General features: G+C 41.1%; 8 protein-coding genes and 3 long non-coding RNA genes across 29 annotated transcripts in view; 3 read left to right on the top strand and 8 right to left on the bottom strand.

Annotated features, from left to right (window-relative positions):
* june (JunE proto-oncogene, AP-1 transcription factor subunit) overlaps positions 1-1,599 on the top strand; it is a 13,948-nt gene extending 12,349 nt beyond the window's left edge. For all 3 annotated transcript variants that reach the window (XM_005470530.4, XM_005470531.4, XM_025909365.1), the window contains exon 2: positions 1-1,599. This exon is cut by the window's left edge and continues 3,985 nt beyond it. The gene's annotated coding sequence lies outside the window, so the exon portion shown is untranslated.
* A 23,990-nt stretch (positions 1,600-25,589) lies between these two features.
* LOC109202852 (uncharacterized) lies at positions 25,590-27,728 on the bottom strand. Its single transcript, XR_002062815.2, has 2 exons — positions 27,685-27,728; positions 25,590-26,248 (listed from the first exon to the last, which is right to left on the bottom strand). It is a non-coding gene; the product is annotated as an uncharacterized LOC109202852 (long non-coding RNA).
* Positions 27,729-50,391: 22,663 nt separating this feature from the next.
* Positions 50,392-53,297, bottom strand: thap1 (THAP domain containing, apoptosis associated protein 1). Of its 4 annotated transcripts, none has more exons than XM_019361348.2 (4): positions 52,983-53,297; positions 52,032-52,238; positions 51,426-51,844; positions 50,392-51,337 (listed from the first exon to the last, which is right to left on the bottom strand). In XM_019361348.2, the coding sequence occupies exons 2-4, from the start codon at positions 52,203-52,205 to the stop codon at positions 51,316-51,318; spliced, it is 615 nt and encodes a 204-aa protein (XP_019216893.1). In that variant the 5' UTR covers positions 52,206-52,238; positions 52,983-53,297; the 3' UTR covers positions 50,392-51,315. The 4 variants fall into 4 exon arrangements, with proteins under 4 accessions (XP_019216893.1, XP_025764721.1, XP_005470585.1 ...); XM_025908936.1 differs by having other exon boundaries at positions 51,426-51,841; XM_005470528.4 differs by having other exon boundaries at positions 52,046-52,238; positions 52,983-53,227.
* A 364-nt stretch (positions 53,298-53,661) lies between these two features.
* On the bottom strand, positions 53,662-60,171 carry LOC102080580 (ribonuclease E). 3 transcript variants are annotated; one of them, XR_269377.4, is made up of 3 exons: positions 59,264-60,171; positions 57,462-57,788; positions 53,662-57,359 (listed from the first exon to the last, which is right to left on the bottom strand). XR_269377.4 is itself a non-coding variant. In XM_005470529.4 (2 exons), exons 1-2 carry the CDS (start codon positions 59,828-59,830, stop codon positions 57,618-57,620), a joined length of 738 nt encoding a protein of 245 aa, XP_005470586.1. In that variant the 5' UTR covers positions 59,831-60,171; the 3' UTR covers positions 53,662-57,617. The 3 variants fall into 3 exon arrangements, 1 of the variants encoding a protein (XP_005470586.1); XR_269376.4 differs by having other exon boundaries at positions 57,467-57,788; XM_005470529.4 differs by having other exon boundaries at positions 53,662-57,788.
* Positions 60,172-61,100: 929 nt separating this feature from the next.
* On the bottom strand, positions 61,101-78,068 carry wdr91 (WD repeat domain 91). Of its 3 annotated transcripts, none has more exons than XM_025908760.1 (18): positions 77,933-78,068; positions 71,790-71,926; positions 71,391-71,570; positions 71,104-71,311; positions 70,905-70,987; positions 69,525-69,634; positions 66,505-66,676; positions 65,370-65,561; positions 65,004-65,176; positions 64,843-64,897; positions 64,644-64,739; positions 64,217-64,311; positions 63,694-63,847; positions 62,889-62,997; positions 62,653-62,765; positions 62,418-62,525; positions 62,124-62,213; positions 61,101-62,004 (listed from the first exon to the last, which is right to left on the bottom strand). In XM_025908760.1, exons 2-18 carry the CDS (start codon positions 71,910-71,912, stop codon positions 61,840-61,842), a joined length of 2,226 nt encoding a protein of 741 aa, XP_025764545.1. In that variant the 5' UTR covers positions 71,913-71,926; positions 77,933-78,068; the 3' UTR covers positions 61,101-61,839. The 3 variants fall into 3 exon arrangements, with proteins under 3 accessions (XP_025764545.1, XP_025764544.1, XP_003440273.1); XM_025908759.1 differs by lacking the exon at positions 77,933-78,068 and adding an exon at positions 75,944-76,178; XM_003440225.5 differs by lacking the exon at positions 77,933-78,068 and adding an exon at positions 73,773-74,083.
* LOC112847327 (uncharacterized) lies at positions 66,798-68,569 on the bottom strand. The gene is made up of 2 exons (XR_003220820.1): positions 68,521-68,569; positions 66,798-68,302 (listed from the first exon to the last, which is right to left on the bottom strand). It is a non-coding gene; the product is annotated as an uncharacterized LOC112847327 (long non-coding RNA).
* Positions 76,713-87,095, bottom strand: lg7h18orf54 (linkage group 7 C18orf54 homolog). 8 transcript variants are annotated; one of them, XM_005470526.4, is made up of 16 exons: positions 86,938-87,081; positions 86,387-86,449; positions 85,062-85,197; positions 84,218-84,377; positions 83,927-84,094; positions 83,408-83,507; positions 83,267-83,327; positions 83,015-83,192; positions 82,590-82,681; positions 82,237-82,345; positions 81,122-81,214; positions 80,841-80,895; positions 80,699-80,750; positions 79,737-79,898; positions 79,536-79,609; positions 76,713-78,614 (listed from the first exon to the last, which is right to left on the bottom strand). In XM_005470526.4, the coding sequence occupies exons 3-16, from the start codon at positions 85,194-85,196 to the stop codon at positions 78,458-78,460; spliced, it is 1,596 nt and encodes a 531-aa protein (XP_005470583.1). In that variant the 5' UTR covers position 85,197; positions 86,387-86,449; positions 86,938-87,081; the 3' UTR covers positions 76,713-78,457. The 8 variants fall into 8 exon arrangements, with proteins under 8 accessions (XP_005470583.1, XP_005470580.1, XP_005470581.1 ...); XM_005470523.4 differs by lacking the exons at positions 86,387-86,449; positions 86,938-87,081 and adding exons at positions 85,709-85,760; positions 85,846-86,341; XM_005470524.4 differs by lacking the exon at positions 86,387-86,449 and having other exon boundaries at positions 86,938-87,095.
* A 1,025-nt stretch (positions 87,096-88,120) lies between these two features.
* On the top strand, positions 88,121-119,694 carry mbd2 (methyl-CpG binding domain protein 2). 3 transcript variants are annotated; one of them, XM_013268546.3, is made up of 7 exons: positions 88,123-88,638; positions 96,003-96,162; positions 98,937-99,077; positions 101,723-101,813; positions 101,906-102,083; positions 112,471-112,599; positions 112,936-114,141. In XM_013268546.3, the coding sequence occupies exons 1-6, from the start codon at positions 88,526-88,528 to the stop codon at positions 112,586-112,588; spliced, it is 801 nt and encodes a 266-aa protein (XP_013124000.1). In that variant the 5' UTR covers positions 88,123-88,525; the 3' UTR covers positions 112,589-112,599; positions 112,936-114,141. The 3 variants fall into 3 exon arrangements, with proteins under 3 accessions (XP_013124001.1, XP_013124000.1, XP_003440292.2); XM_003440244.4 differs by lacking the exon at positions 112,936-114,141 and adding an exon at positions 118,988-119,694 and having other exon boundaries at positions 88,125-88,638; XM_013268547.3 differs by lacking the exons at positions 112,471-112,599; positions 112,936-114,141 and adding an exon at positions 118,988-119,694 and having other exon boundaries at positions 88,121-88,638.
* Positions 119,695-126,376: 6,682 nt separating this feature from the next.
* Positions 126,377-129,056, bottom strand: LOC100710648 (lysozyme C). The gene is made up of 4 exons (XM_019361341.1): positions 128,783-129,056; positions 127,125-127,283; positions 126,686-126,764; positions 126,377-126,589 (listed from the first exon to the last, which is right to left on the bottom strand). The coding sequence occupies exons 1-4, from the start codon at positions 129,039-129,041 to the stop codon at positions 126,523-126,525; spliced, it is 564 nt and encodes a 187-aa protein (XP_019216886.1). The 5' UTR covers positions 129,042-129,056; the 3' UTR covers positions 126,377-126,522.
* Positions 127,310-128,776, bottom strand: LOC112847527 (uncharacterized). Its single transcript, XR_003221103.1, has 2 exons — positions 127,634-128,776; positions 127,310-127,547 (listed from the first exon to the last, which is right to left on the bottom strand). It is a non-coding gene; the product is annotated as an uncharacterized LOC112847527 (long non-coding RNA).
* Positions 129,057-130,801: 1,745 nt separating the features above from the next.
* Positions 130,802-134,264, top strand: LOC109202850 (uncharacterized). Its single transcript, XM_025909272.1, has 3 exons — positions 130,802-130,817; positions 130,928-131,049; positions 131,425-134,264. The coding sequence occupies exon 3, from the start codon at positions 131,749-131,751 to the stop codon at positions 134,188-134,190; it is 2,442 nt and encodes an 813-aa protein (XP_025765057.1). The 5' UTR covers positions 130,802-130,817; positions 130,928-131,049; positions 131,425-131,748; the 3' UTR covers positions 134,191-134,264.
* Positions 134,265-142,149: the final 7,885 nt, after the last annotated feature.

The following is a 142,149-nucleotide window of genomic DNA, read 5'->3' as shown; positions in this document are numbered from 1 at the left end:
TCTAAATGTAATTAAAACATATAGGGAGGAAAATTCACTCAGATATATTCAGGTATGAAAAATAATGCTCTTCATATGTATATTTATCTAAAGATAAAGGTTTCTGCAGTGAGGTCTTTAAGGAGAGATAAGAAAACCTCACTGCAGATTGTGCAGATCCCGAGGTCCATATTGGTCTCCCTTTTGGACTTCCAGGGATATTTGGGTGAGCTTAGCTTTACCTAGAAATCCTACAAACACTGGTACTTGGAAAGTTTACAGATGTCCTTGAGGACCTTGTAGGTTTCTTAAGTACACTGTAAAAGTCTGTAGTGGCAGAAGTCTGAGGATAATAGTTGTCCTGCAGAGGTCCCTAGGTCAGACAGCTCTGAGGTCCTGAAGTCAGTATCATTGACTGGATTTCTGAGGGCCTTGACAAAACTGATAATGCCTTTGGGAGAACTCTGAGGTGCTGCAGGGGTGAGATCATTGAAAGGGTTGTACAGGTACTAGAATGAATTCTGATGGACTTAGATATAGGTTGTAGTTCCCCAAGGTATTTGCCTCTACCAGGGCCTTCATAAGTTCCTAGAACAGGTATCCTGAGACCCCTAATGGGATTTTGCAAGGTACTAGACTGTATTCTGGTAGACTTTGAGGGGTAGGTCCTTAGTGACAGGCAGATTTCCTTAAAAATGTTTTAGACATTCTTGAGAATATTGCACAGGTACGTGAGAATCACTGATGATTTTGCCAAGTTTCCCTGAGTATATATTCTGGTCTCTGATGGGGTCCGTGAGGTCCATAAAGAGGTTAATTCAGTCCTTGTGAAACTTCCTGAGGTCTTTAATAGCTTTCCAGAGGACACTAGGGGGTTTGGGGGGGTCTTGAGGATAATTAGTGGGTCCAAAGGCACAAACTTTGTCTGACTTAGCAATTTGTAGGATTTTAAAAGCTGGTTTATGACAGACATTTAAAAGATCACAACCCTTTTCAAGATACAAAGAATACAGCCCACAGTTTGTGTTACATGTCAGAGTACATTGTTGATTGATAACTGTATACTTTGTTGTGGATTTTCTAAGTTTTGGGTGTGGGTGCACCTCAGATTGATATTGTGAAAAGTTAACAGACTGGGCTTTTAATCTAGTCGTACAGTTGTTTACTCACCTAACAATCCTGTTGTTGTTTATGCAGTGTGCTGGTTGATATTTTCTCACATTTCCAGCCATGAGGCTAATTAACCCTTTCTATTTCAGAGTCTGTTTTGCACTGGCTTTACTGTCCAATCAGCATCTGTATCATGTTTGTGGATTGCAGCTGTCAGACAGAAAAACATGTAACTGCAAAGACAGTCAGGAATATTTACTGCTCACAGATGTTTCTTTTAGAGTTCGTGTTTTGTGTTTGACAAATCAGAGACTCTCAAATATACTGTTGGCGAGTGTCAAGCAGATATTTATTTTTTTGAACTTGAGAGAGGCTTTTGGTGTCTCTAATGATTCTATTTTTGTACAAATGTATAAAAGTTGTTGTTATTAATATACTGAAATGTGTGTATGTACAATCTGATTTGTTCAACCTCTTTGTGTCTATTTATTATAAATTGGTTTGTGTTAATTACGCTTCACTTTGTTCTGCTGTGTTCAGATGTTTGTGTCAATATACCAGTGATGAAACATTCAACCGCTGCTGCTTTTCTCTCTCTCTCTCTCTCTCTCTCTCTTTTTTTTATACACTTGCAGCTGGGATTTTGGAGATTGCCTTATGACAGTGATAAAGCACATCACACTCATTTTACAATAGTGTGCTTGGGTGTTCTATTCACATAACGAAAGTACAAAATCCATTGAAATGTAAAGGGAGTGTTTTCTCTGTTATGGCCTTTAGGGACATTTTTTCAGTTTCATGTTGAGAAATTTGGGGAAATTTGCACATCAGATGGTTCCCTATTACATTTCCCAGTTTTGATTTACTGTATATTGAGATATTCAAGAGAAACAGAAGAACGAAACATAGAATAGAATAGCCTTTATTGTCATTGTACAGGGTACAACGAAATTGGAGTGCCACTCCCTTGGTGCAAAATGCAATAATAAATATAAATGTAAAATAAAAAAGTACAATAAAACAATCGTAAGTACTCAAACAATAGTAAGTACGATATATACAGGATAGCAGCATTAATAAATGATAGTATGAATAGCAGCATAATATAGTGACAGTGACAATATGGTATAGTTAAGCAGGTTCAATTGTTTTTGTGCTTATTTACTACGGTGATAGCTCTGGGAAAGAAGCTATGTGGGGACTCAGAACACATCCTTGTGGAGACCCGGTGCTGAGTGTGATGGTGCTGGACAGGTGGGGGCCGAGTCTAACAGACTGTGGTCTATTTGTCAGGAAGTCCTTGATCCAGAGGCAGATGGGGGTGGAGAGTCCCAGGTGAGACAGTTTCTGGACCAGGATCTCCGGGATGATGTGACTGAATGCTGAGCTGAAGTCCAGGAAGAGCATTCTCACATAGCTTCCTCAGTGCTCCAGATGACTCAGCGCAGTGTGGAGCGCTATTGTGATAGCGTCCTCGGTGGATCGATTTGTCCTGTAGGCAAATTGGTGGGGGCCCAGAGTGGGAGGCAGACCGGCCCTGATGTGCTGACAGACCAGTCTCTCAAAGCACTTCATCACTACAGGCGTAAGTGCAACAGGCCTGTAGTCATTTGGGCTGACCACAGCTGTCTTCTTGGCGATGAGGATGATGGTGGAGGTTTTGAGGCAGGGTGGAACGGTGTTTAATGACAAGGAAAGGTTGAAGATTTTAGTGAAGACTCCGGTCAGTTCGTCAGCACATGCTCTGAGAACCTTTCCATGTATTCCAACATGGTGAAATCCTCAAACCTGCAGAACTCTTGCAACAAGCAAAAATGTTATAAAGGAAAGTGTGACAAGATTACATTTTATATAAATGCAATCAGGCAAATGTGTTGAGTTGACCAGATGCAACATCTGTGAATCTTTCATAAACATTTTTGCAGTCCAAAATCTACTTTGAGTGGCTCCATTATAACTCATATAATCTATGGTTGCTTTTAGGAACTCACAGGACTCAGTTTAGAAAAAATGTTTTGTGGTCTCAGCAAACAGGAAAAGTCCACAGTCACCAAAATCCACCCTTAGGACCCCTACAGCACTGTTAAGGATCTAAGAAGAGATTCTTGTCAAAGAGCAGCCAATCTGTTAGAGGTTGTGAACAAGGATGTCCATATACTTCTGAGCATACAGTGTATCCATCTATTTATCTTCAGAGGGTTTTTTGCCTGTTGAACTCATCAGTGAGTCATCAGGATGAAGTGATTTCTCTCCCCGTGAATCAGAGCAGCAGGACTGAAGCGGCTCTTTTAGACTTCGCACCGTTTGTTCATCCCCATCATCACCGTTATCATTTTCTTCTCGTCTTGCAACCAATAACAGCACTTAAGATTTATATCTCGACTTTTTCCTCATAATGCTTCAAATGTTATCTGGAGTCAGCATGCTGCTCTAAACAGGATGATTAGCTATGAGTTGTAACCGTGGGGGTGAAACAGCTCGGTCAGACACTGACACACTCTTGATGCTCTTGTGTGTCAGTTTTAGTCGAGAATGAACTGGCACTCATCTTTATACAAATGTTGATTCATAAATGCAGTTTTCATAATAAATTATTCAGATAACATATTAGTGAACAAAGATGGCACTCCTTAGGAATAAAGGTAGCGTTTACAGTTTGACCAAACAGGTGAAAGAAAGGCTGGAGTCTGTTTTTTGACAGAGCCAAACTGAGTCAGTCGTGTTAATGACAGTGTTTATGGAAATCCTTTAATAATACAGTCACACTGTTATTAGTAAAACACACAGGCCGGTCAGAAAAACTGGCTGCTTTCAGTCGACTCTCAAATGGAGCCTCAAATCCCAACAATAACACCTTCAATAAGAACACACAGAGCTCCACAGAGGCTGCACAGCTGAGTGTTTTTCTCTACCAGTTATTCATACAGCTGCAAATCAAAGGTTGTCACCAATTTTGATATAAAGACCAAAAAAAACGATGTAACAGACGCCCTTACAGCCTTAAACCTGCATTATTTTTTAATGCCCAGCGTGGGATAACTCCTCTGGTGTAAAAAGAAGTCTTTGGTTAAAAACTGCAAATTTCCCACTTGATTTATGATCTTAGTAAACATTTTCCTGATGGGGTCATGGTCTCAATGAATAGTTTCAAGTTCATAGCATGTTAATTTCGTAATTTATGCTCCCATCTAGAGCAAAGCAGACAATAAAGCGGGGCATGTCTGAGGGTGAGCAATTCATTTTCCCTGGCACTGTTGTGGAGGGAAAAGCTCATAAAGCGAGAAAATTATTATTGATTAGAACTGAACTGGCTTTCCACATGTGATTTTAAAAAGTCTTCACAACAGGACTTCACAAACCAGTGGGTGATATGGCTTAGGTTTTGTAGACATGTGACCCCCTAGTGGACAAGTTTATATTATTTTGGATGTGTCCCAATCCTGGTGACAAAATAAGATGAATAAATAAGGCCCCAGTCACACATGACTAAACACCTGTTTATCTGGTCGCTAAAAACGCTCTTCGATCAGTTGGAAGAAAAACCTACTTGTGATTGCTTTGGTTGATTTGTCTACAAACTCGCCAGCGACTCTCAAAGTGGCAGTAAAACCATTAAAAGTGCTTAGAAGTTTGCATTGCACTACTGCTACCCGTTGGTGGCTGGCCTGTGTTTGCAGACATCTTTGCGTATCTTCTACGCAAACTACAGGCAACCACAGCAATCATGAGGTTTTTGGTGAAACATGCTCTTTGCAGCCAATTTCACCCAGCAACAGCCAGCAACCTACAGGAGCCACTCACCAAACTGATGGTTGTGTCTTGTTCTATATTACTGACAACAGTCGAGTAATGTGCAGATGACATCACGTGAGAAACCTCAATATATGAGAAAAGAAATCCTCTACAGATAACCGCTTGGTGGCAATGCCCTCAGAAAGTAAAACACCTTATTGGAAATTTAGAGGTACAACAGCTTGTCTAAGGTAGTGCAGACATCCTCATTTGTTTCCGAAATTTCAATCAAATAAAAAAAAATTGAGTCATTTCTAAAGCTTTGGGACTCTAGAGAATCACAGCGAAAGCCATTATCCACAAATGCAGAAAAACTGGAACAGTGATGTACCTTCCCAGGAGTGGTAGGAATACCAAAATTACTTCAGCAGTGCATTAATGACTCATCCAGGAGATCACAAAAGAACCCACAACACCATCTAAAGAACTGCAGGCCTATTCTCCTCAGTTAAGGTCAGCATCAAAGTCCAGACTTAAATCCAATTGAGATGCTTTGGCATGACCTGAAACAGGCCGTTCATGCTTGAAACCCCTCAGTGTGGCTGAATTAAAACAATTCTGCAAAGAACAGCGTGCCAAAATTCTTCCACAGCGGTGAGAAAGACTCATTGCCAGTTATCACAAATGCCTGATTGCAGTTCATGCTGCCAAGGGTGGCACAACCAGTTATTAGGTTTTGCGGGCAACAGGGCCAGGTAGGTCTGGATAACTTTTTTTCTCTTAATAAATTTAAAAACTGCATTTTGCATTTACTCAGGTTATATTTGTCTAATATTAACATTTGTTTGATGATCTGAAGCATTTAAGTGACACAAATATGCAAAAAAAAAATAAGAAATCTAGAGGGAGGCAAATACTTTTCCACAGCTCTGTAAAAGTTAGTCCACAGTTTGTCAGAAGGAACTCTTTTAACTAGGTTCAGGTACTGATAAAAAAAAATGCATGTAATACATGATAAAGTTAACTAACACGTAGTTAGTTTGAATTTTAGAGATCTAAAGAATAAACTCTTGAACTCCTTTAGAGCTAATCCAGTATCTAAATGAGTGATATCTGACCCAAGCAGCCGACTGGCTAACGCTTCAGTGTTTGTACTTTGACTTCAGACAGACTGAAACAAGTGTTTTTTCTTCTACGTGTGTGTGTGTGTGTGTGTGTGTGTGTGTGTGTGTGTGTGTGTGTTAAGCTGTTTGGTAGAAAATGTTGTGTTGCTGTTTTTCCATATTCTGCTCCAGATGGAGTGACCCACTTACTGGGAGAGAGGGAGAGAGAGAGAGCGGCTCTGTGCCATTTCTGGTGACTAATACCCCCTCCACCCACACCTCGACACACACACACACACACACACACACACACACACACACACACACACACACACAGAGCTGTATCGGCGTGTTCGCAGTCATGTTGTTTCTCTGTATTTCTGCTCTCTGATGGTTCTGTTTGTTAAAAATAAAGACGTTTGTGATTAAACGAGTGTTGACAGTGAACGTCAGCACCTATTATTGTAGTTTTACATGTTTTCTGCCTCACAAGCCCTCGGCCCAGCACTCTCTGCTGCTTCACGCCGCCTTTCTTTAAACATGAGAACCAAGAAAAGAAAGAGAATGCTCCCAGTCTGAGAAAAAAGAAATGCTTCACTGTATTTATTAAAGGGCAAAAAGACAGCAATAAGCCATCATCAGTGTAGTTTAAGACAAGCAACAATCATAATATAGAGCAGCCAGGTGAGATTCCAGTACCAGTCAGAAAGCAGAGATCTAATTACATAATGATCTGCAGAAAAAACCACCCCAAAGGCCAACAGTTATAATCATAAAATACATTTATTTAAAGATATAGCATCAACACAGTACTATTAAAACCACTAGTTAGTGTTTTGGAAGGCTATAAGTTATTCTGTAAGTTAAAGATGAGATCCAAACCAAAGGCACTTTTTTAGATGAACTTCTCAAACAGAGTAAAGAGAATTTTTAAGTTGATTTGTGGTCTTTTGATCAGGATTCTTACATTAATCACATTTTCCACTCCACGCGCTGGTTCTTCGTCCTCCTGTGTTAATTACACAGAGAGGAAATCAAGGTGTTATTTTCATTTCACCTTAATTTGGACTGTACAGAAACTGTTCAAACTCAAACTGGAAACTGTTCAAGGAGGCTGAGTATTTGAAGTCACAGGCTCAATTCTGGAAAGACCTGCTGGAGGAAACCAGACGAGGCCATTTCTTTTTCTCATACTTTGATCTGCTGTTTCTTATGTGTTTGTAAAGCACTTTACAACCTATTATTATTATTTGCAAGATAAATGACTGATCAAACAGAGCTATAGGCAGACTAATATAAACACATTAGCACAGGGAAAGTGTAGGATGAGGGTTAGAGTGTTCTCAATAAAAGTTCATGTTAAGGGAGACAGACACCAGACAGAAGACTAAGATGAGGTTAATCATTATTATGTACCTGCATGGCTTGGATTAGTCGAAATGAAGAAGTCTTGATCCTAATAATGCCCACAACAAAATGTTATTGGACATTATTGGTCTTCAAACACTGATCTTAATGACGTTCTGCACATGAATAGTGGTGATAAAAAGCCAGAGAGAGCGAGAAAGATGACTGAACAGTTTTGGGTGACTACATTTTAGAAAACAAGATCTTCACACTTCCAGAGGAAACACAGTCATCATATACACCTTTACTAAACAGGCAGATATGGACGCTAAACACATATCTGCATAAATATTCATAGTTTTAATACCCGAAGCTTTCTTTGTCTGTATGGAATTTGACAAAGAATAATAACAAGCATAGAAAAAATGTATAGGAACAAGTTATCGACCCGCCACGGTCACAGAATGCAATCATAATATCCTGTGCAAAGGATAACTTGTACAGATGACAAATGTGGTATACATACATAATACCATGGCACCTTTGGTCTAGTCATGAGAACAAAATATCAACAAAACAGAGGTCAAAATCCAACATACCCACAACTTACAATAATGCGGCCGTTTAAATACAGCTGACTGTATAACACTGAAACCTTTTCCTTTATATTCATTTTTTAAGTATTTTACAGCAATCGGATTCACACAGTACCACTATAAGAAGGAGAGAAATTTTGGTATTTCTGTGTAGGCTTAAATTTTCCAACCCAGTTTACGGCAAAATGTGTAATAGACATGCTGGTTCACTGTGTCTGTTTCCCACTAGGCCTTTCCAAAACTTGAAATGTACACACATGAAGAAGTTGCAGCTTCAGAGAAGGAGGTTGGGGTGGCTAGATGGAACCACAAAACCATGATAATAAAACCTTTTAACCAGGTTTTATTATCATGAAAATAAAAATAAAAGCCAATTTTAATCCAAATATTTGCACAAAAATAGCAGATACAGACAGTGACAGATACACTTCCTGTCGCCGATGGGAGGAAGACATTACAGTGGAGGCATTGCTGCTACAAGACGATACTATTAAAAGAATTATTAAAGCCTCAAACAGCCGACTGAGGTTTTGTCTTTCAGGGGTATTTCTTTTCCAGTGATTTATAATATTTTTAAAGTCAGGAATCAGGGTTGTGTTCAGATGAAGATGAAGAGATAGGATATGTAAATCTGATTCATTTCAGCATCATGCTCTGACCGCTGGATCGGTTGGAAGCCCTGCCCCCTCCCATCTGCAGGAAAGTCAGCATCCATCCACTCAGGCGTCTCCTTTAATTCAATCTTTCTGCCTCGTTAACTATTTATGAGACTCACCTGAGGCGTTGCTGGGCCCCGCCCATTGTTAGTGTCACGTTGAGGTGACAGCAGCTTTCATGTGAGGGCATCTTAGGAGCGAGAAACGATACAACATGGTGGATGTCAGTGAGGATCTGATGGAGAGAGGAGATCCGAGTCTGCTTCATCTCCTCCGTCAAAACTGATCACCAGTGTCATCACCTGAGCCCACCGCAGGGATGAAGAACATCCATCCTCATCATGACGTCTTCATCAGAAAGTGCAGTGATAAAATGAACACGTCTGTGACACCAGTTCTAACACCCACAGACAAGATATGTAGGTTTACTTACCCACAGACACCAGTGTTACCCAGACCTTTTATGAAATAATAAAACATCCACTACAGAAAAGTTAGGTTAGTCTTCAGAAGGATGCTTTGGAAGTTTTCTAACCGAATGATTTAACCTGGAAGTATCTGTGTGGCTTCCCTAAGAGCTGTTTGATTTCTCCAGATACTAAGGAAAGGTGCACCAATGCTTCCTTTATTGCCTCCTTTAACAGATGATACGGGGAAACATTATAAGCTCATTCCTGCTCATTGTGAAGTCCTTTCCTTGCTTCACAGGTTCAGAAAAGTTCTCTATAAATAAAGTTAATGACATGTTTTCATGACATGTCCTCATTTAGGTGGTTTCCGTATTTCCAACTTTTTAGGATTGTCATTAATTAATTCAGAGATGCTGAAAGCTTCAATAAAGGAAGACTTAAAGTGCATACAAGTGAGAGACAATGTTATTCTTTCACGAGTGGAATTGGTGGGCTTAAGTCCAACTTGATAATTAAGTGGTATTTTTCATTGGGTTGTCTATATTTATACAGTATGCATAAGACAATAATATTCAAACTTAAGGATCTAAGATGACCCCAGCTTCGTCCCACAGTCCAAACATATGAACGTTAGGTTGTGGCTGTAAGTGTGACTATGACAGCTCAGATAGGCTCCAGTCTTGGGTAAGTACAAGAAAATGTCACGAGCTGTCATCCTGTCATATACATACCAGACCAGTTGTGGTATACATATTAAACATAGCCACAACTAATAATGAGACCAGTGCATGTACAAGTAATCTTTGATGGGTGTCTCCTTTTATTTATCCTCCTTTTATTTCTGCATGTAGAGTGACACTGGGTGTGTTTAACCTAATCCCCCAACGAATATGGCAAACTTTTAAGGATCACATGCTTGAAACCTTCGGTTTTAATATGCTGGGTACTTGTTATTCTCCATGTGATTATAAGTTTCAACCATTAAAATGTCATGGAATATTCTGAAATATATATATATATATATATATATGTACACACTTGGATGGAATAAAGTAGTGAGTTAGAGTTGTTGTTTGACGTGCTGGACATCCTAACCATTTTCCTCTCCTCTGAAGTTGATGGTTTGGGTCCTCCATGCCAAAGTAGTGGCACATCTGAACTTGTACTTACGTACAGTTCTTGGATTCTGTAGTTATTTGTAAATAGTTCCAAGAGACCTTCTCAGCTTGTGTAAATCTACAATTCTCCTCCTTAGATCTTCACTGAGTTCTTTGAACTTTCCCATTGTTCTGAGTATTGGTCAATCCAATGGGCGCTGTCAAACAAATCCTTCTTATGCAGGCCAAGAGAAACTACCAGCTGTAGGCAATCATGATTGCGAACAAGAAGTTCACAGACCTTTGCCTTGCTAAGTTTAAAGACAATGGAGAATCTTCAGCACCACTTGTATATTTGAGAACATATGTGTACTTTTCATCCTGTGTGGATTAGAAAAACCTAAACTCAAACTTGTGCACCCAGTTTTTGTTTTGTAAAGTGAGAGTAAAGATGTATGTTGTATAGTCATTCCACCCTGGAAGAAGAGCAGACCCACAAAATCATTAAAAGCCAGAAAACACCCTGACATTCATGCCCAAGATAAGTGTTTGTAAACTTCTGACCGCAGCTGTATGTTCAGCTTCTCTATGTGAGTCCACAGCTGGGCAGTTGTGCAGATAAAAACCATCTGATTGGTTTGTTCCTCCTCTCTCTCTCCCTGTTGCTCTTTCCCTTCACTTTCTGTTGATGTTGTTGGCTGACTTAAAGGGTTACTGCCTGTTACATAACCACACACACACACACACACACACACACACACACACACACACAGTGAAGTTTTCAGCTGTTTCTTTGTTTGGTGTTTGGGTTTGATGTTGCTATGGTGACACTGACTGGAAACAAAAACACGGGCAGAAAATTAAAGGCAAAGCATGACAGGAGACGGTGAAACACATCTGTAAACATTCATAAACAGGACTTTCTTTCTTCACACAATGAATGTTTATGTTCCCGTGACTGATGCATGCTGGGAAAGCATTTCTCTTTTTTAGTACAGGTAATAATGAGTACACGGAAATCGTCATTCAACAAAATGAATGAATTATTGAAATGAATATTAAGCAGATGATTGGATGATTTTGTGAGTGAAAACAAACTGCTGGTGGCTGCTGCAGCTTATGTGTTATGTAACCCATGTTTGTTTGTTTGTTTGTTTACTGAAGAAAAGAACAATGTTTCTCCTTTGAAAGCAAACAGCAGATCTGACGTGTGAAAACCAGCAAAGATCTGAAAGAATCATTTGTAGAAGCAGCGTTATCCTGAACCTGATGGAGAGATGAAGGAGGGATGATGGAGGTGTGCAGGGATGGATGGAAGAAAGTATTATTGGCTCTGTAGTTGCTTGAGGGTGACTCAGATGCTCCGCCCACAGACACGCTGAGTCACCACGAACCGCCAAGTACTCCGTGAGTCTGTGTGTGTGAATGTACCTGATTTAAATGTCAGTAAAGTGAGAAGCTGACTCTTTCTCACTGTTTTTTCCTCCTCCTTCTTTTTCTTCTTCTGATTGGTAGATGTGACTCTGAGTGGAACACACACTTTAATGTTCTCAAACATAACGAGCAGCAAACTCGCTTACCTCCATGCTGGAGTGATGGTTTCCAGTATCTTTTAAGGCTGAGTTTCCACATATCCTGCTGGTTATTTGCTTTAAATCATTTGGATAAAGACATATTTACTGTTCTGTCTTGGTTCTAGCAGCAGGAAATTTGTGCTGAAATCTTAGACCAATTGATCAGTTTGTTGATAGTAAAGAAAATTAATCAGTGGCAAGCATAATTAGCATCTGATTTACCTGGCATTCTGGAGCAGGGCAACAAGTAAAAACATCCATCCAGAGTGACCTGAAGAATGAAGTGAAGTGAAGGATTAACCACATGAAGAACAAGCACTGTATCTTACCCTGGGAATGCACTGCATGAATCTCTTTGGTTTTCATCTTTAAATCACAACAGAAGCAGAACTGAAGCATCTAACCTGTGCACAGTCTTTTATTTTGAAAATTACCAGACTCTTTGCCATTCCTGTGTTTGACTTCTTGCTGTTCCATCAAAAGTAGATCCAGGTGCTGTGAGCGGAATCGATATGTACTTACTTTGTTGCACTGTTCTGAGCAATGCAACATATCTATTTAGGCATCATGTGCTTAAGTAGTGCATGAATTTGAGCACTGTTGCCAACATGAGTCTCACTAACAGTGCTACAGGTACTGCACTTCCATGTAGAAAACTGTGCCTAACAGATACTATGTAATTACTAGGTGCTTCATATATATATTTATTTTATAATTAGAATAGAATAGAATAGAATAGAATTCAACTTTATTGTCATTGCACATGCACAGGTACAGGGCAACGAAATGCAGTTTGCATCCATCCAGAAGTGCTTTAGCCATGATATAGATATATTACAATATATATTAGCAATAATATAGATATGTAAGTATATTACAGAAATGGGTCTATTATGGTATGTTATAATGTACACGGTATGAAGTATGTTATGAATATTCTATAACTATAAGTATGTACAGGCTGTAGTGAGTACAAGCTATGTACAGGCTATGAACAGGATATAAATATGGAAAACTATACAGAATATGAAATAAAAAACTATACAGCAATATGGGATATACAGTTATACAGAAATGTGAACTATGCAAGTTATGAACAGTTGTAGTATTAAAAATTATTGTATGTACAGAATGATTATTTACACAGAATTATACAGTAGTGCAGTTAAGATAAGTGAGATATGTGGATAATTTCTACAGAGGCTATATAAAGTGCTAGTGGTTGTGAGTGGTGGTTCAGTCCATGTTATTATTGTGTGTTTGAGGGTACAGTTGTCCATTGTGTGTGTGTGTGTGTGTGTGTGTGTGTGTGTGTAGGTGGTTGTGGGTGTGTGTATGTTCAGTCCATGAGTTTAACGTGGGTCAGATGTCAGGAGGCAGATTACCAGGTATTTACATTATACTTAATAGGTAGTACGTACTTACATAGTGTCAGAATTTCTTTGTGCATTATGTACATATTTGTCATGGTCTTTCTAAGTAATACTATTTATTCATCATTATTATCATTATTATTAATATTATTATTACTGTCTTTCTGACAAATAAATATAAATATAACCCTTTAAAATGTTTCAATAAAAAAGAGAATGTAGCTTGACAGTTCTGAGTGGCAGATACAACATTGTAAATAAAAGAGGTCCAAGAATAGATCCCTGTGGAGCACCACTGGTATTTGAAAGTGGACTTGAACTGAAACATATCTGTATTTGTACATTTACATCGTACATATGTTTAATTTGTGATTGCTAGGTAATTACTATGTACTTAGTAGGTGCTTCTCTAAGCTTTTAATATGACAGAACAGTAGAAACTGGGCAGAAAAGCTGAGAGAAAGAGACAACACTGAATGGCCTGAGGCAGATTTGAACCTGGGTCTCTGCAATAGCCTTATAGTACATGGATCCCCTGCTTAACTCAGCAAGCTATACTGGCGCCCCAAAGCATCAGTCTCATCTAACACCTAATGAATGAAAAACAATACAACACAAGTAAATCCAAACCATCGGTGAATCATTTTTAAACTCTCTTCCATCCGACCCTGTCACCTTATTACGACTCCTCTTGGTCGTAATATGCAGTCTGATATTTGAATCTCACGTGTTTCTTTTTGTTTGTTTATTTGTTTCAACTGAATTCAAAAGTTGCCACATATTGCTCTTGCTGTGTACTGCCCAAACATTTGGACAAATATTTGTCCTGCAACAGATGTTATTGCTCACAGAGCTCTGATCTTAGGTCTGTTTGGGATAACAAAAAGCTGGAAAAGATCTAAGATAATTTTATTGGACATATACTGCAAAAACATTAAGAAAACTTTCATTCTCTTGTCCATACTTTTACCCGCATGACTCTATGTTCCCATCCAGTCTTTATTTAGTAGTCATTTGCTTCTCTTTGTGACTAATGAGCTCAGACTGAGGTTACATAAAGCTTCTGTTTCAGCGAGGCTGTAGCAGAAGGGTCCGGACAGGTATGCTCCTCGCCTGTCACAGCTCGTCAGATGGAGCCATAGCGAGATGCCATTACTCGTTTGGCATGCTGCAAAAAAGTAAAGGGGCACACAAGGAAGTTTCTTAAAAATACTGAGAGAAAAAAAATATATAAACCTTACATGTTTAAAAATAAAAAGTACCTGCAATAAAAAAATGACCTTAGAACATGTGTTTTTTGATTAGTAATTGTAATAACAGTGTTAAGCTTTGTAAAAGTACAAAGATTCATTTTTGAAATTTCTTCTCTAACTTCAAACATTCTACCTGCAATGCACCAGTCAGAGCTCTGGACATAAACCTGCTCTCTGCTATAAAAAAAAAAAAAAAAAGACTGTTGACCAGTATTAGATCTTGAAACCTCAAACTGTTGTTAAATTCAAGCATACCAACAACGTGGTTACAATAGTAATCATGGATTTGACTGGGAGTTGAAAGTGTCCTATCTTAAACTCCAGTGTTTTATGGATCTTCATCAACCCTGAGGTACTAATAGCTCTGAATCTGTGGCCTTAAACAGCTCTGTATATCACTCGAGTTCCTCCTCTGCTCCTTATAATTATTATGACTGCTAGTGATTTCTAGCACAAGTTCACAAGTAAAGATAACTATATCACAGTAATGTATTCATATAGTTAGCAGTGCAGTTAAATCAACACCAAAGCTTATGTATGTGTATCAGACAGCTCCTTCAAAAAATTATCAGCTACTGATCACATCATGCTTGAAATCAATTCAACAAAATGTATTTATATATCACAAAATCACAACAACAGTCACATTGTGGTGGACCACTAGAGGGCTCCACTCACACCCAGTGTTGCGGAAGTGTGTTCCTCTGTTTTGTGGCGCGATATGAGCAGTTGATGTGAGAGACTAATAAAGAAAGAGTGAGAACTGAGAGCTCTTTGTCGTTGATGCTTACCTCCACATTGGTGACCCCTGACTCGAGCATGCAACGGGCCGCAGATAACGCAGACTCTGCTATGGATGCATCAGCGGCCGCCGGTCCTCCGCCTCCTGTTGCAGCTACGTTCGCTGTGGCGCTGAAACTGCCGGACTTTTGGCTCCATGACCCCCCGTCATGGTTCGTACACGTGGAGGCTCAGTTCGCCCTTCGCGGCATCTCGGCTGACGACACGAAGTATCACCATGTGGTGGCCTCGCTCGACCCGCTGGCCACCCGTCACGCGATGACGCTCCTCCGGGACCCACCCGCCCAAGGGAAATACGCCGCCCTTAAAGAGCTGCTTCTTCGGCGCTATGCCCTCTCCGACGCTGAACGAGCCAAAAAGCTCCTCAACCTGTCAGGCTTGGGTGGCGGTACCGCGCTCGAGCTCATGGAGAACATGCTATCGTTGCTCGGGCCGGATGATGGGGGATTCCTCTTCGCCCACCTCTTCCTCCGCCAGCTACCGGCCGCCGTGAGAGCTGTCCTCGCAAACTACGGACTCGCCGGCGGCGCCTTCCACGCCTCCACCTGCCTCCCCCGGAGCATCCGCCCCCTTGCTGACGGCAGGGATTGCTACACGCCGGCACCGCGGAAAGAACATCTGTTTCTACCATCAGCGTTTTGGTGACAGAGCGCGCCGCTGCCTGCCGCCTTGCGCTTTCACGGCCCAGGGAAACGGACCCGCCAGCGCGCCGTAGCAGCCGCGACCGCTGGTGATACAGAAAGGCTGCTCTTCATAGAGGACTCGCGCTCCGGAAGACGTTTTCTCGTGGACTCCGGCTCCCAGAAGAGCCTCCTTCCCCCTACTGCTGCCGACGGACTAGCAGCGAACTGTGGGCCGCAGCTCCTAGCAGCTAATGGCTCTCCCATCAAAACGTTTGGGGAAAGGTTGGTGACTGTTTGTTTTCATGGCCGGGATTTCCAGTGGAACTTTGTTGTTGCCACTAGCTCTGTACCTATTTTAGGTGCTGATTTTCTGTGCGCTCATTGACTGCTTGTCGATGTTGCTAACAGATGTTTAATTGATGCTCTCTCGTTTTCTTCGCTACCCTGTTTTCCTCGGGCCGCCGAACCCCTGATTCGGGCTAATGTAGTGACCTCCGGGGATGCTTTTCAGTGTTTGCTTTCGGAGTTTCCATCGCTGTCTGTCCCTGATTTCTCTGGCACGGTAACGAAGCATGGGGTTGAGCATTATATTCCCACGGTCGGGCCCCCGGTGTTCGCGCCGCCTCAACCCCGCGAAACTGTCCGTCGCTCGGGAAGAGTTTGCAGCCATGGAGCGCCTTGGCATTGTACAGCGTTCGAACAGTGCATGGGCCTCTTCGCTTCACATGGTGCCCAAATCGGACGGTCGGTGGCGGCCATGCGGAGATTTCCGCCGTTTAAATAATGCCACGGAGAATGACCGTTACCCCATCCCCCACATTCAGGATTTTTCTGCCAATCTCGCCGGAACGTAGATTTTTTCTAAAATTGACTTGGTGCGGGGGTATCACCAAGTTCCCGTGCACGCCGAAGACGTTCCTAAGACCGCTGTCATTACCCCCTTCGGCTTGTTCGAGTTTTTGCGCATGCCGTTTGGCCTGAAAGGTGCCGCCCAGACCTTTCAGCGGCTGATGGACTCAGTTTTGCGTGGGCTGCCGTTCGTTTTTGTTTATCTGGACGATATATTGGTGGCCAGCTGCTCAGCGAGCCAGCACGAGTCCCATCTGCGCCAGGTTTTCCAGCGTTTGGCAGCGCACGGCCTGATCATCAACCCTTCCAAGTGCCAGTTTGGTTTGCCTGTTCTGGATTTCCTCGGGCACCGCATTTCCGCTGAAGGTGTGGTTCCGTTGCCCGACAGAGTCCAGGCCGTTTCAGCTTTTCCGCGCCCCACGTCGGTCAAAGCGTTGCAGGAGTTCTTGGGGATGATAAATTTTTACAACCGCTTTCTCCCCAGAGCTGCCCACCTGCTACAGCCACTCTATGCTGCCTTAAAAGGTAAAACAGCCAAAGATCCGGTTGACTGGCTGCCGGAGCGCGTCCATGCGTTTTCCGCAGCCAAGTCTGCGCTGGCTGACGCCGCCCTGCTGGCACACCCGCTTCCGTCGGCGGAGATCGCGTTGACCACCGACGCGTCCGACGTGGCAGTGGGTGGGGTGTTGGAACAGCGGGTTTCAGGTCTCTGGCAACCGCTCGCCTTTTTCAATCGTACGCTCCGGGATGCCGAACGCAAGTACAGTGTTTTTGACAGGGAGTTGCTGGCCCTGCACCTCGCGACACGACATTTTCGTTTTTTCCTCGAGGGTCGCAACTTTACTGCATACGTTGACCACAAACCTTTGACGTTTGCGATGTCCAAGGTCTCTGACCCATGGAGCGCACGCCAGCAGCGCCAGTTGGCAGCCATTTCAGAGTTTACCACAGACATTCAGCACGTGGCTGGTAAGTCCAATCACGTCGCTGACTGTCTGTCACGTGTGTTGGTTTCTCCAGTGTATGTCAGCATCGACTACGCTGCCATGGCCGCCGAGCAACGTGCTGACCCGGACATCCTGGCCCTTCAGTCAACGAAAACAGGCCTCGTGCTGGAGGACACCCCGGTGTGGGACGGCGGTCCGCACCTTCTTTGCGACGTTTCCACCGGCCGCCCCCGCCCGGTGGTTCCCCTTTCGTGGCGTCGTCGTGTTTTTGACTCGGTGCATGCCCTCTCTCATCCTGGCGTCCGGGCCTCGGTCAAGCTGGTCAGCGCCAGGTTCGTTTGGCCGGGCCTTCGCAAGACGGTGAAAGAATGGGCGGCGGTTTGTATCCCATGCCAACGCTCGAAAATCCACCGGCACACGCAGGCACCCCTCGAACCTTTCCGTATCCCCGGTAGGCGTTTCGATCACGTTCATGTGGACCTGGTTGGTCCCTTGCAGCAGTCATAGGGTTTCCCGCACCTTTTGACTGTGGTGGACCGCACGACCAGGTAGCCGGAGGCGGTACCCCTGGCGTCCACGACAGCGGCGACGGTGGCCAGAGCATTTTTGTCGACGTGGGTTTCACGTTTCGGTCCCCCTGCTGACATTACCTCGGACAGGGGCCCCCAGTTTGTTTCTGAGCTTTGGTCTGCCATGGCTGACGGCATGGGGGTCAAGGTCCACCACACCACAGCATACCACCCGCAAGCTAATGGGATGTGCGAACGGTTTCACCGGTCTCTTAAGGCTGCGCTCCGGGCTTCCTTAACAGGTGGCGACTGGGTCGACCGTCTTCCGTGGGTTTTGCTGGGATTGCGTAGCGCGGTTAAAGAAGACCTCGGGGTTTCCCTGGCTGAACTGGTCCTCGGCCAGCTCCTCCGGGTCCCCGGGGAATTCTTGCCTGAGAGCCCTCCCCCATGTTTTGATACCTCTTTGTTGCCTTTTCGCCCCCCACGAGACTCATTTCCTGTTCCTGGTCCTGTGCACCACTGCCTGCCTGACACTTTTGTTCCGAGTTCGTTGGACTCTGCTCGTTTCGTTTTCGTCAGGCACGATGCCCATAGGACTCCGCTGCGTCCCCCATATGACGGGCCATACAGGGTTCTTAAACCAGGCAACAAACATTTCATTTTGGACTTTGGCGGTCGGCAGGAGGTTGTCTCTGTTGACAGACTTAAGCCTGCACATGTTCTGCATGAGGATCAGGTGGCCCCGGCCCAGGCCCCTCGCCCCGGCCGCCCACCTGCCACCGGGCTGATGGATTCTGTTTTTTCCCCCAGGAGCGACCCACAATCTACGGAGTCCGAGTCGTCTGCAGCTTTTTCTGACCGCCAGTGCCAGCCTCGCTTCCGGGCTGGGTTGCCCTCTGTCAGTTCCCCACCCCCCCGGTTCAGCCGTTCCGGACGTTTGCTTAAGCCCCGGGTCCTGGACTAGTTCTGCTGGGTGTTCGGGGGGGGCATGTGTGGTGGACCACTAGAGGGCTCCACTCACACCCAGTGTTGAGGAAGTGTGTTCCTCTGTTTTGTGGCGCGATATGAGCAGTTGATGTGAGAGACTAATAAAGAAGGAGTGAGAACTGAGAGCTCTTTGTCGTTGATGCTTACCTCCACAACATCAAGCCGGTCTATATTTTAAGGTAAAGACCCTACAGTAACAGAGACAAGATCCCAACAATCAGATGATCCCCGTGAGCAACCCAGAGTCGAAACAGTGGATTCGCTACACCTGTTAGTGGTACTGAGATGTTGCAAATACTTACAGAAAAGTAATCTTTTTCACAAATATGTAAAGATCTAAAAATCTACATATGTAGTCATATAGTGACTGCCAGTTTGTTAAGACAGCTAATTTACCAAATCATCCCCAGGAGTTTGGATAAGTTAGCCAACCTCAACTACTCATGATGTGATTTTTCGCGGTGAGAGTCAACAGGCATGCTAATTTAAGCTAAGGTTGGCCAGAGAAAAAGAAAGCTCAAACTGATTTGATCTCAAAACTCTCTGTGAATTAAATGGTATTCATTTAGATAAAACTGAATTTCTTCTAACTAATCTTAGCTTACTTTCTTTCACTAACAGACTAATCTTGGTTATTGGTATTAAAATTCTACATGAAACCAATTTAGTGACAGCTTTTATCTCTATGTGGAGTTGAGTCTGAGTTGAGTTGGGATACGATTGTTTAATGCAGGGGTGGGCAACTCCAGGCCTCGAGTGCCGGTGTCCTGCAGGTTTTAGATATCACCCTGGGTCAACACACCTGAATAAAATGATTAGTTCATTACCAGGCCTCTGGAAAACTTCAACACATGTTGAGGAGGTCATTTAGTAATTTGAATCAGCTGTGTTGAATCAAGAACACATCTAAAACCCGTAGGACACCGGCACTCGAGGCCTGGAGTTGCCTACCCCTGGTTTAATGATTAATAGCCTCTATTTTTAAGTAAATCATTGGCTAGCATAGCACATGGTTGACCCTGGAAGTAGATAAATGGCACTGTGGCACTTAGCAGGAAGTATAAGCATAGCATGGTTTTGCTATTCATGGAAACTTTCATCCTTCATGTGCAAATCAATACACAAAGGAAGGTATAATTTTTTAAATTTGCATCAGTCCATTCCGACATTGACAATAAAAACCTTCTACTGCTTCCGCTGACTTATTTTTTATAGTGTGGTGTTGAGAGCATTTCTTCCACTGAAGAAGAACATCTGACTTGGAGTGTCCCGGCCTCATACTGAGACACCAGGTCAGAAGGTCACCAGAGACTCCTCTTTCTCCTCCTCGCCATTACTCCGTCCAAACGCATCAGCTCCTGCAGGCGCTCCATCTATTTTACTCTCTAAATAACAACAGCAGCTCATTTCTCAGTTCCGAGCAGCCGATTCGGCTGCTGGAACGTCAGTCCGGATTAAACCATGCTGAGGTCTGATCTCATTTTAGCTCTGACCTCCAGGCTCCAGCTCACATCAGATAGTCTGCTTCAGAAAAGCCAGGCGTCCACATTGGAGAAAGAGCCCCTGAGGGTGCTGTGAAAATATTAATGAGACAAACTGACTTCTTATTTAAAGCCGCGACCTAAAGTGGACTCACCTGCAGTCCTGAGCTGGTGTGATTAACTCAACTGACAGGAAGTCTTTCTGCGAGCTGAAGTAAAAATGTAGAGCAGTAGTTTTAATATCTTGTTCCTACCTGTTCTAAATCTTTTGAGTAAAACTGCTGAAAGTATAATATTACATTTACATTTGATATTTTATTTTTCAAAGGATTTTAACTCTTAAATATGAAGAAGCTTTTTCTCATTATATATTTATTTCTGAAACACTTAAACTGAGACACTTTCTCACTGGACAACATGGATACTGAGGCCTTTGTTCGCAGCACAACAACAAGTGCAAAGCAGTCATTCTTGGCCGCGTGGACTGTGTGTGGGCGTCTCCAAGCTCACCTGCTATTTCAGTTCATGTTGATGCAAAAACAGGAAAAAAATCTGAATATAGAGTGGAACATAAATGGGAGGGTGTGGTGTGGATCGATATAGTTTACTCTCAGACGGTCACATCGCTCTTTAGCAGCTGAGTCAAATAGAGTGATAAAATGCAGCAAAGCAAATGAGGAAACAGCTCCTTGGGGGAAAATTTATTGGTGGCTGATGGTGCAGAATAGCAGGGTGTAAGCACAAATCTACAAGGGACCATTAGGGACACATAAAACTCAGGCTTGTCTAGATTAGTGTTTTAAATTTAAGAGAAAAATCACAAAACATCGACAACAAAATCCCAAATCAGTGATCGTGATCATACAACCGTAGACTGCAAAATAATGACACGGTCACCAGAACATTAACCATCAGTTTTGGAATCAACGTTAATGTTTTGGCCAAAGTTAGACATCGTGTGACAATGAGTTTGCAAAGGAAGACACATTTCCCTGAAATAACCCAATACAGTTTTTACCCTAATTTGCCTGCCAGAAATATTAGATGGATATATCCATGATAATATCACTCTTTCATTCTGGACTCCACATTTTAAAGTTTTAATGTTAGCATTTTGGCTAACTGAGCATATTTTGACCCGAAATCTCAATAATATGAGATTTTAATCACTTTTGTGTGGACTTTTCTAGTCCATATTTGAAGAATTGCAGGCATATAGATGGCTGGATAGACGGATGGATTTAGATGAAAAATAAAACTAAAGTGAAGCCATGGAAACAGATGAGAAAATGGCGAAAGCAGCTGAACCAGTCAAAAATATTCTGTTCATTAACCCTCATTAAACCACTAAGAAGATTTAATATGCTCTGTGTGTGTGTGTGTGTGTGTGTGTGTGTGTGTGTGTGTGTGTGTGTGTGTGTGTGTGTGTGTGTGTGTGTGTGTGTGTGTGTGTGTGTGTGTGTGTGTGTGTGTATTCTTCACAGCAGTGTGTGTCGATGCATTTAGACAGCTGCCTTTTCCTCGCGGCTACACTGCTTGAAGCTTACAGAAACACACACACACATTCATATGGATGCTGTTTGTGGGCTGGCAGTGTGTTGCTGGTTAATCACACGCTCACGCTCAGTTCTGCACTGTGAAACACACCGATAGATCAGTTCTGCTTAAAAAATATATATATATTTGTGAGTTTATGTGTGAACATTTTGGGTTTTGTTGGAGGTCAATGTGATGAAGAAAGATGGCTTGAAGTCTTGTCTTTCCTTTTACTGTGGGGAATAGGCAGCACCAGTCCACTGCAAGAAATGAGGAAGCTAAAGTAGGATGGTGGAAAGAGGACTGTCCCCTCCTCAGTGCAGTGCAGAGTTATTCGGTCTCAAACCTGTCCAGTTTTTTGTTTTTTAAATAATGCCAATGTCGAAATGCCTCAAAACTGTTTCACATGGCCAGCAAAGACTTTAAAAAAAGAGTCAGATTCTATTGAAGTCTATGGGTAAATGAAAGTACTTTTCTCATGATTTATAACATCAGTAAACATTCCCTGGTGAGTTTATGGTCTCTGTCACTAGTTTCAAGTCTTCTTTAACAAAACCTGGTGTTCATTTTGTAAGCTTTCGTCTTTTTATTATTTTTCTCATTGTTTTTTGTTTTCGTTTGCAGGTACTTTCTCATTATTGTATTCAATTTCAATTCAGTTCAGTTTTATTTAAATAGTGCAAGAGCGCAACAACAGTTGCCTCCAGGCGCTTTATCTTGTAAAGATCCTACGATCATGCAACATTAATTTATTAATTGTAATTATTTAAAAATGATCATTTATTAATTTATTTCAGGTCATTCTTTGTAACATGAGCTACAGATCTGAAGAACTACTACTTGGACTCCACTTGGATAGCTTTGCATGATTCCCAGCTCAAAATTATCCTTCTTTTTCTTATCCTGGGCCGAGGTGTGACCCCTCAGTTCATTCTCTACCTGAAACAAACAGTTGTAGTTCCTCCCCCTTTAAGGCAATTTTGTTGTGATTGGCTGCTTGCCTTAACAAAAGTAAAAGACGAGATTGTGGGTGGGGCTTGAGGTGTGCCTGAGATGTATATCTTGTCTTTGAGAGAGCTCGTACAGAGCCAAGAATTGAAGAGACTGCCTGAAGCCTGAGCTTTGGGCTCACAGGGATTACTTGCTCTTACTTTGACCTCATTATTTAAAACTGTGGACATGTCTTAGATGAACATCCACCACTGGAACAGGAGTTAGATGAAGAAAAGCTCCACTTTAAAATACTTTAAAGCACTTTTTCTTTAAGCCTCATTCCTTTACTATAAGTTTTATATTGTTCCATGACATTTTAAATGTAGATACCTATAAACAGGGTTCTTTTTATATCAAATCATAAGACACTCGAGATACTATGAAGGGTTTCAAGCTGAAGGATGAGAATCATCCCTTAAAGTTTTGCCATATTTAACAGGACATTTTGGGGGCTCAGTGTCGCTCCACATGAGGACATAAAGTGGACTAATGCTGATAATGCGTTTGGTGATGGATAAGGTGAAGGTCAGTGTGAGAGTCACTGATTCTGCAGAGGAACACGAGCAGATCCTCTTCCCTCTGTGGGGAGATGTGAGGTTTGTCTCTGTCATTAGCATTAGTGTCGGTCTGAACGCGGCACATTAGCTACAGGTTTTACTGCGCTATAATTAATCCTCTTCACGCTCATCTATAATTCATGGAGGTGGGTTTTTTTTTTTTTTTTTGGTTTTTTTTTACCCCCTTTCTTGGATTTGGAACAGAGAGAGAGGCTTATTTAAATTTTAAACAGTTTGAGGAAAATAAGGTGGTGGTGCTGCTGGTGGTGTGTATGTGTGTGTGGGGGGAGGACTGTAATTAAACATGCTTTTAATGTTTAATTTTGTTTTTTAATCTTAAAGTTTTCCCCCGCTGCATGTCTCTGGCCTGTGGGGGGAGACTCGAGTTAACCTTTAATCCTCCAGAGCACAATAAACATGTGAAAAGCAACCCAGAATAACCCAAAGAACAAGAGTGAGATTCAAAATGTGATTAAAGATGCAGAAAGACTAAAATCCTCAGTGTTCAATCCTTTTAAATTTGTCCTCATAAATATTTAACATCATAAAGCCTTTTCAAATTAAAACAAGCCTTCGTTTCACATCAATCTGATGCCTGGAAAATGAAGTTAGCGCCACAATTACTGAGAATTGGATGATTTATCCTCCAAACATGTGGACCAGATGATTATACGCATGAAAACAAACATTATGGAGTTTCTCTCTGCTTGTAGTCCTGGACAAAGTTTATATCCACTGCTTGCGTCATCATTAATGGTTACATGCAAAAATACGTTTGTGTAGAGCCTGTCAAAAACTGAGTCCATCTGATCATTCAGCAGTTTGTAGACTTTTCTGTATGACTGCATCAGTCTCTCACATGACTGTGAAGGAATTTTGGCCGGCTCTTTCTACGGGAAACCATTCCAAACAAACGTGTCATGCACTGTCATGAACTTCACCTTTTAACATACTAACTGAGGCCTGTAGAGTTTGAGTCATATTTTGGGGCGAATTTGCTGGGACGAGATTGGCAGCTTGCTTTGATGCTGTCCACTTGTGAATCTTTCTAACTGTAGACTGCAGATTATTTGGAGATGGCCTTTATAAACCTTCCCAGAGTTATTGCTTCATTAAGATCATTGCTGCTGATGATTTTACCTTCTGTTGACAGACAGCTGAGATTTCTAGACCTGCAAAATCCCAAAATGTCTGCTTTTAAATAGAGGTGCTCACACCTGCTGGCAATCCTTTAATCAAATGAATTGATTATCAGCACCTGCTTATTCTCTTAATTTCTATGGAAGCAATGAGTTTCCACAGGACTGTAAGTAAAAAGAAACCAGAACTCAGTTTGGTTTAAAAGCCAAAGAAAAAAAAAAGGAGAAGTTGATCATAAACCAGCAGAGATGCATTTGTAATCAGGGAGTCTATGAATGCAAGTTTTTATGTCCATTTTAAACAATGTTACTTTATTAACGCTTCAAATGAACACCCCAAATAACTGGCCAAAGGCATTTCAAGATTGGCGAGCCTTGCAGCTAGCATGTTGTACAGTTTTTGAGATGGAGTGCCTCCTGGATTCAGTATGTTCTTGTCTGAAGTTCTCTTTGGAACAGGTGCAAATAATCTAAACTATCAAAGAAGTCCAAGACGTTCTCTTTTTAAATTTGATTTAAAATGCCTTTTCTTCTCACGGCATGATCACACGTAACCTAAAAAGCAGTTTGTTTCGGCCTTCATCAGGGAGTTAAACCGATTTCATGGAAACAACAGCTCCTTTCTCATGGTGTTCCCCCAGTGGCAAGCCTCCAAGGAAAAAATGATCAAAATATGAGGAAATTATTTAAAAAAAGAATACTGACAAGGATCCATGTACACAAAATTCAACCGAGTGATAGTTTACGATGTAAAGGTGTGTTTCCACACATTTTGTGCTGCTGTGGGATGAGTTTGGCAGTCTTCTTGTAGATCTGAATGTGCTACTTTGCTTGGTATAAAGTTCTAAAGTCTAAAAGCTTTTTTTGAACAGTTGTTAAGTCAGTGGACAAACTTACTTAATTTCTTCAAAGCTTTGGCACTGCTGTGAACAACTAATTAGAAAACATAAGAAGAACTTTAATCAAATGCGTTCTGTGCACAATAGCAATTCATCTTACATGCACAAAAATATAAAACCTCTTCTTGAACATTTAAAAACAGGAGGCTTCCACCCAGGGATGCATTCAGTACCAAAGATCAAGCTAATAATAGTTTTTGCTCAATAATTGTTTTACAAATCAAACCCTCGTGCTTTTTTTTCTTCTTCTCAAAACCCCCAGGAGCAGATCAGAGTCTAATCAACATGGATGTTTAAAAGAATCACTCTCAGAAACGCTCCAACATCCTCCTGCTCGGCGTTACAGAGCCGTGAGTCACTGCACTAAGGAACCCAGCGAGGGATGAAAGCGGTATTAGTGCCGGTTAATTCGTCCTGACAGTTGGAAATGTTAAATCCTGCAGGGGGCTCAGCTTAGCGCGCTCGCTCTCTGCCTAAGTAGGTTAAATACAAACCAGTGTGATCAATCTGCAGACACCAAATAAATCCTCGCAGTTGAGCCAAGCACCGGCTGGAGACTCCTGTGAGGAGTAAAACAGGAGTCGAACCGGAGCGTCCCGGAGCAAGGCAGCGAACCACCAGAGGCCGCTCAGAGGCGACCGGCAGAGGCAGGGGTGTATTAGGAACCAGGAGGACGGGGCGAGGACCGCAGGGCCTCCTACCAGCAGGAAACAAGGCGAGGGAGGATCAGAGGGAGGTTACACACACTTTCTACAAGCTTCATTATTCCTCAAGTGAACATTTCTGCATTTAATCAGGCATAAGAGGTCACATTCAAAAAATAAAACTATTAATGTGCTCCTCATTCATGAGTCAGTGCACTCTCAGAGAAACAGCTGCAGTGAAAGTCCTTTTCAGTCCCTACAGGTGTACTCTCTCTGCCAGCAGGCTATCAGGAGAACCTTAAAGCAGCCTATTAAACTGAAATAATCTGAACAACATTACTGATAGATGTGCATAATAAACCTTTTAGCACATGTGAGTACTCTGCTGTGGGCCACTTATGATCAGCTAGTGCTTTAAACTTTGCATTTTCATTAAAATAAGAGCATGTTTTTTTGTGTTTATGAAATTATAGAGCCAAATCCAAATGCAGATATATTTAATAACAAAAGATCAGCCATGATGTGGAGAAAGCATGCATAGTCCACTCTGAGCCCAACCTGTGTTTGTGCAAATAACCCTGGTTATGATATTTATCTACATTCTGTCAAAACCACACAGAACAGCTGGAGACCACAGGTTAATCACACCTGGATTAGGTCTAACTATGTGTGTCTTTTTTAAGAGCCAAAAAAAAAAAAATCTGCATTTACATTTTTTTTCTTCTAGATTTTGGAAAATATTATTATCATATTATATAATATAATATGATAATATTATTATCATAAGATTATATAATATCATTTTAATCTTAGATATTTAGGTTTCAGTCCCATTATCACAGGTGTACAACATCAAGGACCGAGCCATGTAGCTGCTCTCTGATGGCACAAAAACTGTAGCGCTCCAAACATCAGTACAGGATCGTCACAGCATCGAGCTCCAGCAGGTCTAAGAACTTTTGTCCACAAACTGTATACAGAAGATGGACATAGCCACGATAGTATCACAGACTGATTCCTGACTTCCAATTTTTGGTCATGTGCCGTAGGGTTTTTATGAAGCCAGAAGTGAATGTATTTGAATGACAGTGTGGAGTTAAGCTTGGTTGGAAAGGTACTGTCACAGACTGTAACGATGAAGATAGCAGCTGATCAGGGTTCAGTAACAAGCGCAGATAGGTAAAATCCTAAAATTTAACTCATTGAAACTGCAGCCCTGACTTTTTGGATGGTCTGTCAGTACAATTGACTGCAGTTGATTGCATTAGAAATGCTCTTAGAGGCTCCAGCACCACAAACACAGTCCTGTGATTGGTGAAGCCTAGCAGACAGCTAGCAGCTACTGCTGCTACCCACTGGCTCACCAGGCAGGTGAGTCATACACAAAAAAGTTCACCCACTGCACAGTCATGGAGGGAAGCTAGTTTTTCAAGGACACATCTAAAGGTTTTAGATGTGTCCTTGATTCAGATTTAAATTGCTAAATTACCTCCTCAGCATGTCTTGAAGTTCTCCAGAGGCCTGGTAATGAACTAATCATTTGATTCAGGTGTGCTGACCCAGGGTGACATCTAAAACCTGCAGGACATCGGTCCTTGAGGCCTGGAGTTTGACACCCCTGCGCTAGAGGAACTGCAGGTTTTGGTGTTTCCATGTTGGCTTTCTGTTTAATCCGCAAATGCTGATGTTTGATTTTCATGCATAGTTTAACTTTCAGAATAAAGTAGCCTCAGTGAGTGCAGGCTTAATCGCTTTGGTCTTCTAAATGATCAAATCTGATGTTTCCTGCCGATAAAGTAATAATGATTAGACCAAAATACCCAACGTGTAAGTGTTGCCTTTGAACCCTCTTTGCAGGAGTGATTCACTCAGTCTCTCCTCATTTCTGTGGACTCAGACTCAGAAGAAGTACTTTTTGTCTGGAACACTCTCATCACGGTGGAATTTATCTTGCAATGACACCTCTTCATCGTCATTCATCTTGCAACCTGCTCAGCTGCGACCGGAGGCGTGGTTGGTCGGTCAGGCGGAGGGAGGGAGGGACGGATGTTGTGGGAGAAAGGGCCTGCAGCTGCTCTGCTGCATGAAATTACAGAGAAAAACACGGCGAGGGAAATTTATGCTGCCGCTGCCTCTTTGTGCTCACGCTGTGGGAGAGCAAGCTGAGCGGAAACTGATCAGATCTGATCAGAGCCACGTTCAGGACGAGGCCAGTGGTGCGGGGCTGACTCTTTGTGCGAGCAGCGGTGGTGGGGGGGCCATGCACATTCACAGAGCCATGAACTAATTTCATCCAGAGTCGTTGTCGCAGCTCGTCTAAAAATAATAATGCCTCGTGTTTGATCTTCAAACTGGAAGTCAGCGTCACCCTACATTCAGACTTACAGTTTAAAAAAAAATATTTCATCCCACCTTCTCACAATCAGCTGATTTTTATATACAATGCAAAATCTTACCTTCATATTTAGAAAATTTTCAGTTTCAGGCCCTTGAAGCCCAAATTTGGTGCTTTTCTTCATGTTTCCAGCATTTTTGAGTGCTTTCATGTTAAGCACGATATTAAGAAGAGTTTAAAGGCTGGACATCAAAGGTCATCACACAGCTGTTTGGCCCACTGAGCTGTCTCAAGTCAGTCAAGGTTGAAAATGATATTTAAAGAAAAAGCCTGAAAACAGCCAGCAGCTCATCTTCACCACAGACACACCAAACAGGGTAAATAAATGAACAACTGGTTCACTTATGTCCTCTGAACAGGTCTGAGATCAAAACTCAGCATCAACTATAGACTGTATTTGAAAGATGGGAACGGCCACTGAAGAAATGCCTTTGGCGCCTTGAGATGAATGTTGTCCATTTTAAAATCACGCATGACAAACCAGTAGTGGATGTATCTGAGAAACCAAGGGACACCCATATGGGTTATTTTTTCTGTTTAAAATTTCAGGAATTTTGCTTTTATTTTTTTTAGTAGACTGAATTTTGTACTATTATTGAGTGTGCTGGCCAATAACAAGATAGCTAGTAGTGCAGTGGGCAAGCCTGAAGCATTGCCCACTGCAGGCCATTAGAAATACTGCAGGTCCAAGGCCCTGCCCCTGTGGATTTCAAAAACCTTTCCATAGACAGTACAAAACATGGATGTAGATGAAAAAAAAAAATAAAAGTAATATGGGGTGGAGGTTAAACCTGTATTATATGAGAAGGTCACCAGATGGCGATAGCTATTGCAGCAGGTAAACAGCTTTCTGCCTGTTTCTGTTTATGGCCTCAGTCACTGAAGTTATTTCAGCATGATTTACAGACCTTCTCATCACCCACCTCTCTGCAGCTCCCCTGGAGTGACGCTGAGGTGTTCCTAAACCTGAAGAGAGATATGATCTCTCCGGTGTACTCTGGATCTAACCTGAGATCTCCTCCTGGTAGGAGATGCCTGAAACACCTCATCCAGAAGGAGGCACTCTGGTCAGATGCCCAAATCACCTCAGCTGGCTTGTAGGAGCAAAGGAGCACCCTTCCATGAATCATCACCTCATGGACCCTCATGGAGGGTTTTGTATTTCCCCTGGGAGCAGTTGAGCAGTTGGGTAAAGTGTGAAGGGATCCAGCACGATGAGGACCAGCCAGTGGTCAGAGGCAGAGGGCTTGGTGGTCTGATGCCTAGTTCCTGAAACTGGTTCTTGGGACAGGAAATATCACTAGAATAATAATAAAGCAAAAACAGGAATGAAACACTCAATAATAGTAAAAAAAAATAAATTAAAAAAATCAGTCTACTAAAAGAAGAAAGAAAAAGCAGTCGAAACAGAAAAACTTAAATGGCCTGTATTTGTATAGCGCTTTATTTAGTTCCTATGGAGCCCAAAGCGCTTTACACTACATTCAGTCATCCACACACAGGTGATGGCAAGCTACATTGTAACCACAGCTGCCCTGGGGCGCACTGACAGAGGCGAGGCTGCCGAACACTGGCGCCACTGGGCCCTCTGACCACCACCAGGCAACGGCTGAAGTGTCTTGCCCAAGAACACAATGACCGAGACTGTCGGAGCCGGGGCTCGAACCGGCAACCTTCCAATTACAAGATGAACTGCCAACTCTTGAGCCACGATCGCCCCTTAACATAGAAAGAAAGAAAGAAAGAAAGAAAGAAAGAAAGAAAGAAAGAAACTAAAGACTTAAAAGCATTTCCCCAAAACTCAACATCACCATGGAAACATGGACCAAAACTTAAAATCAGAGTCAGAAACGCAATCAAACATGACACGAAGAAGTACATTTTTACAGTACACAAAGGAAGAAACGTCTTCACATCATATTGCAGTTGTCTGGTCTGCACGAAAACCAGCACCAGGGAACTTTTCTTCTTCACTCGGCTGCTTTAGCTTTTCTTCGATCGTTGTGCAGCTGGCGTTCGAGGAGCTGCGGCTGAACTGTTTACTGTTCTGACAGCAGTCTGCAGGTGGAGATTAGAAAGCTGCAACTCACTCCATGCAGCCTTAATATGTTCAGATTAATGTTCCTGAATTAAAGCTGACAAATCCCAAACAAATGACTGACTGACACGTGTGCGTGTGCGTGTGTGTTGATTTTTCTGTACCTTCAGATTACCATTAACCAGGCTTAGTGTGACACATTAATGAGTCATTATTTGTATCCACATGGATTTACATCCATGCTTCGCACACAAGCAAACTGCAGGCCGAGTCAGATTCCCATTCTCCTCTCAGCGTGATCGGGATCTTCTGCCACAATAACGCACGACCAAACATGACAACTATGTAATTTTGGTCCATGTGTCATCTATTTGTTCTATTATTCCTTCAGTATAAAAGAAAATGACAACAAAAACAAATAAAAGTCTTTCTTTTTTTCATGTTTTCATCTGCAGAGCTTGTGGTTGTGTTTAAATCTCCATCATTTAGTTTTGAAATTCATGAGAGTGGCTTTGTATGATTTACAGTTCAAAATAATCCTTCTTAATGCAACAACTCAGTTCATCCTGAAACAAAGTGGTCAAGCTCCTCCCCCAATTTTCTTCTAACTGGCTTCCTCTTTTAAACAGAAGTAGGTGGGGCTTCTGAGATGACCATTTTAGGGGCATCCTCTCTTTATGACATCATACAGAGCCAAGAGTGGGGAAAAAACTGCGATAAACTGAGCCTTTAGAGCATCCTGAGCTTTTAGCTCACAGATGGCCTGTTCATGCACTGACCTCATTATTTAAAACTGTGCTGTCCTCCAGCACCAGGACAGGAGACCTATGATCAGGGGGTTAAAGAGGAATTAAACAGTCCAGAATGGAGTTGCAGAACCTTCAGTTAATTTTAATAATATCAGTCTCATCGCCCTGCATTACAGCTGATACAACTGATACTGGCTCTGAAAACAGAAACTAACCCTCCCTCTGACTCTGTTTAATATTCCTCTATGATGTTTGCTGTTGAAGACAAACTGAGCACTTGGAAACAATTAATTTGGCCATTTAGAGCAGAAATGAAGACATTTTGAGAACACAAATTCATTTAAACTGCAGCATGCTTTCATTCTTTAAATTAAGCACTTATGGAGTCAGTTTCATGCATGACATAGGCGAGTTTAGAGTACCCCCAAATTTCATCGAAGCACTCTTAAAAATACAATTACTACTATATTAATGGTAGTAATGACAGTGTATCTTAGTATTACTATCTGGTATTGTCAAGTATTATATTTTCCTAACTTGTTTATTGATGACAGTAAAGAAAACAGGATTTATGTCCAGTGTTGTTGACATCATGATGTTACAGTCTCTCACACAGAGGTGTTGCCGCTTCAGACTTTTGTTTCTGTGGCAGAAAGAAAATAAAAGAGGTAATTTAACGCCATATCAGTGATGCAGATTTAACTTGAACTGAAATACAGAAAAGTTGAAACTGTTCTGATAATGCAGGGACGTTACTGAGATTTTAAAGTGTCTGCTTATTTTTATTTGTTTTCTAAATAGCGTAAAAAAAACATTACCTCAGAGGTTCCCAAAGTGTGGGGCCCGCCCCCTAGGGGGGGCGCAGAGCCATTGCAGGGGGGGCGCGGTATGAAAAGAAAACACTGTGGACAAGTTTTTGACAGGGCTCCCACACAAACACAAAGCAAACACAAAGCAGGAGATGAAGCATCGCGAAATATGTTTCCAAACCAACTTCCTTCCAAGCCAAAGACAGGAAAATATGGTGAAGCATATCTTCCCTTTGGCTTCACCTGCACAAGTGCCAAGGTAGGTCTCCCCTGCAAAATTAGTTTCCCTGCTGGGCTCTCCAAATCACGGACAAACAGTATCCCACATTCTTGATTTTTAGTTCACAAACACTTCTTGTAATAACTAACTACTCCTGACATTTTGGACATGTTAGCTCTTTATGCAGTAAAGTTACAGCGGGATACAAATAATATCAGGCTGATCCTGCCGTAATTTGTTCCCCTGGTTCAAATCACGGACAAACAGTATCCCACAGCTGTTTATGTGTTTAAACCCATTTTGCACAGACAGACATTTTTTGAAAAATGTATTGACAGCAATGTTGAAAATTATTACACAGGAAAAAAAACAACTACACGTAAAATAATTACATCGTGACGCCTCTGCCTTTCTAAATGCAGGGACAGTAACTGCATGTGTATATGTAAGCGTGTAAAACCTGAAGATAGTCAGATTAACAGTAACAGTATTTTGTCTCTATCTGCCATTCTGCAATCCATCTCATGTAAACAATAACGTGGCGCACAGCGTGACGTGAAAAGAGGCACATACCTTTGACGTTGCGTGACAAACTCTGTAATCCTCGTCCACACGTAAACGCAAAAAAGGAGTTTTAAAAAATCTCCGTTTTCGGTGAATCGCAACGCCGTTTACGTGTTGACAAAAAGCCCAAATGCATAGAAACAGCTGCGTTTTCAAAAATATCCGTGTAGGTGTGGACGTAGCGTAAAAGAGTTAGTAGTATATTTTATTACTATCTATAATTTATTGCCGTTTACTTGTATTTGCTTAATTGTTTACTAAATGTTTGAGGTGTGAAATAAACCGCAATGGAGTTTGTAAACAAAATATGGGTGTGTGTGTTTGGAGGATGTGTTTGTGCCGGGGGTTAGGTGGTGGGGGGCGCGAACATTTTTCAAGTAAAAAAGGGGGGCCTGGCAAAAAAAAGTTTGGGAACCACTGCATTACCTAATGTGACTTAAATTACTAGAGATTATTAGCTAATTTTAACCTTCTGATATGCTTTATTATTTTAAATGGTTAAAATATTTTCTAAACCATTCAAAAAGTAGTTTTTCATGTATTTCATGGAGGGTTTGTGTTCTTTCACCACACTTTAAAAGTGAGTGAACATCGTAAACAGAGCATATTTCCATGAATGATATCATTTTACAGGATTCCCTCGAAACATGGCTGACCAGGATGGCTGCCACTACATCAATGTGACGAACTACAAATCTGTTCTGCGGTACATGATGCTCTGTGCTGAGTCTGCAGAATACAGGGAGGGTTTGTATGAATTCAGAAACCTTAATATAAAACAACTCTATTAGCATTTTGCTTCATGTACTTTGGAGTGGCACAGTGATTTTCTGGTGTCTGTACTGAATAATGTTCCTTTAAGTGCTGAGTGATTGGGTGGACTGCATCTATGTGATTATGAGAGTGAAATAATGTTGGGCTTATTTCACATCTGCTTTGGCACAAGTGGTTTTTAACTTCTTTAATGACTGAGCCTTTGCCTCGGGTTTGATAACTAAAGGCTCCGCCCTAAAACGTGTATATTACTGAAATCTCTGATTATTTGCTCGGAATTATTCTGAGACACTATATTAGGTCATCCAGTTGTGTTTATCCAACTGAACTGAGGTTTGCAAATGTGAAAAGGGTTGATGACATTTGCAAACAGAATATTGCATTAATATTAATTACAAGCCACTGTATGCATGACATTATGATTGGGAGCGGAGCCTTCCTAAAAGTTTGAACGTAGAATCACCCCTGGTTTGCGAATCAGGTCCTGTTAGGCTTTAGGCACTTTACATTAAAAAGGTTCAAGTGAAAATTAGGAAACTATGAAGTACAAATTAAATTTTAGCGGATCCTGCAGCAGTAACTTTTGTTTGTTGTCTGAATTAAATGTTTCAAGGCTAATTCTAGATTTACATTTTAATGCTTTAATGTAAACCTCACCACGCTACACAGCATTTACAGTTGAATTTGGTTTGCAATGCACATCCCATGTTGGGCTTTTACAAATTGACAAAATCTTCAAGTATTCAGTGATTTTAGAGCTTGACTTCACTTAAAAAAATATTTAATTATGTTTTCAGCATTGAAACCTTTTACTGTTAGAACATGACTTAAGAAATTGTAGAGCAGAAAATATTTAAGATTACAGTGTTAATTTTTTTCAGGTGTAGAATGTGTGAATGCAGCTGTAATGTGGGTGTATTTAAAAAGGAAAACACTAAGTGACGGGCGCTGAAGCGGTGAATATTTGAGTGCAAAAGTCAGACGTTACAAACTCTCTCATGACATCAGGCAGGAATTAAACTGTCAGACGTGACTCAAGCTGAAAACACACCTCTGCTGTGTTAAACCGAACCACACACACACACACACACACACACACACACACACACACAAACAGGAGGTGAAACCACGTCGTTATGGTTACTGTTTTGTCAGAGTGACGCCCTTTAACCCCACAGGAGTGATGTCACATGGTCTCCACCCTGCTGTGCGTCAGAGTGACGCCGACAGACACAAAGTCAGACACACACGCACACACACACATACACACACACACATGGGCTTCTGTTTGTGGAGCTGATAAATAAACTTTAACACCCACTGGAGAGCATCATTCATCTGCTACAGCAGAACACAGTGTGGTGTCCAGCCAGGATTGACGGATCTGTGAGCACAGGTTCAGGAGTGAGCAGGGGAAAAGTTTTACGCTCCAAGTCCTGCGGAGAATTCTCCAGGAAGAGTAGCAGAGGGGGTTGGAATTCCAGTTTAGATTCTTCCTGTTGCAGAGTTCCAAGGTGGCAGCATCTGATTGGTCCAAAATTCAATGTGCAGCAAAATAATGAGCCCAAACCATCGACTGTATGTAAGATTCCAGCCACACTAGTCTCTGAACCAGTTAGCGACCCTCTGGCAACATTCAGCTGCTAAGGAAAAATGTATATTTCCCAACTGATTGCCAAGTGCTTGCTGGCAGTCTCTATAAAGTAGGTCACAAACAGGGTGCTGGACAACAAACCTCCCCGCGATTGCTTTGGTCACTGATAGCCACTGGGGTTTGCACATTTGAAACATGTTGGTTGCACTTTAAAACATGACTTTTACTTTGAAAGTGAAGATTTCCAGCTTCCGGTTTGTGTTACAATGTCAGTACAGTTGTAGTTGTTAAGTGCTGGTCAGTGTCTTCCATGCAATCTACTGGTGACCACAGCAATCTGCTAGTGACCAAAGCAACTGCAAGGAGGCTTTTTTTGCAGCACTGTGCAATCAATTTCACACAGCCAGCAACCACTCACCATTCCACCAAGGAATACACGTTTTTCCTAAGTAACTGTAACCTGTTCAGCTCCGTTTTCACTATTTTCTGTTTTCGCTTTGGTTTACACACTAAAAACTACTTCATTAGGCTCAGGAGTTCATTGGTGTTTGGGTTAAAACACACCTCTCTGCATCAGTAACCCTCTCCATTTAAAAATGAAACCGTGAGAATGACTTCGTAATGTTGTAACCGGGTAAAAGTCACCAGGTAAAACCAACAAAATGGCATCAATTAACTCTCCAGGAATGAGAACAGGCTGAACAGGCAGCTAGCATCTGCCAATCAGAGCACACACAACTTTACTGTAATCAATTTAAGCCTTAATAAAAATCAAAAGCTGTATAAAAATCAACCACCTGTCCAGCTGACATGAGAGATTAAATTAGCTATAGAGACTGAAGCTGCTTTCTGTACCAGGATGTAAACACGTTTATTTTTGTGTGAAGCTAGACATGTTAACATGGGACAACCTCCTGCTAAATGTTAGCAAGACCAAGGAGGTTATTGTCAACTTCCAGAGAGGCCACATCTGTCACCCCCCATTGAACATCGACGGCGCTGCGGTGGAGAGGGTGAGCAGCACCAAGTTCCTGGGGGTGCACATCAGTGAGGACCTCTCCTGGACCACCAACACAGCATCACTGGCCAAGAAAGCACAACAGCGCCTTTACTTCCTGCGCAAACTCAAGCGGGCAAGTGCTCCACCACCCATCCTGACCACATTCTACAGAGGAACTATTGAAAGCATCCTCTCCAGCTGCATCACTGTGTGGGGCGGTAGCTGCACTGACTATAACAGGAAAGCTCTACAACGCATTGTGAGAACAGCTGAGAGGATAGTTGGTGTACCACTCCCCTCCCTGCAAGACATCTACACCACCCGCCTTACCCGCAAAGCCATCACAATTGTCAACGATGCAACCCACCCCCCGCACTGTCTGTTCAGCCTCCTGCCCTCCGGAAAAAGATACAGAAGTCTCCGCTCCCGCACTACCAGGCTCACCAACAGAACTATAGGAAGACAGACTGGACTCTACCCCCCCCCCCCCACACACACACACACACACACACACACACTCCACAACAAGGAAACACTCTCTACATTCCTGACTGGAAACAACTACCTCTGCATTACAATTGCACACACCTGCTGCTATATATTTTTAGTATTTTTTTAGCACTATTTATATTATTTATATTACTATTACTGCTGCTACAGTCTTATGCTGCATTAAAACAAAAACACTTACCAACCACAACCTGGGACTACCTCAAGTAGACTAGTATACTACTTTCCAGGGCACACTGTGGAATACTTTATTATATGTTAGGTCCTGTCGTGTTATATCCTGTATGTTACCTAAATGTTGTGCATCTGCACTTTATTGTTGTCTATGTCTATGCATGGGACAGTGTGAAACGTAATTTCAATTCCTTTGTATGGCAAGTACATCTGAAGAAATTGACAAATAAAACTGACTTTGACTTTGACTTTGGGAGTCTATGGGGAATGACTCACTTTTGGTGGGTGCCTCTAGTGGACATTATAAGAACTGCAGGTTTCTTTGTAATACAGTATGCCAACCTCAACGGTCACCACTAGGCCCAAACTTTGAGCCAGAAACAGATAAATCAAATACCTCATAGGAAAGCTATGCTATTGGTCCTCAACCAGTTATGATGTCACGAGAAACAAGAAGAGTCATTGGTCAAATATCAAGAAATAAGAATGTAAATAAAGAATGTCCTCTTAATCAGTGAGTATGAGATCAGGGCTGTCTCATGTTTGTCAGAGCCACCGAGAATCAAAAACTCACTGCTGACTCGTCCAAAAAGTCCGGCCATCACAGGTCTGAGGAGGCGTCTGGGTGCACTACAAACACTTAGCTGTTCTGCCTGAGTATGCTTGCATAAGTGTCGCAGACATTAATAAATATCTTTAAAGAGCTTTACTCCGAGATTTAGACCTTAAAGTTCAGCAACATAAAAATAAACATCCCCAAGTCTTGAGGTGAAGGTGCTTCCATCATGTCTGCAGCTGAGAGTCTGTAACAGCCTCCCTGATGATGTGTTAAACACCTTTCTGGTCAGCTCTCAGCAGGTTGAATCATTTTGAACCTCAGATGACCTTTTCAGAGTTTAAATTAAATATTTCCATCCGCTGAAACGCAAACAGCTGCAACAGGTCACACTTTCATCATCCTCCTCCTCCTTTTTGCTCCCTTCACTCCTCTCCATCTCACAGCTTCTCCTCTCTGAGTCATTTTTGTTCGCTGCCTTCAGATCCATTAGCACAAAACTATTTATTTGCACATATTAATTCATGCAGTAAAGTTACTTTAGTGCACGCATTAATGCTCACAACATGTTACTGCAAATTAGCAAGATTATACCCACAAATGAGCAAAACTACAACAATCTATAAAAAAACATTAACAATAAAAAGTATGAATCTTATTATTATTATTATTATTATTATTATTACTATCAACAGTTCATTATTTTTTATTTTTTCATTAACTCACAGACTAATACTAGTGCACAAATGCTGACGTTTCATATTCCCATGAAATTGTGGTTTCAAAATGAAATATTACCTGTTGTGAAACAATTCAAGACTACAGATTTGTTCATTAAAGTTCATTAAAGTAAACAGAGCAGATGTTCAATACTTCAAGAGTACAAGTAAGCAGTCCTAGAATATAAAGCATGAATGAAGTAATTCTGCAGCATTAACTACCCCATGAGTAAAGCCATTCTAGTAAACACATGATATATTCTAGAGTAAAAAATAAATAACTTCCAGGGCATTCGTTTAGACATTTTAAACTATTTATGTGGAAAATCAATTCTGTCAATTTAGAGTAGTAAGTAATTATAGAGCATGAATTATTTTGAATATATGAACTTCAATCTAAAACATGGATTAAACAGTCAAAGCACAGCTTAAAGTAACTGTAGATCTGTGTTAATGCTTCTACAGCAAAGATTTCCATCCATCTGGGTTCGGATCTCAGGGGTAGCAGTCTAAGCAGAGAAGCCCAGACCTCCCTCACCCGGGCCACCTCTTCCCGCTCATCCAGGGGAACACCGAGTTGTTTCCAAACCAGTCGAGAGACGTCTGGCACTACAGATCAAGCTTTTGCTGCAGTTGTAAGTGACCTGAATGGCCTGTAAAAATGGATCACAGATCATATACTATCAAATCAACCTCCACAGGATACCCTGAGGGATGCAGTCGAATGCCTTCCACAAAACACATGCAGACTGGTTGGGCAGAGGCACACCTAATATCCTTGAGATGATAAAGAGCTGGTCCACTGTACCAAAGCCAGAACAAAAACTGCATCGTTCTTCCTGGATCCGAGATTCAAGTAACTCTCCCCTCCAGTACCCTGGATAGAACTTTCCCAGGGAAGCTGAGGATTAAATAATTATAAAACATGAATTCTAGAGTGTTTTAGCTAACTGACAATACCTTCAAGATAGATTCAGTTATTACAGAGCACAAATCCTAGAGCCTAAATCAAATATTAAGTCAACAACAAATCAATGCTTAATGCAACATTAAAGAGATTGAAGAACTTAAATCAAATATGGATAAAGCAACTGGGCTGCAGTGAAATTTCAGGATGGCTCATCAATCACTAAAATACATCTAGAGTATGAAGCATTCTACACAAATTTAATATTTTAAAATATACAATTTTAAATTTGCTCTAGAAGCGTTAGCACAGGCGCTACAATAACTTGAGGCTGAATTGAACATAGTTAATTTATTTGAAATAATTCAGGCTCTAAAATTATTTGGGGCATAATTACTGAATTTCATTTTGTGCCTTCCTTTATCTGTGCTGTGAGTCTGATGGTTCCTGCTGTAAAGCTGAGTGCTCACTCTACATCATGAATACATTTATCTCTTTATATGGTTGTTGGTTAGGCCCTCAAAGCAGTCCCAGTTTCTCACGTGGTCCCTTAGGAAAATTAATTTCCCACCCCTGATCAAGATGACTAGCTTAATGACATTCAAGTGTGAGAAATCTTCCATCTCTACCCCAGAAAACTCAGTTTGTACACTGCAACTCCTTTATTCATGTTATAAAACAGCTTCCGTTCCTGGGATTCATCCTCCAGTAGTGTTTATTTTTCCATTTCTATAGTTATTTAAAGCCTAGAGAGCACATAAAGTAATGCTTAAATGCTCTAAGATTTTTTATTTTATTTTTTAAAGGCATTTCTTTATGCTGCATTGTTTATGCAGCGCAAGTTTAGCATTTAAGAGCATGTACTCTGGAGCCTGATTAACATTTATCTGGAACACAAGTTAATCATTTATAAAGAACTAATTAAGTAATTTGGAGCATAAATTAAGGACTTCTGTAGCATGACTTGTCTAATTGTAGTCTGTGAATTGATTACCTTTGGCTTCGTTTTAAAAGTAACTCACTGTGTATCTGCTTTTGTGCCTTATTAGAGTTATTTTTCGGTCTCCTCAGCAGCCTCTCGGTTCAGCCTCTCCCTCCTCTGATCTCTTTCTTCTCCTCTCACAGTTAAAGCCCTCTCTCCCCTCGTCTTCCTCCCCCGCTCTGCTTCTTCCCCTCAGGCGTCTCTTCAGAGTTTTTGAGGAAAGCGCAGATTATTGGCAGTGAGATCATACCGCGGTACAGATCGAATGCATGCTGCCGGGCAGATTTTAAAATGATGACAGTGTTTTATATTTATATACATCATTATCGTGGTGCAGCACCGTCCCGCTAACCTCCATTTACTCCAAGCGTTTGGCTCGCTGCTGCAGGCTGAATTCACTGAGTCCAGACTGAAGAGAATGAAAAGTGAAGCCGGGGAGTTTGTATCTGGGTCAGAGGATGAACATATTCATCAGCAGCACATTCACATGAGAGGAGACTGAACAGAAGAAAACCAGCCGATAGAAGAAGAAGACATGACGTGCACATGCTGCTCATCTTTCACCTTAGGAGCCCCACTTTCCCCTTAAATGTAGCCCCGAAAGTGCCCTCGTGCTCACGAGAATAATGCACTGTACTATAGTTCATATTATTAATTTAGTGGAAAGTGTTTTTGTGTTTCTGCCTCCGGCTTTCAGTGCCATGAGCAGAGCATGCTGGGAGCAGCAGGTCATCCAGGTGTTATCTAATGAGAGCGGTCAGGCTGCAGCCCGAGGAGCGTTACTGTTCAGACAGGGCGACCTTGATGCTACGCCTGGGGGCGGAGCTTCTGACCAAACACGTCCACCTGGATCAGATTCACCCCTGCAGAGGGTTGTTCACCTGGGGAGGGTCGAGGTCGTGAGGAGAAACTGATACCAGAGCAAAACTAAACTGTTAGCGTTTCCTGAGGCCTGATGGAGGAGTTTCACTGTCAGAGGAGCACCTCCGTGCAACAGAATACCATATCAGCCCTTAAATGCCACTTTTCTACTGATAAGCTGCCGGTGCGCTGTAAGTTCTGTCTCGGTAGCTTTTGAAAACCAGTGGAGAAGAAGTTGGGATAATTTCAGTGCCTGAAATGTCATGGCAGATAGCTTCTGTGGTCTGCATCAGCCAATTATTGGCTGGGGGGCTGGCCACAGCTTGAAAATTCAACCACTAACGTTCTACCCACTCCAAAATCCAAAATTGTTTTTCAATTATGAGTGAAAATTGTCGGAGTGATGAAGGGTTTGAATCCCACTGGAAGCTTTTTGTGTGTGTGTGTGTGTGTGTGTGTGTGTGTGTGTGTGTGTGTGTGTGTGTGGAAAAAAGTAAATATAATCTTTCTTATGTCATATAATATAATAATATCCAGTGAAAGCTCGTGTGCTAATATAAGTGCCAAACAGCAGTTTTAAGTTTTGGAAAGGAGATTCACATCCATTTGCCTCAGTGGTTTGATCCACTGCTTGCCATTCCCTAACTCAGGGGTCAAACTCATGTTATGTCAGTGGTCACACTGAGTCCAATTTAAGGTACAACAGAATCAGATCAGAATCAGAATCAGAGAGATTTTATTTACCCCCAAGGGGCAAACAGGATGGGGCAAACAGGATGGTAACCAGCTGTAAAATCAATAATCCTGCCAGACTTCAGATTCATTTCAGAAACTATCCCAACTATTTACTAAACTATAAACTATCCACTGCTGTGCTGCCATCTTCACACAGAGACAGATTTCTTTACAGTTTTCACACTTTGCAAAGCCAAACAGTGAGCCATGCCCTGACTCTATTACTCTGCAATCTTAAAACAAAGGATGTGTGAGACATTTGATCTTTACTTCTGCATCTTTATGGAGGCAGGAGGTCTGCTTCCATGAGGCAGGAGGTCTGCCTCCATAAAATTTTTACAAGTAAAATTGCTTTGGTGTTTATTTATGATAGAATATGTGATTTCTCAAGGCTTCTGTAACCCTATAGAGAAAAAAATCCTCGAAGCACCCGTGTTGCTTTGCATGCCTCTTGTAGTGAAATCCTGGACACATCACATCATCATCACCCCTTTAGGCCTCGCTGCAATCATAAAGAATATAAACACATGACATCAACCAGCAGCCTCACATAGGACACCGAGTTGCTCAGACCACGGACATGCAGCTCTGTACCACCACCTGCTGGACAAAAGTATCACTGCGGCCAACGTGAAAAAGGTTTTGTTACTTTAATTTGTGTAATAATAATAATAATATTACCTAGCTTATACTTCATTATACTCCTCCTCACATTAGCTGTAATTGAGTTGTGGCGGTGGGTTAAACTGCCTGCAATTTTAGCAAATTGGAAAAGTCTCATATAAGAAAACAATTTAGAGGAAAAATGGCACAGCAAGAAGGTCCTAAGTTCAATTCCACCATCTCCCCTTGTTTGTGTGGGGTCTCTCCGGGTACTCTGGCTCCCTCCCAGAGTCCAAAGACATGCGGTTAGTGGAGTTAGTCCCCAAAAGTTGATTCTGTTAATCTGGATGTAGCGTTTTCAGTGGGAGACACGTTTTGTCACTGATCCAAGTGACTTCTTCAGTCTCAGCTGACTGCAGGTTTCCCCAATCTTATAAACAGTACATTTGCATAATGACTGAAACCAGCCACTGAGGGAACAATGGGCTGTGAGGTCAGTTCCTTGATCAAAAATATGCAAATTCTCATGACCATTGATCAACAACCACTGATCAAAGACCACTGATCAATGGCCATGAGTACCATTCACAGAGAGTTGGAGAATGGCTGCAATCACAGCATTGTAAGATGGCGAAAGATGTACCCTTAGGCCCCCTCCTCGATTCAGAGATGGTCTTTCCCTTGTCCAGGATGTGTACATCTTCATCACTGAAAGAGTGTCCACTGGCCTGTAGGTATAAATAGACTGTGGAGACCTGACCTGACAATGTGGCTCTTCTGTGTTGTGCCATCCGCTTCGCCAGAGGTTGTTTGGTTTCCCCGATCTATAAATCCTGGCAATCCTCCTGGCACTTAACAGCGTACACTATGTTACTCTGTTTGTGTCGGGGGACCCAATCCTTGGGGTGGACCAGTTTTTGGCGCAGCATGTTTTGGGGTTTAAAAGCTACAGAGACGCGTGTTTAGAAAAAATGCGGCTCCATTGTTCCGATATTCCTGACACATACGGGATCACTACAGGTTTTTGCTTAGGCAGCGGTTTTCCTTCTCTCCTGGATCAGCTGGAGCTTTCTTTAGGTGCCTTCCCAGGCAGCTGGTTATCCCAGCTGACAAATGTCCAACTGGGATAACCACATTTACTCAGGGCCTTCTTGATGTGATGTTCTTCTGCTTCCCTGGCCGCTGTCTCTCTGTCTGTGGGGATGGTGTTCACTCTGTGTTGTGGCGTCCTGATGACACCCAGTTTATGCTCCAGTGGATGATGAGAGTCAAACCTTAAATACTGGTCCGTATGCGTAGGTTTACCTTACACATCAGCTTTTAGATGTCCCCCATTACTGATGGAAATCTCACAGTCTAAGAAGGCTAACCTGCCACTGTTCATATCCTCCCTGGTGACTTGATGTGTCGGTCCACCGAGTTAATGTGATCCGTGAATTGTGGTACGTCCTGAGATTTGATTTTCACCCAGGTATCATCCACATACCTGAACCAATGGCTTGGTGGTGTTCTCTGGTAGGATAGCAAAGCCCTCTTTTCCACTTCTTCCAAGAAGAAGTACAAGTTGGCCACGATGGGTGAAACTGGGGAGCCCATGGCACACCCATGTTTCTGCCTGTAGTACTGACCCTTGTATGTGAAATAGGTGGAATTAAGACACAGTTCCAAAAGCAAACATCATCCTGTAATCTCTTACGAACTACCTCCAACGCTTCCGTGACTGGGATGCAAGTGATGAGAGATGTAACACCGTATGAGACCATTGTTTCATCTGCCTCCATAATGACATCTCTCACATTCTCAACACAATTCAAGGTGTTCTGGATGTGGTGTGCAGAGCTGCCTACCAACAGGTTGAGGATGGAAGCCAGAAACTTAGAGATGTTATAGGTGACTGAGTTGATCATACAGACAATCGGTCTTAAAGGTAGAGTTAGATTAGCTGTTGATTCAAAATTGACCATAGGTGTGAGTCCAAGTGGGTTTTTTTGTCTCTATGTGAGAATGGATGTAGGTGACTGTTGTTGTGATTTGACACGACATAAATAAAACTGGAGTCAAGTGAATATGGAAGATATATTTGAAAAAAGCATAGATCTCTGATGGTGGGAAATGCTCAATAAATCATTAACATCTGTTTTCTAACGTGTGAGACGAGTACATGGGTAAATACACTCAACGTGGGCATGAATGTCGTTGTTTTTTGGGGCTTTCTAAAAATTTTATTTATCATTTCTATTCATGGAAACAATAAATACAAGATAATTGGGGTAAAGGCAGGGGAGAGGATTAAACACACAAACAAACAACAACAAAAACAAAAATAACAAAAGCATTGTGATTGTGAAGTATCAGTGCATGATTGAGGATTTGTGTGTTTGTGTGCACCAAAATAAAGATGTACCCAGTAATAGCAATACAGTCAATGATAATAATAATCATCATCATCATTATTCCAGCAGTGTCAGCATTAAAGAGACAGAGATTAATAACAGATATGATTCAATGCAGAGAGGTCTATTAACACATAGTGAGTGAGAAAGGTGACTGAAGAAGAGATACTCAATGCATCATGGGAATCAGGGAGTTTTTAGGACATGCTGATAATAATGATCTACAGTAGTCCAGCCTAGAAGTAATAAATGTATGAACTAGTTTTTCAGTATCACTCTCAAACAAGATATTTCTAATTTTAGAGATATTGTGCAAATGGAAGAAAACAGTCCTACATATTTGTTTAATATGTGCATTGAAAACATATAGTAGTCAAAAAGGATCAGGATATGTTTTTAAATAAAATAAACAAACAGTCACATCAGATGGAAAAAAAAATAAACAAATAAATAAATAAATAAAATACATAAATAAAGCATAGATCAGTTAGGAGTGGAGAAGCAGTGGAGAAAAAAACAAGTATTTAGATAATATGTGTTTTTATCTTGTGTTTTTCTTAATATAGGACACAATAAAAGTTGAATGTTGTACTGGTACTGACCAGTGATTTTTAGGAATTTAAAACTCAGCAGTCTTGAAAGTTTAGTCATAATAATTTTATGCTAATTATTTAATTAATTGTAACAAAAAAAGTTACCTTTATTTTATTTTATTTTTTGCTTGAATGCATCATCACTCAAATTACAGAAAAAGTTTTAGTTTAAAGTTAATATAATTTTGAGTATGAATATAAATCTCTGGGGTCACGAACCTGGAAAGTTACACTTTAAAAAAATGTGTAGCATCTCTCCAAAAGTTGATTCTCTTCATCTGGATGTAGCGTTTTCAGTGGGAGAAACATTTCGTCACTGATCCAAGTGACTTCTTCAGTCTCAGCTGACTGCAGGTTTCCCCAATCTTATAAACAGCACATTTGGATGAGTGACGAAACGTTTCTCCCACTGAAAACGTTACGTCCAGATGAAGAGAATCAACTTTTGGAGAGATGTTACACATTTTTTTTAAAGTTACACTTTTAAAAATTGTGTAACATCTCTTTCCACAAACAATAGCTCAAATATTCAGAAAGAATAATTGAGTTTACAAGTTTAGGTTAGGGCCTGAGCTCCAAACGTGCTACTCCGCTTCTTATTATTCAGGAAAGTGAATGTCCTTTTTGTGGGTATTAACATGCTCAAAAACTTGTGAAATTTTGCACACATGTTAGGTCTGGTGAAAATCTATGTATTTTATTGGTGTCAAACATGGGTGGAGCAAAATGGCTGACTAGTGCCCCCTATAAACTTAAAACAATTGAGCCCCCTTGCTGGTTTTCACATACATGATGAACTTTGGCACATATGTGTAACATGCCAAGACAGACAAAAAGAGACCACTGGCTCCACGTCTCAAACCCAACAGGAAGTCCGCCATTTTAAATTAAAGATAAAGATACTCCTCGTAAGGGTTTTGATGGATTGTCTTCATATTTGGTCAGTCTAACCTACAGACCTGGGACATATTAAATTGCAGAGCTTTTGAGTTTTCATCAAAGGGTGCGTCTGTGGCACCACAGGAAATTTTTATTGTTTGCCATGAAATTTCATTTACTTTCATTCACATATACATTCTGTAATCTGGACCAAACTTCTCAGATGTGATAACGCTCTGCCTCTGAATACATTTCAATTGTAATATTTTAAAATAGTGACTGCACCACCTAGTGGGAACAGATGAAATGTCATGTTTTAACCTTTGGGCTTCACTTTGGGCTACAGTTTCAAGGCGGTTGTCAACCTCAAATTTGTCCAGGACAGCCTTAAGGAGTTGATCTTTGGGTGCTTTGAAAACTGTCAGTGTTTGAGAAATGTCTGGTTTTATTTTTTTACAGGGATTTCATCAGAGCAACATGATCTTTAGTGAGTGTGATCTTAAGCCTTTGGTGATGTTAAATTGTGAAGCTTTTGAGTTTATGTGAAAGGGTGTGGTCATGGCAAAACGCCAACTTTCGAATATTCACCACTGGTTAATTCGAATTTTTTTCTGTTTCCTGTCTTGTTTCCTGTCTTGTATTTAAGCTATTTTTTTTACAATGTTTTACTATGACCCTGATGAAGGCCACAAGCCGAAACGCGTTGGTCAATTATTAAAGCTGTTCTTCGTTTCTCAAGTGTTGCTGGAGTTCCTGCTTTTTTGAATATTCACCACAAGACAGGATATTGTGTATTTCAGTTCTACATTGTCAAGTCCAAGACATCTACATGCCACCTAGTGGACACAGAAAGTAGACAGTAGGTTATAATCATCATCCAATCTAGATGAAATTTTAATTGGTGGTTCCAATTTAATGAAGTTTTTTAATTGGTGATTCCACTTTATTGAAGTTTTTTAAATCATTACCGATGTATGCTGCATGATCATTCCACCCTGAAAAATGAACAATTTAAAGATATCATTAAAAGTCAAAAAGTTACCATGATATTCACACCCTTGATATGTGTGTGTGAGCTTCCAGCTACAAGTGTACACATTTGCAGATCTGATTCACTGGAGAAAACTTCAAAATTACACTCTTTGCTAAACTTTGATGGTTCATATCTCAGTGTGGAACAGGTGACTGCTCAAAACAAATTTGAGCATATGAAAAGTTTCCTTTTTACCCACATTTGGATACCAGGCTGATCCATTCTGGGTCAAAATCGCTTTCTAATGATTACAGTTTTTCTGAATTGCTAAAACACTGAATCCCATTGTAAAAACTAAACTGTCAACTATGAAAACTCTTTCATCAAACCAATCCCACAGTTGCCAAAATCTTAAACACTATTCATCTGGTTAGGACACCATTTGAAAATCTGAATCTCCCATTTACCAAAACCCTAAACACATTCTCAAACACAAAACACATTTAGCAGTGTGGTGCACTTGCACCCAGAATGGTGCACACAGGCTACAGAAGTTAAACACAACTAACACACTGTTTTCATCATTTACACACTACCACTCAAAATTGAAAACACATGTTGCAACCTGTTCTTCTGCTTTTTGCGAGATTGAATACAGCTTCATCCACGGAGATGTATTCATGAGGCCTAACCATTGAGTCAAGCTCAAAGATTCTCTGTACACAACAAACTAATTTTAGTTCTGTAAATGAAATAGAATGATGTATACATGTGCTATGTATACAAGAATACTTATAACTAAATTGTATATTGTTTAGAATTGAAAGACGGCCACATGACGGTGGAAGAGCACGCATGTGCTCACAACACCAGGAGACACTTATTGTGGATATGGTCCGTCAGAATAATGCAATTCGACTGCATGAAAGTCAGCAGTGGATTATAGAAGACAACATACATTTTCAATGTAGCAAAAAGGAGAAGAAAAGGTCACAATGTCATAGGTCAACGTGCCATTATTGAACTGCCTGGCCAGCATGGTGGAAATGTAACTGTGCTGCCATCAGCAGCTATGGGGTTCTCCACAGTCATGTTACTGTTGGGCCGTACAAGAACGAACTTCTAGTAACATTCCTGGATGGTCTACGGGATGCTTTGCTTGATTAGAGAGATCGCGAGCAGGCAGAGCATCCCATATCATTTGGGCCAATGTGAGCTTTCACCGAGGTCCAAGAATACGCAATTGGTTTCACAATGAGCAGCATTTTATCAGTGTGTTTCTTCCACCATACTCTCCCTTTTTGAACTCTATTAAGGAGTTTTCTCAGCATGGAGATGTAAATTATACGACTTACACACAGGAAAATCTACTTCAAGCATTGAATGGAGCTTGTGGTGAGATAGGACTGGAATCAGGGCTGAATTCAGCATGCTAAAGGATTCTTTCCTCGTTGCCTTGCAAGGGAGACCATGGCATGTGATGTGGATGAAGTCCTGTGGCCTGACCCAGCACAAAGGCGGGATGCTGAGGTGGAATAAATTATCTGAATATGCTGTAAAAATATGTAATTTTTTAATGTATATATATCTTTTTTACTGCAGCTCTTTTTTTTTTGTTAAAATGTGAGTACAAGAATAAATGAATGAATAGATAAATATTATTTTCCAGCTATCTCACAGTGTTTTCTATTTATTTTTGTAGTGTTGTTGCTAAGTTGTGTTTGCACATTGGATGGTTTTGTGTGGCTTTTGACAGTAGTGCTTGATTTTGAGTAAAGTTCAAATAGTTTTGGGTCAAATGTTTGGTTTTGCAAGACAAGTCGAAGGTTTTGTGTGTGTAGCTTGAATTTTGGAGTTTGTGTTTAGTGTTTTGAGACAAAGAGGTGAGATTTTAGGAAATGTGTTTTAGCAATTCAGAAAAACTGTAAAAAGGATGCTTGCATTTGTTTGTGTTTTGTAGTTTAGTTTTAGTTTTGTGAATTTTACTGGATAGCTCTGATGAGGACTCAGAAATGCTGGAAAAATAATCAGTGCAAAATTTTAGCCCCAACCTACGGACTGGAAATATTCATAGTATGAAGGTAGAGTTTACATTACTTCATTATATATACTAAAGATATTATGCACACAAACACAAAGTCATGAGATTGTGAGCTCAGTTATTGGAAGCCCTGATGGATACTTTATGGAAGCATCACACAGCATCGTTTCAGTGACACACACACACACACACACACACACAAGATAAGATAAAAATAACTGAAAGGATAAGCAAAGAAAAAAGGATGAGTAAAAGGTTTTGTGGGATGCTTTATTTAAATATCTGAGCACTCTGGATGCAGCTGAGTGTAAATGAGAACAGTTTTTTGCTTCTGTGTGTGAATTCTGAGCTTTCTCTGTTGCGTGCTTGCTCTTCTGTTTGTGGAGAAGTTTTTGCTGTTGATTGGCAGAATCAGAGTTTTGTTTTTCTTCTTTCTGTTGGTTTTGGCTTTCTAGCAGGTTTCTCTGTTTGATTTTTTGTACCGCGTGACATTTAAACGGCTGTTAGGGCAATCCTGCTGTCTGCTGGGCTGACCCGCCGAACGAAGCAGGGGCAGGGGAGAAAAAAAAACTATCCCACAGTAACAATGTAAAGATAGTTTTCCATGTTGGAAAACAAAAGTAGGATTTTCAAACATCAGGAACACCACCTTCTGGGTTTGGATCTTGTAGTCTTCCATCATGGGAATGACTGCAAACATCTACAAAGGTGGAAAATCCCTCCACACCAAACATGAACAGAGTCCCTGGATCTAGGAGAATTGGATCTGCTTCATTTTCTGATATTTTCATGGGAACATGAAGACAATGTCTGCTGGTTTTTCTTTTATTCACTTTAATTTCATTTGTGATGACACAACAGCCGCTTTTCATTTCCAAGTTTGGCTGAGCTTCACTTCCGCTAATTTCATGCAAAACCAGTCACATGACCTCCTCAGTGAAGGAAGCACAAAGAGCCAAAGAAGCTGCTCGTATGGCTTCAGTTTATTGCAAATCAACAGTAACAAGCAGTGTTTTTGCATCTCAAGAAAACACTGAAAAATGTAAAGCTTTTGCAGCAAATGTACTTTAATCAGCCTTTAAGTAAAAAACAAAACTCTGAAAACAAAACAGAGAAGCTTAAGTGAGTTCATTTCATACTGTCAAATTTTATTTCCATATTAAACAGCAGACTGTTTAATGGGGATCTATCCTGCACATTTCCAGCATCGTGTTTTTAATTCATAAACTCTCAGAGCAGCTTTGCATGAGTCACAGTTCAAAATAATCTCTCTTTTTTTGATACCGGGTTTTCAGTTCATCCTGTCTGAAACGAGGCGTTTTAGCCTCTCTGAGTTTGAGCAGTCTTTCTTTCTGATTAGCTGGGTATTGGCTTCTGTGCCCAACATGACCATAGCAGGATATCATCTATGACACCATACAAATCAAAGAGTAGAAAAAAAGTGTTTATTTTCCTGATGAATTTGTCAATTTTTTCTCATAAATTTACCATTTCTTACTCTTATAAATTTGTTATTTCTTCTCAGGTTTACCAGCTTTTTTTCTCTTTAATTTGCAAAACTCAAAGCCTAAAGGCTCAGATCGATTCTTCTAACGATCTACCTCAGATGCCTCCGAACATCATGGTTCATAACGGCCTCGGCTCTCACCTTTGAGCTTCGACACCGTGGGCTCTTCAGATGAAAACTGCTCAGTTGTGGCTGCAGACCCAGCTCTCCTCACTGGGATGATCCTCCTAGAGAAATTCAGCTCAGTGTAAAACAGAAGCTGTTGTTTGCTCCGGCAGGGCACAACGAAATCAGTCAAGAAAATCCAGAGATGACGATCACACCTCAGCTTATGTGGTAACACCTCGTATATGTGACAGAACATAAAAAGCAGGAAGAACAGTTCTCTTTAAAGGAATAGTTCAACAGTTTTCTTTTTTTATTTTTTTGGGAGAGGGGGCATAACTGTGCTTTGTTTTCCTCACAGTGACAAGAACCATCAGTCTGTGTGCGTCAAGTATGAAGAGCTGTTGGCTCTTGAAACCAAACCGAAAGCTTTAAGAAGTCATTTAAGTGCAGCCCGAGCTCTAGAAAACAAAACGAAAAATAGAAAGATATGTGAATATTTGCGTCCTTCAGCTCAGCAGCAGATGAAACTTCTCCACTCCGCCTCACTCGATGCCTTTCAAACTGTGGTAGATGTGTTTCGGCAAAATCACGTATCCCTCACTGAAGCCCGGCTCCGGCGCCGACTGACGGGGCATCCTGGGTGATGCCTCCCGGGCGGCCTTCAGCCTCTTGAGCTGCCTCTCCTGCCGCCGACACTTCTGCTGCGTCGTCTTCAGCTTCTTCCTCAGATGTTCCACCTGCTCCTCCAGCAGCTCAATGCGCCTCTTCTGCTGCGCAGAGTCCTCTACCGTGTAGTTGTGGTCGCAGGAGACCGCCGTCGTCGTTGTGGTCGTTGTCATCGTGTCGCTGCAGGTGTCGAGCGGGTTACTCTCAGGCTCCTCCTCCTCCGCTGGTTCAGAGGTCAGAGGCAGAGAAAGCGGGAAGAGGTTCTCAGAGGGGAAGGGATCCTCCAGGGACTCTGACTGCTAGAGAGAAAAACACGAGTTAACTAGTCGCTAACTGACTGAAGCTGAAGTTAACCTGATCTACTTATCTAGCTTAGTTAACCTATCTGCTTAATTTGAGCTGTCTCTCAGATCTGTGCTCTTATTTTGAAATAAAGAAAACGTGACTGGAAACTCTTGGGAGACTCCTGGAAAAAAAAAGCCCTGCCTTAGTCAGGTCACCTTGATGCTGAGGTTGAAGGTGAACAGCGACGGCACAGCGCTCTCCTTCAGCACACGGTTGTTGCACTCCCTCTTGAAGGAGTCTTCGGTGAAGTGCTGGGAGCAGATGTTGCTGTACTTTGTTGGCTTGAAGTTGTTTCTCCTCATCGCAGCCACCCATTTACAGCAGATATCTGGACGCGCCAGAGGAAACCTGGTAAACAAGTGATAATAATACACAGAAGTAAATGTCATAACGGTTCTGTATGATTTGGGAATTATTTTCTGTTATCAGTTTTAATGTAATTAATTAGTTTAAGTTGCTTATGAAGTAAACTTTATGTCTTTGGTAAAAAATAAAACTAAAACAAACAAAACAAAAAAACCTGGAGCGTTAACCCTTTGTGTTACTTGTTTTGAGACTAAAGTTGGGGACTAAAGAAATGCGCATCAACTCCCGCCAGTAAGCATAAACACATTAATCCAAACTCCAGTTAAATTTGGAGGAATTTACTGTCCCCTTATTTACGGAAAGGCAAACATATTTAAGAATGTAACTCCAAGACTTTATAAGTAAATGTGTTCCGTGCTGATAGATTCGGCTTGTTAAAAAGCGAAACAGCTGTAAAGTTTTAGTAATATCTAAATTTGTGTGCCTCGGTATAGCCACTATAGAGAAACTTGTGACTTTAGACTTGATCAAAACATTTGATTTAATCAAATAAAAATAGCATCTGTTTACTTTTATGTAGCCGGATTTTAGCAGTGAAACCTGGAAACACGTAAAATGTCCCGTGTCCTACTCCACATGTTTCGTACTGTTGAGGAAGAGCAGTTAATCTTTAATGAGGCAGATTAGTGAACGCAGGCTGGTGGACGTTGCTCAACCACCATGTCAGGACTGCTAATGCTACCCAGCTCGCTGACACACACACAGACACACTGGCACTTAACTTACTTGTGGAATGAAATGTCTTTGTCTTTGTGGTAGCGGTTCTTACAGCCGTACGCTGAGCACGTCTGAACCATGGCTGAATATCCGGACAACACTCACTCACAGCCGGACCAGAACTCCACGAAGCTCCGCTTGTGCTTCTTGTCACCCTCCACACAAGCTTCACTGCCACTAACAATGATGGCGGCGAAGAATTAGTCACCTGACCGGCATCCCCGCCTCTAATTGGTGGAGCTTTCTGTCGTTACTTTCTTGTAATATCTCAGGAAGTCCAGTCTGTTATTTTTTTTTTTACGAGCCTTAATTTAAATACCAAATGTAAAATTTCAATCAAATCAAGTCTATTTTATTTAACTAACACATTTTGAAATAAAAGCTGACACAAAGTGCTAATCTCAATTATTTTCTGTTGAGTATAGAGTAAATGTGAAGGACTATAAAACATTAGAAAAGCACAATTTAAATACATTTTACCAAATTAAATATCAATTTTGTATTATAATTTTTCATTATTATTTTAACTGCTGTAACAAAAGAATTTCACAAATACAGGATAATGCATTTGTCCTCTTTCATTTATTATTCCAGAAATTACCATAAGACGTAATGTTTTATTTCATAGCTCAGCCCTGTAGATTCATGCATAATGTGTTAGATAAATAAAGACTTTCAACACATAATCTCTTAGTCAAAAAAGAAGAAACTTTATTATTAAAACAGGTGTTTTCAACACCGTGGGTTGGTCTAAAGAGCTTTATACAGCAACAAAAGACCAGGAATACACAGAAAACAGGTAAATACACAGCACTGATAAGTACCTATAATGTGTGTGTATTATCACTACACTGTATATCATACTGTGTCCTTATCTTGAAAGAAAAAAAGAGTCACAAGGCTCTCAAACAGTCTGTGGGTTCAACTTTAGCAGCTGGAAACTCAACTTAAAAACATTCAGAGTTTCTCACCAACTTTGACAGAGGCTGCTGAGGTTCAGAAACATGATGTGTTTTTTCCTATTATTACGACTGCACGTGAATGCACCTTTACAAACAGGAGAAGCGAGGATTTAAGAAGAAGGATGGAAAGAGAAATTTCTCATCATTTGTCCATTTTTGTTTTAGCACATGCCTGTGGCCTATTAGAAGACTTTACAAAGGAAGAAATAAATAGAAAAATACAAAATAGTTTTGGGATAATTCACCCACATTTCTATGTACAGGAAACCCCCACCAAAAAAAAGGAACCAGGTGGGATCATTTGATTTTTGCAAACAAAATTTACTGATGGAGAAATGTCCACAATCTCAGATCAAACATGGGCAAAAATCACACAAATTTTACTTTATTTTACACAGTTAGACTCTTATTTTGATAGTTCTGTCCATACTTCCTGTCAGTTGTATGAAATTCACTGCCACAGTCATCACGTTTCTTTAAACAATGCACAATCATATCAACAGGTCACCGGAGTGATCCAGTAGCTGTTGGATGACGGGTTAAAATCCTGGACAAGGACCATGTGCTATCTGTCAAAAAGCCCAAACAAGCCTTCTTTAAACAAGGAAACTAAAAATTAAAGGTCACGACTTTTCAACTGTCAGCTCTAAGAGAAATTGTAAGAAAAGAAAGGGGAAAAAAGTATTTTACACAACTTTTTTAATGCACCCCTACCATCATAAGGTGACGCCAAAAGCCTGTTTGATGACTATGACTAAGCACATTTTACTAATTACTTAGTGTTGAATTGTATGGCAAAAAGCTACCATAAAGTTGAGTGTAGCAGTCTTAAAATAGTAAATAAACACCAACAAGTGACCACCGCGAGGTACGGGCAACATGTCATCACAACCAGTCTTGGTCATTTGTTTGGTTTTAAACAGCTGCCACTGAATATCGCATAATACTTCTGATTTAAATGCAGTAAGTTCTGCCAAACTGATAATTGGCAGTTTTGCACACAAACATGATGATAAGCCCAATTGATTTCTGCATCAGAGGATGTATGTGAGATTTATCAAAGAATTCCAGATGTACCAGAAAGTAGCATAAGAACAACCTCATTGACTTCTTAAACCACAATGAGCTCATATATTTGGGCCTTTTAAACACTGGTAATCTAACAAAAACAGAGTGCCAACTTAAACATTCATGATGACACACCAAGTGATGACCCCTGGTAACTCCAGGAAGCCAGTGCTTAAATACCAAAACTGCAGTTCCTCTAATGTCCACTTGAGGATCCAAAAGCAAGTCAGTCTCCCCCAGACTCTCATGTTAAATGTCCAATTTTACAGCAGAAATAAACATGTTTTGCAGCCTGATACAAGAAAACCGTTTCACTCTGTCAAGTTTTTTCAACCTTCATAACAACTGCGCAACCATCACCTTGGCTAATTGGAGCTTTTTTAATGCAGACTTGAGTGGTTAAAAAAAGGGCAACGGGGACTTCTTTAGGTTTCTTTAGACTTTTCATTTTTCATCCAGGAGGCTTTTCCAGTTCAAATTATGAGAAATGGCGTGTGTCATTACCGTCACTGAGGCCAAAAGGTGGCACCTGTCTAAGACAAGTACTGTCAACTACTTTATTTTTAAGCACTCAAGACTACCATGACCTGCACAACTGATACAGGCATTTTTAATGCAGTTACTGACAAATAATTTGGTTTTCTCTGTGATTTATTATGGACAACCACTATACTGCAAGTGTACCAGGAAGTAAGTATAAGGATAGCAACAACGTATTATTATGTCAGCAAAGTGAACTTGCAGGAAAATCTTTCGAAAATCTTGTGTCATTCAACATTCAAAGGTATTTAGCTGACGGTGTAATAACAGAAACATAGAGACGGCTGGAGAGAACAGACGGACAAAACTATCAAAATATGTAAATATTTTTTCAAAAATAAAGCAACAGATTAAAAAGCTGCTGTACAAGAAAAAAAAAATCAATCGGTCTGCGAGGCCTTCACACTTAGAAAAGATCGTCAAACAATGAAACTCAACCTCAGCAAAAAAGAGTGAAAGAAAAAGAAGGAAAGTGCAACAGAAAGTCAGAGTGCTGTCGGTTACTGAATGTCTCTAAATACTCCAATACCCAGAATCCTCCGGGGTCGTGAAATCAGAGTTTTTAGCATATTCACAACACTGCCATCAAGAATTCACTAAAGACTCACAGCAGTGTCTTCTGGGAGATGCAGTCGGCTTCTGAAAGATCACACGCAGTCAGAATGCAACGATTACACTCAGTGATGTGATGTGGAAGCCCCGCCCACTAAGCGGCTCTTCCCTTTTGCAGGAAGGAAAGCAGCTTCTGTGCTCCACATCCAGGAAAGCTTTCGCTCTGGTTTTAGCTTCACCAGCTGATCTGCTGCCACAAATTTCATCAAGCTGAACTCAAGAACTGCTTACTGGCTTTTTGTTGGACTTGCAGGCAGAGCTGTGACTAAAACAACAGGAAATGAGCACATTTTTGTATTTTTTAAGGCTAAAGTAGCAAAACATCTGCCGGTTCAAATATGCAAAATATAACCCAGATGTGTGGCCCACATCTGCCTGTGACTCAGTGGCTGCCCAGGTCCACCATACATGTGCCAGCTGCCAGCTGTGTTGATGACCTCTGGGCCATATGTGGTGATTGCCAAATGCCAGAACTGAGCAACCAGAGGGCCAAACGTGGGCCAGAAAAAAGCTGATTTTTTTTTAGTTAAGAGAGAAAAAAAAAAAAAAAAAAAAAAAATCACATCTTATAAGAAAGCTAATTTCATGCGAGCAAAGTTAATATTGAATATGTACGTTGTTTTTTTTGTTGTTTTTTTTAAATCACGCGTTGCACACACCTCACAGCCAGCTGCATGTAGTGGCCTGTGTTTTACTGCAGGACTCGTTCTAATGAAAATAAGCTCATAATTTGTTATCTGATTGAAAATAAGTGCTGTTTTCTAAAAACACGTATTATGTGTTAATGATGTTTTTATTGTAAATTTGTCATATTTTTTCATGAAGTTCAAAATTTACAACTTTAAGTTTAAAACTTTTTTTTCCTGAATTTTACATCACACAACTAGGGCCTTTCATTTTTTTTCTTTCAATGGCCCGAATACAAACAAAATAAACTTTTCCACAGACAATTCAACACTTGCTCCTTTCACTGGTGGGCTGTGAGTTTCAGATGGACAGCTGCAGGAAGGCTGTGGCTACCACTCCCAGACAAAACCTGTTAGTGTTACAACAACGAACCAAAAAAAGCTAATAAATTATAATAAAGATGTTGCTCTGATCGTAAGTCACTCTGATAGTGCAGGCCACCTGGTTGAATCCATCTTAACCATTATATGGTTTTGCTTGTGATGTCATACAGGGCAGCAGTGCTTGGAGCCTCCAGCTGTTGGCGGATTAACATTGAAACATCTGCAGCATGTAAATAAAACTGAGCGCTCAGCAGATCAGCAAATGTTTATATTTTCAATCTGAAGCAAAAAAGTACCTCACATTGGGGTCAGAGACGCTGTCCACCTCCTCTTTTCTTCTTTTTGTTGCTTGTTACAAGTGTTCGTTGTCACAGCAACAACACATATAACCATTAGTCCTGTACAGATAAACAGCTGTACGTCATTTTGAAATGCGATTATGTCTCTCAGGCTTACTTCTCCTCCTCCTTCTTCTCTTCTTCCTCCTCCTTCTCTTTTCCTCCTTTGTCTCCCTCTGCTGCTTCTTTCTTTCTGTCCTCTTCTTCTTCACCTCCTCCATCTCCATCTTCATCACCATCTGCCTCATCCTCTGCTTTTTTAGACTGTTCCTTGTCTCCTGTGCCCTTAAACAATTTAAATAAAACCCATTTTACTCGTCACACAGAGGTATAAAGCTTTATTGGGTTATGAAGTGCAATATATTCTTATAAACTTGGAAATCTATTGGAAATGAGCCAATACATTAGTATAAATTAGTGTTCCTTGCAAACTTCTCAGTTTTCTTTTCGGTAAATTTGCACATTTGCACACTTTTTGTTGTTTGCATTTTTTTCTCAACTTTTATTTATTCCAAGGTTATTATAAATTTGCTAATTTTCTCCTGGAACTTTGACCCTATTTTTCTCATAAATCTGTTTGTTTTCTCTTTTAAATTTACCTTTTTTGCCTCCAAAAAAGTGAATTTTTTTCATTAAACTTGTTAACAAGTTTTTGTTAATGTAAATACATTTAATTGTTTTACAAATTTTGTAATTTCTTTCTTATAAATTGGCCTTTTTTGCTTTTTATTCTAAAAACTAAAAAAAAAAAAAATCGATAATGAACATTTATTTAAATATTTTTTTCAAACACATTTGGAAATGAAACACATTCGCAGTCTTTTTCTTGTACATTTTTTACATTTGACATAAGTGATTTTTTTCTCTTAAACTTGCCAGTCCTTTAATTTAAATACATTTTCTAGCTTTTTTTATGAACCAAGGGTTTTTTTTCCTCATAAATCTACCTTTTGTTGTGTTGTAAATTTGCACATTTTAAAAAATATTTTCTCTCTCTTTTTTTGGCAAATGTTTGTAGTTTACTGTAAATTTGCCAGGTTTAGCTAACTGTTATTCCCTCTTGCAGATTAACGTGTAGATTTGTCCTGTGCAAGTTTTGAAAGCACATTTTCTTTGATGTGAATACATTTGTGCCAAAAAATGATCGTCTGCAAAAAAATTTATTTTTTCCGGTATTTGCCAAAAAAGTGATTGCTCGTATAAATAACTAACAACATTCCTGTACCAAGGTAGAAGCTGCAATCAGTTTCTGGCAGTGACTTTTATATATTCTTTATTTATCCAGTTAAAAAAAAAATCTCGTTGACATTAAAAATGTCTTTTGTAAGAGTAATCTGGCCAACTGGACAGCAGATATTGCAACAAATATAAGAATAGATCTGTAAACATATTTTAAGTGGACAAAAAGGACCGGATTGGTTATAATGTAAATACAATAATACAGTGTTATAAAGATACTTAAAAAATATGTAATTTTTAAATTTTATATATAAGCCCTTTGTAAACCCTGTTCACCGAAGTCTATTTACCAACATACGTAAAGATATTACACATAAAAAACACACGGAAACATTGGAAATTAGTTTTTGGCAGGCGATCACTTTTTGGCACAACACCGCTCTTACATGAATCCTTTGAGCATTGTCTCATATACCCGCGCTTTTACCCACAGGTGAAGCCCTGTTTGTTTTTTGCTCGTCTTTCAGTGTTTCTGCAGCGCCACCTGCGCTCCTGTGTGTGACGCAGACGCTCAGGTGTACCTGCTTCACGCGCCTCCCCCTCCGGCTCGGGATGCGGGCCTTCATCCTCCGGGAAAGCGCCAGCAGCTTGTTGTGTCTCTGCCTCCTCTTCGCCTTCTCCGCGTCTTCTCTCCGCTTCTCCTCCGCGCGGTCCGAGTCCGACTCGTCCTGCCGCTGCAGCCGGCTCCTCTTCCTCGGCTGGACCATCCTCTTCGTGTGACTTCTGTCGTCATCCTCCTCATCGTCGTCGTCATCGTCGTCCTCTTCATCCTCGTCTTCGTCTCCGCGGCTGGACGACGAAGAGCTGTCGTCGCCTCCCAGGAAGGAGCGCTTCCTGCGGGTGACAGAGCGGCTGTCATCGCTGGAGGTCCCCCCGGACTCGCTCCGGTCCCGGTCCTCCTGCTCGCTGTCGTCCTCCGGAGAGCTCTGGAAGTCAGACTGTGATCCGGAGGAGGAGGACGACGAGAAGGACCCTTCGTCACTGTCGTCCAGGATGGAGGCGGGCAGACCGATCTGCCGCTTCTTCGATGCGGCTACTTTGGTTTTCCGCATGGACGCGAACATTTTCCGCTTGTACAAACTCTCCATGTCTGCACGCGGTACCGGACAGCAGTGACATGAAATGGAATAGCGACAGCAGAACCGGGCTCGGTGCACGCAGGCTAACGGCGCAGCTAGCCTCGCATTAACGACATGCTATTTATTCGCTGAAACACGCAACATGGCGCCTAAATTCACCTTCGTGCGGAATTATTTTGGAGTCTTTTCACATAAACGGACCGTTTGCAAACGTTACACCGAGAAAATCCGCGCGGAAAAGGTCGCATTTAAAGGATTTTCAGCTCCTGAAAATGCCTGTGTGTTATTGTTGTGGCTTCAGCTTCTTCTTCTCTAAAAATAACTACAGCACACATGCGTACACAGCGCCCCCTACGGCGAAGAGCAGGCGCTACACCTGCAAACTGAGCAGAAATGATCCTAGCACTCACTTTCCACTAAACAAAAACAAAAACGAGTCTGGGGAAAGGAAAATATATACTAACAGAAATAATAATATGAACCTATGAAAATAAATAAAATCTAAATCTACAGGAAGTGAGCGTCGCTAACATCGATGTTAATTTTATTTATAGGTGTGGTCAGGTGTTTACATACACTCATCACGTTAGTTGTAACCCACCTTCTAGTCTAAAGCACATTTTACCAAATATTAGTGGGGGTATATGCAAATGTTTACTTTTGACCCTGTTGGGATCAGAGAAAATCCAAAATAAGTTCAAATGTGTGCACCCAGTTCTTGTTTTTTAAAGTCCATCCATTCATCCATTCGCTTCCGCTTATCCTTTTCAGGGTCGCGGGGGGCGCTGGAGCCTATCCCAGCTGTCTTAGGGTGAGAGGCGGGGTACATCCTGGACAGGTCGCCAGTCTGTCGCAGGGCTAACACATAGACAGAGACAACCAATCGCACTCACATTCACTCCCCCATTCACACCTATGGGTTTTTTAAAGTCATAAAAGATATATGTTGTATAATCATTCCACCCTGGAAAAAGAATTAATTAAAAGCCCCAAATTATCATGACATTCATTCCCATGATGACTGTGTGGAAACCTATGACCACAACTGTAAATGTCACATTTCATTACATCTAAACTGAATAAGAGATTAGGCTTCAGTCATATAGGTCACATTTGTAAACACAAACATGTGGAGGCCTGGGAGCGTTTCGGATGTCACTGTGAGTCATTCAGACACCACCTTTTTAAAGTGGCGTTTTTGGTACATGTACCTACTTCACGTCTTTCCCCTCATTATAAAATAAGACTGGAACTTAAAAAAAGCCCAAAACAAACAAAATAAAAGAGCTAAAGTGAAAATTTACTGATTGGAAACAAAAAGAAAAGAAAAATACAAAACTGTTATGACTCTGTTATTTACACTACACATCTGTAAGAATGAAATCAAACATAATACAGGATAAAACTTATAAACAAATTCAGTGTACAGTTTCTCTTGTGATAGGTCTTTTTCTTTTACTTCATTACCTTTTTTATTTTATTCTATTATTATTTTATTTATTTGGTTTAGGTTAAGGGAATAAAAACCCAGAGTGGTCCTCCAAATATTTACTTGTAACATTTCGGCTCGTATAAGAAAAACTTGGAAGTTTCTTATTCCGATCAATCCAAGTGGAGTCTCTCACTCATCCAGATCATGGCAGTCTAAAGGTCTTGAGATGAAAGCAACTGGACTTCTTGTTTAGGTTCTTGAAGACATTTTAGAAAGGTGTTTTCAATTCTCCTTGAAACAACTTCAAGTATCTGAAAGAGGTCGAAGTGCTGTTGACTCAAACACTTCAAATGCTGCTGAGTGTCTGTGAGACTGCTGAGGAGTTTTTCTTCTCCCCAAAGGCCTGAAAACACCAACAAACACAGCTTTAACAAAAGAAACGAGCTCTACGGTGGAACCTTCAGTGAGAATTTAATCCTAATTTGATTTAAAAACAGGTTTGTTTGTATCATGAAACATGAGTCTTCCTTTCATCTCTGAAACTGCACAGACACACAAGATCAGAGGACCTCCATTAGGTCCCCAGTCAGGACTTCTGTGCTAGAAGCGTGCTCAGTTTGATTTTCCCGTCCATGGAGGCTGTCAGGCAGGTGCCGCAGTCCACTGCTGAGCACCAGTCGACGGTCACCACCGGTGCTTTATGCCCCCCCAGCGACAGCACCCTCTCCAGAGCTGACTCCCCACTGGCCAGCTGGAAGAGAGGGGACCAGGTAATTAACACATTTAAAAAATACAAAACACATTTAAAGCATTAAAGAATGCTTATAGATAGATGGATAGATGGATAGAAAAACATGAAGGTGTACTCACTCTGTATATGAGTCCACCGGAGCTAGAACAGGTCAGGACGTGTTGACCTTCAGAGTCAAACGTGAAGAGTCGACCTCGAGGGACTTGAACCTGAACAAGAATTATATCACCAAGTTAGAAAAAAGCACCCCAAATTGTTCACTTTGGTGATTTTACTTCTTTGAACTACTTTTAAAAAAAAAAAATTATGAACCGAGTTTAATTTACTTTGTAGAATTCAATGTTTTCTACTCAGCTTTGGTCATGAAATCAAATGAAGTGCTGTGTTGAAAATTAACCAGCAGGTCTGCTTACTTGTTTGTAGCCGCTGTACCCTGACAGGACGAAGGGCCCGGTGGCGTCCTGAGGTAAAATCTGCTCCGACTGCTTAACCCCACAGCGATGGATGTTCCACTGGATAAACTGCATACACGCACACACACGCACACACACGCCCACAAACACACACACACACACACATATTTTCTTGACTTTCCTGAGTAATATGAGGAGAAAAGACTGAGCTACACTAGTTCTGGCTTTCACGCACCTTGCCATCTTCTCCGATGCTGAAGACGGTATTTTCATCATAGCTGAACTCCACACTGTAAACTTCCCCGTCATGAGCTCTCCAGCTCATCGCGCTCTCATACCGCTGCATATCTACAGAAGACAGAGGACAGAAATGTCTTTAACTTACTTGGGTTTTGGTAAGTGACAGCAAAGAAGCCACAGATTAATCCTCTTTGAAAATAATCTTTGGATGAATCGAGTATGAACGCAGACCAAACAGTCTGATGACTCCGTCAGCGGCTCCAGTCACCAGCAGGTTTCCGTTGTGATTGAAGGCTGTGCAGTTTATGGCTACTGGTTCTGGCTCCAAAGAGAACTGGAGCTGAGAGACAGAAAGTCAGAAATCTGATTATGCTACAGGCAGGAAATAAAAAGAGCAGTTTAACTAGTTTAACTGAAACTGTCAGGCAACTGAATTGGAGCTCATAGTCAGGCACATAACGGAGGAAATGTTGAGTTAGTACCCAAACCTTTCTTGGAAACAGGTTTCAGGTTTGTTAGAGCAGTCAGGTAGCCTGTTTAAAATGTGCAAACACAGTTTAAGCAGCACCTCTAGGGCTGAAGTGCCAAAAACTGCAGTTCTTCTCATGTCCACTGGAGGCTCACTCTAGCAGTGAATCAGTCCCATAGACTCATTCGTGGTAAAACGTCCAGCTTTACAGGAGAAATAAATACATTTGCAGCCTGCTAAAAAGCAGTTTTGCCCTCTGAAGGTCGTAACGCTACTGTTTATGAATGTGTTTATACATTAACCATTTTGACCCCCATTGCAGCTTAAAATTAAGGGTGTGGCCACTTTGATTGACACGTGGTTGCCCTCTGAGCTGCTAGCTCCCTGAGGCTTCATGTTAGCTACCTGAACTGGACGCCTGGACTCAGTCTGTGCAGGTGGAACTTTAATTGCTCCAGTTTTCTGCTACAGCTGGGGTTTTAAATACACATCCTTTAAACCCAGTGGTTTCTGTTCCTGGTCTTGGACTGATGTGTAGACATATTAGCTAAATGATCAGTTAACCACCTGCTGTTTGACAGTCTTGGTGTCCCATAGCAGCAGCTGACCAGACACCGTTATGGGAAGTCGAGGAGCAGACTCGCCACTTCCAGATCGACTGTGAGCTGCAGCTGAACAGACGAACGATGAACCGCTGGGGCTGCAGGCTAAAGACAAGATACTGAAAGGCAGAAAAACACATTCTCATATGGAGATGACCTCGACTGTTGAAGACACAGTAAATCTAGTTTATGGACGTAGTTCCATTCAATTTGGTCAAATTATAATACAATAGAATAAAGAGCACCATCACTATCGGATGGGTTGACATTAATTTTGGCACATAACAACATTACTGATACTGAAACATAACCACGTTTGGATCTGATTTTCAGTTTAACGCTCCATAAAAACTTCTGAGTTCCTGAGCTGCAGCTTTTAGACACTTTTTTGTCTCAGTAAGGAGGCACTTTCATGCAATACAAAGCCAACGAAGAGGCAGACATTGGTCCTAATTATGTTAGTGAGGAGCTCCAGGATGCAGGTTTACCGTGGATGAGCCTCGTCGATGTTCATCTCATAGAGATTCTTCTTGGCTTCCGTATCGTACAACCGTACTGTGCCAACGCCGCTGCCTAATAACAACTGATAACACACACACAAACACATGCAAACACACATTTTATTGTTGGACAGATGTGTTTGGTGTATCAACTAGGTCACAAGCAACCTTGGGGTTTAGGCTTAGGGTTGGGTTTTTGTTTTAACCATGTGCTAAATAGGCAAATATCAAGGAACTAAGAGATTTTACCTTTCAAATTAAGTCTTGTAAATTAATTTTGGCAGTGCAATTGTTCTGTACACATTGCATTAGAGACAACTGTCTGAAAACTAGTAACGAAATCCTAACCCTAGCCTTAGGTGGATCATTGGTGTATATTTATAAAATCAATGTATCTGAAAGTAAACACTGTTACCAGTCGGTCTGGTTTGGTGGCCCACTCCAGAGACATTAGAGGAGATTTGGACATGATGGTGGCTTTGGTCTGCATGATGGGGTTGAACGACCACACCTGACGGAGTAGGAGGGGCAGAGGAGGAAGTCTTTCATGAGTTTTCCTGTCAGTATATGCCATTAGAATACCGTAGCTTGAAGACTATGAAATGCAGGTTTACCTTGATGACTCCGTCAACATCCAAGCTAGCAACGCGGCGACCAGAACAGTCAACCCTTGAAAACAAGCGAAGGGCAACAGAAAGAAAAAAAAAGACTGATTAGGGCTGAGTTTTGTTTTTATGCTTAAAGTGGGTGAATTGTGACAGTGTTACAGACAGACCTGCAGTGCATGATGGACGAGTGGTGTTCTCCGTACTCCTCCTGGCTGAGTTTAATGAAGGGAGGTTCTTCTTGGCCTGCACCGCAGCTTCTGCTGTTTGAGGAATCGGTAGGTTCACTTGAAGACTCCGTGGGAGGCTCCACCTCCCCCAGCTCCCCTTTCTTCTCTGGTGTCTGAAGATAACACATGAAAGGGCTCACCAGAACAAAAAATTCTTGTCTTCTGGCATAAACTACAGAGAATACTAATTCAAAGTGCAGATTGAACACTCGCAAAACTGTTTGAACATAGCTGACCTTTACCTCCACAGGTAAGGTAAGACTAAGGGCATCGGATTTGTTGCATATCTAAAGGATGCAACTATACCTGTGGTGGTGGTTTGGAGAAAAGCTCCTTCCTCTCCTTCTCATGATCTTGGATTCTTTTGTGTCTCGAATTCTGGTTCCCCGACTGGTTTGTAGACAGCTGGGACTGGGAGCTCACTGGTTCACTGGTTGATGACTGGGTAGATGCTGGCTTCACCTCCTTAACTTGGCCTGCTTCTTTAGATTTCACAGGCTAAAAAAGATGGAAATGATTACAACCATAAATGTAGAAAACTGGAACACCAGTGCAGCTTGCTATTACTCTCTGAGGGAATGATTTTCAAACTTTGTGGTAGAAAATAATAAAAATATCAAATTCATTAACCAATATTTATTATACTAATGGACGCTCCCAATGAACCCAATCAAGCCTTGATCCTGAATCAGTACGAAGTTTAGTGTGCTGCAGAGTCCTTAACAGACATCTCTTATTGGACAGGTTGGTTACCGCCCATTGTACATCATGAATCTTTGCCATTTCCTACCCATTTTCTACCACTAATCTGGGTCCAGATCACATTGGTAGTATAAGCAAAGATGCCTAGGCCTCCCTTACTCCTGACTTCAGCTCTTTTGTATCTTCCCAAGCCAATTAAAAGACTTGACTTCTCTGGTGTGTCCTGGATCTGCATTGGGAGTCTCCTTCTGGTTGCACATACCTGACACACCTCACATAAGAGTTGTCCAGATCTCCCCGACTAAGTTCCAACAGGAACAAGTCTGACTTATTACTGACAATACAAACCAAGCTCTTACAACAGTTGTACAGTTGCCAAATAGCCCATAACAACAACCAGATACCACATACATTTGACTATGTAGACTGCTAGGGCAACATTAGAAACTAGCATCAAAGTCCAACTACTTGGAGACATTTCTTTATTAAGGTTTGTTAGTCTTTATCATCTTCCTGATGAGATGGTAACTCAGAAGAAGGTACACTGTCCCAAGTGCCAAATTTCTAAAGTGAAGGGTTTTTCAATTTCCATATACAATCATCAGCTTTTGAACATAAGATGACCTGTCTCTGACTCACTAGTTGCAAAAAACCCCCAATTTTTTCAAATAAACAACCATCCAGTCTGTGAGTCAAGGTCTTATTTAAATCTGTGAATTTGGCAATTTCTTGCGCTCACCTGATTACTTGGTGGGTCCTTCCTGCCCATTGCTGCCTGGCTTGGTGAGGACCCAGAGATGGCTTGCAGTGGTTTCCCTGGAGTACGTCTGCCTTGTGGTAGGAATGTAGAGAAGAAGTTTCTGGTAGGGGTGGTGGCAGTACTGACAGCTCGCTGGCTCGTCACTAAGTCCCTACAAAGAGAGAAAAAAGCAAGGAAGTTTTAAAACAGCATACTACACACTGAATCCAAGGAAAGAGACCACAGCTATCAGCAAATGCCACTGCCATGAAAGGGTATGAGTTTTGTGACAATTTTTAGATAGTTAGACAAAGTGAGCACAATAAACACCAGAACCCAAGATATCATACTGGCTATGCCCACTTGTCTTCATCACATAATTGCCATCTCTTCCTTTGTAAGCATATGATGAACATGCATCTGGCATTTATCCTTTTGTGCTCCTCACTTGTCCAGTTGGGCGAACATTCGTTGGTGGACAGGTGTCCACATGTGTAAACTGACTGGTCTACAGCTATACACATCCATTTGCAACAAGTATAAGCTGTACTATGTGTGTTCTGACACTTTCTGACAAAAAGTAGCATCAAGGTCTTCAATGATTTGTAGCTCTTTGCCAGCAAGCCTTTCGACCCCATGAGCATCAATAGTTCTTGGGGTTTCAATGACCGTGCTGCTGGTTCGCCGGTTGCTGTTCATTGGACTTATAGAGCAGTTCTCATTATGAAGCAACAACCCTGTTTGCACAATATCAAAACCAAGGTGTGACAGGCCATTTCTGTCCAGTCTTGCGATGACCTTCCAACAGAGACCTCCATAAATGGACCAATCACTTTCAAAGATACTTAGGTCATTAAAACTTGTATATTTTCAGTAAGTGAAAAATAAGGTTGTTAGACTTTTGACTGCCTGAAAAACTTCTTTTTTTTTTACCCTGACTACTATGCTTACCAGTTGGTTTTTCAATTTTGAAGATTTTTTTCTAATTCTCTTGATAGCCGTGCTTGAGATTTTACTGTATTGAGACACAAATCCCCTTTGGGGTTGTTTCAGCAAGGGAATCCAACATAAAACTCTGCCAAATTAAAGATGCAGAGCTGTGGTGACCTCTTGTGACAAGGGCATAGACAAAAGTAGCTTTTTTGGGGGAGGGGGGGTTGGCCCAAAAACTTATGTGCAGTCTGAGATCCTCAGGCAAAGATGTGTTGTTTCTTCCTGTGAATAGGTGGGAGAAATAGTCTTAGTTACCAGGACTCCCTTGCTTCCTGGTAGAGATCTTCCAGGAAGCAAGGGACAATGCTTCTCAGTTACTCAGAATCAAGTGGGGTATCATGGCTTTGTTATCAGTGATCTCTGGTCAAGATCTTTTTGGGTCTACTGTGTTTTTAGTTACTCCACAAAAGTAGGAAATCAAGTCAGTGCTCCCTGGTAAAAGTCTTCGCAAATCCACTTCAGAACCAAGGGGATTTTGCTTCACTGGTTAGCACTGCTGCCTCACAGCAAGAACGCCCTGGGTTCAAATCCACCATCTGGGTGCAGCCTTTCTGTGCGGAGTTTATATGTTCTTCCAGTATCTGTATGGGTTTTCTCCAGGTATTCTGGCTTCCTCCTGGAGTCCAAAAACATGGATGGAATTAGGTTAATTGGTAATGCGAAAACCTTAGGTATGAATGTGAGTATGAATTGTTGTCCGTCTCCCTGTGTTGGTCCTGGGACAGTCTGGCTGCCTTTCCAGAGTTAACCCCACCTCTCGTCCTATGGCAGCTGGGACAGGCTTTAGCACAGCCACGACCCTGAACTGGATAAGGGGAAGAAAATTAATGCATCCAAGGGCTACTTGCTAGAGGTCTTCTTCAGTCCACTTCAGAACCAAATGGGTCACCATGTGTTTGTTGTCAAGACCATTTTTGTGTATAATACTTAGGTGGGTGTGGTTTATCACCATCAGTATGCATTGAATTATTCATTTGAAGAGAAAATAGTGAATGTGTAATTGACAAGTCTAACAACACTTACTGCAAAAGTTAGGTTGCCTTATCATCAGCCATCATCATCCAACTAACCCCTTAGCATCCATTTAAAAAAAAAAAAAAAAAAAAAGTGTGTTGGGTTTGGGTTTTTTCTGGGTCCATTTCAGATCGGGTCCCACATCCATTAAAGCCCCTTAACGATCCAGATGAGGAGCTTTAACTAACTTCTTAAAACATACTTCTGTCAATCACACTGTACTCTTCATGTTTTTATATTGTTTAGAGTATTTTAAAGTTTATTGGGGAACTGTATTTGCTGGCCCGGTCTATCGCCTTCTGTCAGCGTGTAAAAATATGTAAAGTGGAAGTTTAACAAAAAAAAAAAAATGGCTCAATGGAACAATTCATCAGGTGAATTGTTTATTGTGAAACATCAACCGCATTACAGCACACAGTTTAAATACTGCAACAGCATAAATATTTTGGCAATTTTGGCAACAATACGTTAGCTAAAATATGGTTTTAAATAGTTTTTTTTATATGAATAAATACAAAATAACTCAGTTTTGTTTGATTTAAAGTGCCTGAATATGAAGATATGAGGTTACGTCATTTATTAAATAAATACTGTTACAAAAAGTGCAACAACCTTAGCTCTCATTTAGGCCTGAACCATGCTAACATCAGTCCATGTTCGTTCTGTGCTTTGTGTTAAAATGTAACTTAAAAAAACAAAATAAAAACAAACAAAACCACAAAGCTGCAATGGATAAAAATCTTGATTAATATTTTAAGGTTTAAGATGGCTGCCATCTGCAACTCACAGCACAAAACACATTAAGAGTTTTGAGGTGATAAATACAAGCACAATACGCCAGTTTTTCCATAAAAATACTTTGTAATTTTTAAAGCATGGCATTGATTTTAGCAATGACCTGACTATTGATGGTTAAAAACATCATGATGTTGGCAGTGTTTAAAAATGGACAGAATGGCAGCCATCTTTGCTGTGGTTAGTCATCAGTAAAGACAGTGATGTTAGTCTCTCACAGCTCAGTGTCTCCCAGTCGGTCCATGTTCTGGACGTATGTCGGCAGCTTGTGGTGGATCATCTCATCTCTGTCCCTCTGATCCCGGCTCTCCGTCTGCAGGGCGAACAGCTGGCGAAGATACAGCAGACTGGTCAGACGTAACGTCTACCCTGACTACAGCTCAGCATGGAACACATCACATTTTAAAACTTTATTTCATGAAAAAACTTTTACACTTAGTCTATGTTTTTAAGTACTACTGTCCAACTTTTTGTTAGTTCAAAAATGGAATAAACCAATCACATGGCAGCGACTCAGTGCAATTAAGCATGTAGACATGGTCAAAACGACCGGCAGAAGTTCAAACAAAGCATCAGAATCAGGAACAAATGGGATTTAACTGACTCTGAATGTGGCGTGGTTGGTGGGCATGGTTTATCTACTGCGATTTTCCCACACAACCTCTATCTCTAGGGTTTACAGAGAATGGGATGAAGAGTAGAAAATATCCTGCGAGTGGCAGTTTTCTCAATGAAAATGTCTTGTTGAGGTCAGTGCCTCAGCTACTTGTACTGGGCTACAGCTGCAAAACACTGCACTGGGTTTTGCTCCTGTCAGCTAAGAAAAGGAAACCGAGGCTGTAATTCACACAGGCTCACCAAAACTACACAACAGAAGATTTGAAAAATGTCATCTGGTCTGATGAGTCTCGATTTCAGCTGAGATATTTGGACGGCAGCATCAGACTTTGGCGTGAACAACATGAAAGCATGGATCCATCTTGTCTTGGTTCAAGCTCATGCTAGGTGGTGAAATGGTGTGGGGGATATTTTCTAGGCACACTTTTGGCCCTTTAGTACCAACTAAATGCTAAAGCCTACCTGAGCATTGCTGTCAACCATTTCCGCAACCACAATGTAACATTTTACAATGGATGTTTCTGGGACAATTTGATATGTTCCAAAGTTCAAATCATCTCAAACTGATTTCTTTGACAGGACAATGAGTTCACTGTACTCAAATGGCCTCCACAATCACTTGATATCCACCTAACAGAGGACATTTGTCAAATATTCCATGAAGAATTTAAGTGATTCTGAAGGCAAAAGGGGGTTCAATGGAGTAGGACCAAGGTGTACCTAATAAAGTGGCACGGAGTGGTGGCCAAATCATGGGATTAATACAATGAGAATTAATAGGATTTGATTTGATTTTAAGAAGTAAACAGAACTTTTGGAAACCCATTGAAATTAACTTTTAAGCTAAATAATGAGACTTAATTTCCATGATGGGTGATTTAAAGTAAACGACGGGATCAGTTGTAGAATTTTTGAATAAATCTACATTTACATTATTCATGCAAAACTGATTTAATTTAAAATGAAAGGCTCTCTCTCACCAGCTGACGGAGCTGTTCGTTCTCCTCCACCAGGCAGGTCATCTTCTGGACTTCAGCATCGAAGCTCAGGAGGACAGGCTGAGGTGGGAAACAAGTTAAGGACTGAAAACTGAATTTCAGCAGATCAGTGCGGCCGCCTCTAAACTGTCAGAGCATGTTGAATATTAAGGCTGGTCGTGTGTTTCAAACTCAAGGATATGCATACACTGGAAGAGGACCGACAGGAAGTTATGCAGTGAAACCAGGAAGGTGTCAGACCACTGGCGGGAGAAGTACTGACAGAAGGCGGGGTTCTGCTCAGGGGAGGAGATAAATGGCAGGATGAACCAATCACGCCACTCAGCCTGACCCTGCAGCTCTGACGCCTGCTTCTGGAAAAACTCCTGAGTCTTCTCCAGGTTTCCTTTCTGGAAGGACGAGATAGATTTTTAAATCTTTGTTTTAGAAACACGCAGCAGGATGTCTGATTTCTCCACGAGGTGATACCTGCACGGTGTTGATGATGTAGTATCTGTACAGGCTGATCCTCAGCTTGTTGACGGTGGATCTGTAAACATCTTCGAGTCTGCTGAACAGACGTTTATCCAAGTAGAGCCAGTACTCCTTCAGACCAGCCAGGTCAAAGCTCTGGACAAACTGCTGCAGCTGATCGATGATTTTATCCACCTGCACAGCACAAAAATAATGAAGTTAATAATAAAGTTATTCAGTGTCCTTTTTCTGCTGAAAGAAGAAACTTCTTCAAAAACCTGAAATAGCAGCTTTTTTTGTTAACCCTTCACACCATTGCTAGCTCCTTTCTCCAACTTCCAGATGATATGACTATTTTACTGTGAGGCTGTGAGGAAACAGAAATACATCCAACAACGTTTCTGCCAGCCATACCCTGAAGCCTTTCTCCTTGTCGGCTTTTATGTCGTTGTCCAGATGTTTCAGAGTGTTGGTGAAGCCACGGTAGATCAGATACTCCCTCACATGCTCATCTGTCCTTTCCACCGCAGTGCCCATGGTGACCTCTGACCCTACAGGGAACAAGTCAGCATTTATTATGATTATTCAGTTTGTGTCTACTGTAGTCATTTGGTTCTTTGAAAGTATAAAGACAGAGACATTTAACTTCAGGTTTTAAGATTATTTCTTACATACACATTTATACAAGTATAATATCCAGCAAAATGCTTAAGCAGGACTCTGGCTGTACACAAATAAAGAAGAAGACATAAACATAAGAATTCCAATCAACTTTTTTTTTTTTAATATTAGCTGACAGACATTTAAACCATTGATTTCACTGGGTAGCTGAGTAATGTGTGGGTAGTTGGTGGTGTGGACTTAAGCTGCAGTCTCATTTAGCAGTCTGATGGCATGAAGATCAAAGCTTCTCCATATTGTTTCTGTGCTGGCAGCACATAAACAGCACACAGTAGTGTCTCCCCAATGGCAGTCAGCTGTTAGGGTGGCTGGAAGAATCTCCTGCGATCCTCTCGGCTCTAGATCTGCATCATCTGATGTACACATCCTCTTCTCTCAGCTGAATCAACTACTCTCCTGATGGATAAGTGGTCATGCCCAGGGAATGATGCACCCTTCTCAGAAGTACAGAGATTCCTGAGCGTCCTGAGCAGGAGTTTGAAGTCCTTTAATCGTCTGAGGTTGTAGAAGCCTTGATGAGGAGGGGGCTATTCTGTTAATCTATAAATAGCAGTGTAGCCCCTTTCCTAGTATCCAAGTGGGCAAGAATTTTTTTTTCTGATACATTAGTTTACAACTTCTGCTAATACTGAGTTTACTAAATGTGCAGATACATTTTCTTCAGAATAAAAATCTATAAACATCACTGCATGAAAATGTTTAGAAATAAGGTAGATGAAGAAAGGACAGAATTTTCTCTTTTTCACTGCTACTCAGTATAAAGTTCCTACACATTTTAGTAGATTAAGTGGACCTATTTTCCTTATTTCTAGTCATCCCAGCCACAGAACTTCTGTTTACAGAAGACAGCCAATCAGAAGAACGGTGGCTTAAAGTAGGAGGAGCTAAAGCAGGTCGTTTGAGACAAGTGACATGAAACAGTAGACAGTAAAATTAAAAAAGGATTATTTTGAGCTGTGAAACAGGCAGAGCTACTTGAGTAAGTGTATTTAGTTACTTTATGTCAGCGATTATTTAACAGACTTCAAAACACTGACATCACATTATTAACATGACAATCTAACCCACTTAATCTCGTTCAGAGTTACCATGTTAATGAGGCCAATTTTAAGAGGTAATATTGCTCAGGTTCTTTTCAAAGTTTAGTAGCGTTCACTCCATTAGCAATAATTCCCCTAAAACACTTCCTCTTCATGCACTGACCGTTAACTTAAAACAACATTAGATCACCGTTATGCATCCACAGCGGGACGTTGATAGTTATAAAGAAAAAAAGAAAGTGTACTTCAGATCCTTAAAAGTCTGAAGCAGAATATAAAGTATCATTTTTGTAAATTTTACTGTTTTATTTGCATTTCTTCCACCGCTTTTTGTTGCTAAAAACACTTTGGCCAGACTCCATTTGAAAATCTCTTTAATCGGTACACACGGCAAATGTAAGGTTAAACTCAGATTCACAATCCATCCCAGCAAACATCAAACGATGTAAACATTGACTGATTTCAGAAAATGTATTATTGTAAATCTGAAGAGACACAGGAACTGCAGTTAGCTTCATTTTAGCATCAAGTGTGCCACCAGAACAATCGACTGGAACACGTTACTATCACTATTTCACAAAATCTCTCACATTAAACTGGCCAAATGCAGGCCAAATTAACATTCCTTATGTTATAACATAATAAATCATAAAATCACGTCTTAACATTTACGTACCTCGGAGGATAATCCAGATTATTTTAAATGAAGCAAATTTTAGGCGAAGTTTGGCTTGGTCTTTTTCTTTGGTTTCAGCACCATGAAAGTGAACCGTCACGACCCAGAAACAGAATTGCGCTTTTCTAGATCCATGAATCTTCAGAGCACAGAGCTGCTCTCCTGTCTTATTGTGAAAATTAAATGTTTACAACAACAAAGAGAAAGCAAACTCTCTTCCTGCTCTATTTTTCCTCCTGACAGTCATGTGATGAGCTAACGTATAACGCAGCCGCACACTGCGCGACCTGCGCGCCCTCTGTCGGTCAGTACGTCTCAATATACCTGTGCCGGATATACCACCTGTTGCCTGCAAAAATGTAACAAAGAGTGTAGCATTTTTGTGTGTGTGTGTTCCTCTCTGAATGTTACCCCTGTTGTCTGACCCAGTGTTTTTTTAATAGTTAAAAATGAACTAGCATTGGTGTACGTGCTGGAGTAAAAAGACATCTGTTAAAAGTATTAAAAGCAACTGAAAAATAAAATCACAGTTATTTCGTCTTGTATATATATGTGTCTTTAATCTCCGAAAATCTTTATAACCTCTGTAAGTTAAATTTTTTTCCTCTTAAATGTCCAACATTATGATGAGAGAGTAATATTTGTTATGATGATAGAGTAATATTTGTATAATCAATATTTTACAATATTAAAAAATATATATATTAAAAAAATACATATATATATATATATATATATATATATATATATAGGGAGAGAGAGAGAGAGAGAGAGAGAAAACACTTGAAGGAAAAAGAGAAAATAAAAAACGAAAACACGAAAACAAATAATTAAAAACAATTAAAATGTAAGATATGTATGCATTTTAATAACCACAAAACCTATTAAACAAACGTATACGCAGGGGGTCACGTCGTTACCGTGGTAACACGTTAAGCAACGCAGAGCTAATACCATAGCAACGCGTAAACAATAAGCTCCGAGGCGAAGGGGAGAAAATGTCAGACAGAAGACGAGAAGGAGCGGAGGAAGAGGAGGAGAGGAGCAGTGCTGAGGAGGACGAAGAGGAGGAGAAGTCTGAGGAGGCTCTCTCCTCCTCAGCAGCTCCCAAAAGAAATTCTGAACCGCCACAAGCGCAAACTCTGTCTAACATCCCCGAGGCGGTGGACGACTTCCTGAGAAACTTCTTGCGCAGAGCCGGCCTGACGCGGACTCTGAGCCGCTTTGAGGGGGAGTGGTACGGCTCGGCGCTCAGGCGCCTCACAGACACCCTGAAGACCGTAGCCACGGCGGCCCCGGGGGTCTACTTCATCCCCGATGCTCTCACACACCGACACCTCCTCCAGAGCGAGCTGGAGGCGGTGCGCGCAGAGACGGAGCTGCTCAAGGAGGAGGTGCTGAGTGCAGGAGCGAGCCTGGTGAGGATACAGAGGGAGCGGGACTTTCACCGGCTGCAGCACCAGCGAGTCTCCGAGGACAAAAGGAGGCTTACAGAGGACTTCAAACACCTGAAGAAACATCTAGAGTCGTATGAGCCCGTGCTCAGGCAGCTGGAGGAGAAATACCAAACAGCTGTCAGGCAGAAGATGCTCCTCAGCTTCCACAGAGAGAGACTGCAAAGCAGCACAGACCCTACACCAGCGCAGGTGAAGGAGGAGAGGAGGAAGGAGAAACCACCAGCAAAGACCACTGCACACCTGAAGGACTCAGAGTTCCCCCCCTGCAGTGGGCTCCCAAGGGCTTACCTGGAACAAATGAACTCTCACACAGGGAAAAGCTTAGCATCTTTCAGCCTCACATGCTCTATAAGAGCGCACCAGCAGCCAATCAGCTGCATCGACCTGCATCCAAGAAAACTGATCCTTGTCTCAGCCAGTGACGACAGCACCTGGAGGTTGTGGGTTCTCCCAGAAGATAGAGAAAAGGTGAGAGGAGGTGAAAGCTCTAAGAGGAGGTGGGGAGGTGACATGTGAGGGTCACTCTGATTGGCTGATGGACTGACGTGTGATGTCACTGACTGTGTTGCCAGGTAGGTGAGATGCTGCTGTCCGGTGAGGGTCACTCTGATTGGCTGTCCGGTTGTAGCTTTCACCCTGATGGATCAAAATTAGCGACAACCAGTGGAGACACAACAGTAAGTTGGTCATGATGACATCACAGAATAAACCCACCCCATTGGTTACAGATGTGTACTTCTTCCTGCAGGTGCGGCTCTGGGACTTCTCTCGTGGCTGCTGTGTACTGATGCTCTCTGGCCATGCCCAGCCCACCTGGGCATGCTCCTTTCACTCGTGCGGTCACTTCCTGGCCTCCTGCTCTGCTGACAGAACCGCCAAGCTGTGGGACCTGAACAGCCAGCGCTGTCGCCTCACACTGCGCCGACACACCGCCTCCGTCAACAGTGTCTGCTTCCTACCTTCTTCCAACCTCCTCCTCACCTGCTCTGCTGACAAAACCCTCGCCCTGTGGGATGCCAGGGTAGGTGTCTGCACCACCACCTTTCTCGGACATTGTCACCCCTGCAATCATGCTGCCTTCAGCTCAGCGACCAGCATGGTGGCCTCCTGTGACTCTTCCGGCATCATCAACACGTGGGACACGAGAAAACCCACATCGCCGATGGCCGCCGCAGACACCGGGCCGCTTAGTGCCAACCAAGTGGCGTTCAACCACTCAGGGAAGATGCTGGCGGTTGCCAGCAGCGACGGTTTGGTGAAACTGGTGGAGGTGGACTCTGGCGGTGTGAGCAGCCTGGAGGGACACAGGGACAGTGTGCAGAGTGTGACCTTTGACCACAAGGGGGAGACTGTGATCTCGGCAGGGAGTGATGGGAGGGTTAACATCTGGTCGTAACATAAGAGCTCTGATTGAGTAGTGATCGATATCTGAGATTAACGTGAACTTTTAGTTGTATTAATCAAAGAAGTGACACCATGGAGGTCGTAATCCAAAACATGTTTTAATGAGAACTGTGCAAAACCAAGCCGAGCAGCCAGAAGCACACATTAAACATTTAACATCAGGTGTCTTCTTCACCCGGAGGTGAATAAAAATACTTCCTGCATCAGAGGGTTCAAGTTCCTCTGTGCCAGTATGAGTCCTGTCATCCTGAGGATGGAGGTGGAGGAAACACCATCTGGTTTCATGTCTTTGATGTTTGAAAAGTGAAACTGATGCAGAAGTACTATGAACCTGCATTCTTTCTAATGATCCAGCAGGGGGCATCTCCTCTGATCAACAAATAAAGTCTGATTATTAGTCCATGGGGAAATTGCCTTATTCCTGCTCTGACCTTTGACATCTTTCCTGATGGTTTCATCCTTCAGTTGAGAAAAGTGTCATTTTTTTATATGACAATTTTCTAAATGATCATCCCCTAGTTTTACTGTCAGATTCAAATGCGCTGACCAGATTTTTTTTTTGTATTATGTACAATTTTTGTCTGTTATGGCTGTATTGAGTGTGCATGTGAGGGCGGATGACTCACAGCTGCAGAACAAATCTACTTATGGTAACCTGAACCTGAAGATGTATGAAGAACAACACTGAGTGAAATGGTCTTTATCTGACTTACAAATACAATCACTTGAATGTTATCAGAGTATGATTTAGCATGTATATACAGAGAAAGAGTAACTTAAGTCTTATGGTCTCATGTGACAGTCTTCATTCATGCTTTTTTTCCCAGCTCTTCTTCTGTCTGGTAAAAGTTTCTGGGTTTCCATTTGGATGGATCTACAAATTAGCATCCTTTTTTTTTTTTTTGCCATATCTGACAATTGTAATTTTTATTCGGTTACAACACACACTTACCGTGTCACAATCTTTTTCCCCCCTCTGCAAAAGAGACAAAAACTATTTCTTCAAATCTTTCTGCTTCTTTTTTTATTAGTTTCTATCATATTCGACAAAATCAGCAAAGGCTGTTAATTTTGGTGACTTTTAACGTTCCCTGATAAAAAATGCTGTGCAGTCCCAGATCAAGACAGACATCTGAACACCCTGGTTCCCCCAACCCATGGCTCAATACTTCAATTTTCAAACCGCGAGTCCTGAGTCTTCAGAAATTCAGAAAATCGGACTGAATTGTCACAGTAGTACATGTTGTGCTTCCACATGTACATCTTTTCTACAGCGAAGGCAATTTATTGTAGTTTTACCTGCAAGGAACTGAAAAGAATCTGCTGCTGTTAGCTATCACTGACAACAGCACTGATGATGTTTCTTCCCTCTGGTTGAACACTGCCCGGTAACCTCTTCCATTCCAACAGGAATGAGTGTGTGTAAATCTTTATGGCACCAACAGTCTGTCTACAAACAGAATGAAACCCATCAATACAAAACGGTCTGTGCACCAACAAGCACCAAGCCCATCCATCCATACTGTCGCATTCACAAACCACTGAGACACATTCAGAATATAAAATATGTGGCATGTTTTTCTCATCTCGGAGTCTGTCCTTCATGTTTTCTTCTCTTCTTTTAAATTATCGCTGTGTTCTGACTCTTCCTCAGAGTCTGAGAAAGAGAACAGTCCAGGCAACTTCCTGACTCTAAAGGTTCAGGGCATAGTTTAAACTGGGTTGTATTAGTGTTTAAAAAAAATTGCACTTTCTTATATAATATACATAAACACAGAGCAGATGCTATTGAAGCTTTTGGCACAGCGAGCTTCCTTTGAACGTTCAGTTTCCGGAGGGTTCCTGCTGAGAATAGACCAGTCTGTCGACAGACGAGGACGAGTAGCGCCCCTCGTCGTCGTCCTTCTCTTCCTCTGTCGCTCTGTGTTTCTGTCTGGGTTCTTCCACCAGCATCTTCAGGCAGTTCAGGTGATGCAGAGCTCTGAGGAGGAAAAACATGCCTGCTTTACTCACCCTAAACTGGAGTCAAACTGATGTACATACTGTGGTGGTGGATGAAGATGCGTTTGATGTCACACAAGTTTTTGAAATCTTGTTTTTGAACTATTGGGCTTAGAGTTTTACACCACCACCTCAGCTTTCTGAATCCCATCATGAGAACTGAGGGCTCTGAAGGATACCGACTGAGTTGTCAGTCACTAACTTACATCCTAATTTATGATCCTTCTTTTACTTCAAATGTAATAATCACATTTGACTCAGTAAGAGTTTAAACTAGCAACAGAGACCATAAACTCATCGTGAAAGTGTTTACTAAGGTAACAGGTCAAGTAAGATGCTGGGTCACTTTCTCATAGACTTCTACAGACTCTGACTTGTTTCAACAGCCATAGATGTTGCCCCCTGCTGGCCATCAAAAAAAATTCACACCCAGAAGCTGACTCTGTCTTTTATGTAAAATCTAAAAGTAGAACAAAAGGAGTTTTGAAAAATACATTATTATTATTATTATTATCATTATTATTATTATTATTATTATCATCATTAATAATAATAATAGTAGTAGTAGTAGTAGTAGTAGTAGTATTGCTTTGCATCACCAGTGGTTATTTGGCCCATATTCACTATGAGTTACTAAATGTCACTGAGTTTCTAGTTGCTGGCTGCCACATCATTGCTAGTTGCTTCCTGTGTGGACCCCCCTTTACCTTACAAGACAGGATGGCGTTTGATTTCTTGACATAGTTTCTAGTGACTTTTTGAGTAAGATAATGCTTTTAATGTTTGCCTGAAGCAACTGTGGTATCTTTGATGCAGTTGTCTTTAAACTGTAAGCACAGGTTATCAGTCCAGTCTCCACATTCTTTCTAAAGGGAGAAATAACTTGATCGGAGTCAGTTACCTCTCTAGTGATGGTCTACCAGGAAAACTCTGAAGCTCTTGCAGCTCCTGCAGCTCTGCATTACCAACAGACCACTGCAACACAAACAGACTCTTAATAATTTGAATATTGTTTCCTTAAACGTTAAACTCAGACAAGGGTTTGCATTTTATTATCCACTTTTTCTAAAGATCTGTGTCAAGCCTGCCTGGCTCCTTGTACCTGTGTTGCTGATGTCAGCAGCCACTCTGAGAGAGTCGGAGCTGCTGGTGCCTGTTGTTGTCGCTGAAGCTCTGCCTCCACAGCCTGCAGTCTGAACAGCATCTGTTTCAGAGCCTCCACCGGACCAGGCTGCTTCCAGATGCTGTTTTCATGACTCAAATCCTGGGAGAGCACAAACAACAGGGGAATATTACAAACAACACTAACTTCAGAAACAACTGTTTTGCCAGTAGATGTAGAGAAGGCCTTCAACTGAGTTGAATAGCTCTCATTTGCTCAGCGTTAGGAAAAAAACCTGACAACGTGGGCTGATGTGGTTTGTAAAAACCCAATAGGCTATCACAAACCTTCTGCAACACATGTATTCATACCAGCGAATCTACTGAATAACAGTGGGACACAATGAGCACAAGCTAATACCTTATACAGATGATGTGATACTTGTTTATTACAAAATTACACAAGTTAGTTCAAGTTATTACAATAAAACCAAAGCAATCAACACAACTACTTTTTACATGAGAAGGGCCACAACTTCTGAAATATTACAGTTTAATTTGGTAGAAAAATTCACAAATTTAGAGACACAAATTGTGCCAATGATGGAATATGTATGAATAAGTTCTCATAGTTATGTGACAAAAAATATTTACAACCCATCCAAAACAGAAATTCAGAATTTACTTTATAAGATCACCAGTGCTAAATGTATATTTAATAGGTAAATTGTTATGTTTAAAAAGAAAAAATAAAAGTTGCCTAAAAAGCCTTTAAATTCAGCCAGTCTAATGTGATTACAAAAAAAAGCTACTGTAGTGAGTCAAAGAGGCTCACTACAGTAGGAGGCCTTGTCCACTGACCTGAAAGCTTAATGTGTTTCACATCTGGGCATCACTCAGGAGGCGAGAATAAATGAAAATCACGCAATTAGCTGACATTGTAGAACATGACAGTAAACCTACCTCTGCTCCCCTGTCAGTCAGCTCCTCTGTGCAGCCTCCTGCTGCTGAGTCACTGCAGGATTAAAATGCCACCACATATATGAGTCTGTGTGGAGTTGCAGCAGATCATAACACACCAGAAGTGTAAATGAGTCTTACTCACAGAGGACAGTGTGAGGGCGAATGGTGCAGCAGCTCCTCAGTTTTCACAGGACTCACTGACAACAACAGAAACAAAGAACTGATGGGATACCTGCTTCATTTCCAGCGTGTTGGTAATAAGGTTAAAGTCTGCTTCAACAGTCACAACGAGAACCAGACACAGCTGTGTTTTTAGAAAAACAAACAAACAAACAAACAAAAAACAACAACAACAAAAACTTTGGTGTAAGTGTTATTCCGTGTAAAAGACTTCCTGCTCCTTTGAATGAATCCCGGTTTTACCTGAATCTGCAGGACTCTCTGCTTGTCCAGAACTCTGAGACAGAGAGTTTAACACCTGGTCCGCCTTCTGGATCAGAGACTCGATCCTGTTGTCTGAAAGGTGGGAACACACATCAGAAACATGTTTAGCAAAAAACAAACAAAAACAACAACAAAAAAGAAAAGTTTAAAAGAGTGAAAGGTTGTCACAGGAGGTGCGGAAGGGGAAAATTAAGAAAATAAGACTATATGAATTGAATTTGGCCAGTCTCATGTTCAAGAGGATCTTCTCTTGTACCTCTCGACCACTTTCAGTATAGCTGCTAGTTTTAGATCTCTGTTTAGTCCCAACTTCCAGAATTGAGTCAGTCCCCAACAGTTCTCTGAACTGGACATCTGAACCCTGTTTGTGCTGCTGGAGCCTTTTGGAGCAATTTGGAGCATCTAATATGGCTGCTGTGCAGTTAATTGTATGAACAGATTGTCTAAGAAGACTGGGGTCTAGTGAAGGTGAGTGAAGGATTGTATTTGGGTGTTACTTGGCACTAATTAGCAGCCATCTCTGTCAGTGTGATGCACTCTGATATCTGAAATGTGGTGACTTCAGGCTCTAAAGACAATATGTTGGCATCTGAAGCAATAACACCTTCAGAATACAGAATCCAAAACCAGTTAGTGATGTCATTGTGATTAAGGAATTCCCTGATATGCAATCAATGAGTAAAGAATGAGTAAACAATATTCAACAGTGCAATAATCTAATGTAATATTTTTTTTTCACCGACTCTAGGAAGAGTTTGTTTTTAAGAGCTGAGTATTGTCTTTTATTAGTGCATCAATCCATTAGTCCGAGCAAAGAAGCCCAGTCATTTTAACTCTTTACTTTACATGATTTTAAACTTTTTAATGACCTGCAGAAACCCTGTTTTGCCTCTGTGATGGTCACTGGGTCTCTTTTGTGCGTCAAAGCACTAAACCTTTAACTGTACTTTAACTTTAATTTATATTTTCTGAAAGTCACACGAATAGAGATCTGAAAGTTATGTTTGTGGTGATTTACAGAGAACAATTCTCTGACCAATTTTGTTAACACCTCGAATTTTTAACATTACATACTCAAACATTTATGTTTTTACCTTGGTACATGTTCATCACAACGTCTGAGCTCTTCCTCTCTGTAGTGAGCAAAGAAATCTGTTCAGCAAACTGAAGCCTCAGGTCTCTGAGCGCCTGCTGGCTGCCAACCTAAGCACACACAGAGAAAACCTATTACTTCATCAACTGACCGATGAAGCTCTTTTTCTGCCTTTGGGACACACATGTTACAGAATGTGGTTTATTTAGAGCACTTGACCACATAATAAGGCGTTCTTTAACAGACAAAGATTCCAGAGGAAAGCACAGTGACACAGAAGCTCTATAGTCTTCATGAACAATGAGAGCAGCAGGACCATAAAACTGACAGATGCACTGCAGCTGCTTCTCTCACCTCTGCAGGTGTCTGGTCAGGATCTTCATCTTTCTCCAGGTCTGCTACCCAGGATGGAGCTCTGGTTCTGGGAGCTCCAGGTGGAAGAACGTCTGGAAAAAACAAACATGACCCTTTCAAATAAACAGAAAATACTCATAGTTTAATGGTGAAATTACTTCCCTGGGATTCACTCCACCCACCCAGTCCTTTACAATAGCTCAGTATCAAATTCAACATTTCCCCTCACTAGATCAGTTTTACTGACCTCCAAGAAAAGCTCATATCTATGACTCTACATACTGATGGGCTGCTTAATATAAAATAATAAAGAATAACCTATTAATAGATTTATCTTTAACATTAATAATCACAATCTGTTAAATGATGATGAAGTACTATGACATCTTGGAAGGTTTGTGCATATACATAGTCAAGGAAGCTACCGTGGTCGTCCCACAGCTCTGACTGTGCAGGCGGCTCGCTGAGGTCACACCCCTGGAGCCAGGCTGGGTACTTCAGGTCGGGCACACTGGTGATTCCCGAACAGTCCAAATCAGCCTTGTTACTGGTGAACCAGTGAGGGAGGTAGAGCGACGAGGACGCCAGGGCCTGCTCTGATCTCTGAAAAGGGGAAGCAACTCAGTTATGACACTGCTACAGTCTCAGAATAATCCAGAAAAGGCAGTGAGGGTCACCTTAAAACTGCTGATGTGAGCGCCTGGTTTAAACGTGGCGGCCCTCGGTCTGTCTCTGCACCTAGAGAGGAGGGGAAAGTAATAACCTATGACTCAGATCGACCAGGAAATATGCCAAACGAGAAAGGAAGCAGTTCAAACCTGGTGCTCCTGGATGTCGTGGGTGGAAGAGAGTGATGGTGGAGGAGTCTACAGGTAGATGAGGGGCAGGGCTGGGAGGCTGCAGGCCGGGACAGGAAGTCTGGACCAGCAGAGGAGAGGAGTGAGGCAAAGTCATCACTTCTGTTATTACTGAATCATCTATGGATTATTTAACATTGATTATGGAATCTGAGCTTCAGAAGTGATGCATTTAAAAGCAAATTCCAGGATGTTTTTTAGGTAAAAGCGGTGCGTTTAATGACGTAGATGAAGACAACATTGTAGATGATGTTTTTAATGAACTGGTATAAGAGCAGATTCTTGATTGCCACATTTAAAGACTTCAGACTGAGAAAAATGGTGAGGGATGCATTTACTTCCAGCTCCACATTTTCAGTCTTGGACTCTACTAAATCACAGATCTCTCCTCTTACTGACATCATACAGATCAAAGACAACTAAAAAATGTAAAACTATGTGTTTAAGAGTTTAAAGGTCGAGTATGACATGGATAAAAACCTTGGATGAAGGCTGTGGTGTGGGTGACGGGCATCGAGCCGTCGAAAGGGACTGACAGCAGTTCATCTGTTGTCATGGAGTGTCTGTCCCAGTTAACGCGGTGATGGAGGGGGCTCATGGGGAGGTTCAGGAAGTCCAGCTCTTTCTCGGTCAAACGCTCCCTAAGAACTGAAACAAAAAGAGAAAAATGCAATGTTGATGAATCATTCAGAAAATGTAAAACCACAGAAGACGTAAAAAGCACCAAGATATATCAACGTATTAAGATATCTGATCCTGAGCAGGACCTACCATCTTTGTTTCTGAGCGTGCCCACTCTGTGCCTGCACGGAGTGGAGGGTAGGCTCTGCGGCAGAACCAGCTTTCCAGTCAACGACGAGTCGCGGTTCTGACGACTCCTCTCAAAATCTTTGATGTAAGCATCCAGAGCCGCCGAAGCAGAGTCATACTCCTGCAATCAGACAGTAGCGTAGGCTTCCTGTTTTAAAATCCTCATCACAAGAGTTTTTGATAAGAAAAGAACAACAAATTTCTGATTTTTTAAAAATGTTTTCCCTCTCAAATAATGTTTGAGTTTTTCTCAAAAAACTGTTTATGTATGTTTCTGTCTCATACATTTGACACTTTTTTCTTTTACATTTGCAGCTTCTGCCAATTTTATTCAAAGATAAATTTGCTTTGCAGAAAAACTGCTTTTCCTGCAAATTTGCAGATATTTTTTGTGAATTTACCAATTTTTCCACACTTATTTCTTCTAATAAATTTCCTACTTCTTTTCATGACTCTCAGACATTCCACATTTTTTTTACTTGTAAACTTTTTTCTGCTGTGTTTTGGAATTTTACCATTTTTCTCCTTCTCATATCTCTCTCATACACCTCTCACACACTTCCTCATAAACTTCACATGAATTTACCCTTTTCTTTTAAAACAAATTCACATATTTTTTCCTCAGTGTTTTTACTGGAAAATAAAACAATTTTAAACTCTGTCACAATCAAAAAGAGAACATCATCATTTGTCAGGAGAGAAGCTCTCCTGATAAGACCCAGAACAGAACCCAGAGACAGATAAAATAACTAAGGGAGATTTCCTCATTCTGTCCATTCCTGCTGTGGAAAGTAATCCCACCCACCCTGTCTTTGTATCTGAAGCTGGTGTCGTGTTGAGGAGGCAGCAGGCTGCTCCTCAGGTAACCTGAACTGGACAGTAGGGAGGTCACCGTGGACTCTGGTGACAGAGAGTGACCCAACGGACCGCTGTACTCCATGCTGTCAAAAAACAAGAAGAGTACATTTTAAATCGCTAAAATTCGAGGGAATAATGTTTACAGTGGTGTTAAAACTGTTATCAGCATTTGTTTATTCACAGCTGACATGTCCAATCAGAGCCATGCCAGCTGTGATTTAAACCTTCCACAGGTAGGCGTGGAGCTACCTGTGCAAAAGCAGCTGTTTGACTGAGACGTTAGAAAGCTAACCACCTTGCAGAGTATGTGCCAGGTTGTTGTCAGTGATTGCTTTGCCGGTTTTCGCTTTAAACGGGACAGTAAAGGGCTTTCTTTAGACTGTGCTAAAAATCTGGCGTTTGTTTGCTAGCTTGCCTTTAGCCGAGCTCTGGGCTATGCAGCTAAAAAAAAAAACAAAAACAAAAAACCGAACAAAAAATAAACTAAACAGACCGTTACATGGCAGATTTAAATCCCATACGTACAGCAACAGTTTAGTGTTTATACAGGGTTTATAACATGATACACAAATGTTTCTGGCTCAACATACTCACAAATATCGCAAAAGTTTTCTCACTGATGTTAAAGTTCAGCTTAGCAGCGCTGCTAGGGTGTAAACGGAAATCTGAACCAGGCACTTCCTCAAACTTCCTGAATCTTTATAAAATAAAAAAATATAAAACACTCATACTCATACTCCGAAATGCCTCCGTTTCACTGTACTCCGTGCCCAACCCTTTTGCGTACACTGACGCTTGCAAATTCAAAGGCTCCCGGGTAAAGCTAGCTCACAGTTAGCCGTATCCACTTCCGGCAGACGCTGTCACCAAACTCCGTTAAAAGAATCTGGTCATTAATAATAATCATAGTATCGGTACACGCATGCTTCATATATAAGTACGGTTTACACAGTTAAGGTGTGTTATGATCTTAAGAACGTTTCGGCGTCTGTTACAGACAGATTAATATGTTTAACTACCGCCATCAGTGGCTCATCGTGATGCAGAAACATGGTATACATGAGTGAAAGAGAAAATAAAGTTTAATATATTATAACGCATAATCGTTTGTGTGTGTAAGGTATGCCGAATTTAAAGATAAACTCCGTTGAGTTATGAAAACGTTAAAGTGCATGTGAATGCCCCAAAAAGGAGAAAAAAAACTTGTTTTATTTCTAAACTTCAATTGTAAGCAATTATTGCACTGACTACAGTATAATGATTTGGTATCACCGGAATTATTATTATTTCCCTTCTGGAGACTGGAGAAACAGCAGTCAAGACTCCCACACAGAGCTGAAATGAAGGGGGAAAAATTATATACAGTTTAATGTTGGGATTAATTTATTAAATTGAGATAATTGTGATAATCTACCCCCCCCCCCCCCCCCCCACACACACACACACAAGAGTTGAAAAGACAATATTAACACGACACAACAAGAGTAATAAAGAAATAATAAACTAATAAAGCTTTCGATAGCAGGACTTAATTCCTTCAGATAACTTATTAATGTAATGTTAATGTACTGGACTAATTAAAGTACATCTAGCACAAAATCATTTTGAAAACATCATGCCCATTTCTTGTTAAAACTCTATTCTGTTGAAAGTCACCAATTTATTTATTTATTTGCGTATTTATTTCGGGGGGCACCATTAAGTTATACAAAAGGCTGCATATTTAACACCCTGTTTGTTCCTGTGATAACTTCATAAGCAGAAGCAGTCGGGGTGAGCCGGTTAGGGCACGTCTTCCTTTTCATCACTACCGGTTTACTTACATTGTAAGAAAAAACAAAAAACAAAAAACAAAAATCCGTTTTCACTTCTTTCCCAGAGGGAGCTGCAGGTTAGCCATGATGGGACGACCAAGAATTTTTCCGGGGTTCCTGTCTCTGCTGCAGGCCCCTTTAACCCAGAGTTTGTGACGTCAGAGAGCCAGGAGGTGTGGGGATGTTGAATAGCACAGAAAGAGGGATCACTCCGCCTCAAACTGCAGGCACCAGAATGCACCGGCATAACACGTCGACACACACTTGTTATCGCATAGACGAAAATATAAGGCCATCTGGGAAATTAAAAAAAAAAAAACACACAACAAAAAACAAAACAAGAGTAAGCAGAGGTCTTTTCCTCTTAAAGGGAGTTCTTCCTCCCTAATTGCTGCCAAATACCGCTCATCAGGAATCATCTGATTATTGCTGATTTTTGCTTAGAGTATTTCCCAAACAATCCGGGTTGGTGCCTGAACACGTGGATAGGGTAGATAACCAACTTTTTTGCCTCTCAGTAGACCAACCAGAGCAAAGCAATTTCCCAATTGCTTTGCTACTTCATAGAAAAAGAGGACAGAGGACAGAGTAGGGGATAACTGTAAATAAAACTTCAAACATCAAAAATTAAGTCTGAAAAGCACATAGTGTGTTAGCAGTGACACTTTTGAAAGTTTTTAACACTCACTGCATGCCTGCCCCTCTCTTTGCTCGACCATAAAACAGTTTAAGATGTCTGTGATTCAATTTTGGGGAGTGAATGTCTGTAGTCTAAAATGTGGAATCAAAAATGAGTGGCTACCTCCATCTTTAATATACAGTCTATTGTACTCCCATAGTCTCATGGTCAATTAAGTTGATCAGACCTTGCAAATATTGGGTTATATGTTTCCATGACGAATTCAGTTCATGGTTGTTTATTTATTTATCTATTTTTGCAAAAATATGGCTTTCAAATAATATAAAATTTTTGAAAATATTTTTTTAATCATGATGATGATGATGATTATTATTATTATTATTATTATTATTATTATTATTATTATTATGCAATGTTTTAAAACTTTTACAGGTTTATTCATACCTCAGACTCTGATTGACTGAGTCCGTTTCTCCTAAACTAACACCGAGTGAGTGTTCTGATCTCAAGACGATCTCTGGGGGAGTGTATCTGTGCGTGTGAGCGTGCGCGTCTGAGTTTAATCGCGGGGTGTGTGTGTGTGTGATATCTCAGACGTCACAGCCTGCCGTTGGTCCAGTTCAGTTCAGTTCAGTTCACTTTAGATCAGATCGGATCCCCGGATGAGCCGTTGGTTCTCTCAGGAGGTAAACTGAAGTATACCCGTACCTGGAGGCGGTTTAACCCGGGACAGCCCGAACCGGAACACTCTGTCTGTTTCTGTTCGACCCAAAATAAGCAGCATAAACAAGCAGGGCGGAGGGAGGGAGTGGGAGAGCCACCGTTAACGTAACGTCCGTGACGTCGCTCCGCTGGTTTTTCACCAGCACGCCGCGCGTCTGCGGGGTCCACGCCGGGATTTACCAAGTGATCGATTAATCCGACAGGAGCCTGAACCGTGGGATCGGTACGCGTGCTATGATGGAGAGAAAGAGGACGGACTGTCCCGCTCTGCCGCCCGGTTGGAAGAAAGAAGAAGTGATCAGGAAGTCCGGGCTGAGCGCCGGAAAGAGCGACGTCTACTACTACAGGTAGCCCATCACACTAATCGATCAGTGGTCACACAGGAAACTGATAATCAGTCAGCAGTTCGGCTGTGGTACCAATCCTGACTCTGGACTGTTTGTGAGCTCAGCTCTGTTCACACTCAGTGGACCAACCAGAGGCTAGGCTTCAGTCTGAGAAGTTACAATGTAGTGCAAAGTAGCAAAGTAGCCATCAGAATTCATTCTTAATAACAGCATTACAACAATGTAACAATGTGTGTATGACCAGAGTTTTGGCAGCAGGGGCCAAGAACAGCTGGGTGACCGAAGCAAGTCAAACCAAAGCGCTTGAACATTGGTGGGAAGTTCATCCAGATATTGAGATTACAGTGGACACACCTCATACCTCCATAAATGTGCAATAAGAGCAAAAATGAAACCAACACTGAAAGCTAAAAAAAACAACCCCTGCAGTTTCTCTAAAGTCCACCTGAGGCAGACTTTAATAGTAAGTCAATATCCATAGACTCCAATATTAAAATGTCTGACTTGAATGTGTTCCATGTGTTCGTTTTTAGAACTTACTCGTTTGAGTTTTATCAGGGCTTAAATATAGGCTTCAAGGCCTCACGTATTTGACTCTTTAAATTGAACCTCTCTATTTATTCTTTTGATCCAATTAATGTCATTAAATGACAAATAAAATGGCTTTTTGTGTGGTTAATTGTAGTGACAGACCATCCACACACACACACAAAAACCCTATAGTGTAGTTTTGACGAGTGACGTAGTTTTTAGTCAGTTAAATAGATATAGTAAGCATCTGCTATCTGAATCCCAGAATGTTGATTCATTTAGTCTGACTTTATTAACAATACACTTGCATAACCACCATTGCTTAACAATGAATTGTCATGACCGTTAATGGCCATGAGTACTATTCACAGAGGTGGCTGTTACCTTTTCACATAAGCTGCCTTCTTGACCTCCTCAAGTCAATAAAGGGGATGACCATCTTTGAGCCAAGCAGGGAATCTAAGAGGACATCTAAAAAAAAAAGCGCTATATAAATACAGGCCATTTACCATTTACCATCTTTCAGTATCATTTAGTGCTGTGATTGCAGCCATTCTCCAACTCTCAGTGAGTAGTACTCGTGGTCATTGATTAACTGCCGTGACAATTTGCATATGAATGAGCATGAAACTGATCTGATGTGCTCATTGTTATGCAATGGTGCTGGTTTAGATCGTTATGCAGTTATACCGTTTTTAAACTGGAGGAAACCTGCAGAATGCTGAGCCTGGAGTCACTTGGAAGAATGAGTTTCTCCCACTGAAAATGTTGGGTTCAAACAGTGTAACCAAGCTAACATTAGCTGGTAAGTTAGCACTCCACTCCTTGTCATGTCTAGCTCCAGAAAACCCGAATGGCGGTGGACAAAATTCTAACACTGAACCTGCAAAATATGTAATCCAAAATGGTAAATGGACCTGCTCTTATATAGCACATTTCTACTCTACCTGAGGACCCTCATTTACCCATTCACACCCATACATCTATGCTGTGTTTTACCTAAGTGCTTTCTATCAAACATTCGCGTTTACATTGATGGAATTAGTATGCATCATGAATGTTACAACAAAGGTGGACGATATGCCTGGTGCTCAGTAGGTGACTTTCTGTCAGACTCTGGGACCACGGCGTTGCATTTTGTAGCCATTTCCGTCGTTGCAGGTTTTGGGGGTTTTTTATATTACAAATTTCCGTTTTGATGTCAGTGAATGAGACACTCTCATAACTCATCGAGTGTCGGCACTGACTAGCCAATTGTTGGCATGCAGTTTGACGACATCACATTTCAGTACCTACTTGGATCGCCTTGGAACCCCAGCCGAGCAGGTCTATTCAAGTAGAAACTAATGGAAAAGGGGCTATAGTGGTCATCTTTGATATACAGTCTATGTGTAAATTGCTTTTTTAACTGTTTCTTTATCGACCTTAAGGAGAGTCTGAATCTGAAAGTGGCTCATGGTGTCTCGTTTCAGTGCCACTTGTACATCTATTTAACGTCTCCTGACGGCGACATGACTCCCTTATTGACATGTGCTGGGTAAAAAAACAGCATGTTGCACTGATACCAGCAGGTATCGTGTAAAGCTATTATCTCCAAATGCTGTACAGTAAGATAACCACTCATTCTAGCTGGGTTAGGCCTCTCTCCTGTTTGTGTCAGAGACAAACTACTGTTGAAAATGTCTATAACACCAACTGTCTGCTTCATAAAGCTGGAAAACGTGAAGCTGGGTGTGCCATTTGTGCTGCTGTTGCCTGAGTTAGCTGGAAGAGACTGTGGAAGTTTCACTTCAACTTTCTATAATAGCTTTTTAAATAGCCTTGAAGACAAGCACTGCAGCTGTGACGGAACTGTGTCCTGTTCAAATAATAGACTGCAAGATGTATTTTACTTTGTGTTTTGTGTAAAGCACATTTAAATACAGCTTTCATGGACCATAGTGTTGTATGAAGTATGCACATTCATATACACACTGATGGAATTACATAAAAAAGTAAAAAATGGACACAGAATATAGAATTATCAAGCACCAGCACCCAGCAGTTACAGACACAACAGCACATGGGAGCTTACTGAGCTGGGGAGGTCTGGGACTAAAGGTGGATTCTGACCTGACTTCAAAGCAGAGATGGAGGACACCTTTTTCAGCAGGTAATAACTGATTCCACAAACATGGAGCAGTGCCTGCCAAAGCTCTGTCACCGTTTTGTTTGAGGTGTGACCTTGGGACATGTAAGAGATCTTTGCCAGTGGATCTGAAAAATTGGAGGAGCTGAATGTAAATGAAGGAGGCTGGTCAAGTGGGTTTCCTGGCTCAAAATGGGTCTTTAGGGATGAGTAGGATCACATACATTTAAAGGCAACGGCTCTGTGTTATCTTACGGAGCACAAATCCCTGCATTTCCCCTGTCGCTTAGGTTTCAATTTTTTTCCTAATTGTAATTTCAGTTTATTACATTTTGTTTTAGTTTCATTGTTAGTTTTTCGTTCGCTCTCATTAGTGTAGATTTATTTTGAATATGAGGGCGTACACTAAAGGTATTTTCCGTAATTATTCAAATGTAACTAAATCTTTCACCACCAGGGGCCAGACCTCAAGAGGCCTGGCTTTTTTCCCATGACGCAAGAGTGCACTCTTTTACCTGGTTAAATAGAAGTTAAAATGAATCCTTGTGCCGTGCGACAGACTGGCGACCTGTCTGGGGTGTACCCCGCCTCTCGCCTTAGGCCCGCTGAGATAGGCTCCAGCCCCTCCCGCAATCCCGAATTGGCCAAGCAGAAGAGAATGGATGGCTGGATGACTCATTGCACCATCTTGTGATACAAGTTTGTATTACATCAAAGTACAGTTCAGCCACAGTTCAACTTGAGTTTATATCTCTTTTAGCACAACACATAAATGAGTGGGACATAAAAGAGTTACCATAACTGTGTTACATAAAGTATTTCTATCATTCTTTTTACTACTGCTACTATTACTAGCAGTGCTCTATGACACTGCAAATTTTACTGTCGATACATTATCAAGTAAATACAGGGCTGTTATTGCCAATACCAATACTGATAGTGATACTTTTAAGCTATAAAAGGTATCTGATCACTAAATCACTGTTATTTTTACTTTCCACAAGAGTTAGTTAATAAAACAAAACAGAACACACTTTTTAGCTTTTCGTTTGTTTTCAAACGATGTTTTTTGGACATCTGGAATATAAAAGTGTCTGTCTCTAAAGCACTTTGGGTCACCTTCAGTTGTTTAAATGTGCTGTAGGCTATAAATAACAAAGACGTAACAGTCGATACGCAAAGGTCAGACGTTTTTCATACTGCATATTCATTTCCAAAATAAAATACTTTATTTGCTGCATACGGAACATAGAGGATAGAAAGCAAGTATCGACCGTATTGGGCTAATATTGATCCAATACCAATACCAGCATATGTATCAATGTTATGAATATTTGGTGGCAGTTTCTTTAAATTCTAGAGATATCCTTTGAGAATTTTTGGATCTTTAGAATGATTTTGAACATAGCTAAAGGTCATGTTAGCTGGAATCAAATGGTCACAAAACACACAAATCAGGCATCATTTTGCAAATGCATGTGGTTGACATATGAAGGAGGACATATCCATGCACCCTAATCACAACATCTCTGTGTTGCAGTAAATTATGAAAAAAAAAAATCAGTTGTGAGTGAGATGCAGCATCACTTCTCTTTCACAGTTTCTGCACTTTTCTTGCCCCCTGCGCTTCTTTTATCCAGTAATGTGCATTCAGGCAGGAAAACCTCAGCATCTGTGTCTCTCTGCCTCAGAAATACTCCTGCCTCAGCTCTTCTCCAGAGCAGATCAAAGTTGAGTTTGGAGCGCTGCTTGTTACGTTTTTCCTTTTTGCTCAGCACTCTGCGTCAGATCGCAGAGGAAGTCGCTCCTGGTGCAGCTCTGCGGCATCGTAGCCTTGCCGCAGAGCCGGTGGCTGTTCTTTACTTCCTGTTGATCTGCACAGCTCGGGCCTGTCACTGTAGCAGCTCAGAGACGTCTGAGCTCCGTCACATCCTGAAGGCTCACTTTCAGTTTGGTTTGAAGTGACTCATCACTTCCAGTAAGAAAACCAGTCACAACAGGTCAGTTTACTGGAAGAGCAGCAACGCCCTGCTGAGGCCTCTACCGGTTTCACAAAGTCATGTTTATCAGGACCCTTTTTTTCCCCCACACCCACGCGGAATATTTTCAGACCATAAGGAGACACAGAGTCTTTCAGTTATAGACTGTATAATATTATCCTGACTAACACGAGAGACACTCGGTGAAATGCTGGAAGAAGAGTAAAAGTAACTCTCGGTTCTGTTGCTGCTGCCTATGTAGACACTAAAGCTGGTGCGCCAGAATGTCATACTAAAGAGGTTGTTTTAAATACAAGGGGGGAGCAAGTGAATCAGAAACCCAGGGTACAGAGATGGTACAGGTATAATCAGAAAAGGTTTATTCCCTAAGGTGGACAGCAGGAATAAAACAAGCCAAATACTAAAAAAAAGTATATAAATAAATGTTCTCAATACGCTAAAATTCCCACTGAGACTAGATCCCACCAGTCCCATGATGCAACCAACCCACAACCCAGGATGAATGTTCCTTACGTGTTCACAAGCAGGACAGAAATTCCTCTTCCAGAGCGAGGACCATGCCACCCTCGTCCCAGGCAGACGAGGAGAAGCCTCTTGTCCCTCTCTCTTCCCTCCACTGGGTTCGTCACGTCCCAGTCCAGCTTACACTGTGCACTGGAGTCTGTCGCTCGATGCCACCGCTTTTATTCCATGGCCAGCCAGTCCACAGTGGATTAAACAATGTTTCCCCAATGTTTCACTGGCTCCCAGTGAAATTCCAGATAATATACAAACTTCTTCTGGTCACCTTCAAGGCCATTCATAATCTTGCTCCTCACATTTCTGATCTGTTAAGCACTGCCTCTTCTGCCCACTCACTTCGATCCTCTTCTTCTTTCCAGCTTGCTGTGCCTTCTTTCCGCCTCAGCACCATGGGAAGCAGAGCTTTTAGCTGCTCTGCTGCCAGGCTGTGGAACTTTCTACCCCCAGATATAAGAAACAGGATGCAAACAGGATGATCTGATATTGGTTCTCTCCTCCACTTTAAATCTCAACTCAAAACCCATCTGTTCACATCTGCATATTCACTGTGAACCCACTGTTTGTTCATTTTATCCTGTGCTTTTGTTTTTATTGTTCTTCATTTTGTCATTGTCCTATTATGTGTTCTATTCTATTGTTAAGTGGCCTTGGGTGTCTTGAAAGGTGCTTTATAAATAACATTTATTATTATTGTTGTTGTTATTATAAAAACACTAAAACATGCAATACAAACATTAGAATAAAATCATGCAAATAAAAACTGCACTCACAAATAAACACTAAAATCAAAATATTATTATAAATTAATTATAAAAGACAAATACAAATTTCCACTGTGTGACACCTACATGAATGTGTCTGTGCTGTTACGCACTGAACCTCTGCACCTTTGAACACCCTGAGGACACACTCACATGCGTTTATGAGGTTTGCTGGCATTCATTGATGCACGGCTCTCTTAAAGTCCTCTATTAAAGCATTTAAGTCAGGTTGAATTCAGGACTCTCCCTGGACCATTGCAGCACCTCGATTCCTTTCTTTTTAGTCATTCAGTTGTAGATTAGCTGCTGTTCTTGGGATCATTGCCTGTTGCATGACCCAGTTTGGGGCCAAGCTTTAGCCACAGGATAGATGGACACATTTGACTCTAGAATCCCTTTGTATAGAGAGGAGTTCATGGTCCACTCAGTGACTGTAAGGTGCCCAAATCCTCAGCACTCCGCCGCCGTGCTGACAGTTGGTCTGAGGTGTTTGTACTGATATGCTGTGTTTGCTTTTCTCCAAATATGGTGTTGTGCGCTATGGCCAAGCAGCTCCCCTTTGGTCTCGTCTGGTGGTTTGTTCAGATGCAGCTTTGCAAAGCTTAACTGTGCTGCCATGTTCTTTTAGAGAGAAGAGCCTTCTCCCCTGGCAACCCATCCCAAACAAGTTGTACTCGTTCTCTTTTTTTCTGATTGTGCTGTTATGAACTTTAACATTTAACATGCTGACTGAGGCCTGCGGAGTCTGAGATGTAGCTCTTGGGTTTTTTTTTTTGCACTTTCAGTTTGACTTTCAGGTGAATTTGCTGGGATGTCCACTTAATACTGGTGACTGTCTTGAATGTTTTCCACTTGTGAATAAGCTTTCTCACGGTAGAATGAAGGACTTCAGATTGTTTGGAAATGGGATTATAACCGAGGGAACATGGTTTTTCACTCAGCTACAAACAAAAAGCGCAGCGTTCTGTTTAGTATGGTAATACAGACTCATTGCCTTATGTGCATGCACACTTGCTTTGCTTGATTTACAGCTCATAATAATCCATACTTATGTTACAGCCTTTCAGTTCATGTTCTGTCTGAATTTTTTTTTTATCCCTTTATTTCAGCTTTCCTCTCATTGACTCTACCTTACAAACAAACAAACAAACAATAAATAAATAAATACTCAGCAGGTGGGAGGGGCATTTGTACTCACTTTCTGAGATGACCATATTATGTATATCCCCTCTATTTGACATAATACTGAGCGAAGAGTGGAATAAGGAATAAGTCTGAGCTTCCAGCTCACAGGGATTACCTGTACACACACTGACCCCAGGCCATGTTAGGCACTCATCATTGGAATGTAGCATAGGTTCTCTTTATGATGTTATGTATATGACTTTTTAATGATAGCGTCCTTTCCATTTTTTCCTTCAGTCCTTCAGGAAAGAAGTTCCGGAGTAAGCCCCAGCTGTCCCGTTACCTTGGAAACACAGTGGATCTGGCATGTTTTGACTTTCGCACGGGCAAGATGATGCCCGGAAAACTGCAGAAAAACAAACAGAGATTCCGACATGACCCGCTGAGCATGGCCAAGGTAACGCAGATGGATCACACCTGTGTGGGAGGGACTGTGTGTGTATTGTGCTGTAACAGATTATCAGATTAGCAAAACTCTTCCAGCAACAGGTCGAGAGGTCACAGGGTCAGCTGACAAGAACTTTGTGCTTGTTTATCCATCATGTGAATATACCTGAGTCACACAGACTTATTTGCATAGATAAAAACCCAGCAGCTGAACCTCATGTTATCGGACAGTCAGAGAGAGTGAGAGCGGATCGAGATGATATTCTGTCTGATAGCAGGGTGATTTTGTGTTTGAGGAAGTAACCTGGTCACATGTGCATAACAAACATCAGATTCCTGATTAAGCTCAGACCTGTTTCTCCACATGCTCAAACACATGATTTCTATGTATTGGGGGAAAATAGAGCCTGCATCCTTTCTTAAATATACACCAGTGGGGTACTTGGATGATGACTTAGACCTCATAGGCTTCATTTACGTTCCAAATTATCCATGTCGACTCAAAAGCTGACTGTGTGCACGTCCGCATGGAAGTGTAATCCCAGCAGTCTTGTTATCAGGGACAGCCCCGTCTCCTGGGTATATTGACCCGGATGTATCTTCCCCTCCTCGGTTTTACAGCCTTGAGCTTCCTTGGTTTGCTTACTGTTGTCACTTTATTTTTCCCTTGGGCGTATTTTAAGTCTTTTTTACCTCCATCTCATGGATATTTAGACTCAGATCTTAAACCTGGGAGGACTAAATTTAAAGTCAGATAAGGATTTTTAGTTCTGCAAATGTAGAACAAGCCTAATGTTCACACTGAAAAAGCTGGTCAAATGTAACCCCTTTATTTATAAATTACTGTCTGTGAGCCTTCTCCTTATTTGGCCTGAGATTTGTTTGGGCATTGTGAAAGTGGGAGAAGTGGATGATTAGTTAAAATAGTTAATCAGTAGTTAAGGATGAAGTAAGTGGGGTACAGTTAAACGGACGCTTCTTAAACGATGATGTAAAAGTAAAAGAAGAAAATCAAGAGGAGGGAAACCCAAACAGAGTGAAGTGACATCATAAATCAGCCAATCAGCTGTCTCACATGCAGTTTGGACTCACAGATTTCCATCTGGATATGTCAAATGGGTGAAAATTCCAAATAAAAGGAGTTGTTGGATGTTATAAGAGGTTAAAACTTGGTTTATAGCCCCATAAATAACAACATAATGATAACGATGAAGACAACTGGGAGCACTTTGATGGCTTTAGATGATATTATGAAAGCACAAAACCCAGTAATGGCTTCTTCTAAAGTCCACAAACATACAAACATTACAAGCAAACACATAAATTATGAATCCTAATGAATTTATGGGCTACAGGGATTCTAGAGCTTTGAGGAAACACCGGACTCCCTCAATGAATCTTTTTAAAGTAGATTTTCTTCTAATGCTTTGAAAAAACAAAAAGGAGAGATGTATTCAAAGTCTACTTATCTACTTCCACTCTGGTGTCTTAATTAACACTCGTCCTAGTTAAGGATAATCTGAAGTTTGCGCTGGGCCCGGCCCAAGCTTGTCTCGACCTTCAGGGTGTTTTCACGCAGAATCAACACGTTGCTTTTGATTTGTTTTGCTCTGGATGACTTCTCTTCTTCAAGACCAGTCTGCATCATCATTTTGGCTCTGACTGGTGTCGGTTGTTTGTCTCATTTATTTCTTGTCTCGTTGGTCTTGTCGATGTTATGATCTAAAATGTGCCGTGGTCATCTGCGTTTTAAATTGTGGGTGTTAGATCTGCTCTCTTTGCCTTTTCTCTTCGGCACACAAATAGGGGAACCACTTAGGTGGTCCTGACTACAGACCTGGTAAGCTCACATGTAAACTGTGGAGAATTTAAGGAGAATTAGGGTGGGATTTTTTCCTACAGTTGTCCTTTCATACATGAAGCACACAGCAGGAAATAGTCATCTTCAGACGTGTTCTAACTGCTGGAAATGACTACTGCTGGAAATGACTGGGAGATGACGCCTACTCGCTGGTGGTGAATGTCTGGTTTTGGCTAGAAGAGTTCAGAGCTGCAGTGCATGCATGAAACAGCTACAGACCAGATAAATCCTCCAGATCGGCCTCTGCAGAGACTGTAGATTGAAGGTGTGAAGTCTATATTAAATGCGTCTGGGCAAAAACGCATTGAGTGCTCAGTTAGAGTAAAAAGTGCTTTATAAGTATCAATCCATTCAACATTTACTGTGATCACTGACTGTAGTCAAACATAGACTGTGTATGGTTGTTTAAGTGGATAAAGTGTGGACCAATCAGAGGTGGAGTAGGGTGAGTCTTCGCTGAAATGGGAAAAAATAGCGCCTGCGGAGAGAGGCGAGCCTTAGCAAGATTTACTTGCTAAACGGATAATCTACACATCCTCAGTGTTAATTTCAGCATGTGTGTGTTCAGCATGTGTGTGTGTGTGTGCTGTATTGACACGGTTCGCAACCCTGTACTGCTGCTCTTCACACTTCATTACTTATGGGCACAGAGACACACAAACACGCACTTCCTGTTGTTGTCTCAGCAAGTTAACCCTTTAAGCTTACATCAAACACTCACAGAGACACACGCAGGTTTAATATTTCTGGCTCATGTATAGGAAGTTAATGTGACCTGTAAGGAAGAAAGGAACAGGAGAAAGCAAAAGTGAAAGAAGGATAAAAGGGAGGAAGGACAAGAAGGTGGGAAGGAAGGAACGTAGGAAGTCAGGGAGCAAAAGAAACCAAACACCAACATTCAGATTCGTATCTGTCTCGAGCAGGGAGGGAAACCAGACCTGAACACAGCTCTGCCCATCAGACAGACGGCCTCCATCTTTAAACAGCCTGTTACCAAGGTTACGAGTCACCCCGGAAACAAGGTGAAGACAGACCTGCAGCGAGCGATCGAGCAGCCCAAACAGGTGAGACGCTGAAACACACACACACAAATACACATACAGGTAATGCAGGAGGGCGAGGTCAGGCCCTTACATAAGAGATGGCTGTGGGAGGAGGAGAGGGTAATGACAGCTGGAACCACTAGAGGGTGCTGAAGCATCATGGGAAAAGCAGCACACAGAGGACTGAATGATGATTGGAGGGAGAGAAATATGTTGGGTAGAATGATACTGTTAATGAAACATGATAAAATATGCATTTAAGCCCCACAGTTCTTCTATTCTAAGACTTTCATTTGGGTTCACAGACTAGATGAAAATGAGCTCTTTCTCTGCCCCTGAACAGTAAGAGGTTAGCATCCATCAGACTGCCTGCAACATCTTTAGAGCTAGAGTCCAACTTACCCCTCAGTATCGAATTTTTACCTTGTTGGAACTCTTCAATATAAAAGTTTTTAACAACAGTACTGTTGTCTTCTAACTCTGTCCAGTTAAAGCAGAGCAGCAGGAAAGGGACCTGGTTCCATTATCCTGTTAACATCCTCCAGGTCCCTGCTGACCCATCTACATCCAGCCCTGTTTAAAACCTTAAACAGAAACAAACCATGAGGCTAACATTGATGTGTGAGTGATGGTTTGAAAGAGGAGTGAAAGTAGCCATCTATGTCCACTGTGAGCGACCATCTTTAAACAGAGGTGGTGGTTTACGACACCAACTGTCTGCCATCTATAATCCAGTTTTGAGATCCTTTCCCAGACGCCTTAACGCCCACTCACATCCTGGGCCATTTTGACCTCAGGAAATCACATGATAGTGTGGGGCTAGGTTTCACAGTGAGTTCACCCGAAACCCTGGCTGATTGTGACCTACACCCATTTTCACACCTTAACTCATGTGATTAGGTGGAGGATCAACAGGGGGTTCATGACCCTCTTGGGGGGACACTCCCATACAGCTTAAATCGGGGACTTTCCACAATTTGACCTTAGAACTAAAGAAGCTTCGCAGATGAGAGGTGAAACGTCCTCAAGTAACTTAAAGAAGTCCAGACGCTTTTCTTTCCAAGCTCTTTAGACTTAGTCTCTGAATGAATGTGCAGCATTAATGTTTTTGGGCTGGCTTGAGTTTTCAGATGCGAATAAACAGATCTGGTAAGCAGGATGGTCTGTGGAGGTTAGGCTATATTTCTCAGATTTCTTTCCTTCTATGCACTTGTCATTGACTCAGGTGTGCAGATTTTCTTAAATTTGTTGTTTGAATAAACAAATCTAACCACTCAGATGTCTGTGAAGGTTCTCAGTCATCCAGGTCATCGTAGTCAAAGGAATTTGCAAAGAAAAGCGTCTGGACTTCTTTGAGTTGCTTGAAGACGTTTCACCTCTCATCCAAGAAGCTTCTTCAGTTCTAAGGTCAAATGGCCAAGAGTCCCAGATTTAAACCCAGTGGGAGTATCCCCCCAAAGAGGGACAAAGGACCCCCTGGTGATCCTCTAATCACATGAGCCAAGGTGTGAAAGCGGGTGTGGGACCTAATCAGCCAGGGTTTCGGGTGAGCTCATTGTGAAACCTGGCCCCACCTTGTCATGTGAATTCCTGAGGTCAGATGGCCCAGGATGTGAGTGGGCGTTAAGGCGTCTGGGGAGGGAACTCAAAACTGGATTATAGATGGCAGACAGTTGGTGTCGTAAACCACCACCTCTGTTCAAAGATGGTCGCTCACAGTGGACATAGATGGCCTCTTTCACTCCTCTTTCAAACCATCTGTCCTCTCTGTCCAAAATGTGAACATTGGCATCCTCGAAAGAGTGACCTTTATCCTTAAGATGCAAATGGACTGCTGAGTCTTGTCCTGTGGAGGTGGCTCTTCTATGTTGTGCCATGCGCTTGTGAAGTGGCTGTTTGGTCTCTCCAATGTAGAGGTCTGGGCATTCCTCGCTGCACTGTACAGCATACACCACGTTGTTCAGTCTGTGTTTTGGAGTTTTGTCTTTCGGGTGAACCAGTTTCTGTCTGAGTGTGTTGCTGGGTCTGAAGTACACTGGGATGTCGTGCTTGTCGTGCTTGTTTTCTCCAAGCACGACATCCCAGTGTAGCTCAAAATGTGCAGTAGTACTGAATATACAGTGATATGGAAATAGTAAATAATACTATTTTAACTCAGCCACACAGTTAGATTCTACTCTGGGTCAGTCGGCTTACTGGAACAATTTCTCTGCCTCATCAGATATGATCCCAACCCTGCCAACAACAGCTCAAACGATCCCACTGACATCCAAAAATATGCCATCATGCAGCTTCGACTCCTGGATCAAACCAGGAAATTCTCCTGAGAATTGAATGAACTCAGTGCCACTTTTTCACAACCCGCTTGGCATGCGATGGCCTTTAGGGTTAGGTTGGATTTCAGCTGCATGCTGAGTCAAATATAGAGAATCTAGAAAATCTTTTAAAGATTTATCTTTGCTTTGTAGTTCTTCTAAGATTTCCATTTGAGCATTTCAAAAAGGAATATCTGATCCTGTCCCTTACCCTGAACAGTTTACAGAGGCCTGATGGACATTAAGAGTTTAAAGTATTATATTTGAAATTGTCTTCAAAATGAACAAGGAAAACTAATCAAAAACCAGTGGGACGATCAGATAAACAGCTGTCTGTCTGTCTGTCTGCAGCTGTTTTGGGAGAAGAGGTTGAAAGGTCTGCGGTCCTCAGACGTCACAGAGCAGGTCCTGCGTACCATGGACCTGCCCAAAGGATTGCAGAGTAGGTCTCCAACAACAGCTTGAGCAGAATCCAGTCCTTCAGCCTGTCTTGACCTCTGACCCATCTCTTGATCTCGCTCTCTCATTGGACAGGTGTCGGTCCAGACGCTAGTGATGACACCCTGCTGTCGGCCATCGCCAGCGCTCTGCACATGAGCTCGGCTCCGATTACGGGACAGACGTCTGTAGCGGCTGAGAAGAATCCGGCAATCTGGCTCAACACGTCTCAGCCGCTCTGCAAGGCCTTCACCGTCACCGACGAGCACATCCGGTAAGACCAGCAGTCCTCAGACGGTCTTCGTCCCCCCTCAGCACTGATTGTAACCAAAGAGGGAAAAGCATGCACTTCTCCCTCTGACACGAGCACTTGAAGCCGTGCTAAAATGCTAATGTTTGTGCCAGCTCTCTGTAAACCCAGCTCTGAGGATTAATTTGGAACAGGGATTTTCATATTGAGAGGTGAAAGGGACAATCAACACACACACACACAGATACACACAGCTTAAGAAGGCAATTATGGTACTTTAAAGCTTTGAGTGTCCTGTTGCTGCATTTTTAGTTGTAATTAGTGCTTCTTGTGAGTCACAACTAATCAGAGTACAAAGACATGATACACAGTGTGACTTACACTTTCCAAGGAGATCATTATCTTTGAAGTCCACTGCACACAAACATACACAAACATGCTAAGAGCTCCGGGGCTTGTTTAAAAGTTTTCTTCAGTATCAAAGTAATGCAGTGGTAGCTGTCTGTGCTTCTGTGGGAATACTGCAAGCCAGACCTTTTAAAAAAACAGTAAATTTGGCATGCTTCTTGTATCGTCCGTTTATTTTCTTCCACTTTTCTTATGTCGGCTTTCAGAAGAATATTCCAGACATGCTTCTCCCCAGCAGAGCTTTCCAGTTCCCATTTGGGGAGATGAGGTGCTCCCCGGGCAGATTAGATATTTAAACCCCTTCCAGCAAGTTCAGGTTCTGTCCCTGGGGGGGCCGGGAGACCTCCAAAGGCAGATATCTAGGAGGCATTGTGATCACCTACCTGAACCATCTGCGCTGGCTCCTTTCAACACCAAGGAGCAGTGTCTCTACTCCAAATGTTCAAGCTCTTTTCTCATATCTCCTGAGAAAAAACCTGTTGAAAAGATGTTAAAGACATCTCTTCCAGACAACTAAACTATGCTGAGATTAGTTTTAAACTGAAAGGAGAAAAGCCGAATTGGCAGTTAATTCAACAGATAAAACCTCGAAGCAGCAAATATCCATGGACCCTTTTTTCTCTGCTTAATCTGACCTGCCAGTCATTTGCTTTTAAACCTCTCAAGTGTAAATCCTCACATCCAAATCTGAACTCAACCTTAGATTTTGCAGGCAAAACTGACCTTTCTGGGAAAAAAGTGAGGAGTTTTTGATGTGTGTCAGGTAGAAACATGATCTTTCCCGATTGGTATAAGTTGGGAGAACAATAGAAAAAAGACATACTGTGATTGTTCCCTGTTAGAGAAATAGAGCAATAATGCTTCAGTGGGAATTCTATGCCACAGCTACGTTGTAACCACAAAGTCCTCTGAAGCCCTGTGACCTAACCCACGGTGTAACCTGACGTACACTTCAGTAGAACATCTGCGGTGATTAACCTGTTTGGTACCAGCGATTGCTCCTGTGTATTTCTGCCTATTTTTTCGCTGCACTTTATGGATTCATCGGTGAGAAAATAACAATCATATCGTCAATGTATAAGCATAAATGCTTTCCATGATGACTTAGATCTGAGGGGGTTAAATCAAATCATCCATTTACATATAAATTTGGTTTAAAAGCAAAAGGACATCTGAACAGCTTGGTGAACTTCTCAGACAACCAGCAGATTTAAATCCAGACCTTCTTTTACTGCTAGCCACTTGTACCAACGAGTTCCTCCACAAGGTTCACAAAGCATCTCTTTAATTGACATCAAATGCCAAATGTCTCCACCTGTCTGCTTTGTTGTCACATTCATGAGAAACAGGGATCGTGGCAGTTAGCTTAACTTGTCGGAGGGTGGATCAAATGGGTGCATCTAACATTACTGCACAAGGAGATTACTTCTGATTGGATCACTTCCAAACTTGTGCCGCTTTTCTGCACAACTTAATTAGTTCTGAGTGGATCTCGTCATCTGTCCAGAATATTTTCATGTTGTTATTATTTCATACATCATAGTTTTTGTCCTCGTGAATTAGTTTTTAGTTATCGTCTCGTGTTCATCAGTACAAAAAGGCTATTGACACAAACGCTGGTGGAAACATTAAGCCCTGACTATCCTGAGGCTTGTGCAAGTCCGTGCACCATGACACAGTAACATAAATGACTAGGGATGGGTATCGTTTAGGTTTTATCCGATACCAGTACCAAACCGGAACTTTTGAAACGGTGCCGGTGCTTAAACGGTGCTCGAACCGGTGCTTAAAGAATGGAGAACACAAAATTGGTCCAAAAACCTCTCATGTTCAGCTGTTTTTTGTAAAAAGATAACAATGTTAGCCTTTTCTGCAGCTATAGGGCATATATGGTATCACTCTTGGCTGGAAGCAGTGCTTAATCAATGGAAAAAACACAAACTTTGTCCAAAAACCTCTCATGTTTAACTGTTTTCCACTTTTTCTTTGGTCATTTTAGCCTTTTTGGCCAGGGTGAAGGGAGTATCTGCCATCAAACAAGAAGACAGCCGCGTGTTTGCTAGTTCACCTTACATGCATTAATTTAATTATTTACTCAACGTAAATTACACACGAACAACATTAAGCTACTCACGCAGAGAAGAACGGCTGCTGCTGCCATCATCATCCTCATCATTTCTGCTACGCTGGCAGGGCTAGGGGCCAGGACTCTCCTCTTCGGGTTTTTGGGGGATGTTGCTAACTCCAGGTCCGATAACAGGCACCACACCCGCAGTAGATGTGCACGGTGTGAGGTCTCGCAGCAAGCTATCAAATATGGTGCATTTCTCGGCTTTTAAAAAAACGCTATGCGTCGCCAGGTGTTTCATTAGATTCGAGGAGTTACCTCCTTTGCACAGTATCACAGTATCACCTTAAAGCACTTGTTGCAGGCTGCTGAGTTTGCATCTTTTGCTGTGAAGTACAGCCAGACTTTGACCGTTTCGCCTTGGGCATTTTTAATCTGTAGCTCTGCTCTAAAAGAACGTACGTACCTGGGCCCGCCTACTACGCTTGAAAAGGTAAAATGGTTGGCTAGAATCCAAAATGTATGACATCTCAGGAAAAAAAAAGCACCGAAATAAAGCACCGAAATGTGCGCTGCTTTTTGGTCTGGCTACTACCGTTTATGTCAGAACCGGTGTCATAATGGCACCGGATACCAGTACCCATCCCTATAAATAACATTAACATGTTTTTTTTAAACATATTTAAAAAGTTGTCAGCTGATAGGGTAGTCTGTGTCCTTGACTGATCAGACGGTTTCACAACCAAATAAAATTGTCAGATGTTGTGTGAAAGAAAGGCAAAGAGACATGTTTGCATATTTAACGCAGTGCTGAGGTGTAACTGGGACACAGAGTAAGGTTTCACTTTATGAACCACATCTAACACGATTTTAGATTTGATGGCTGTGTACAGTTCAGATCTCAGATCAACAGAAAATAGCTGAGGGGGTAAACATGAATTGGAGAATGGCTGAGCTGAGTAAAAGTCTTTGTAATAGACTCAAAAGACAGACTTTCACCTTTAACCCTTTCACTGTATTTAAATGTAAAGGTGATGTTTCTTTAGCCCTTTAACATCCAAGAAGACATTGGTGACCTGGTTCTGTTCATCTGGTCCAAAATAAGCAATCTTTATTATTGTGTTTAAGAATCAGGAGTCCTGCTTTTCTTGTTTTTGTCACTCAGTGACTCAGAGAAGTTATATTCATCTTCACCTTCAGTGTGTTTGAGCAGGTTTTCCTCCTGAATGATGAAGCTGTTTTTAGTGGCGATTTATTCTGCACTTCTATTTACTTAAACTTAAAAAAAAAAAACTGTTATCCTTGAACCTTTGTACTTGTGTGAATATTTGCAGAAATTTTAATTGCTGCAAGTGCTCTTAAAAATTCTCTAGTAACTTTTGTGCTGATTTATGTGCTCTGTGATTCACTCCTTTTATTATTATGTTGCCCCTCTTACAAATGGAAAAGCTGTAATTTAAAAAAGGTTTTTTTTTTTCTTCTTTTTTCTATTTAGTGCACTCAGATTTTTCTGCTTCACTCTCATTCAGCTCAGCATGACCAGCAGCTTATTGTGGCTGCATAACTGACATTTATGACTCTTTAGACCGTCTTTTATCATTTATCAGTATTTCAAATGCTACTTGTGCCCTCAGTTGAATCACACACAGAAGTGACAAATCACAGCTCAGCACAAAGCTCTCAGATACACTCAGAATAAAATATTTCAAAATATGACAGTAGCTACAGATCCTTACTGTAGGATAAAGATGCAGACTATAAGCTTCTAAAGTTAACTACATATGAGTTCCAACCTAAGAGTCTATGAGCAACAGTCATGGACTCATGCTAGCCTTACTGAAACCTCGTTAATTCTTAGTTTTACCCTTAATGGATTGTCACTATTTCTCACTGGAGCCTCAAAGTGGGCTTTCCTGCGTGTGCAGCTAAATTCGTCTTAAGAGATGTCATCATCACCAGTTTTAAACAGAATGCGTCCATCCAGCTTGTAAGCATGGATGGTTCCCATCGTCCTTTGAGGGGCATAAGGCGTTGATGTTCTGCAGGTTTTGTAGATTTAGAAACTCCTCTTTAATTTTTGCACATTTTAAGGGATAGCGTAACAAAGAGAAAACAGGATTTGTTTGTAGTTACAGCTTTGTGTCTCTTCAGGCAAGCTTTGGAAACCTGAATTTGTCAGTTATATCCAATTCGTCTTGACATAACTATTCAAGCTCCAGTAGAACTGGAGCAAACTCAGATCTCACTCCGGTAGTTCTGAGGTTTGTCTGAGGCTCCCAAGGTCACCAGATTTGTTCTTCAGTTGTTCATGTATTAGTAGGTCTTATAAGTCGTCAAGTACATGTTTCAGACTATCTAAGAAGTTTGTGCTCCAGTTTTGGTGAGTGAAATTCTAGTATTGTATGAATCTATTACTAATACTGAACAAATAAATAGATGTCTGTGGCTTTGTGTTTGCTCGTGTTAGCTAACAGCTAATCTCCCATCCAAATATCCTAACTTTCAGCACATGTGGTTAGGGATGGGTATTGATAAGATTTTCGCGATTCCGATTCCATTTTCGATTCTGTTTAACGATTCGATTCTTTATCGATTCTCTTATCGATTCTTATTTTAAAAAAAGGAGAGCACTAAGGTCGATTAGCTTAGAACTTTGTTTTATATCTTCTCTTTGAACAAGATAGAAATTTAGGAGTAACATGGCCTTACAAACCCAACAGTGAGATCTTAAGAGATCCACAGCCTACGGCTCTTCAAAGGGGTGTCACAGGGTCCCTGGGGAAAAAAAATTGTAAATGTAAAATAATAAAATAAATATTCTTAACATAACAAATTATTCTGTAGCAATTACATAAGAATATACTGTAATGTCCCTGCCTACAATTAAACACATTCACTTACCAAAAATCGGGGGCATCTGCTGTGGCAAATGGGTGCAAGCCTTTGACCACAAACTTAGTCACTGCTCGGTGACATTCGTCTATCCTGGCCTGAAAGGAGACGCTACCGGTAGACTGCAGCGAGAACTGCCAGCCAGACTCTCTCTCTCTCATCATGGTCACCTAAATGCAGTGCACAGTAATGGCAGGTTTTGTAATAAGGCAGATCGCGCTAACATAATATGCACTGTTAGTTGACTATTTACCTGCTGCATTAACGGGAGAGGACGTGCAAACGTTACCGCTGCTGCTGGGTTTAGATGCACGAGTCCGGAGCGGAATTAAAAACACAACATTCATTTAAGGTTATCGCGTGTTTTGTGAGCAAATGCTTTTGCATATTCGTAGTGTTTCCTCCTTTAAATGAAATATCTACTTTGCAAGTATTGTAAGTTGCCCTGTTGTCATCCGTTCTCGTAAAGTATAACCAAACTTTTGAGCGTTTGAGCTGCTTAGGCGCCCTGCCAGGTAAATGACGCTCCGCAACGTGGTGACGTCATTCGGGGCGACTGGAATCGATAAGGGAATCGTTTGCAAAAATGGCAAACGATTCCAAGGAATTGAAACAGTGGGAATCGGTTCTCAACAAGAACCGGGTTTCGATACCCATCCTTACATGTGGTGGAGATGTCCACAAACCAGTTTAAGCAGGTTTAAGCTCCAGTGTATTAATATTAGTGTACTTATAATTTTATGTAAGCCAGGACAACAAAGATTATGATATATTTTTTAGTCTCTATTGTTTTTTAATGATTTTAAATGCTCGTGGGCTTGACGTTGTTTATCTGGAATGTGAAGTGGATGTTTATCCCAGTTTACTTTTAATCCTCTTTGAGAATATACAGGTGTGCTCTCTCTACAATGTAGGCCTGATCAATGTTTTTGGCAGATTCTCCAGGTGTTGAGTTAGTTATGGACACACCTGAAGAGTTATTAAAGTGAAAAGCAGCTGTTTCCACTTAATTGTAGATTGCTTGAAAAGCATATGATTTTTCTAGAACACAATAAGACATAGAGAGTGAAGTGTTCTGAATATTTTCTGGATCCACTGTATCAGTCCAATAATGCTTGGTGAGTAGGCTAATACTGTATGAGCTAACCAATGAGATTGAACACAATTATGTGATGCATTTTCTCTGTTAGACGGTGATGGCATTTGATGAGCATAGCTGCGTTTTGTGTGTTAGACATGGAAAAATGTAAATTCTCATTCCTTCTAGCCTCTGATAAAACTCAAAATGATTTCTGTTGCCTTCCAGGATGAGACAGATGAGGGTTGATGACTGATGCATGGTGGGTAAGGGGAGTAATCAGTTGTAGTGAGAGGGGAGGATGAGAAGGTGATGAGATAGGAGACGGACAAGGAGAGATGAGGAGAAATGAAGCATGAAGGGAGTCAAAGGAGGAGGGGGGGAAGAAAAGAGGCCACATTGGGAAATTCACATGAAACATATGATTCAATTTAATATCAAACTGCTAAAAAAGTCTTGAGCCAAAAATGTTCACAGTCTGTTCTTATCTGCTCCAAATGACCTGCATATGAGAGGTTGAAGACATTAGCATTTTAGCTACAGGTCATAATTACCTCCATTATTACTGTGATTCCCAGCAAGTATGTGGTTCTTCCTCTACGTGCCAAAAGCTACAGCCCGTTTAATGGCCACTTCAGGTTGGCTCCAAAGATTCCAGTGTTTCAATGTCCACCTTTGCAGTAGAAGCTTACAGCCTGATACGAAAAGAGGTTTGATCTCTATAGCTCTGTTTGTACTCCCATAACAACTATATACATGGTGGTGTTTAGAAATTCATTAGCCTGGATAAGTTAGCGTGTAGCTGCATTGACAGGTGGATGACGACACAGGCGGCTGTAGCTGCCAGCTAGCTGTTTGCTAGGTGTCAACTCAGCTATTTTGAGGCGCTGAGCTGGATTTCTGAATGGTGTATCTGATATCCCTGTGTTGGGTTTGTTGCTCATCATCATAATAATGTTGGTCCAAGATCAACAACAACTGACCAGTCATGTAGTTGTCATGTCACAGCTTTGTAATATGGGAGAAAAAAATGCTTTTGTTTATATAAAACACTCTTCTGGACGTGTTTTCTTTCTAGTTAGCTTCTTGGCTAATGCTAACTGAGTGCTCAGACAGCTCATTGGCTAGTTGTGATTTTCATCCTGGAGCAACATTGTTATGATGATTTAGGAACTTCATCAACACGGGGATATCAGATAATGCCTCTTAACTGTTTATGCTGCTGGAGCCTTTGTGAGGATTTCTAATGTAGTTATCTGACAGTAAAGGGCTGCTGTGCAGTTAACTGTGCTAACAGTTAGTACAAGAAGTGTCTGCTAAGTTTAATTAGTTTAATTGATTAAAATTGTAGTTTTTTATTCGTCTGGTACTTAGATTTAGATTTTGAATTACATGACACACTTCTATAAGGACTTCGTTTTAAGCCCAGTTTCCAGGGGCATATTTATCCTACACAAAACCGTAGATGGGACACCAGGACTTCTTGATTTATAAGGACATCAGGGCTCCTATTTCCTATTTGCTTTGAATGCCTGTGGGCTTGATATAGTCTAATTTATCTAAAAAGTGAAGCAGCTGATTCTCCAGTACCATCCTGTTGCTGCTGCTTTCTATGTTGCCAGACCAGGGTCCCTATAAAGCACGAATGCAATTAATACATGCTGACAGCAGGAGGCACTGTGGGGTCACACATCTGGCTGTGTATATATATATATATATAATATATGTGTGTGTGTGTGTGTGTGTCCAGTGGTGAGAACAGCTGGCCAAAGCCATTACAGCAGAATCACTTGAATACCTCATGAGATCCTTCCCTCCCATCTTCTCTCCTCCCCCTTTTTCTTCCTATTTTCTTCTCACCTCTTTTACTCCCTTTCCCTTCGTTCTCTTCCATTCATTCCTTCCTAATCTTATTTTGTTTTCATTCATTTTTTTCTGTGCTCCTTTCCTTTTCCCCTTGTAATCCTTTCTTATATTTCTTGATGTTTTTCTTCCATCCGCTTCTCCTTTCTTTACTGTTTCATTCTTCCTTACTTTATCGGTGTCATCCTTCCCATGTTTCATCCTTCCCATGTTTCATCCCCCTCTTCCTTTGTTTTCCCACCTTCATCTTTCTCCCATTTTCATTTCCACCCCTCCTCCTCCTCTGTTTTCTTCATCTCGCCTCCTCCTATTCCTTTCCTTATCTCTCCCCTCCATTAATTTCCCATTCTCTCCCTCTTACCTCTTACCCCCTCTTTCTCTCTTTCCTTCTCCCTCTCTCTCTCTCTCTCTCTCCCTCTCTCTCTTCAGTTGAATGTGCTTGTCATCTTAAATTGCTCTCATTCCTTTCCTCTCCCTCCTCCTCTTCCTTATCTTTCCACCACCTCTTCCTCCTGTGGCACATCAGGCCCACACGGCTCTGTTTTCGAAATCTCACGTTTTCATTTTGGTAAGCTTATTCATATTTTTCTCCCTCTGTTTGACACAATTTCTCATTTTTTTAATCTCAGTTTTTAATTAAGAGTCTTATTTATCCTATGACAAGCATCTTTGGATTGAATTGACTGTGTTTTGTTTCTTGATCCAGTTCAGACTCAGATGTACACATGAGGCTGAGTCTGTGTTCTATAAAGGATGGTTCAGCACAGAGAGAAAGGCTTACACGTTTGCTTTAAAGTAACTTTGAATTTTAAACTCAGTCTGATTAATGGATCAATCAAGAGTAGAATTCATCTGCAAAAGTATGTGGACAGCCAGAAATTCATCACCGTGACCATGTGGGACATAATGTCTTCATTTTGATTACATCAGAATGGGTTTTACAGTCTGGTGTTTACATGCATAAATGCATTTAATTAGAACAGTATTTTTATATAAAAGTGATAAATATGTCCTCAGTTTGTCTTCTTCACTGAAGATCATTGGATAATGACACAACAATCATTGGCAAGTCATTAGCCAGTGAGTATTCTGGATAAGTGTCCTGGATAATTCTTGTTTTTGAACCAGAATGATCAAAATGTAGAAAGTGGATGAAGCATCTTATTCAGTATGAATAATGCATAACCAAGCCCATAAACCTAGAAGCACTTTGCATTTTTTAAATATCCGACAACTGGAACAGACTTACTTTCAGTTTTTCACTAGAAGTCTTACAATTTTCTGCATTATTTATGCCACCTGGAGTGGATTTGCATAGACTTTGAGCGTAACTGCTTCGTGTTTAATGTGAGCACACCACACCAGGGACCATAATTTACAAAATGAACTTGGTATCATGTTCAGTAAGACTTGACCTAGCGACTGAGACCATAAACTCAGCAGGAAAGTGCTTGCAGTGCTCATAAATCAAGTGAACCTGTAGCCATTTTCGCACAGACTTCTACACAGCTGCAGCTCTGTGAGTCGCCCCCTGCTGGCTGATAAAAAGGATGCATATTGAGGCAAAATAATTCGAGTTTTCATACCCAAAAGCTATGTGCATCTGTAATATCCAGTCATGACACAAAATACAAGGTTAAGATTAAACTATTGAAATTGCAAAAAACTGACAAAAAAACCAAAACACTGTGATGGACTCGACCAGTCCTTGCAGGCTGATAAATGCATCCAATCAGCCAGTCCTACTGGAAGACACCAGTCTTTTGTTGCTACACACACCTGACACACAAAATCAGAACTGTGTACTCTAATTTTATTCATTTTAATGTAGGTGTCAGTTTCTATGATTTATGTTTTCTGTTCATCATTGTTGTATTAAGATTTAGTGCTTCAGGTGCAGGATTAGTCTGCAGGCTTTGATACATTTGCTCTGATTAATAAAGTTGCTTCAGGTTTGTATTTTATAAAAATGGTCTTTATATTAAATTAAAACTGTCAGGAGAAACCAGCAGACTGTGGACTAGGAGTAATAGTAAAGACATCTTAATAGAAAAAGACGTGTGTGTGTGTGTGTGTGTGTGTGTGTGTGTGCGCGCATCCAGGGAGCAGGAAATGAAAGTGTACCAGGCCAGGAGGAGTCTGGAGGAAGCGCTGATGGCTGACGGTTTGGCGCGGGCCGCCGAAAACACCCGAGAGCTGCTCGAGGGGAAGAAGGCCTGAAGACAAGACAGGTGAGACATGGGAGAAATGAGTATGAACGGGTTAAAGACGCCATCTCCAATGTGCACATGAGCTGCCGATAGGACTGGAGAGATGACGTTAATTGGTAGTCATGGTAACTCAACGTGCTTTCCAGAATAGGAGAGCCAGAGGTGAAATATCTGTGAAAGACAGGAAATAAAGTTTCTGTGGAGTGATTTTTAAGCAGTGTCACAGGTCACTGCTGCGAGCAGCTTGTTACAATGTGTACTTAACTTTTAATAACCTCTGGTGGCCACGTGAAGAAGTGCATGTGAAAAGGTCACCTGTAGATGGGGTGAATTTTTTTTTTTTTTTTTTTTTTTTAGATATCATCCTTTCCTGGCTGTCATCAATTCAAGTCAATACAGTTCAGTTCATATCACCAGATCACAACAAAAGTCTCCTCAAGATGCTTTATATGGAAAAGACCCTACAATAATACAGAGAAAAGAGCTTTGGGAAAGCCACTCCAGAAGCTTAACTTTTGATGTTTGTTTGCTAATGTTAGCGATTTGTCTACTCCATTTCAAAGCTTCAAAATGTGTATGTTTGGGACATCAAGTCATTTCAAGACTTCAGACTTTGTCACTTACATGTTTAACTAACAAAAACAACTCCTGACTTCATCCGGCGATCGGCGAAATGAAGGACATTATATCAGCATCCAATGTGACAGACTGCACTTTCTTCTGTTTGTTTGCAACTACAAAACTGGCAAATGTGGACCAAGCTGTTCAGCTGATATTGCAAAATCTGCTAGAGGCTTCTAAAAGTTCTCTCACTCTGTGATGCAAGATAGGTAAATAAAAGTCACGTGATCTGCCTGGCAAACAAACCCCTAGGATCGAAAAGCAAACAAAGCAAACAACATGAATCAAACAGGAACAAGGAATAAATAGAATAATGTATAACCTTTAAATGTCTTGAATGATGCAGAACCTTGTGTGTGTGTGTGTGTGTGTGTGTGTGTGTGTGTGTGTGTGTGTGTGTGTGTGTGTGTGTGTTTGGTGAGACTTGTTGTGAATGCTGATGAGATTCTCAGCGTCTGATTGAAACTCAGCTATGTAGCAGCGCAGCAGTGTGTCCGTGTGTGTGATTGATGGGCCGTGGGGTTGTGTGCGTGTGTGAGTTTCGGTGGTTAATGCGTGTGTTGTATTACAGTTTGTTTGGTTATTGCCTATGTTTCACTCTGCGGAGCCCGTAAACAAAACCAGATTAAAAAACATTTACTTTCAGAAGTTCACACAGCCATCCATCATCTCGCCCATTTTCCGGCTGCTTATCCAGGTCAAGGTCGCCGTGGCAACGGGACGGCGCAGCAGACCAGAGGCTGTTTTCAGAATGAAAAGGTTTTTGCTGCAGAGTTTCAGACCTCGTAGGGTTTTTACCCACAAAGAAGACTCGAAGAGAACAGACCTGGCTGGTTAAACATTGGTGTGATTTCATGATGGCCCCCTCTGCCACCTGAACCACAGCTTAAAGTTTGGGATGTTTCCGCTTTGATTGACTGTTGGTTGCTGGTGTTGGAGGAAGGTGTCACCTGAGTTAGTTTGGATTAATGAACATGTTTGCCAGACTTCAGAGGCCATTGGGTGATGACAGGGTACCTATGTTCATGTTTTAAACCATCCAGAGTCCCTGCAGACTGTTCTTAACTGGATTATTATTGCACTGGTGCAGTCCAACGTCACACATTTCTGCGAGGGAGTTGCAGGTTAAAGACTGGCTAAAGTCCAACCTGACATCATGTTTTCACCTGCGCCTCTAGAAAAGTCCAGTACTGCAGTCCATGTGTCTAAACAGTAAATGTCACCTTACTAACCAAAGGTTCCTAGCATTGCCCATTAACGTAGCACTTGACCTTCTAACTGCTCCTCTGGCTCCAGAAAACAAACCAACATGGCGAAGGGCATAAAGCTGAAGTGGAGTTCCCGTGGCCGTGTGCATGTTTCCCGTACAGTCTGTGGGAGGATACAGCAGCTGAAGCATCAGCATCATGGCGCTCTTCTGTCCGGCACTCGTGTTATATTGCTTTTGTAAGCGTGTCATGATATGTCTGTTGGGATTTATCTGTTGTTAATAGAGGCTGCAGTCACGTATATGTGTGTGTGTCTTTGTGTGAGTGCGTGTGCTGATGCTTCCTCTAAAAGCTGACAGATAAGGAGGCTTTTTTTAAAGCACATTTGTTTTCTGTGGAGGGAAAATTGTCCATTAATGCAGATTTATGCAGATTGGCTGGATGGAAGTCATTTGGGCGAAAAGAGCCACTGAGAGTCGAGGAGTGATTACTAATGGGTTTTTATAGCTGGACCAGAGAGAGGGGGCAGTGGGCAGCTTCTCTCTCTCTCTCACTTTCTGTGTGTGTTTTTGTGTGTATGTGTGTGTTTGTGCTTCTGAGCTGTTGAAACAACCCTTTTAAATCTTTGTCGAATTCTCACACTGTTTGCTTTGCTTCCTGCTGCTCTGACTCTTATTTGCAGCGTCCTGCTAATTTATTTATGTTGGTTTTCTGGCTGAGTTGGCTTCTGCCATTCTCTATCTTTTGTGAAACCCTTTACATTCTGCGCTTACTCAGAAACATGCTACACTAGGTGGCAATAACACATTATAATACTGCTGCCATGAACGATGCAGGCAAACATGTCTAACGGCACTGTGTTCTTTTCTTTGAATGCATCAGTTTTCATTACCAGAAGTGCTGATGTGAGTTACGTTAGTACTGGTACCACACAAAATTCTTTATGTGCAGGAAAAAACATTATTGTGTGGTTCAATCTATTGTAATATGAATGATTTAGGTGGAGATGTATATTTTATATGAATAATCGAAATTGACAAAAAACCTTAAAAAGCCTTAAAAAGTAATTCTAGTAAATACAGGTGGGAAGAGGCCCACTTTAGACTCCTTCCTGCATGCTGGCATCTCTGCTAGGAAGAGAGAAAGAGAGCGTCTGCTGTTAGTCTGCAGGAAATTTAAAGATGGTGACAAAATAAAGAAGCAGTTTTTGTGCAAACAGATGGGTTTAGGTTTAACTCACTCTTTATTCTTTATTCTTTTCAAACTAATAAACCTTCGGTCAGTGGTCACAGCTTCGTGCTTCTATGTTTAAGCTCGATGATCAGCTGTTAGCCAAATTTGGCCAAATATTAACAGGTCAGTCTCATTGCATTAGGAGCTGTTGTCCATAGCCTGAAAAGACTGAAAAGTGGCGCTGGTTTTTCATGTCTTGTGGGCTTTCTGTGTACTGCTTTTAAGAGTGTAAGAGTTTCTATGTGAGATGAAACATTTCTCATTGGCATTTCTGCACTCTGCACTAAATATTGAACTGTCCCTTTAAAATGAGCAGACTGCCGTTTTTATCTGATCGAGACTAAAGATTCACACTGCTGACTGAGGAAAGACTGTGACCGATACAAACACACACCAGCATCTTTCTCTCTCTCTCTCTGTGTGTCTGTGTATGTGTGAATATTAGCTGTGTATCTTGTAATTTCCAGAGGAGCTGATTCAGACTCCTGCAGCATTTTTCAGCTGCTGGTAATTAGTGCATGTTGAGACACAGAGAATTATCTGCTTCAAAGCCATTCATGAGGCTGATAACTGCTGAGTGTGTGTGAGTGTGTGCTGTCAGTTAGCTGAATTGCCTCGATTAAGCAGCAGATTATCAGGATTTTCTAATTATTAGGGAGTAATTAAGAGTGAGCTGAGGATTATCAGACCGAAACATGGAAACAGTGAAGGAAGAAAACATTCACATGCATTAATACTGAAACAGTAAAACAAAGAAACACTAACACAGCACAACAAAGAGTTCATCATTAAGTCTGGATTTGGCAACACTAGCAAATCTGAAGGATGCACGATGGCACAGGAAGGGTCTAAAAATAAAAATGTTTAACTGTGGGGTTGTAGGTTCAGTTACAGGTAAAGTGAACCAAAATCAGAATGAAGGAGGCAGTCTGTTAGCCTCCGTTGAATCCCCTAGCAAGTCATTCAAAGGATTTGTCATCATGTAATCAATGATTCAAAAGAAGTAGAAACTGGGGATGAAAAAAAAGACTAAAAAGATAAACAACAATAACAAACCAACAAAAGAATACAGATTTAATGCAGATAAATCATAATATGTCATAATGGCACCGGATACCGGTACCCATCCCTAGAGGGGATTATAAATGTTGTGATGAGACATTCAAAGTCAGCTAATGAAGGATTCGTCAACATATACATTTGTGTTGAAAAGAAATACAAAGTAGGGATTCAGAACAGCACAATAAAAATACAAATACAGAGGTTGAGTATTTCAGGTGGATTGACTCAAAGTGAGATGAAGTAAGGATTCTGAATGGCACAATGAACCTTTTTAAGTAGGCTCATCATAAAACAGATGATTCAAAATCATTAGAAACCAATGATTGCACTGTGAAAAAAAAACAACTGGAGAAAGAAATTGGATTGAATACAATAGAAACATCTAAAATGTGAAGAAGGTGGGATTCTAAATGGCATATTACCAGTTCAAATAGAGAAAAATGTAATCCAATGTAATCAAATTAATCATTAAATTAAATGGAAAAGTAAGCTTAAATGGAAAAGTGAGACCAGTATAGGGCTGAGAACTGAAAGAACGGGGTGATTCCATATATAAACAAGGGAGGACTCAAACAAGCCTGAATGAATGACAAATTGCATGAAGGAGGGAATCAAATGGCACAATTAAATATTTAAAACAGAAGGTACAGAGGGCGACTACAATGGCAAATAAATAATTCAGGATGATAATTAACAGGGATGACTAAAGTTAGAGCTCAAAGTGGCAAAGTGAAAGCATCAATAGGGGTTCAAAGCGGCAGGATGATGGATTCAAAAGAGATTTATGGTGGAAAATGGAAAGGAAATGAAGGAGGAAGGATTTGAAAATGCCACAATGATGGATTAACAATGGCTTAATTAGATATTTGAAAGATCAAGAATGAGAATAAAAATGGATTTTGTTCAGTATTAGAAAAACGGGGATTCAGAATGGCACATTGGGAAAATTGAAAACTTAGTGGTCAGCAGTGTGCTCAAACTTCTTTGTTAAGCTGAGGAGGACGGGGAGGCTGAGGAGGAGGAGGAGGAGCAGAACATATGAAGTGTGTGATATCACCCCTGCTCTCCTGCTGAGCGAACGCTTCACTCTGATGTTTTACATATAATTAAAATGTTTTCTGTACAGGCAAAAGGCCTCCGCAGACAAGCGGTCCTAATTGTAGCTCCACCCTCCTCGTTAATGTAGCAGGGAGGAGGAGGAGAAGGTGGGGAGGGGTTAATGGAGGAGCTAATGATTAACATAGAAGCTCAGTGCATTAATTGGATATTTCAATGTGTCCAGAGGCGAATGTTTATTATTCTGCAGAAGGAGGGAGAAACACAGCAGTTAGTTTGTGGGATTTTATTAAGATGAACTTAATGAGTCAATTTGGGGTTTATAAAGAAGGAAGTGGGAGGCAGAGTTTTATTCAGAGGTCTCCACAGAGCCTCACAATCTATTTGTTGGGAAGATATCAGTGCTTGCATGCACTTCATTAATGCCTACACAAAAGTTGCAGCTTTTTAAATATTTTTTCGGACAGTTTTTCTAAATAATCCCAACCAAACTCAAACACTAATTCCAAAATTTAAAATATCTTCCCTTTTCCCAAGAGCATTGTCTTGTCATGCAAAAAAGATGGACAAAGGAGGCCTGATTATCTCAAAAAGTAAAATAGGCTTATCTCATGTAACCACAAGTAAAAATGTAGGTTAAGAAACACCATGATCCAAAAGTTTTAATCTCAGGATCAGTGAGTGTGCTGAGCAATAAATTCAGCAAAGCTGGGTTTTCTTTGTGTTTGCTGACTATACAAACATTAAAGCCCCAGTCACAGAAAAGGACTAGTACAATGGTGGTAACTTTTTTTTTTTTTCTTCATTTAATCCAGGCTTCTGGTCTCTGTGCACTCTCACATAAACATTTAATGAGGCACATCAGTCAGTTCACTGATTGAGCGTTGCTCACTACAGGTTATAAAATGTGCGATTTCAAAGAAAGATATTAGACATATAACATGACATATAGACTAATGATCTAAAAATCTCTATTTCAGGCAGAAAGGCGCCTAACAGAAAGGGCCTGGCCCCCTGGTCAAGCCTGCTGTAGGGCTGGGGTAGAGTTAATTTTAACCTAAATGCTTTTTGAATTTATGAAGCGCATTTTTTTTTTTTAGTTTTTACAGTTTAAGCAAATAGAAACTGAACTCGAAGGTTGCTTGACAGAACAGCCCGTCTTTTAAAGATCTTCAAACTCAGAGGTGAACTGTCATAGTAACTCCTCTTCTTTCTTTGTGTCTCTCCAGAGTTCCTCTGTTCACCAGCCTCAGGGTTATCACCATCTTCATCTTAATCCAGACAAAAAACCAAAAACCAGACCTCCCACAGCCCAAACGTCACCCGTTCTGATCCATTGTCTCCGTGGATGATTGCTTCAACCTTCCTGTTGTGGAATCTTTTTTGCACTTGACATTTCTAAACATCTGGAAACAATATTTTTTTTCCAGAGTCACAGTAGCAACAGTGGGAGCAACAACCACAGCAATAATGACAACAATACCAGCAACAAGGCCTCTGACATCGGAGGCTACAGTAGCAATAAGTGGAGCCTGAACCAGCTTGAAGCAACCAAAGCCTTTAATCCTCTCTCTGTGCAAACTTTACAACAAGCATTTCTTTTATTGCAGTTTTTCTTTTTAATATAAAGCAGATAAAATAAATTAAAAAAAAAAAAAAGAATGTACTTAAGAGCAAGTCCTTCATAAAGACCCAAAGTCAGGTTGCAAACTGCTGGACGGCTTTTGCTAACTCTACTAACTTTAATTTTTTTGCTCTTTGATGATTTTGGTTCTTTTGTGGTGTCATATGTCAGCTTCAGGGGTTTTAATGAAATCATGAGAATTTACAATTATATGAAATGGAACAATTACTTATTTAAAGACAAATTTTATACCTTCTGAGAACATATGTGTACATTTCCTGGACTGGACTGGAATAAATAATTATATTCAGAGTCATGTTTGTCTTTTTGTTTTTCTCTGACCATGGAGGCTGTTTCCCCAAATAAATAGGTCAGATATCTGGAAATGAAGGGAGCTGAAGGTGGTTTACAGTTAATAACATTGTGCAGACCTCCCCCTTCTTGACATGAAGTGGTATTTTCGCCTAGCATCTAAACATTTGTTTTGCCTGAATGGTCACACACCTGGTCTCACATGAAAATCTCCTTCTCTGAAAGGATCTGCAAAGAAGGATGGGATAAACCTCTGTAAATCCCGCTGTGCAAAGCCAGCAGAGACGTTCCCAAGAAGACTGAAAGCTGTAATTACTGCCAAAGGGATTTATATCAACTTCTGAATTAACAATGTGGAATCTGATTTTAAAAAAAGTTTCTGAAAGTTTTATTTCACTTTAGCTGTATGCGGTTTTTGGTGTATACCAAAGGCATAAACCTATACAAGTAGATTTTAGTGCCATCCCTCTAATTTCACAGTATGGAGTTAGCAGATCTGGGGCCTTTATCTCTTGGTGCTTATTGCTGTGGCAGGTAAATCAAGGTACAGCCACCAGGAGGCTTCTGGAAATAATATGATGAGAAAAACCTGGGATGAGAAGTCATTGTTGAAGCTCAAAGAAAAGTTAAGTAATCAGTGGGTAGTTTGTTCTGTCAGACATTTGGCACAAACTGCTCCCAGTCCAGATGTTGGAGTCTGTGTGTGATTGTATTGGTGTGCGTGGTGTTTGTGTGTTAAAGATGGAGTGAGACAAACCAGCCTGCCAGTTCTGCTCTCATTTGCATCTGCTAATGGCTCCATGATGCCGGTTTCTGATCACTGCAACCACACATTTAAAATCCTGCTTCGGTGCCAGATGCTCCTCTCTCCCTCTGCCTCGTTCAGGGATTCCTGCTTCCATCCTGTAACAGCAGCTCTGTCCGTGCTCCGCATGAGAAAACAGCCGCTGAGGTTTGACTGGAGGCAGGAAGCAGCACCGGTAATGATGATTTCAGGTGATAAATCTGGATTTATGCTCAAACTTTACAACCGTGAGCATGCCACTTTAAAACCATCAGCATTACTGTGCTGCTGCTGTGAAAGCTTCCTACATGTGTAGCTGCAGACTTTTGCTTCTATTCAGGCACAAGAACACTTCAGTCAGAGATGCTTACAGCATGGCCGTTTTCAGCCAATGGTGAGAGGTTGTGAAAACTCTCTGTCTTTGAGGGGGCTCTCTAAGAATATGAGAGCATGAAAACTTCATATTATAAATAGAAAAAGCTTAACACATCCTCTTTGGATGTGTTAAGCTTTTTCTATGTTTCATTTTTGAGAGGGAAATGCTGTGTGCTGTGAATGTCTGGTCTCATGTTCATACTAGAGATGGCACGATACCACTTTTTTATGTCCGATACCGATACCGATATCATAAATTTGGATATCTGCTGATACCGATATGAATCCGATATTGTGTGTTTTTTAATCAATAAAACTGTTTTTTTTTTATATCTTGCTGCATTTTGTATAAGTTCATACTCAAGTTTAAATAAACAACAACACTAAAGCTATTCTGTTATACCTGTATGTAAAAAATACACTCCACCCAAAATATTTTATAGTTCAGCAACACTGATCAATCTAATAAACTTAAACCTACTCCATCCTCCCTATTCTGGTATTTTAAAGAGTACTTAGCAGAAATATTAAGCAACCTAACTAATAGGGTTGCAAACTCCCAGCAAAAAAAAATAGGGAACCACCCCCCACCCTCCACCTCATGATGCTTAATCGATGTAATCAACTTTAATTTGATGCAGGGTGAAAAAAAAATGCACAGAATTAAATTATTTTTCAAGAATAATTAAATAGATTCAACATCTTTCTTCAACAGAATTGCAGAGTGCACAGATGGTACTTTCCCAAAGGAAAAAGTACTATAGCTTACTAGGGTATATTAGACTTAACAGTTACTATATACAGTAATGGACTTCTATACATTTTACATCAGATTAAAACTTTGGGTGTAAGATTCAGATAATTATTTATTAAAAGCTAGACATTTTAAATGAGAATAAGAAAGAAAAGTATGTCTTTGTGCCCCCTTTTCCCTGTTCATGCCCTATCGGCCCCCCTGGCTAAACTTTGCTAGATCCGCCCCTGCACAGTTATCAGCCGTCAGCTACGTAGAAAAGGATCCTGGTGTAGAAAGTAATATTAAATAAATTCTAACAACAGCTTATCAAGCTTAAACGTGCTGCTGTTGTTCAGCCGCTGGTTTCCTCTTTCTGGTGCAAAGTGGGCCAAAAACAAAGAAGAGAGACGGACTCGCGACAGAAAAGCCGATCAGCTGATCATTGATCAGTTTCACGATTGAAGTAGCAGCAGGAAGGGGAGGGAGGGAGAAGAGGCAGTCGCTCCATATATCGGTTGTTAAGCTTAACATGGGAACGCTTTACAAACATTCAGAGATGAACTTACACACTTGCTTTACTTCTCTCTGGGATAACTTCCTCGGAGATGAAATGCTGGTTTGGTAGCGAGGCTACAAATACACACAGCCGCTCTATCAGGTGAGCACACTGCTCCAACGTGCTACGTTATGAGCCGAGTTACGCCGTGTCGCAAGTTTTGTGAGGTGTTTTTTTTTTTTTATATATATTTAATGTATCGGATTACATTTTTAATTTCTCACCGATATCCGATCCAGTAATTTACGTCAGTATCGGACCGATACCGATACGTAATATCGGATCAGTCCATCTCTAGTTCATACCTACACCTAGTAGTATAAATATCTGTTCCATAAAGGTACTCTGGTCTCTGGTGAGAGCCTCAAAATGATTCAAACCATCACTGACCTTTCCATATATCAGATATGAATTTTTTAACTCTTTAAAAGTGGAAAATCTATTATCCTAGTATCCTAGTATTCCTTTGGCTTGCTGCCTGTTGGGGTTTCTCCCAGTGGACGAGAGTTTTGTTCCCTGTGCCTTCGGGTTGGGGAACGGGTCCTGACTGTCATCTGCGCTTATGCATCGAGTGGCGGTTCAGAGTACCCAGCCTTCTTGGAGTCCCTGGGTGGGGTGCTTGAGAGTGCTCCACCCGGGGACTCTGTTTTCCTACTGGGAGACTTCTATGCTTATGTAGGCAACGACAGTGAGACCTGGAGGGGCGTGATTGGGAGGAACGGCCTCCCGGATCCACAGTGTTTTGTTGTTGGACTTCTGTGCAAACCACAGTTTGCCCATAACGAATGCCATGTTTGAACATAAGAGAGTCCATAAGTGCACATGGCAACCGGACACCCTAGGCTGCAGGTCGGTGATCAATTTTCTAATCATATCACCAGACCTGCGGCCATATGTTCTGGACACTTGAGTAAAGAGAGGGACTGAGCTGTCAGGATCCGGTAGCGGGGGAGGATGCTGGACAGACTTGGTGCACCCAAACGTATAGTGTGTGTGCACTGGGAACACCTGGCAGAGGCCCTGGTTCACGAGATCTTCAATGCACACCTCCGGCAGAGCTTCAACAGCATTCCGAGGGAGACTGGGGACATTGAGTCTGAATGGACCATGTTCAGCAACTCCAATGCCAAAGGCACCGCATTGAGCTGCAGCCGCAAGGTGGTTGGTGCCTGTTGTGGTGGTAATCCCCGAACCAAATGATGGACACCAAAGGTGAAGGGAGCCACCAGGCTGAAGAAGGAGGCCTATTGGGCTTAGTTAGCCTGTGGGACTTCGGAGGCAGTTGATAGGTACCGACAGGCCAAGCGAAACGCGGCTTGGGCAGTGGCTGAAGCAAAAACCCTGGTGTGGGAGGAATTCGGAGTTCCCTTTGTCATGGATTCTGTTGGTAATTTTTATGAACAGAATTTCTAGGCGTAGCCAAGTGGCAGAAGGCTTTCACTTAGGTTGTCTCAGAATCTCGTCTCATCTTTTTGTGGATGTTGTGGTTCTGTTGGCTTCATCAGGTGATGGCTTGCACTGGAGCAGTTTGCAGCCGAGTGTGAAGCGATGGGAATGAGAATTAGCACTTCCAAATCTGAGGCCATGGTCCTCAGCCGTAAAAGGGTGGAGTGCCCACTCCGAGTCAGGGACGAGTTCCTGCCCCAAGTGGAGAAGTTCAACTATCTCAGGGTCTTGTTTACGAGTGACGGGAGATCGACAGATGGATTGATGCTGCAGCTGCAGTGATGCGGACGCTATACCGGTCCATCGTGTTGAAGAGAGAGCTGAGTGTATAAGCAAAGCTCTCAATTTATTGGTCAATCTACGTCCCTACCCTCACCTGTGGTCAAGAGCTGTGGGTAGTGACCGAAAGAACGAGATCGTCGATACAAGTGGCGGATATGGGCTTCCTCCAAAGGGCGAGGAGTTTGGCCAGAGAAGAGCTGCTGCTCCTCCACACCGAAAGGAGCCAGTTGAGGTGGTTCGGGCATCTGATAACGATGCCTCTGGGTGAGGTGTTCCAGGCATGTCCCGATGGGAGGAGACCCGGGGCAGACCCAGGACATGCTGGAGAGATTATACCCCTCGGCCAGCCTGGGAACACCTTGTTGTTCTCCCAGACAAGCTGGAGGAAGTGGCTGGGGAGAGAGAAGTCTGGGCTTCCCTGCTTAAGCTGCTGCTCCCGCGACCCGGCCCCAGATAAGTGGAAGAAGATGCATGGATGGATGGATGGAAAAAAAAAAAACATTCTGCACCATTTGTGGATAAAAGTACTTGATTGAGTCCTGTTTTTCAAATGTCACCCTCCTCTTGCATGTTAACAGTCAGAAGTGTGAAGATAAACAGGAGAGAAGCTGCAGCTTTCATGAATCTGAACATAAAACTGAATCTATGAGCGTGCAGTGGGTTCATCAGCATTTTCAGACTTTAACCAGCTGTTTCCTCTGGAATTAAAGCAACAAAAAGATCAAATTAATAACAAGCAGAAGAAAAAGGCTCCAGCACTGAGGAGAGCTGCAGAGCATAATTATCAGGGTATTTGTCACCACAAGCGACCCCTTTCACGTACACAAATTAATTGTTTGCGTTTTTAAATGTATGAATATTCATGAGAGCGGCTTTAAGGATATAGGGTTAGGGGTTAGAGAATCCATTATATCAATACAAACACAAGCTTGTGTGTGCGTGTTTGTGCAGTCGTCATTTGTTCTGGTTATTTCTGGATGTCACATCTGATTGTTTCCATCACAACACACAAAGCCTAAGTGTACTTTACGGGAAAGCAAATGAGCAGCAGCAGAGTGCATTAAAAAAAATTCAAAAGTCTTTTGGCCTATTATGTTTTTTAATTATCCATCCATTCCAATTCAGTTCAATTCAGTTTTGTTTGCATAGTGCCCAATCACAACACTAGTGTTCTCAAGGTGCCCAAATCTCCTTCAGCTACACAACTTTGACATAAACAACATGATAAATTCAGTGTCATGTGTATTTGTTAACCAAGCATTTCTGAAATGAGTGAAGCCAATGTGGTTTTCAATACATGCTAACTGGCTGTCACATGTTTAAAATACTCTGGGTTTATTCTTCAGCACTGTGAAACTGCTATTTCCTTGTTAGGGATTCATCTTTTGAATGACTTACTGCAACAATAAAAAACTTTTGAAAAGCAGATTGGTTGAAACGGCAAGACTGCATCTGCAGATTGTAGATGGAAAAGAAGGAATTATTCCACTATAGGTTTGGGAAATCTGGTTTTGAACCATCAAACTGAGCTTTTTTTGGGGTCACTATCTTAGTTTTTTTAAACCAGATGGGGGTGAATCTGACGGAAAATCCAAGGACACTTGCATGGTAGCGACATGTCAGTCATAAGGTTCTTTAAGAATACAGTCCTGTCCGGTAATGCACTCTTACTGGAATTTTGATAGTAAGCAGCAGCAAGGTCCAAATAATCAAATCCACAAATTGTTTATCAGCAAGTGTGAGCACCTCTGTCAAAGCAAAAGTTTTTGCACATTGCTGGTCTGTAGCATCCCCAGTAGTAGACATTAAAGACACTAAATTCATCCCAAGGTCAGAAAGTGCAAAAAGCCCATTCTCTCTAAAAAGAACATGGCAGCACAACTTAGGCTTGCCAAGCTGCATGTGAATCATCTATGAGACTGATGGAGAGATGAGATGTGGAGATGTTTGGCCATAATACCACATTTGATGAAAACTAAACATAGCACATCGGTGCAAACACTTAATACAAAGCGTGAATTACGGTGATACAGGCGTAACGATTTGGGGTTGTTTTGCAGCCACAGTACATGGGCAACTTACAGCCATTGAATTAACCATGAACTCCTTTGACCCAGTCTATAACAGAATGACTGAAAAAGAAAAGAATTAACATGTTACACTGCCCAGGATAAAGTCCAGACAGCAACCTGATTCAAATGCTGTGGCGGGACCTTAAGTGCATAAATGAATACCCACAAACCTCAATAAACTGAAGCAATGTTGTGAAGAAGAGAGGGCCAAAATTTCTCCACAACAATGCGAGAGACTGAGAGTCACATAGAAAATGATTATTTCAAGCTACTGAAGCTACTGTACTTAAATTTTCATAAGGCTAATTTTCCAGCCTGTAATACTAGCCTAGAATAAGACAACCTAATTGTAAAGAGTTAGGAGAACAATGTAATGCAAAAAAAATTACATAATTCTAATCTTAGAAATGATAAGCCACACAAACTGAAAGTCAAGATTTAAACTGAATTTATTGGTTTAAGTAACTAAGTATATTTTACTTCTATAAGCTCAAATATGGAAACAGTTTGAATGTTTTAGAAGACAATGGGGGACATTTTATTATGCCGATGACACCCTCCTGTTTCCGTGTGTTGATTAAAGACCGCATCCATCCAAATAGGGTGCGAGATCACGACCTTGACAGTGACTACGCCATCCATACCTGAAACCAGACACAAAGTTAATCTCTTCACAAGTGACTGTCTACCCAGAAAAAAGCAGGACCATCAGTTTTTAGAATCACATCATCCATTCTTACCAGGCTGCGATGCCTTGGGGGTCTTTAACAACACGTTTGGCGCAGTTGATTGCCACGGTGACATCATCACTTAAAAGGTCTGTGATTAAAAAAAAAAGGTAAATACATGATGGCAATTAAGATGTGGTGTTTAAGGTAAAACAAGTACAGCATAGGAGAAAAGATATTAATCCTTCCACTTCGACACACGTTTTATTGTATAAGCTTGGAAAACAGTGAAGTACAAAGAAAAACTTTAATTTTATCTCTAGTGGGCTGGACCAGTATAACCTTTGCATAATAACTGATAGAAGATGTGATTTTCTCAGTAATATTGCTTTTAATGCGGATCTTTAGGTTCTTTGTTTGGACGAAGTTCTAACAACCCCTTTTCATTGCATGAACAAATCTTAAACCTTGGTGTTCTTCAGATCACAACAAGACCTGGCTCATCACTGACCCTTGCAATTGATTTGGCATCCATTTCTGAAAGACATGATTTTGTCATTGCACCACCAGCGATTATTAATCTGAAAGATGCCAAAATCAGTGGATCCATCGTTGTTGTGGTGGGTCTTCATGGTGTCGTAGCCTGACTCCCATTTGGTCAGGCAAACCCCTGCAGACAAAACAGGAGACATGGACTCCTGAAATCTAAACGTCAGGTATTAAAACCAACACTTTCTCATTTATCCACTTTTCTCATCAGAATCAAATTTTTTATCATATTTGAGGAGCAAACTAATAGTGTTCCACTGTTTTTTTTTTCTAACTAGGTACACTTTCACTGCAATGGCAGTTTGTTTGGGATTATTATCATGCTGAAAACTGAAGCCTTACCAATCAGAGTTCTTCCAGATGGTATTTAATGGCAGATTAAACTCTGAGGACAGTGGTGTTGGAGAGTTTGTCAAAAAGGATGGAATCATGACTGCAGAAAAGTACCATCAAACATGACAAAGTCTATACCATGTTTTACGGATGCCTTAAAACCCCCTCCAAACCTGTTCCATTTCCAGGGGCAGCTCAATCGTTCACGTCTAACCCAATGAAAATACTTTTAAACTGTCACTGGTCTAACCTTGCTGCACAAGGAAATTGCTTCTGATTGGATCACTTCCAAGCTTGTCCCGCACTTCTATGCAACTTAATTAGTTCTGCTTAATATCTCCAAGATTTAATATCTCCAAGATTTTTTTTTAAATCTCATTTTCATTCGTTGACAAAGGTGTCAATACATTTCATCGCAGTTTTTGTCCTCCTTCATTAGTTTATTGATAGGGGATTTCTTTAAATCACCCCGTAATTCTTCAGCTAAGACCCCTGAGTTAGAAAACACAAATACTGCAGATTCTTTCACTCGCAAGGGCAGTCATGGACGCACGACCTGCGTCTCATCACTGTCTGCGTGCTTTATTTATACTTTTCTGTGCGTCTATGTGTGCGTCTCTGTACAAAGATAACAAAGTTATTCTTAGAACTCAGAGCTGAGGTTCCCCTTTTCTATCTGTATGTTCTAGAAAAGAAGAAGCTGCTAGTTGGTAAACAAGTTTATCATCACAAAAGTTATTAGGTGAAAAGTCACGTAGACATTTGCTCAGTGATCCTAAAAGAGCACATTTCATGTAGCTGATAACATATACACAATTTTCTTCTGACATTTATATTTAGTTATTGTTTTTTTTTTTCTTTTTAGGAAAAAAAAGTTTGTTGAGGAAAACTGTGATGGAAATTATTGTTTTCACGTCTTTTCAGGCCAGTTTTTGTATAATTTGGCATCTCTTTGACTTTTCCCCTGCTTTACTTTCTAAAAATTGTTTTGTGTGTGGCAGCAACTCTTCCACTGAGACCAATGCTGATGGGTCGTCAGCAAATGTTAGATGATACAACTAAATTCAATTTTATGCCTGTCTAATTGGGTCATCTCTGGCATTTTTGTAAATTCAACCAAAGAAATGGGAACAAATGATGTGTTTTTGCAACAGACTGATCGTAACATAAAGTAACAAGCTGTAACAAGTATAACAAGCTGATCGTAAAGTGCCTAACATGGGATTTACATGTGAAGTCATTTAGCTCTTGTGTGTGAGACCAGGCAGTCTAACAGGTCATACTCACAGTCAGCCAAACTGATATTGCGGTAGCCGTCCATTCCACTATCCTTCAACTTGTGGGCCCATTCACAGCGCTGGAAGCGTTTAGCGTTCGCTACAGCCACCAACAGCAAAAACAACAGACTTTTTATCATGGTGTCTCTGCTGGTCTGAATTTGTCCAGAGCTGTTGCTGAATTTTCTCAGTCGTAACTGTCTAGGTTCAGATAAGAGGACCTGAGCATGGGTCACGTAAAAGCAAATAGCAAGCAATGGTGGGTTCATGGTTACAAATTCCAGACAGACAAACAAAGCAGATCAATCAGAGTGAGACAAACTGATGTTTGAGAAAGGTTGTTTTTTTTTTTGTTTTTTTTTTAAGTGGTGGAAACGGGTTTCCATACTGCTGATAACCCAAAGTGTTTGGAGAGAAGGAAAATTGACTTTTTGAAAAAAAATTCAAATAATGTTTGATTTGTGTCAGTTGAATGATTATTTTCTTTGAACTCTGACTGTAAATACTTGGATAATTTAATAGAACAAAAATTACATGCACAGGGTGGTTAGCACTGTCACCTCATAACAAGAAGGTTCTTGTCAAGGATTGCTGTGTGGCAGGCAGGAGATTGGACCCAAAATGCAGGACTCACAACACACGGAAATGAAATCAAAATACAGCTTTATTTACTGACTCAAGGAAATTATACAAAACTAAACTGGACTTGGAAAATATAAACTAAACATCACAGAGCAGCACCCAAGGGAACACACAGCATGAGGGAGAACACAACACTGACAAAGAGAAACACAGGGCTTAAATACACTGAGGGATAACGAGGGCAATGAGACACAAAAGGAGAGCACAGCTGGGAGTAATTAGGCAAGACGAGACAAGGGAAGCAAAGTAGAAACAGGAAACACACCAACTGAACTCTAGACATGTAAACTTAACAGAGAGACCTGAAATGTGGGACAGAAAGGCACAGAGTTAACACCGGGAAACCAAATAACAAAACCTAAGAACTAGAACTCAGGAAGTACTACAGAACTAGGGAGCTAGAAATACTAGGACAGAAACCAAAACACAAACAGTCATAAACCATGATAAAATCAAAAATAAAAGTACAAAACTCAAAACACTGGGTCACCGACCCAGGACTGTGACAGTTCTAGGTTCAGATCCACTCTGTGGCTATTCTTTGTGCAGTTTGCATACTCTCTCTGTGTCTGTGTGGCTTCTCTCTTACCCTTAGAGGTGAATGGTTGTCTGTCTCTCTGTATTAGCACTGCAACAGATTGGAGAACTGTCCAGGGTTTACTCTGCCCTTTGAGAGCTGGGATAGACCCCAGCCCCACTGTCACCCTGAACTGGATAAATGTCAAAAGATGGATGGCTGAAAAATTACATATTTTAATTGATGATGAATTAATGATGACATTGAGGGTTATATTTTAGAAATGATAAATCACACAAACTGAAAATCAAGATTTTAATTCAGTTTATTAGTTTGAGTATCTCAGTGTGTTTAACTCCAGTTAGCTCAAAAACACACAAACGGATCAAATGCTTCACAGGAAGATGGGGACATTTTATTATGTTGATGATACCCTCCTGTTTCTATGTGTTGATTAAAGACCACATCCAGCCAAATACTTTGTGAGATCATGAGCCTCAAAGTTATCATGCCATCCAACCTGGAAGCAGATACAAGGATCATCAGTCCAGTGAAGCAGCACCATCACATCACATCAGATGATCATGTGATCCATTCTTACCAGACTCTGATGCCTAGAGGATCCCTAACAACCTGCTTGGCACAGTTTATTGCCATGTTGACATCTCTCAAAAGCACTTTGTTCAAACAAAGAAAAAAATGAAGGGAATTATGGCAGGGGCGTGGTCTCTGGCCTGCTGCAGAGGAGGGGTGACGCAGTGTGTGCACACACTGCGTCATTGCGTTAAACCCAAGATTATTGATGAGGCCCGACATCTGACTCGATCAGCTGAGGTGCACCAACTTCTGAAAGCTGCTGAGAAACGTGCAACAAATGATGAAACCAGTAAGGCTACTCTCTCTCTTGGTTTGTATTCCAGCCAGCTAAAGCTTTTTTATTTTTGAATTGTAATAGTCCATATGTCTTGTTTTTTCCTTGTCTTTCCCTGCCTAAAGACTGGGACAGTGATATGGCTTCTCTGCTGCTCCTCCTTCATTTGTTGCCACCCACTGCTGGTCGGAAGAGGACAAAAATTAGTCCATGTGATGCTGTGGACAAAATGGTGCACTTTCATAAGGTGAATATACCTCTTCTACTACAATCCAATAACGTTAACCCATTAGCAACAGCATATTTTTAAGTTGACATTACAAATAGACTTTTTATAATGTAAGGCCATGTCCTGTGCAGTTTGGTCTCCTACAGCTTTCTGGGAGCACTGGTAAAAATTGAAGACTTGCTAATTTTTCTGCTGTGCTGCTGTTAGGTGTCCCTTCTGATTTTTAATAGTTTTCCTCTTACAAAAAAGTGAACAATTACATTAATATCTCTCCATCAATTTCTAGACAATATTTCAGATTCTTTAGTCGCTCAAGGGACATACTGGAGTACTTAAGACTAAAATATGACTGTAAATATGTGTCAGTTTCAAGTGTATGTTTCTTTTTCCCAGTCAAACTGCAGCATTGATGAACACCTGCGGAAACGAGAGGGAAAGCAGCCATACATCCTTGCTGTGGGCCGCACCCAAAACAACATCCATCAGTTCTACATTGTCGTGGACAAGCACCTTATCCCCTGCCAAGCCACCAGCTCCTTGGGTGCTTTTGATGAATTGTTTAAATCTCACTACGTTTTCAACCTGTCCTATGATGAGTCCCTGGTCCAGCTCTACACATTTGTGCAAACAGCAATCTACAGCATTGATGCTACAACAACAAGTGGCTCTCCAAGGGTTTGTGAACTTCGGGCAAAGTTCTTCAACTAAGTTAGAAAAATGTTCAAATGTTTCATCTGTCAAGCTGTACATGCCGCTAGCCAGTTACTAATAACTCACTTAAGACTTGACCATAGTTTCTATCCAAGCACCAGGTTTAAGTTGGTTTGTGCACAAGACCGCTGTAGGCGACAGTTTTCAACGTATTCAGGTTTCAAAAAACATTTGGTTGTTCATGAAAAGGAATTTTGTCAAAGTGTTGATCCAGTAAAATCAGCATGTTTCACAGATAACTGTTCAGGAGACAATGCTGAAGATGGAGATACAAATTCCATGCAAAACCCAGAAACTAATAGCTTTGAGAACAAGGGATCTGGTCTTCAAATCCAAAATGTGAAACATATTTGTGCTTCAATTATTGGTAAACTGCAAGGAAGTGGTATGGCAAATAGTGTTGTTTCATCAGTTGTTAATGATTTGGAAGATCTTGCTACTGGTCTACATGCTCAGGTAAAACATGACATTTTGGCTCATTTCTCTAAGGATGACCCTGTAAGAGCTACATTAAACGAAAGCTTTGAAAATTACGAAAACCCTGTAATTAGCTTTAATACCGAAACCAAAAGAATGGCATATTTCAGAGAGAAATGGGGCATTGTGGAGCCAGTTGAAATAATGTTGGGAGTTCGATTTGATACAAGGAGAAATAAATTAACAGGCACCTATGATCAAGTTCCAGTTAAAGAAACATTTATTTACATTCCAATTTTGGAAACGATTAAATTTATGTGTCGTAATGCGGAAATTTGTCAGTTGCTTAGAGAGCCACATTTATCAAAAACGAACACATTTGAAGACTTTTGTGATGGAAGCTATTATAAGACACATCCCTTGTTCTCTAAAGATCAAAGTTCTTTACAAATTCAGTTGTACTATGATGACTTTGAAACTGCAAACCCTTTAGGTTCAAAACGCACTGTCCATAAAGTAGGTGCTCTGTATTTTGTCCTTAGAAATCTGCCACCTAAGTTCAACTCTGCTCTTATGAATATTCATCTGGTAGCATTGTTTCATACTGAAGACATGAAAAAATATGGATTTGATCCAATTCTACAACCTCTTATTAATGACATCAAAATACTGGAGTGCTTTGGCCTTGATTTACCATTCTCCTCTGAAAAAGTTTATGGCACTATATGTCAGATAACCGGAGATAACCTGGGGATGCACACCATTCTGGGTTTTACGGAGTCTTTTAGTGCACGACATTTCTGCCGTTTGTGTTTGGTTGACAAAGATGATGCCCAGAATGTTTATGATGAAGATGACCCTAAGATAATCTTGCGTGGAAAGGATCTTTTTGAAATGCATTGCAATGAGTTGCAGTCAGAACCACAGAAGTTATCAGTGTTTGGCTTAAAGCACAATTCAACATTAAATAACCTACAGTTCTTTCATGTTTGTCACAATTTCTCTTTGGACATAATGCACGACATTCTCGAAGGGGTGGCTCAGTATGAGATAAAGTTACTGATGGAGTATCTTTCTGAAAATGTTTTGTCAAAAAATGATCTGCTTTCAAGAGTTTACGCTTTTGATTACGGGTATTTGGAGCGCAAAAATCGTCCTACAAGGATTAACCTGGACAGCAGTGGTAATAGCATAGGGCTCAATTCCATGCAGACTCTTTGCCTTGTAAGAAACCTTCCACTCATTTTTGGTGATCTTCTGCCTGAGGGAAACCCAAACTGGACTTTGCTGTTGCTTTTATTACAGATCATTAACATAATATTTTCTCCTTCTCTTACATTAGGCATGACTATACATTTGAAGCATTTGATAATAGAACATCATGTTTTGTTTAAACAGTTGTATCCAAATAGGAACCTCATCCCAAAACATCACTTTATGATACACTATCCTTCCTGCATAAGAAAAATTGGGCCTCTGATACATATGTGGAGCATGCGATTTGAGGCTAAACATAAGGTTTTCAAAAATACTGTAAAAAACTTCAAAAATGTTACAAAGTCACTTGCAAGAAAACATCAAATCTTCATAGGATACCACTGGGAGACGTCACCTTTAAACCACATCGAATATGGACCCTTAAAATCATTTAATTTGGACCGTGAGGACAATACACAGATGTTTGCAAGAGCACTGCATGCTGCACCGAGAGACTTATTTTCTTCTAGCTGGATCAAATTTTCTGGAACAGAGTACAGAAAAGGACTAATCATTTGCATTAATGTTGAAAATGAAATGCCTGTATTTGGTAGAATAACAACGATCCTCTTAGCTGACAGTACTACGTTCTTCCTTGTGGACAAACTTCTGGTTGATAACTTCAATGAGCATTTTCATGCCTACAGAGTGTTTGAGACTGATGAAAAGGATGTTATAAAAGCAGACAATCTTATCATTTACAAACCCTTTGACCTGCAACATGCACATACTGGTGTTGACTGTTTATATGTTGTTCCTTTATTTTATTTGTAGTTGTATTAAGGCAGCAAATTGGTGGCCAGTTTGTATTGGTGCTTGGAACACTTCCTTTGGAATAAAATGTTTATTGTTTAATTTGTTTATGCATCTTTTTTCTTGAGCCTTTAAATCAAGCACATTCAAGCTTGGTAGAGATTAATTACATTTATTTTTCTGTTGAAATGATATATATAAAACACTCAGTGTTATTTTGTTACACTTTTAAGTGTAACAAAAAAAACACTCGCAGTGTTATTTTGTTTAACCACGTTAACACTCACAGTGTTTTGTTTTACACTTAAAAGTGTAACAAAATAACACTGTGAGTGTTAGACAATTAACACTACAAAAGTTATTTTGTTACACTATAAGGTGTAACAAAATAACACTGTGAGTGTTAGACAATTAACACTACAAAAGAGTTAAAATATTAACACTATTGAAAGAGTAATTTTAACACTGGACCGGTGAGGATTATATAAACACCGGGATAGTGTTAAAATTAACACTAAGAGAGTTAAATTTACACTTACAATTTTGCTGTGTGGGGTTGTGTTTGATGTTGACAGTGACGAGCAGAGACACAGAAGGGAGCAGCGAGCCACCAGGGGAGTGTCTGTGTCCCAGGCTGAACAAGCAAAACCTCAGTGTGTTTGTGTGTGGCAAATAAAAGGGCTGCTGCCCAAATTGACCATCCTGTGTGGCGTATGCTTTGGGGAAGAGTTAAGTGTGACAGGAATTTCAAAAGTACCGATGAGAGAACAACAAGTATAAAAATAAGGGAAAATGCTGTAAATGAATCCATATAAACTGCTAATGGTGAGCTGAACTGAATTTGATAACTGTCCATTTACAGGTTGAGCTATATTCCTACCCTTACCTGGACACTGGGGAAATAACAGAGGTCAACATCTGATTTTTATGCAGAAACCAAGATATTTAAAAAAAAAAAAAATGAATCAAGAACACTAACACACATCTTTTTGTCCCCAGTCCAGGACATGAAGTTTTGGTAAACAGTAGTCATTCTGTAATTAATAATTAGAATGAAGTTACATAGCTTAAGATAGCACAACAGGAAACATGAGCTCAGTTAACTGTGGTGATAACCCTCTGTTCTCTCTGTTAACTCTCTGTTATGAGAAGTCTTGGCAATCAGAGGCAAACTAATAATGATCACATGACCTGCATTTTTTTTTATCAAAAAATTCTAACTCTAACTCTAATTATATATTTCTCCAAAAACATAGGGTTAGAATTGGTGTCATCACCAGTGATGGCTTCACAGAGTTCACAGGGTTAACACTGCTCAACTAGCCAAGATTAGAGGGCTAAGACACTCTGTATGGCAGACATATGAAATTCATTTTACTTCATCGTCCAGACAAATCCTGTTGTATTCACCAGTGGATTGGATCAGTATAAGACCGACAGATATCAGTAAAAATGCTTTTAAAACTGATTACGCTTCAGGCTTTATTTTTGGGTGAAATTCTAACAACCTCTGTTAATGACACAATCCAGTCTTAACCAGGTCATCGGCAAAACTTTCAGGGTTAAAATTTCACTAGCTGGGCCCATGTCCTCATTTTAGGTTTGACAGCGTTTTAGTAGGTAAAGGTGAATGGCTTGGACATGAATTGAGCTGCGGTTTGGGGAAGGCCTCGAAGGGGACTGGCAACAGCTCCCGGGCTTGGCAGATCCCCATGTACTAAATAGGAGTGAAGAAGTTAAAGAATTGAGAACAAGGAGGGAGGGTGGGGCACGTAAACGAGAATGAACAGCTTGCAGAACTGGGGGAACCTATATAGACGACAACCGGAAGGAGCGTGTTTGGAGGCGTGGTCCCGCTCCTGAAATTCCGATACATAATCTCCAATTTTTTTATCAACAAGGTCTAGAAGCCTGAAATCCTTCTTTGCAATTTACACATGCAGCCAAGTCTAGCTTGGCTGCAAGTCTAGCTTGGCTGCATGTGTAAATGAGCTTGCCAGCTCCTTTAGATTGCCAGGTTAGACCCTCTGTCAGGCTCTGGCTGTCAGACCATAGTTTTGACACCCCTATTCACAGAAATTACCCTCCAATCAGTGCCCAACATCATTAATACAATTATCCATCCTGCTGTCACTCACAAGTAGGTCACCATATTTATCCATATATATAAGCTGTGATAGCAGCATACTGCAGGTAGAAGTGCCAGATGTTGCACTAAAACATACTATTTTAAACTAAAAGTAAATTCTTTTGTACATAGGTGGGTATTCGGGATATACGGAGCCTTTTTAGGTGTCTATAAAACAGCTGTCTACGTCCAGATCCAGCACACATAGAAATATGTTACCATACCAGTGGAGTTACATTCTGTTTGGGTCTCCAAAACCTGCTGAGAGCATCACAGTTAGGGAGAAAAGGGTCAAAACTACCAGTATATAATAAGTTGCTCTGACTAGAGAATCATAGAGTATTACAGCTTTAGCCCTTTGAGATCTTAGTCGTCATTGGTATCCACCCCAACACTAATGTGTGCTTTAAACCTAGGTGGTCAGAATATTATTACATTTCTCAAGCTCTCCCAAGCCTGGAAGTCAGAGAACAAAGAAAGTAACAGACACCCATCAAAGCTATTCACCCCCCCCCCCTAAAATAGTCAGGGTCAGGGTAACACATGTGATGATGACCTAGACCTCAGAGGGTTAAATCTAGCACTGGAATCATTCAGGCCACATGATGACCTGTTGTGTCTCACTACTGACCATTGCAGTCAATATTCCATCCATTTTTTGAGGGGATGATGTGGTCATTGCACCACCCGCGGCTATTTATTTGAAAGATGCCAAGTCAGTGAATCCATCAGTCTTGTGGTTTTTGCTCATGGTGTTATTGTGTGACTCCCATTGGGTCAGGCAAACCCCTGAAGACAGAACAGAAGCGACTGACATATAGACAATGTAAAAGTCAAATATCAGGGATCAAAACAACTCTTTCTCAATTACCAACTTTTCACATAATGACAATTGGTCAGAATACCATTCTTGGCATATTTTAAAAGCGAGGTGTACTATTGGTGTCATTTTCTGATGCAAGAAAGAACAACAACCGCCTAACCTCCATGTTAGGAGGTAAGTGTGTGTCAAGGTTATCACATGACATCCTTAAACAATGCTGAATACATGCATAATAGCAAACTGCTATCTACAATAAACTTCTCTAGTGTTGGTTTGGTTACCTTGGTTAACGGTATTAAAACATCCTGTAACAGTAATAACACAAGCAGAGCACATTTTGAGTAAACATTGGTGGTGGACAGATCAATCCAAATATCAATAGTATCGATACAATGCTGATATTGGTATTGAATCACTACAAGTGTCCCTGTCCTGCTCTGTTGTTGTGCGACAGTCACACAACTAAGAAAAGGGCAGTGCCACGAGTAGAGGTTATTAAAACACTGCAAACAATGATGTGTATTGAAAGGAAATTTTCTACTGTGCCATCACCACCAACTTATATAAAGATATGAAAGACAAAAAAAGGCAAACAATAACCAGGTAGCTCACATAGTATGAAAGAAAAGTAAAAGGTTATAAATCAGTTTAGCAGTACTGTGGTTTTCTCAAACTTCTATTAATTATTATTATTATTTACTAATTATTCTTATTTGTGCACCCAGAAAAGACATCCCCTGTTAACCTTTAGAAAGCATGCAGGTTTGAGGTATTTAGCACTACTTGTCTGTGTAGGTTCTCAGTTATCCAGGTCATGCTAAACTAAGGAGTATGGAAAGAAAGGTGACTGGACTTCTTTAAGTTTCTTGAAGATGGGTGCCGGTTTAGCTCAGTTGAATGTTAAGGTGACCATGCACCACATGGCTGAGAGCGGCCGGCCTGGGTTTGAATCCGGCCCCTTTCCCGCCGCTTTTCTGTCAGCCTTCATTGTATCTGTCCAATAAAGCCAGAAAAAGCCCCAAAAATATATTTAAAAAAAAGTTTCTTGAAGATGTTTTGCTTCTTATCCGAGAAGCTTCTTCAGTTCTAAGACCAAACGGTGGAGAGTTCAGTATTTTTAAAACCTAGATTGTTGTTGACACACTATTGATCATGTGCCTCATCACACGTGCCAAGGTGTGGAAAAGATTGTGGGCCACTATCAACAGGTTTTGGGCGAAATCATTGTGAGACCTTGCCTCAGAAATAAGTTTTTGTTTGCAATGTATGGAATTTCTGAAGTTGTCTTTCTTTTCCTTTAATGTGTTGGGCCTGCTGAGCTTTGTTTCTTTGTGCTCTTTCAAAGGGAAAGCATCTATCTACTGGCACAGATACATGGATGACACCTGGGTCAAAATCAAAACCCAAGAAATAGAATCCTTTACTGTTCACATCAACTCAGTGAATAGAAACAAAGTTCACCAGGAAAGATACTAGATTTTATCCAAGTTTCTAGAAACTGCTCAAACAAAATGAGAGCAAATGTAGAATTCTGTCTTATTCAATTATGGAAAGATTTGGGAGTAGTTAGTACATCAAGACAAACAGTAGGTGGAGCTAACTTTTCCATTTGGCATCATTAAACCATCAGACAATAAGACACTGAGATAGTGTCATGAACAGGTCTCCAGTTGTAGCTAAAACACTGACAGAAATCATTAAGTCATCACTGGTGATGAGACCAGACAGATAAGGCCGAGTGGACTTTGTGCTTTGTTTGTTTCCATGAAGAGCCGCTGTGTACGGAGGACACTTGGCTTAAACTCTTTTTTTTGTTTTTTGGGGTCATCACTGGTGATAATCCTAACCATCTGAGAAAGCAGAATTGTAATATCTAAATCATTTTTATTTGTTCCAGTTATAATAATAATTATGTTTATTTTCTTTTTCTCTGATTGGAAGGACTTGGAAGGACAATCTAATACAACAATATTATTGTCATGGTACTGGGTCTGTGACCCAGTGTTGTGTGTATTTTAGTTTTATTTCATTGATGATTATATTTTCCTCCATGTTTCCTGTTTATTTTGAAGGAATCTTGTGTTCTTTGTTCATTGTATTTAGCTTCACTTCCCCTGTCCCGTCATGAGGTTCATGTCAGTCAGCTGTTTCCCCATGTGTTCCCACTTCCCCTGATCACCTCCTGTGTGTATGTATGTCCTCTGTTTTCTGTATGTCATTGTCAGGTCGTCTGTTATCCCCACCATAGTCTGTCGTAGTGTTTTATAGTGTTTTGACAGTGTGTCATAGTTTTTTTTTTTATAGTTTTCATGCTTATCAACTGCCAGCAGCCAAATAAAGGCTCACTTTTTGTTTCACCTGCAACTCCTCTCTCAGTGTCTGCTCTTGGGTCTGTTCAACAAAACACACCGGCGTATCCCGCCGTGACAATTATATATTTCAATTGAATACTTTAGGGTTGGGGTCATGACTGACTGTAACAATGTGATTGTTTTCTAACAAAAAACAGTGAAACTTAAGTTAGACTTGTGTTTGTAAATGAACCACCCCATGTTGTGTAGCTTTCTGGATTTTATACTTATTGGGCTACATATTTATTTATTATACAGGCTATACAGTACATAAGATCAAAACTCACATGTTTTATGTAACTAAAGTGTGTAATTATGTGGGCTACAGACAATAATTAAGTTATAGACTATATTTATATGAAAAACGTGTATACTGACTGCATTTGAATCATTTTAACCATATGTAACCACCTGCATATGTGTTTGGGGAAAAAAACAAGGCTTTGATTTTGCCACCCCATTTGATTTCTTTGCCACCTTCATGCCACCCTAAAAAAATTTCTCTAGGTCCGCCCCTGCTCTGCAATGCAATAACTGGTACATGTGTTATTTTTACCTGTGCTCTCTTTTATTCCAGCTGGTGAGGGATCCACTGCCTTTAGCAGCCTCACACAGCTCCTTTTGTCCACCTCATTGTTAGTCCGTTTAAAAAACTCGGTGCTTTTCCTCAACATTTTGCCGCGATGTTTCAAAGAGCCGGAAAGTAAATAAACGGCAGACAGAAATGAGGTAGGTTGAATCGGCTTGCGTTTCACGCATGCGCAGTACTGGAATGTAAGCGTTTTCGACCGTTTCAATGTGCACGCACAACTCTGTGAATACGACTGAAAACGATAGCGTAGACGCGGAGCGTTTTCAGATAAAAAACGCAGTTTTCAAATTTATCCGGGCTAGTGTGGACGTAGCCTTAGATTGCCACGTTAGTACGGTGTACATTTTAGGACATCATCAGGTCTCAGGAAAAAAGTTGTCAGGTATCAGGTCTCAGACAAAAAATTGTCAGTTCTCAGGAAAAAAGTCGTCAGGTCTCAGAACACAAGGTATCAGACAGAGAGAAAATCTTCCTGCAGGTGGCGCTGTTGTCATGTCCCACAGTCATTGGTAAGGACTTGGAAGGACAATCTAATACAACAATATTATTGTCATGGTACTGGGTCTGCGACCCAGTGTTGTGTGTATTTTAGTTTTATTTCATTGATGATTATATTTTCCATCATGTTTCCTGTTTATTTTGAAGGAATCTTGTGTTCTTTGTTCATTGTATTTAGTTTCACTTCCCCTGTCCCGTCATGAGGTTCATGTCAGTCAGCTGTTTCCCCATGTGTTCCCACTTCCCCTGATCACCTCCTGTGTGTATGTATGTCCTCTGTTTTCTGTATGTCATTGTCAGAGGCCTGTTCTTCGTACCTCGCTAAGTAAGTTAGCCGGATTTGAATGTTGACGATTTCGCGTGATCTTGGATCGTTCGGTTCTCCGAAGCTCATCTGGGACTTGCTGTCATAGCAACAGATCCGTAAGCGTAAGCCTGCTCGGGAGCAGGTTTACTTTATGTAAACAGGATTAGATCGCGGCCACTCAGGTATGTCCGCTGCAGTTATATGAAAGCAAGAGCGATATTTCGCCACTGTTTTACCATAAATAAATATTAGCAATGTAACTAAAGATAATGCAGTATTTGATTCTTTTATTGATTTCATACAGATACATACAGGTCATTTCCGAAAAAAAGGGAAATGTACTATTACATGTAGTAGATCATGTCAGATGTAATTCATATTTTAGAGTAGTAATAGTAAATTACTACGTGCAATCAAGATGAGAGACCACGACTATAAAAGCGAAGGTGGATTTGGGAAGTCTGTCGCAGCCATGTCCTGTCCGTTTGTACGCGAGCAAGGAAGGTGCAAGATTGATAAGGAGAGTTTACAGAATTTAGCGTATATTGCGGGATAGACAGGATCCTTTAGCTCAGCGCGACGGTGTGCTCATAGAGAGATATCGATTCTCCCGTGAGGGTATTATTTACACTCTCTCTCTCTCTCTCTCTCTCTCTCTCTCTCTCTCTCTCTCTCTCTCTCATTCATATATATATATATATATATATATATATATATATATATATATATATATATATATATATATACTTACTGTACTGTATATACTTACTCCCGACTTACTGTGCATGCTTCAGTCACCCCTTGCATGGGAACAGGTAAAAGTGATGGAGTGTTATGTCAAACTACACACAAAAAAACCCACAATGTCAATAAATGTCACAGTACAAAAAGGGGTGTGACGAGGGGGTGCAGGACCACCACCTGTCTTTATTTGCTCTGCCCTTTTCTTGGTTGCTGTTATAAACAAACAAACAGATTATTTCAGGATCTCTTGTCATAGACTAAAAGCAATATAAGTGATAAATATTACCATTCTGTGGAATATTCTTATATTTCACTTTTACTTGTTCCCATGTTCTAGTGGGTCCTGTTGTGGCTCTAATGTGAAAGAGGATATGATGTAATATAATATAATGTGGTATAATATAATATCACATGATATAATGTAATATCACGGATCACTTACGAGTTTAATTTGTCAGCAACTTTCTGCCAGCCCTCTCTCCTTGCTTTTGCAGCCTTTGCAGTGTTCCCCTGCGTTTTAATTAAACTCTGAAACTC

This window comes from Oreochromis niloticus, linkage group LG7 (genome assembly GCF_001858045.2).
Source record: "Oreochromis niloticus isolate F11D_XX linkage group LG7, O_niloticus_UMD_NMBU, whole genome shotgun sequence".
NCBI classification, from domain to species: Eukaryota; Metazoa; Chordata; class Actinopteri; order Cichliformes; family Cichlidae; genus Oreochromis; species Oreochromis niloticus.
This window is presented reverse-complemented; position numbering and strand designations above follow the sequence as displayed.

What these genes read in the sequence shown, in the direction of transcription:
- wdr91 (XM_025908759.1), bottom strand. Translation starts at nt 76,031, where the DNA reads ATGGCCAGAGAGCATCAGTACACAGCAGCCACGAGAGAAGTCCCAGAG. An exon ending in ATGTTGACGGAGTCATCAAG is followed by an intron (nt 64,740 to 64,842) that starts GTAAACCTGCAT and finishes CTACTCCGTCAG; the next exon opens with GTGTGGTCGTTCAACCCCAT. An exon ending in CGGAGTCATCAGACTGTTTG is followed by an intron (nt 62,766 to 62,888) that starts GTCTGCGTTCAT and finishes TGTCTTCTGTAG; the next exon opens with ATATGCAGCGGTATGAGAGC.
- lg7h18orf54 (XM_005470524.4), bottom strand. Translation starts at nt 85,196, where the DNA reads ATGGAGTACAGCGGTCCGTTGGGTCACTCTCTGTCACCAGAGTCCACG. An exon ending in TGTGATGAACATGTACCAAG is followed by an intron (nt 81,215 to 82,236) that starts GTAAAAACATAA and finishes CCCACCTTTCAG; the next exon opens with ACAACAGGATCGAGTCTCTG. An exon ending in TGCTGACATCAGCAACACAG is followed by an intron (nt 79,610 to 79,736) that starts GTACAAGGAGCC and finishes TTTGTGTTGCAG; the next exon opens with TGGTCTGTTGGTAATGCAGA.
- thap1 (XM_005470528.4), bottom strand. Translation starts at nt 53,053, where the DNA reads ATGGTTCAGACGTGCTCAGCGTACGGCTGTAAGAACCGCTACCACAAA. An exon ending in AAAGACATTTCATTCCACAA is followed by an intron (nt 52,239 to 52,982) that starts GTAAGTTAAGTG and finishes CTTGTTTACCAG; the next exon opens with GTTTCCTCTGGCGCGTCCAG. An exon ending in CCTTCAACCTCAGCATCAAG is followed by an intron (nt 51,845 to 52,045) that starts GTGACCTGACTA and finishes TTTTCTCTCTAG; the next exon opens with CAGTCAGAGTCCCTGGAGGA.
- LOC102080580 (XM_005470529.4), bottom strand. Translation starts at nt 59,830, where the DNA reads ATGGAGAGTTTGTACAAGCGGAAAATGTTCGCGTCCATGCGGAAAACC. An exon ending in GGGGGAGGCGCGTGAAGCAG is followed by an intron (nt 57,789 to 59,263) that starts GTACACCTGAGC and finishes AAATTGTTTAAG; the next exon opens with GGCACAGGAGACAAGGAACA.
- LOC100710648 (XM_019361341.1), bottom strand. Translation starts at nt 129,041, where the DNA reads ATGAACCCACCATTGCTTGCTATTTGCTTTTACGTGACCCATGCTCAG. An exon ending in CAATATCAGTTTGGCTGACT is followed by an intron (nt 127,284 to 128,782) that starts GTGAGTATGACC and finishes TTTTGTCTGCAG; the next exon opens with GGGTTTGCCTGACCAAATGG. An exon ending in CCCCAAGGCATCGCAGCCTG is followed by an intron (nt 126,590 to 126,685) that starts GTAAGAATGGAT and finishes GTCTGGTTTCAG; the next exon opens with GTATGGATGGCGTAGTCACT.
- mbd2 (XM_003440244.4), top strand. Translation starts at nt 88,526, where the DNA reads ATGATGGAGAGAAAGAGGACGGACTGTCCCGCTCTGCCGCCCGGTTGG. An exon ending in CGATCGAGCAGCCCAAACAG is followed by an intron (nt 99,078 to 101,722) that starts GTGAGACGCTGA and finishes GTCTGTCTGCAG; the next exon opens with CTGTTTTGGGAGAAGAGGTT. An exon ending in CCTGCCCAAAGGATTGCAGA is followed by an intron (nt 101,814 to 101,905) that starts GTAGGTCTCCAA and finishes CTCATTGGACAG; the next exon opens with GTGTCGGTCCAGACGCTAGT.
- LOC109202850 (XM_025909272.1), top strand. Translation starts at nt 131,749, where the DNA reads ATGTTCAAATGTTTCATCTGTCAAGCTGTACATGCCGCTAGCCAGTTA.